Source organism: Excalfactoria chinensis, chromosome 2, assembly GCF_039878825.1.
Source record: "Excalfactoria chinensis isolate bCotChi1 chromosome 2, bCotChi1.hap2, whole genome shotgun sequence".
Lineage (NCBI taxonomy): Eukaryota > Metazoa > Chordata > Aves > Galliformes > Phasianidae > Excalfactoria > Excalfactoria chinensis.
In genome coordinates, this window is record NC_092826.1 from 103433741 (window position 1) to 103577919 (window position 144179).

At 37.7% G+C, this 144179-nt stretch overlaps 1 protein-coding gene across 1 annotated transcript; it reads left to right on the forward strand.

The window, feature by feature from the left end:
- Positions 1 to 10197: 10197 nt before the first annotated feature.
- AHR (aryl hydrocarbon receptor) lies at positions 10198 to 70511 on the forward strand. Its single transcript, XM_072328655.1, has 11 exons — positions 10198 to 10311; positions 16822 to 17009; positions 48263 to 48375; positions 51505 to 51594; positions 53793 to 53916; positions 58178 to 58308; positions 59282 to 59484; positions 61004 to 61113; positions 61924 to 62065; positions 62868 to 64134; positions 67167 to 70511. The coding sequence occupies exons 1-11, from the start codon at positions 10256 to 10258 to the stop codon at positions 67320 to 67322; spliced, it is 2580 nt and encodes an 859-aa protein (XP_072184756.1). The 5' UTR covers positions 10198 to 10255; the 3' UTR covers positions 67323 to 70511.
- The last annotated feature ends 73668 nt before the right edge of the window (positions 70512 to 144179 follow it).

Genomic DNA, 144179 nt, shown 5'->3' on the forward strand with positions numbered 1-144179 from the left:
ACTGCAGAAAGGCTGTGTGGTGGGGGAAGCAGAGTTTCCCCTGTCTATGTTTTTCCTTGAGGGCTTCAAAGAGGAAGAATTATTTTAAGATTATGAGATGCTCTAAAGATTCAAAAGGCCACCAGGAATCTTTATGGAAATAAGACTGCCCTTTTGTCACTTTCTTTGTCAAGTTCTTTTTTTTTTTTTTTTTTTTTTTTTTTTCAGATTGGTTCTTTCTAGAACATGGGTGTATAGGATTTATATCTATCTAAGAAATTAAATAGGCCCTAGAAGCTGGCAAGGACCCAGATACTGTAGATCAGACATATGGATACTGGAACACTTGATTATTTCCTGGTTGAGGTAGCAACAGAATTAGAAATTATTTCTTCTCACTTAGGAAACACACTTTAAAAAATCATGGTGATGGTCTTGTGCCACTATGCAGACCACAGGCCACCTCTACCAAGCCAGAAGGTCAAATGAATGGTTCAGACAGACCATTTCATGGCTGCCTGTATCCTGCTTATCATGGATGAGTCCACCTCACTCAATTCCCATGGTCATTGTTGTTCACTTTCCTTCCAAATCCTGGTCTATTTCAAACTATTGTCCTGGGTTCTGTGAAAGAAACATTTATCATCTACATTTGAAGGACTGTCTTTTGCACTACTCATTACTATAGAAATGTCGCACTTACTTTTATAACCTGAAAGAGCCCAGATCCAAACTTGCCAAGTGTTGAGTCAGGGAATTCTTACAGGAGAAATCCTGGATCAAAAATTCATGCTAGTGGAGTCTTGCTGCCCCTAGGATATCTGTTTCAGTAAGCCTCTCTTATGAAGGAAGTTGCAAACTGGCTCCAGATATATCCCCTCAGAAATAAACTAGCAATATTTTATACCTATAAAATGAATAACTTTTAATCTGTGGTAGACAGTCTAGCTAGCAGCTCTCATGACTATTTAGGAGAAATGATAAATTGCTAAAGCTTTGTGGTATCTTGGTGATGGAATTTTTTGTAGCTATAGGGACACAGTAAGAATATTTGTGTGAAACACTAGGGAAGCATTTCTGAACAGTACTGCATTGAGATCACCGGAACTGCTAAGTGCAGCAGTGATCATAAAAAACTGGCACTCTGTAGGTTTCGAAGCTGTTACCTAATGTTTTCTAGAAGATTAAAGAATAATTCACTAAAACTAAGAACTCCTTTTGGAAAGGTCTTTTACATTTCATATGCCTACGATTGTTTCATTTGCTTTAATGTTTTATTCATTAGGGATATTTCAGTTACTTAACATAGAATACACAATTTAGAATAGAAATGATAAAAATGGCAGTTTTCTTTAGAAGAAACAGATGTACGTATGTTCATACAAGAAGAAGTTTATAATTCGGCATTTTTAATTATTTTAGTGCAAAAGGAGAAATATCTAATAAACATTCTGGACTGTAGAAGAGCACTCTAGACATTGGTCTGTTTCTTTGTTTGTTTGTTTTGGACATGTCCATAACATACTAACTTTTAGAGACAACTTCTGAATAGCTAAGCCTCTTAAGACCTTACTTTTTGAGATAGCACCTGAGGCTCTATGTTGAAGTTGATTTTGGTAGTGAAAATTAACAGGTAAGTCACTATAACTGAGGAGCTAAACATCTCTCTTGCAAGCAGAGCACATTGGTTATAAGGTTTTCAGAACACTCATTACTAGCAAGCGTTAAATACTAGGAGTTACTCTGTGGGCCAGACTGGATTCAGAGAGCTGGAGATAATGGGACTATAAAGATGATATGTAGCTAGCAACAGTTGTGGCTTGCTTAGGGACACAAGTAAACACAGTCTGGTTAGGACACTTAACAGGATAAATGTGGAAGAAAGAAGGGATAAAACAAACAATATATCAACTGGCTTGTGGGCGTTTTTCAGTACATGCATGTTCTTCTATGGAGCTGAGAAGAAAACAACATGCCAGGACTGTGGAATAAATGTTCAAGTGTTTCCCTAGCACACATACCTACTCCTGCTGCCTTTTTCCCAGTGTTTTTGTTTGCTTTATGCAGTGTGGTCACTTTCTGGATATATGCTGCCTTCATTCTCCAGAGACAGTTATTTCCCCAAATCCCTGTCTGACAGACTCACTGCCCCCTCTCCTCTCTTGACTTCCTTGGGTGCCTCAGTCATAGTTGAAAGTAAAGAAAACACTGCTGGAATGACTGGAAGTCGTGGTAGTCATGCTGGATAGAAGAAAGATGCTACAGGTCAAAATTACAAAAAAATTACATTTACTGAGACACGGTGTCAATCAGTAAACTCAGCCAGGTTGCCAGACAGGCAGCAGCCTCTGCATGCAGGGAGAGGCAGGGCCATCAGGTGGGAGACAGGCACAGTTCACTCTCAAGAACAATGAACTCAGTGGATGACCGCACTTTCTATCATTCACAATAATAGTTCAAAAAAGACACAACACAGTATTATTTTTTTCTTCAGAGAGGCTATTTCCTGAGTAGGTACTAAAAGCACCGTGTTTGGGTTTTCTTGTTTGTTCTTTTGTTTTTGCTTATGCAGTATGTTCATGGAAATCTCTCTGTGAGACTGTAAAAATTACAAATAGACTTTTACCTCGACTTTTGTCATTCAGATCTCAGCATATCTGTTTGCTATTTTTTCATGTTCTTCTCCATGCACATCTTCTGGAATTCATAGAAAGTACCCCAAAAACAGAGAGAATATGATAACTGTTAATGCAATGCCCACTGTTTGTCATAATCACAGAAAAGTTTTGTAAAGCTAAATTAAAATGTATGACATCTAGCTATAGTAATTAAAACTAGCTCAAGTTTACTAGTACAGAATTTAGCTCTGGCATGGCAACTGTATTGTCGCTTCTAATTTAGATCATTTTTTTTACTCATTAGTCTTACTTTGTGTATACCCTTTCCTCTTAATGAGAGCAGAAAGAAAATGTGCAGCCTACTGAGTTAGACACCATAATTGTAAGCTTGTTTCAGGGCCTCTCAAACCACAGGTTTTGTTAATATTATAAGCCAATTTAGTGGCAAAGCTCTGTTAATAAATATAGTTCAGCAGTTTTTTGTTTTGTTTTGTTTTGTTTTGTTTTGTTTAAGAAGCAGAAGTAAAAAAAGATCATCTCTTCATGTGTTTTTTTTCTGCAAAGAACATCTTGGTGCAGCGAGATCATATGCTGGTGCAGCTGGATCATGTGTTGTCCACATTTGCTGATTGTCATGGTGATTTACTGTTGTGACCCAAACTTTCCTGCTTCTGCATACTAATACGTGTAAGCTATTTGTTTAACTGTATGGTCAAAAGTATTGGAAATATAGTCCCATGTAGTAGAGAACTTGCCAGCACCATGGAACCTATACTCAATCACTGGTACTTGTAAATTGTTAGAATGGTCCTTTACGTGGCTTTGGCATGTTACCACAGAAATTCACAGGTATGGCTGAGGGATTAGCACAAACTTGTGACCATTTCCAATTTGCACTCTACATACGGTCACCGTACTATGGAAACTAAGAAAATATAGCATTGATTCCCAGTGGTCATCAAGGATCCTATGAATAGAAGGCATTTACTGATCCCAATAGTGTGACTGTCAGAAAAATGAAATTTGTGTAACATAAGCAGAAATGGGGTTTTTCTTTAAATGAGTTTGTCGTTACAACTTCTATATACAGTCTAACAAATACACGGGAGAAGCAAGAAGGCCAGGGCATGCAGGCATCCAACTTCAGGTATTTTGGTTAAGGCAGTATTCTCTCTTAGGTTCTTCTGGTTTGCCTGTGGGAAGGGATCAACTCTTACTGGAGATTGCTGTATGGCTCTCAGTACCTGAATGGGAGTGGATTAAAATAATGGGTGGCTTTTCACTTTCCAGGACAAAACCAAAAGTTCATTGGGAATGACAATGTAAAGACTGTCTTAACCATACAATAAAATCATTATGCTTGAGGGGAAAAGAGTTGATTACTGTTTTAGGCAGGCAAGGTAAATTAAATTGCTTGCTATATCTGATGGTTCTTCAGAACATTTTAAGTTAAATAATAATAATAATAAGAGAGAGAGCTCTTGTGGATGGGGAGATGATAGTTTCTGTATAAACTTGTTCTAGTCTACTCATTCCTGCATATGAGAGAGAAAATCTGAGAAGCAAAGAACAGATTTTTACACTTAATACATAACAGTGTTTTTCCTTTACTCTTTAATTTCCTGCATTTGCAGGTGAAACATGGTTCTTGCTGTACACATTATAGGATCTGAGGAGGATCACGATGCTGTCTCACAGATGTTACTTATTAATTTCTCACATTTTTTGGAACTAGAATAGTCTTGAACACTGTCTCTAATTGTATTTTTATTTTACTCAGGTTTTTTTGTCGTGTCTGTCTTAGCTACTAAGACTATAAATTGCATCAGATTACTGCAATACCATGAATTTAAATTAAAATACCACTAATCATGTTGTAATGCTCGTAGACTACTTGCCTAAATATTAATTATGTTTCATATATTTTCTGCTTTATTGACTCTTCTAGAAATGCTCCCCAAGTTAAATACTCAGTAGAATACTGAGTGTAATTATAAACATTGGCATCTCAGAAGATCACACAAAGGTAATGGGATGGGGGAGCCAGGCAGGAGGGGTATGGTGGAAGAGAAAAAGAATGTGCTAATTCTGTCCCATATGACAAAAATTCAAGTAGTAGGGAAAAAGCAGTTTCTTGTCAATCTAATTCTCATTAAAACTGTCTGCAATCTAACCAGTGCATGAAAATAAGGCTTCCTTGAAAAAAAAAAAAAAAAAAAAAAGTCTTAAAACAGTGTACTATTAGTTACAGAGCTTCTTTTTTCAAGATATAATTGTTTCCATTTAAATTCTAAACAAGAGATGAATAATTTCATTTAATATTCATAGTCATAGAAACATAGAATCATTTGAGTTGGAAGAGACCTTTAGGGCTCATCTAGACCAAATCCCCTGTAATGAACGGGGACACCTACAGCTAGATTAGGCTGCTCGAAGCCTGGTCCAGCCTGACCTTGAATGTCTCCAGATACAAGTACTCCACCACCTCTCCAGGCAACCTATTCCAGTGACTTACTACCGTTATTTAAAAAATCTCTTTCCTTACAATCTAAATATCCCGTCTTTTAGTTTGAAACCATTTCCTCTTGTCCTATCACAGTGCACCCTGTGAAAGAGTCTGTCCCCATTCTTATAGCCCCCCTTTAGGTACTGAAAGGCCTCTATCAGGTGTCCCTTGAGGCTGAACAGCCGTGAACATCCGACTTTCCTCACAGAGGAGATGTTCCATCTATTGAGTCATTTTTGTGGCCCTCCTCTGCACATGTTTCAACAGGTCTATGTCTCTTCTGTTCTGAAGACTCCACATCTAGACGTGGTACAGGTGAGGTCTCACCAGTGTGGAGCAGAGGGACAGGATCCCTTCCCTTGATCTGCTGGCCATGCTTCTTTTGGTGCAGCCCAGCATATGGTCAGCTCTCTGGGCTGCGTGGGCACATTGCTGACTTATGTCTAGATGCCACCCACCAGCAACCCAAATCCTTTTTGGCAGGGCTGTGCTCTATCTTTTCATCCTTGCTGAGGGTGCACTTGATCCTCCTCTGGAGCATCAGTTCCAGCACTGACCCCTCAGGGACACCACTCATCACCAACCTCCTTCTGGACATTGAGGCATTGACCATCACTCTGGGTATGATTTTGCAGCCAGTTTGTTGTCCATTTAGCAGTTCACACATCCATATCTTTCCAGTTGGGGGAGAAGGATGTTGTGGGGTACTGTGTTAAAGGCTTTAGTGAAGTCTGGATAGATGACATCAGTGGCTTTTCCCTCATCTACTGATACAGCAATGCCACCATAGAAAACTATGAGGTCAGGGAATTTCCACTTGCGGACATTAAGCCAGTTTCCCTAGATGATTATTTCCCTAAATTGAGTTGAATTGAATTGAAAGTCATCTGCGTTACCACAGGCACTCTTTCTTAACAAAACAAAGTTACAGTGGAAAATAATGCCTAACTCAGTGGTAGTTCTGCATATCCCCAAAATTATCCTCAAAATTATCTCCAAAATTATCCCCAAATTGAACTGCAAAAATGAGAATTTTAAATCACAGTTGTCTTTCCTTGTCTACAGAAAGGCAGAAAAGGAATCTCAAATAATCAAAGCATATTTCTTCTGTGTTATTCGCACTGAAGATGGCCAGAAAAAGTCAGCACACAGAATTAATCTGAGGGAAGTAAAGATTTGGTCATGAATAGAAAGAGGAGGATAAAGGATAGAAATGAGTCAGAGATGACCCTAAGATATCAAGCAGTGTTTATAATTCTTATAAATTCCTCCCAAATAGCAAGATTTTTCTTGGTCTTGTGGCGTTCCTGTGAAACTTCAGCTCACTCAGGAATTTGTCTGTTTAGTAAAAGTTCCCTTTCCAAGCAGCTGCCCACCTCTTGAAATGAGAGAGAAGTCTATGCATGGAAGGAGGAGCAGAAACAGAGCAGAAACGACATTTGGAACAGAAGTTAATTGTTCATTTTGGAGATAGGGCAGCAGATGTGACTGCTGAAAAGCAAGAGCTCTGGGAGCTTCAGAGGATCATAGTAACACAGTGTACTAGATATGGAAGAGCCTGCTAGTTAATAAAGCACCTCACATGTGCTGGGGAGAGGCACAATTCATGAGATACACAGACATACTTCTCTTAGAAATCTCACTATTGGACACACTCACAACTCCTGACTTTAAAAACAGAAGTGCTGGATTTGAGCAATGAGGAAAAAAGTGATTGTTGATGGTTCTGGAGAAGTTGTTAAGAGACAGTGGGATCTTTAGTTTATACCTAGTAAGCCACCTGATGAGTAGCCTAGAGATAAAATAATAAGAGACTGGTTAGAGTTGGAAACTGCACTTCATACATCAAAATGATCCGCATAGGAATTAAACTCTTTTAATTGTTCTTAGGAGATCAGCCACGGTCAGTGTTTGTAAGACTAAACACATTGTTAAACCTGCCCAAATATTAACACAAAAAAAGAATAGTAATAGAAACATACAGACAAAACACTGTGCTGCAAAGGAGGCTGTAAGACTGCTGAATCATGGCTATAGAGTTTTTGCAAGATCTCTACTGTACCCAGATAAATGGAAAATACCAAGATGGTGGATTAAGCAAAGATACAGCAAGAACACTGGGAGAAAGTGCATTTGCAAAAGGTGTAGGTAACATGGTGTGAAGGTTTTTAAGGTAAGTTCTGAACATCTGACATCTCCTATCTGTTGTTAAAAAGGTGTTTGACCCGTAGGAGTTGACTTCCAATAGCCTGCAGTGAAAATGATTACACTGTATAAGTGTACAGAAGATATGATTTCTACCTAGTAGTGACAGTTTTTGTTTCTTTCTGTTTCCAAATCCTCAAGCTGAAGAGCAACCAGAGAACTCTGCTGGCACCATGTAGGTTTCCATGGCCTCAGAAAGAAGTGGGGAGATAATATTTATCATGGGAGGCTAAAGCCAGTCTCCTTCTTCATGTAACCTCCTGTACAAACTCCTAGACAACCTATGCACTGCACAAGCTGCCCAGAGAGGCTGTGGAGTCTCTGTGCCACCCAGACATAAACCTGGGCAGCTTGCTCTGGGTGGCCCTGAAGGAATGGGGGGGTGGTATAAAGTGATCTCCAGAAGCCCCTGCCAAGCTCAACTATTGTATGCAGTGATGTATGGGTGTCTGACAGTATTTAAGCAGCAAAAAAATCAAGAAACAGCTAAGATGTTGAAGTCCAGTGAAATAAAGTTGCTGGAGATTCTGTGCAGTCTTAGTGCAGAAGTAAAAGACAGACTGGAAACAATCAAAAATTGGAAGAAGAGCTTTAAACAATGGCTGTAAGCTTTCAACGCAAAGGTAATGTAGATGAAGAGAAGAATGAAAGCTGAGCAGCAATTTGTGTTGTGCGTGGAGTGATCACAGCACACTTGTGCTGACAGAGGAAGAAGACAGTGAGCAGGAAGAGGTTAGGAGTGAGACAAGTAGTGAAAGGGACTGGGCAGTTTAAGCTGGAAGAAACTGGGAGTTTGGATTGGTTTGAAGATCATTGAAGGCATCAATTTTTTATTCCAGTTCTAAAATCAAAGGAAAGAAGCCAGAGAAGAGAAGGCAGGAGGATGTGGCATGTAATTGCCCTTTGTTTTCCCAGTGTGCTTGCAAGGTCTGGTGACAAGAGACCATGAAGAGGAAAAGGACAGCAGAAAGATAGTAGTGAGGAGCTGACATCCTCTGCAAAGGTGCTTGGCCTGGAATGTGGCAGGAATGTGATTGCAACGTGTAAGGCATACCATTCTTTCAGTACTTCTTTTTTTTTTTTTTCCTCTGTGGATTTTGGCAAGTTTTATTTGCTGAAGATCTATTTTTCAAAACATCATTTGATCAACTCCCGGCTTATCAGCAAGCACGTTAGCATTTTTAAGATTTATTTAAATTAATTTTATCTGAATACTGCGGCTTCAGCACACTCTGCATCTGGGATAGCTTCCCAGGCAATTAAACTCGAGCAATTAAGCTGGTAAACAAGCGTGCGTTATGCTGTCTAATTCACGCTGTGAGCTTCTGAGGACGAGGCCCATACCACTGCGGGACGCACGGGATGTCGGAGCCGGGCAAGCAGGCCTTGCACAATCCCGGCGCTGTTTCTCACCGGCTGTCGTATGGCAATACCTGGGCCACGGCTGACAAACTCTGTCAGCAAAGCGGAGCCGGAACACTTGCATAACCACAGCATTGGTTTCAACAGCCAGTGAAGGAAAGCGCGAGCGCTCGTGGCTGCTGATTGAACTCCCGCAGCCCGGCCAGCGTCGGCAGACAGGAGCAAGCCAGCACCAAGGACACTGCCTCAGCCTCCTCGCAGCCAAGCAGGGAGAGCAAGGGAAGGCTGAAGCCGGCAGCCCGGCTGCCAGGCGGCACGTGGGCCGAGGCTGCGGGCTCCGGAGAGCCGGGAAGAGCCCTTCCAGCTCCGGGAGCTCTCAGCCAGGCTCTCCCGCAGGCACCGCCGCGCACGGCCGTGTTTATCCAGGGCGACTCCCCGTCTCCCAAGCTGAGTGCGGAGACAGAATTTATTGCCGTTATTCCGGGGGAAGAGCCCTGTTCGTGTGAGAGGAAACGGAGGAAGAAAACAAGAGGGCGAAGCGGCGGCGGGTCACAAAGACACGAAGAGACTCCTCCAGCGGTCCTGTTTGTCGGCAGCGTGGCAGCACCTCGTGCTTTTTGCCACATTGCTCCTTTTCTGCGACATCAGTGTTTAGTTTCACATGTCAGCGCCACAACTCGAGACCTTATCCCTGCACGAGGCACTGGCCGCATCCCGGGCCAACGACCCTTCCGCTCCCCTGGAGCTGAGGGAGCCGCAGCGTCGCTCGGAGCGCCCCGTGGTCCCTGCGCTTGGTGCAGCCGCGCTTCCACCTCTTCCCCTACTCGGCCGCTGCCCGGGGCCGGCTCCCACCCCCCTTTAGGAGGCAGCACGCTTTGCATCTTTCCAGCCTCGGGGCTGCAGGAGGCGGGGGGAGCCTCTTGTTCCCGCCGTGCCACGGCGTTACCCGGCCCGGCTCAAACCCCCGCTGCCTGCGGCGCTCCGCCGCCGTCCCCTCGCCTGACCTTCCCAACATGGCGGCGCGGCCGCCCCCTCCTCCCTCCGCGCCGCCGCCGCAAGGGGCCTCCTCGGCGCGGGGCGGCGGCGCTGTCAGGCTGCGGGGCGGGCCCGGCCGGCAGCGCGGTGGCGGCAGCGGGAGGAGCGGGGTTGGGTTGGGCTGGGCGGGGAAGGGAGGCCCGGCCCGGCCGGGCGCCGCACACACTGACAGGCGCTCGGCGAGGAGACGGTGAGGCCGGCCGAGAGTCTGCGTGGACTCGGTAGGAAGACCCGCGTCTGAGCGGCGCTGCGAAGACCCGGCCGCCCTCACACCTGTACCGTGCGGAGCCGCCGTGCGGCGAGTGGGTGTCGCCGCCGCCGATCACCTGGGATCCCCGCCCCGCGCCGCCTCCGCCTCCCTCCGTCCTCGCCGGGCCAGGGGAGGTGCCGCCGCTGTGAGCGCGCTACTGCGGGCGGCAGGGCCGGGGCCCGCGGGCGAGGCAGGAGCTGCGGCGCCGCCGGGACTCGCCCCCTCCCGGCAGCCGGGGCGAGGCGGGCAGCGAGGCGGCCCCCGGCCGGCGACTGTGCGGGGCGCTGGAGCCGCGGCAGGATGAACCCCAATGTCACCTACGCCAGTCGCAAGCGGCGGAAACCTGTGCAGAAAATGTAAGCGGCTCTCTGCGGGGCGGGGAGGGAAAGAGACCGAGACGGGGACGAGGGTGGCTCCCCTGCTCCCTCCGTCCCGGCCGGGCACCGCGGCGCGGGGCAGCCCCGGCGCGGGCTTCCCCCCCCCCCGCCCTTCCCGGCGCCGGCTCGGCCGCGGAGTGTCGATGCAGCTCCCGGCTGCGGTGCTCGGCAGTTCGGGGCGGGCTGCGGGCCCGCCTTTCTCTGGTGCCTGGAGGTGCCCCGAGATTTTTTATTTTTCTTGGATTTCTTATGAAAATAAAGCCAAACCGCGGTCCCCTCGCGGCTGGCGGGCGGAGCGCGGAGGTGGGAGCAGGGAGCGGCGGCTCGAGGCGGCTGACCTAGATCGGGAGGCACCTGAGGTGACAGCTCCCGGCGCGGGCGGCGCGGCCCCGCTCAGGTGGCGGCGTGTCGGGGGGGGGGGTTGTTGGCCCGGTCCTCAGTTCGGGGCTGTCCTCGGTCTGCTGGCCCGGCTGCATCCCCCGTTGCTACGTCAGGTGGTGGTGGTTCCACTCCGAGCAACTGCGGGTGTTGCGGATTGCTCCAAGCAGGCCAAAAAACAAATGTCTGTCGTGTTATTTTTAAACTCGGGGTGCTGCTTAGCGTCTGAGTGCTTTTGTATTGTACACCTGTGGTAGATTTAAGCCCTGGGTTTTGCGGGCTGAGCTGAAAACCTCATCTCATGTGATTTTCAGGACAGAGAAGTTTAACCCACACTATTGACTGAGAAGTCAGTCGCAAGCAGTAGTGGAGCTGAACTTCGGAGCTGCTACCAAAATTACCTGTGATGTAGAGCTCAAAAAATCCCACTGTATTTCTGAGTGGTCTTGAAGTAGTACAATAATCACCTAAACTCCAAAAGCATTAAAGATAATGACAAATATTTAATAAAATCCCAGTGTGAATCTGTGTTCTCAGATTGATAGCAGACAACTGCATGGTGGGAGCAAAGTCAGCTCGGGTGCTCACTTCTGTACGGCTGGAGCTATGGGAATGAGTGCATGCACACAGTCAGTCTACGAATTAATGCAAAAAAGTCTAAACATACCCTTGTAAAAAAAGTCCTGGCTAGAAGATAGAGTCATTACGAGAAGAGCAGTGTTTGCTTTTTTTGATTACTCATTTCCAAACAATAATGTAGGAGCAGTGAATCAGTCTTTTCTATAGGTCTGGGTTTTAACAATGAAATTAGTGTTGTCTCTTTGTGAAGTAGAAATTCATCGGTAGTGTTTGTCAAACTGTTGGTTGCTGAGGGCAAGTAATTCTTGTAATTGCATAAGGGTGAGCTGTTCTGCCTTTTTGGTCGCATCGCTTAATGTCTGGCTGGCTATTACATTCTTGGTCTTGATTAGAGGATGTGAAACTTTCCTTTTTGTATTACTGTTGTATCTCCATCAGTAATCTCTTTCCGTTATCTGTTTTCTTATGTTTGGTGTCCGTGCTTATTGTATTAGTTTAACTTGGAGCTTGTTCTTGTTACTAATGGAAATGGCCCATTTGTTTGGGATTTTGCCCTTTGATACCAAAGGGACAGATAAACGTGTCTTCTTCACATAGAACTACTTGCATTAGCTTGTTCACCTGTAATTATAAGAAGAGGCATGATTATTAGCCAGTCTTGTTGGAGTTACCAGAAATTATTCTGAATTTATCTTGCATGTATTCCTTTTTCTTCTCCTAGTATTTATGGGTCTTGGTTGCTTGTGCTGTTAGACCAACCTTACAGGGCACTGAGGGTGGTAGGAAGGCTCTGGTTTCTCATATAGCTAATTACGGAGCATTCAGTGGGCTAAAAAGTAGGGGGAGAGGCCATAAGCTCCTGTAACTGGCTGGGGGGAAGGAGGGAACAGTTCCAACACTGCTCCTTGCCCCACAGTTTGGCACTGCTGTGATTTGAGTTTGTTTGAAGTTGGTGTTTTGTGCTCCCAGTAGAATTCAGAGCTCTTCAAAGAGAACTTTAAAATGAAAGAAGTGATGTTTGCTGGGAGTAGCACCTTTTGTGAAGAGGCTGCTTCTTTTTAACGTTTCCTTTGCTGTAAATGTAGCTGTGAAGGGAGCCTGGTTGTTGTTAGTCTGTAGCAATGGGCAGCCAGTGTGTAGGAAGAAGCTGCTCATGCAATGCCGTACTGCTCGTGGGTTAAAACAAATGAAGAACTACTTCCTGCTTCAGGTGCAAATAGCTTTAAGTCATGGCAGTAACTCAGAGCCGATATCAGAAGCTTCCCCCTCCAGCCACCCTATCTTTATGGGCTATGTAAAGGACTGGACTCACAGGGAACTGCCTGATAGAAGTGTGTTGTTTTGATCCAGTAGGGAGTCACCATATCACAGCTGAAAAGAAAACGCAGTAATGGGAAAACTTAAGAGGCAACTGTTCCTGCATTTCATCCTGTTATCTTGTCATCTGGAGGGGAAATAAAACAACAGTCTGATAGACAACGTGCATTCCAGTGAGATGTAGCTTTCTTAGAACCTCGGAGCCTTCTGCAGATTCCCTCCCACGGGTGGTGGAGCCGTGCGGGTCCCCCTGGTGGCCGCACTTCATGGACCCTGCTTTGAATTTTTCTTCAATTGTTCTGTTTCTGTTTTCTTTTTAAGGCCTTCTATGCCTTTTCTCTACTGCTTATTAACTCAACTGCCAGCTTTACATGCTGGTAGGATAAAATGCTTTGTTTTATTGAAGTTTACTGGAGATAGATCCTAACATCAAGTGAAAGACGTTATATATCTGTTGTTTCACCTTACTGTCTTTATCTTTCTATGCTTTTCTGCCTCCTTGCTCGGTCCTGCTGTGATTTGCTTTGTTTTTCTTTTTTCAGTGTTTGGGTAGGAATTGTTTTGCATAACGGAATGAATGTAATAGACAAGGAATGGGGTGGGGGGGATTTAAATGTTTCATACTGTGCAGGCACACAAAGCGTAACAGCATGTTTCTTGAAAAAGCAGACTAAATAAGAAATGATACACTTTTGTTCCATGTTAGCATAAATGTATTCATGATACTAAATATTCCAGAGAAAAACGTTTGGCTGGTTGATCCTTAATTAAGAGTACATATTAAGGCATAGTGATTTCAGAAAGCAGTGCAAAGATACTTCTAACATTAAAAAAAAGCCAAACACCCACCAAAACAACAACAACTAGCTGCAGCAAGTGAAGATAATTAAATGTAGATGCTATGGTCAGCAGCTAGGAACATGCTTTTTTGTTTTTCTGGATAGTCCTGGCTTGTGATCTTAGGGAGTATTGAAGGGTGTTAAAACTGAGTGTAAAGATTTTGCTTTTTGCCCGGTGTTCTGGCTGTCCCCATCACTCTGTCAGAGTCATTTGGACACTGAGCCAACCTGAGCAACTGAGCAACAGACTGCTTCTGGAGGACAAACAGTTGCACAGCATCAGATGAGTAGCACATGAGATTTTTAGTGAAAACATCTTTATCCCTTTGCTGCCTAAAACTGCTGAAAGAATCACTGGAAAGTGCCTCTTGCCCTTGCAATACAGGTTGACAAATCTTTTGAGCAAAGGGATTGTTAGTCAGCATTGAATCTGTTGCTTTCAAAGGAACCAGCAGCTGAATGTTCCTTAGTGGTGAATTCAGTGTGGCAGATAAGAGTATTCATAGGAGTCTTTCAGTTGTTAAAGTAAATAGAGAATTTTGGAAAGCGTCACCTACATAGCACTTTCTCAGTCTTAACTGATGAGTTTCATATACCTGACCCATGCTGAATTGAATAACAGACGTAAGAATAACATGTTAACATACGCTGTATTGAAGATGAAATGAAAATACACACAGCTGAAAAGATTAAATCAGTCAGTGAGGTTCCCTGTGCGTTCTCCCTTATCCCCCTTTTTTTCCCCTTAAGCAATAAAGCCATTCTGACAAACTCCTAATATTTTAGGAGTTTCTTGTATTTTAGGTTTTCTTGTATGTTAGGAAGAAAATAAATCTGTGTTGCATTTCATTTTTCTCAAGGAACTGCTTCAATTTCCTTTTAAAAATACAAATTAGCCAATAAATACTGAACCTTATTTGGGCCTTTTAATAATAGAACCCAGATATTTGTGTGCTTTTTCTTTTTAATAATGTAGTGTTATTAATACCAGTGAGGGCACACATAGTGAGCGTATGCAATTGAAGTTTCTATTGTCTGTGGCAGGTCTCTGAAAACAGTCAGCTAATGTTGTAGTAGCATGGCCTTTAGGGTGGTAAAACTAGAATTAGAAGTCCTTGCTTGTTTTGCAGCTGTTAGATGATAAGGACTGTTGTTTACTTGAGAGATACTGAATGTGTGGCAATCTCTGGCCTTTGATTGACTGGAGAATTTGAATTTCCTGTAAGTAAGGTAAAAGATGATGCCCAGAAGGTCAGATTAAAACCTGTTTTCTTCTTTAGTGTTTTCCTTTCCTTTCCTTTCCTTTCCTTTCCTTTCCTTTCCTTTCCTTTCCTTTCCTTTCCTTTCCTTTCCTTTCCTTTCCTTTCCTTTCCTTTCCTTTCCTTTCCTTTCCTTTCCTTTCCTTTCCTTTCCTTTCCTTTCCTTTCCTTTCCTTTCCTTTCCTTTCCTTTCCTTTCCTTTCCTTTCCTTTCCTTTCCTTTCCTTTCCTTTCCTTTCCTTTCCTTTCCTTTCCTTTCCTTTCCTTTCCTTTCCTTTCCTTTCCTTTCCTTTCCTTTCCTTTCCTTTCCTTTCCTTTCCTTTCCTTTCCTTCCCCTTCCCCTTCCCCTTCCCCTTCCCCTTCCCCTTCCCCTTCCCCTTCCCCTTCCCCTTCCCCTTCCCCTTCCCCTTCCCCTTCCCCTTCCCCTTCCCCTTCCCCTTCCCCTTCCCCTTCCCCTTCCCCTTCCCCTTCCCCTTCCCCTTCCCCTTCCCCTTCCCCTTCCCCTTCCCCTTCCCCTTCCCCTTCCCCTTCCCCTTCCCCTTCCCCTTCCCCTTCCCCTCTTCTTTTTCCTTTTCCTTTTAAAGTAATAAAATAATCTTGACGTAGCATTTAATTATAGTTGAAGGTAATTTTCTGCAATGCAACTAGGGCATCCCTGAGCATCAACAGTTTATGTAAGTGAATGGACACAGACAGTTCCATTGAAATCAAAGATTTTTGTTGGGTTATAGTGAATAAAATTAGGGACAAACAGTGTTTGGTTTAAAGGAGAGAAGACGATAGGATCTGTGCTGAAAATACTGCCAACTTAATGTTTGGAAGTGTTCTGTGCCGCATTTGGGGGAATCCTTATGCATTGGACTACTTGGAAGCAAAAACTTAGATGAAAGTAATTCAAAAACAATTAGATCTAATGAGTTATTTGTCAAGGTAATTGCCCAGTTCCATGTAGTTTCAACATAGCTTGTCAAATCGCTGATAGAAGTTTTAAGCAAAAGGGAGGACAGGTGTGAAAAGAGAGAGAAGTCTGGTATTCAGTGCTGCTGTATTTGGCATGTCGTGAGCTGTTTTCATGGGGTCCTCTGCTTTTTGGAAACATGCTTTGATTTAGTAATAGTGAGCTGTTCAGTGACAGTTACACAGCTTTTATTTGCTTAAAGTTTGAAATTTGTTGTTCTGTGCCTACAATGAATGCTGTGCTATACACACAAATATTTGAGGTATCTTTAGTTGTTACTGGTCACGTTTGGTGATCTTGAGCTTTATTTATTTTGTTAGAGTTATATTTAAGTTGGGTTAATCATATACAAGTGACTATCTTGCCTGGATAACATTTCGGAAATGATGCACCTTGCAGAGCTATCACCCCTGTGTAAGCAGCCCGAATTGTAACACATCTGTAGTAAGTGTGTGGATGGTAGGGATGAGCATTCAGGTATCTGAGAGACCAGGAATATGACAAGTTTGCAAAATTTACCACATAATTCGTAACAGAAAGCTTTTTAAATTGTAGTTTGTAACATACGGAGGCATGCCTTTGTTGTATCGTACTCAAGTGAAACACCATTAGCTAAGAGTTAGTTTACAGAATGGGTTCAGTGGTATTAGCAAGGAAAATTTTACGTGCTGAATGAGCTGTATTTCCTCTTGTGCGATTTTGAGTGCCTCTAGCAAGTTACTAGACCTTTTATTATATCTGATTTACAATAGCCTGTTCCAAACCTCAATGAAGAATTTGTTAAAAATTTTTACTCAAGTAAAAACCTGACTGTACTGTCAAATAATTTGTACACTAATATTAATAAGTTCAAATTCATAATTTGAAAGCAATCAAGGCATCTGACTTTACAAATGCTACATCTAAGTTTGCAAACATCCATTACATGTTCAGATAGCCACGGTAGGTCTTACTGATTTGTTTAACAGCGAGTATGTTGGGAAGAAAAGCAAAATGATCTGAGATGAATTCTACTTTTTTTTCCATGAGGAACAGAAGTCACTTAGGCAAAACATTTTGCACGTTAAAATTTAGAAGGTTGTTTGTAATGCAAAACAAATATTTGCCTTCATGTTGGGAAGGAACTTCTGTTTATTTTTTGTTTGTTTGTTTTGCCACAGAGTAAAGCCCTCTCCAGCTGAAGGAGTCAAATCCAATCCATCCAAGAGGCACAGGGACCGTTTGAATGCGGAATTGGATCGCTTGGCAAGCCTTCTGCCTTTCCCTCAAGATGTTATCGCCAAATTGGATAAGTTGTCTGTGCTTAGGCTCAGCGTCAGTTACTTGCGAGCCAAGAGTTTTTTTGATGGTAAGAGTTGGGAATTTATTTGGTTTAGGACTGCCTGTGTAATGCTGCTTGTACTGCAGGTTGTGTTCACTACTGAAGTACTCAAAATCATTAACTTTTCTGTATTTTAGTGGATCATAAAATTGTATGGATATATACGATATTTCTGTATAAAGTAGGCTTTCCAGTTGCTTGAAAAACAAACGTAAGTCCTTAAATTTCATCAGTCTTTCGAAGGTTTGCATTTGGAAGCAATATTGCTCTTAATGAGTCTTCCAGTCCTTTTTCTTAAACTTTCAAAAATGATAAGCTGAGATTTATTATTTACCCCTCTGAAAGTAGCCCTTGTTAAGCCATTACAGTTGAGTAAATATCATATGAGTTCCAATCAGCTGTATGTTTTGCTTAATGGTGCATCAAAAGGATTTCATATTATACTCAATAACAGCTAATGCCTCTTCCCATCGTTTATTTTGGAGGTGACTTCTGAAGAAAGTGGCAAAGTCTTGCCTGTGTTCAAGCCCTGATTAAGGCAGAGCATGAGGCATTAAGATGACAGCTAAGGTTCTCCAGTTGTGTGGGCAGTGTCTACTGACTACAGCTCTAGATAGGGTAGTGCAGCAGTGTTCAGGGCAGTAATAAGGACAGAAGTGCATGTCCTCCTCTACTGCCTCAAAGGTAGCAGAGGAGTGCCACCCCTCTCCTTCGTTATCTGAGTTCTTCTGTAGGGTGAAAAGGGGTGGTTGGCTGCACTGTGTGCATGCTGGTTTCGTCAAAGGCAGGGTTAGCTTAGTTCTTTTCTTTGCTGGAATACATTAGGGAGCTGGTATTTAAATAAAATTGTTCTTTTTGTAATCAGAAGTTTTATAATACTGTACTGAAGATGGAATTACACTGATAGCCACAGATACTATGGATACTTCTTTTTATTATTATTATTATTATTATTACAAAAATAACCTTTGTCCTCATCGGTTAAGGATTTGGTGTTTCAGTGTCTTGATAGTGACTCCATACATAACATGCATAAAAGGACTGAAGAAAGCTAACTTGCCTACAGTGGTTTTACTTTTTACTGCAGGACAACAGAATTCTTTCATTTATTCAGACCAGTTGATTCAGTTTGATCATGCTTGTACATTTATATCCAGTATTTTATTGCTTGACAAATGCATGCAAGTGTATTTATTTCTGGGCACATGTAGGATGGTTTTTAGTATGGGATCTCCTCAAGGCTTGAGTTTGTCAAATTTTATGGTAGCAAACATCCTTAGTTGAAAAAAATATTGCTGGAAATAAGTTTTCTGTTGGCACATCAGTTTCATCACAGTCTTGGTGAGATGTTATTTCACGTTGATTGCAATGGAAGAAATTATTCATCTTGTTGGTGTTCTTTTCCTGAATTGAAAAGGAAGATTCAATCTTAATAACACACTTGAATTTTTATTTTATTTTATTTTTTTGAAAGGAACATTTTGTATTCAGAAATGAATAGAAGATTGCAGCCTTTTTGCCTTATTTGGGTTGGATTGATGATCTCACTTTCACATGTAGTGGAAATGCTTGATTCTGCATTCTGACAATTTGCACTGGAAGGTCCTGGAATAAAGGGGCAAATACTATAATTTCTGTCTAGGAAAATAGTAATTGCATTACTAGTTCTGTGCTGTAAAAAAGCATGCATGAACCTGTAATCTCATTGCACCAAACTTTATTACTTGTTTCTAATTTGAATGTTAAGTCAGCTTTCAGATGCTTAGAATAGTGATGAATAGATAGATATGTGTTATCAGCAGATAAATTGTATATGCATCACAAGTTGCAATTTTAACTACTGTGAATGCAAAGTTGAAGCAAACTAAAACTGTGTTACGGCTTTTAGCATACTGTCAGATGGGGACTTTGCTAATTCTGATAAGAAAAATAAACTTCATGTTGATTGTCTTGTTATATAGTTCCAAATGTCTGACACATGAACCAAATTTTATACCTTCAGATATAGCTTCTATGAAGCTTTCATGTCCTTTTTTTCCCCCTTTTTTTCCTTGGAAAAAGACTTGCTATTTCTTTACATATAAGATTGCAAATGAGATCATTAATCAGTATCAATCTGTAAGTGTTTAAAAGCTAGCATTGATTAAAGATAAACATCAGGAAGCAATCTGAAACAATGACTAATTCACTATTGCGAATAGGAGGAAAATCTTTTTTCCTATTTTAAAGTACTTAAGTAGCACAAAATTTATTTCAGTTGAAATTGACCTTCCAGAAGAGAAAGAAGTATTTTAAAGTATGTAATTAACAAGAACAATAAAAAACCCATCCGCTTCCCTAGGATAATTAGTTTCATGATCTATCTGTACAGTGCTTCTCAAAGAACTGGTTTTTGAAGGCTTGTTTCTTGCTGTTAAAAAATAAGTGAGGAAAGCCTTATAGGATAACTGATAAATGCATGAGTGGGCATAGGTTGTCACCTTGAGTGCCTGATCTGAGCCAGCAGGTCTCCGTTATTAATGTAGCATGCTGAAGTGAAGGGAAACGCTAAATGAATAACAGGATGCAAAGGGGGGTGTGTAAATTCCTGCGGAAAGTAAAATATAAATGTGTAATCATATGATCTTGCTTGAAAGGAAACCCAAGTTTTTGCTGTAACAATAGATATTTTTTCAAAGAAAACACTTGCATTTTTCCAAGTTTAAATAATCCAGAGTGGACGTCTGTTTTGTTAAGGTGGAAGTTTGGGAGGAGATGAAAAAAGGAATTGTTTTATGGAAGACATCTCAAGAAGTTATGTCAACTTGAATAAACGTGCTTCACTGAGATGTCTACAAAATCCTTAGTTCTTACTTTAAAAGCTAAGTGTAAAAGACAAAATGTCTTTCCTTCCCAGGTCTTTAAGACAGTACAAAATTGTCTCCAGAGTTAAAGCCAGATGAGTTTTTCTGTGGTGTCAAGATTGAAATGCAGTAAGCTTCAGTGCACTTAACGTATTCCAGATTCTGGGAAACTGATGTACATTTTTTTTTCCATAACCTTTATAAACATCTTCTGTTAGTAACTGATGATATTCTGCTAAGCAGTTGCACTTGGTTGTTGTAGTTTGTTGTTCAGTTATTCAGTGGCTGCTGCTGAGCCATCCTTCTGTATATTGCCTATCAGCAACACCAGCTCAATGATGCAGAAGTTGTTAATGTGACTGGGTCACTCTCAGGTTAACCTGGTGGTAGGTGACTTTTCCTGCCTGTGTCAGGCACTCTGACAATATGCTAGAATTTGAACATTAAGTTCCCTGTAGTCAAGAAAGAAGTTTTGGTAGGTGCTGAAAATAACCATAGAATTACTTGGGTTGGAAAGTAATGTAGTCCCAAGCGCCTTGCCATGGGCAGGGCTGCCAGCCATGAGATCAGACTGCCCAGGGTCCCATCCAGCCTGGCCTAGAACACCTCCAGGGATAGGATATCCACACTTTCTCTGGGCAGACTTCTGCCAGGTCCTCGCCACTCTGAGTACAGAATTGTCTCCTAGCATCTGATCTAACTCTTCTCTCTTCTAGTTTGAAATTGTTTCCCCTTGTCCTGTTGCTATCAGGCAGTGTATTAAGTCAGTCCCCTCCTGCTCACAAGCTCCCTTCAAATACTGGAATGCCGTAATGAAGTCTCCTCAGAGCCTTCTCTTCTCCAGGCTGAACAAGCTCAGCTCCCTCAGCGTTTTTTCATAGGAGAGGTGCTCCAGCCCTCTAATCATTTTTGTGGCCTTCCTCTGGACTCTCTCTCTGACTGCTCTAGAGATCCTTCTTAGGCTATGAGTCCCAGGTCTGTACACAGTACTCCAGGTGGAACCTCATGAGTGTAGAGAAGAGGGGAACAATCATCTTCCTCTCCCTGGTGGCCACAGTTCTTCTGATGCAGCCCAGGATACTGTTGGCCTTCTGGGCTGTAAGAACGCTGCTGACTCATGTCAACCTTTTCATTCACAAGGACATCCAAATCCTTCTTTGCAGGGCTGGTCTCAATGAGTGCTTCTCCCAGTCTCAACATATACAAAACAATGACTCTCAAGTCTACTTCATCATGAAACTGAAGGTCTCACGTGGCCAGACAAAGCTAAGAAGTGGTTTGGGACAGTGTTGCTTTTCAGCTGTGCTATGCTACCTGCATGTACTAGATAGATTAGCAGTCCTGAAAGTCAAGCAGGTTAGCTTAAATCACTGCTGGAGTATTTATTTTGTGTGTAAGATACTTTCTGCAAGTGGCTTAAGGCAAGCTTGTTATTTTTAAGAGACTGGGATAAATCAGGCAGGTGTTTGCTGACTGTCAGTAAAGAATGACTTTGTATTTGTCCTTGTATTACTTCATTCAGTTTGGATGCTAAGTGCCAATACATTTGTGCATTCAGCGGTGAAAAATGTATAGAGGTAGAAGATGGGAGAAGTGCAAGTTCAGCATCCGGAGCACAACTGGACAATCATTTAGCCTGTGTTCTTTGTGCCTGCTAAAATGGAAAAAGAACACAAACCTTTTACCTTTAGCTGTGGTCCCTACAATGTTGTCGGTTCATCATATAATACCTTACTGCAGCAAGAAAGAATGCATCAAGTGAGTCTTCTCAGGGTTTTTCAGGTAGCTGAAGAGATAAGGGATAAAAAAGAATAAAAGTAGAGTTAGTGTTTTTGCATTCCTTTATTTACATTTTGGGGGATGGATTTTGTTTTTTAAGGTATAATGACAATCGAGGAGAGAAACTGAAGTGAAGAAGCTGTGCTGTATGTGTGTATCGATACATTAGAAACAAAATTTAACATGTTGCTTATTAATTATTCTTTCATCCATTTCATTAGGAATTCCTGTGGTTTAAAGTATGTGGCTGTTTTCTCTTGCCTATTGGATAGTGTTCTGCAATTACAGAAGAAAGTTTCTGTTCAAAATTAGTTCAGGATTGGTTTCTTATGTTGTATGCAAGTGATTCTGGCAAACACAGCAATAACAAAATGCTGAAGAACTTTTTCCAGTAAGTTTGCATTGCCTAATTTTACTTTGTGATATAATTAACACACGTTCTTTGGCATAACATAGCTTAAATTTGCAATGCACCCATTGTCATCACATAAAATATATTCTTTGATATAATGTATTTTTCCTGTAATGCCTGCTGGTCTATCATACTGCATATTCAAGAGAACAGACTGCACGGGGTTTCTGCTTTGAAAAGTATGGCTCAAGATGTACAGTTAAAATGTACAGATGATAAAGGCAGATAATTGAGAATATTTGCAGTATATCTGCAACCTCACAGGTATAGATAACCTTCTCAACAAGTGCTATATTCTCAGAAACAGAAACCTCAAATTACAAAACAACTGATTTAAACTCAACCTCCCAAGGCCAGGATACTGCATCAGGTTTAACCTGACCGGCTTTCATTTCAGATGATTATATTTACTCATTTGTGTAATGCAGATTTCTTCGCGTATGTTTTGAAAGGGCAGCTTCCATTCCATGTTTTGCATCTTATTTGGAAGTTGGAGGAACAAAGAAAAAGGAGGAAAAGTATTATATATATATATATATATATATATGTATGTATGTATATATAGTGCAGTTCTCCTCATCTGCCCCCATCCAAAATTATTACATAAAGTGTACCTTGAGACTGTGTGGGTGTTGCAGTATGAGACTACCATACTATTCAAGTTATTTTCTCTTCCAGACTGCTGTACTTGTCTTCTGTATACCTGTTCCCTGCCCTACCCCAGCCCAGTCCTACTAAGCATTTATGGCTTGTCTGCTACAGGCTATTTTAGCCCGTATTTTACATAACAGAACATAAGTAGGGATTTAGGCTTTGAAGTCCTAAATTCTGATCCTCGCAAACAATGATTAAAGCCATGTAGCTGTGACATCACCTTCAATCCCAGAATGTGTATGTTTTCATTGTTACATACCGATTCTTACCTTGATCAGAGATGTTTTAGGAGTGCTGTGTTGCTAGGCAGGGAATGCAGCTGGGCAGCTCTGTTCTGCCATGCACTGATACAGCTGACATTCAGAACATCCCATAAAGAATATATAGAATGGCAAATTCTTTTTGTATCAGAGAAATCAGATCTTGCAACTTGAGCATGTCTGTAGGATAAAAGGAAGAAACTGGTTGCTAACAGTGATAATAAATGTATTCTTAAACTGTGTTTCTTTTATTTTCTTGAACTGCTGGTACTGAATTATTGGAGTGGTGTTGCCGTGTTCAAACCCCCCCCTTGCTATCTACAACAGAGTGGTTACTGTTAATCATTGTTAGAACTGCCACTGAAGGGAAGGAAAGTAAATACTTATCTCTTCAGCTCTGTCCTATATCTATTTCTCAATCAAAACCGTATGGGAAATCAGTTTAGGAGCCTCTTATGTTCCACAGAATTAATGTTTTCTTAAAAACCCAGTCCCAGTATGAATTTAGCTTGTCTCTGTAGCCCTTGTTAATAGGCGGATTAGTTTTAAGGTACTGCTGTTTGCTTTGCTGTGAATGTGTTGCAGTGAATATTCTGCCTTTTTGCAAGATCGGAGCCTAAAATATAAACTATTCAATGCGAACCAGGTAAATGATCCTGAGACTGACATTATGGTTAGAATGGCATTCAAAACCAAAACAAGTAACAAGGTAAAAATGTATGTCCTCAGGAAGTACTGCAACTTTTCTGACACCATATATTCCAAATCCTATGTTTTGTTTGTTTGTTTGTTTTTGCTAATATTTTTATCTTTTTACACTAACATCTGAAGATGATGAGAGATTTGGAGGGTTTTGTGTTGTTTTTTGTTTGTTTGTTTGTTTTTGTTTTTTAAACTGTGGTAATGAATGAACCCTCCTCCAAATGCAGGCATAATTAGAAGCATAATTAGAGGTAGCACTGGGCTTTCAATATCTGTGTTCTGTGGGCTGCAGTAGAATTTGTGCAAGTACATTTTGCTTGACTGTGACTTTAAAAACAAACAAACAAAAAAATATGTCCTGGCAGTTTAAACTTTAGTATCAATAGTCCAATAATCTCTGAACTCTGAAACAGCTTTAATATGTGCCTTTATAACTCTTTCTCCTGCTTGAACTTGTTAATAGGAGAAATGCTGTAGCTTTTCCTGTTTGACTTTAATATGTGTTCTGATAAGGAAATAAGACTTGCTTGCTTCAGTGAGCTCTGTAGATATTAATTTTTCTAGCTGGTGATGAGATTGTTAACATAACTAAAAAGTTTTTTGTTTGTTGTTCTTAAGTACACAAAGTTTGTGTTCCAGAAGTTCTTTGATAAGAGAAATTAATAGTTAATGAATGATTGCTTTGTGAATTGTTTCAGAAATTCTAACTATGTAACTAGAGGTTGGTTCTAGTTACCAGCACTCAGTTTTTGTAATTGATTTATAAACCCTTTTTAAGAAGATATGAAGCAAGCAAGCAAAATAGCCTATTTCAAGTGCTCTTCACAGCTTTAGATAACATGTTGACAAAAGTTTTCTGGGGAAAACCTCAAGTACTTCCTATACCTTAGTGTGATGATAACTTGTTAAAGTGTATGTTTTAAGAAGATGTTACATTAACCATGAAACTGATTGTAGTTACTCTAGAAACTTAAATGGAGTTAACTGTAAAATCCAGGACGTTTATCTGAAAGTTCTTTAAGAATTTGTAGTTTTGCTGCTTGCCAGCTGTGAAGGAGGGTACACAAAAATAGGAGTTAGTCGCCTTCAGTGATGCATGATAATCTCTGCTTTTAATTGAACAATGAGATGCTCATTTTTTTCCACTGAATAATTGTGTCTTAAAATTCAAGCCATGTGACATTTGAATTGCTCTGTATAGCACATTTTATGCGTGGCATAATATGATGTCTAATAAGCTGAAAGATGTACATACATGGACCCTCAAGACAAATTGTAGTTGATTGCATAAAGTAGGAATTTACTGGAGCAAGTCCATGGTCTGCCTAGTCAAATATTTTGACTCTGGCATCAGACTCCATTGTTCTTTGTTCAACACACGATTCCTGTGGACCAGCACAAGGTACTGGCTTTTCTACTGAAGCATTCAGACGTAGTGCGTTCGTTTTGATTCTTGATGTCTGCATTTGGTTTGAAATTGAAGGATGATGTCCTTTTATTGATTGTGAATATGCAATGTAAATATTTGGTTTATATTTGGAGGAGAAGATAATGGTATCTCCCTATCTTCTTTTTGCTGTGCCATCTGTTGTTTGTGCACTTTTATTAGACAGTGATAAGAAATGTATCAAGACCACTGAGACTGAAGGCTTTTTTTTTTTCTTGACCTATTTAGTTGGGAAACTTTGTAGACAGATGGAACGTGTGTGTGTATGCACATGGTTTTATATTCATATATGTAGATATATATCTGCTGATGCTTAAAAAGGAGAACAATGCAAATATTAATTTCTGGTCAGTATTCTAAACAGGTGGCATAAATGTTAATGTGTTATACCTAGTAATGTGAAAGGAAAAAAAAAATTGCTTTGGTGTGCAACACACCAGAGTTTGCTGGTAGAATGCAATGATTGTGTCCTTCTGTAGGCATCCCTTGATTCCCAAGGTCTTCAGTGTTGTGTCTCATTGTTTTCTTTTTACTGAACTCATGAGCTGTGGTTAGGATAAATGGACTTAGGATGGGCAGAAATCTTGTTGGACCGCTGAGCTCCACATGTTGTGCACAGCAGCATAAAGTTTGTGATGCTTCTCAGGGTTGAGTACCACTGTACCACTGGGGTGGTACAAATGCTGAACAATTCATGTGATACAAACTGAGGGAAGTGGTCAATGGGCTAGAGAGCAGAGTTGCTCTTTGGAGCCCTCAGCAAATCAGAGAGGCAAGCTGACAGGAATGTGTTTCAACAAAGGCACACCCAGTCCTGCATCTTGAGATTAACCTGGTGCAACAGTATGGGTTTAGGACTGTCTAGCTAGAAAGAAGCTTTGCGGAATATGGGGTATCTGGGAGCTCTGGTTGACAACAGTTTGAACAGGTGTTGGTAATGTATGTGTTACCTTGCAGTAAATAAGGCCAGCTGTATCCTGAGCTGTGTTAGCAAGAGACTGGTCAGCAGATCCAGCCAAGTGTTTTTTGCCTTTTATTTGCAACTTTAGACAACATGTGATGTACTGGGTACAATTTTAAACTTCCTAAAACAAGGTACACTGATTAGAGCAAGCCCATTAGAATGCAGTCTATATAGATAAGGAGCCGAAATATTTTGTGTGTGAGGAGAGGCTGAAAGATCTAGGTTTGTTCAGTCTTCAGAAGAGAAAGCTAGTTGGAGATCTTAATGTCACTGTAAGCTGACTACTTAATGGGTGTGTATAGTGGAAGCAGATTCTTATCAGAAATGTACAGTAGCAGGACAAGTAATGGTTATAGGTTACAACATGGGAAGTTCACATATAGGAAGTTGCAGCTAAGGATATTCGGGAAATAGTGTTCAACATGAGGGTAATCAGACATGGGAATTAATTGCCCTTGGAGACATGAAAATTCCATTTTTATTGGGTCCATTGACCTTGATGGTGAAATAAGTTGGGAATAAGTCTTGTGTCACAAGCAGAAGACTGTTTTTAGCTGGAAGGGAAGCAAACCTCCAGAAGTTCACTTGATTTCCCTGCCATGCTTCAGGCATTCAGAAAAGTCTTCTGTTAGATTTTGGTAGATTTTGAGTTGGTGTTAAAAGATGTCATCTCATTTGGTAGAATGTTTGCTTTTGCCTCAATATAAATAAGGAGGTATTTCTGTTAGAATTGCTTAATTGTTATGGCCCGTATAAAGCAAGGATTGATCTTGAATAGTGTAGTAAAGCAACCTTCCAAACTCACCTCCATGCCCTTTTAAAACAGTCATAGCAAAACTCAACATCATATTTGCTAGTAGAATAATTGAGCTGTCTGACTACATAGTATGATATGAAATATAATTGACCATTTCTTTTTATTCAGTTGAAAGCACACAGGAATTCCCCAGGCAAAGTTCTATGAGATTTCAATCAAGCCATCAAGTGGATGAAGCTTAAACTGATGTATTGCTTCCATATTCAGTACTTATTAATGTTTTAAAAAAAAAGAAAAAAGAAAAAAAAAAGATGGAAGTTATACACTGTGTGCCAGGTCCAAGGTCCAAAAAGGATTATTAGTGTACAAAACTTAGAAAGCAGATACTAAAAAGGCTTTTTTAGCTGAGTTCAATCATTTGTTACAGAATTTGGAATTTAATTAAAAATACATAACATCTGTTCTGCTGTCATTTTCTACTTAAGTGATGCATCAAAAGTGTAATGAATGATTATTTTAAAACAAAGTAAAATATCTGATTAGCTTTAGGGATATAAGCTTTTCATTTTTCCAAAGCATGAGGCGGGAAGAGGGGGATGGGGGTGAGGGAGGGGGGAAGTGAGAGGAGAAGTAAACCTTTAAGATTTAAAGGTGCAAAAATACAAAGATGTGATAGACAGGTACTTCTGTGCATCTAGGCTCATTTTTCCATTGATCTAATTCCAGAAGGAAGTAAATCACTGCTTTGTCTTTGATTCTACATCTCTCACATCTAATAATTTAGCAAGCTTTTTTTCTTTTCCTTTTTTGTGGCTAAAGCATTGTCATATGAATAAACCTAGTGGTAAGTTGCAGGCATACATCTCCATTTGGTGTGTGTGTTGGTTTTTTTTCCTGTACAACCAAGGAAGATGTACCCAGACAAGTAATTGAATGGGAAATACATCAGAAGAAATGTGTCTATCAGAATATGGTTTGGGTGATTCAGCAGGTGACTCCTCTTTGTGATAGTAACGGAACAAGAGTTCATTGCCTCCAAGTGTTGAAACCACAAGCAGTATATGGTTTGGTGTGTGGTTGTTAAACTTCAAAGCTCAAGTGAGAGCTGATGTATTTGAATAACTGCTTATTTCCTGCAATTTACTTTTCTGTTTTAAAGTAATTGATAAAAGCAAAATAAAGAAGTTCTATTCCATATAGGTGTTTTTTAATAAATAAATAGTAACTGATTTATCAGAGGCTTGTTAGGGTGGAATGGTTAGGTCATGTTTGGACTCGATGATCTTTAAGGTTTTTTTCCAACTTGAGTGATTCTATAATTATAACTAAATTTCTGACATCAGGTGACCAGTTGCAGTTGGCTAGCCATAAAAGCACTGCATGCTAATTGCTGTTCCGCTACTTTATAGGAATGTTATTTGTAGCCATCATGAGAGTTGTTTTTACTCAGCTATTTCATTTGCTCAGGCTCTAATTTAAGTGGAGGAAAATAAGTACTGATGCATTAGAGGCTTAGAAATGCCTTGACAGGGTTTATCAATGACCCTCTTAGACAAGGACCACAACAACTTATTCCTAATCCTGTACTGTAGCCTGTCTGCATTTTCGCTGCTCCTCAAAAATGGCTGCTTGCCTTTCTGCACCCAATAAATCTCATTCTTTCTTCCAGTTTGGGAGTGCAATAAAAAGTGTTCTAAACAAGAAGCATGAACATGTTTACAGGCTTTAATGGGATGAGATTGTACTACGTAGTGTTGTGGCAGCTTCAGATCTTATTATTTTATTTTTATTTTTTTCCCAACTCCACAGATAAAATAATTTTGAAGCATCTCACATACCAGTGTGGATACATCTGCCTTAGTTAGTGCAAGTGTTTGTGTGAACAAAGACTAAGTGTTCCAAAGGCAATCACTGAATTCTCCTTTTTGGAGGTAGATGCTTATTGACTTAGTATGATGTTTTTAGAGTGATTAATTAGCATGGCGTGAAATAAGTTCAGCATCACTCAGTCACTTCAGAAAAAACATGTTCAACTTAGTTGTTGATTTTCCTTCTACTTAAGAAAACATAGCAGTGTGTTAAGTACCACTTTGTGGCATCTGAAAATATGTCCCCCTTTTGTAAGGGAGATAAACACTTAACGTTCTACACTGTTACTCATTCTTTTAAAAAGCAATATGAATAAAGCAAGAAAGTTGTGTTTTTTTGTTTTGTTTTTTGTTTTTTTTAGTAATGATTTTAATGATTTTAACACCTGTCTAATTCGACAGTTCAGGGCTTGCTAAGTTGTGTTTTGGGAACGATGCAGAAGAAAATGTATTATGAAAATTGAGGAAAATTATATGCAGGTTAAATTTCAAGTTCTTAGGTTGTAAGTTTTAAAAACTGTTTTTTTATATCTTTGTAGCATTAGGAAAATGTTTTAGAATCGAGTGACCCCTTTATGTAAAGGGCTTTTAAAACTTATTTTTTCAGCCCTAAAAAGTTGAGCCATGTTTAAGAATGCAAAGCTACTACTGAAGCTTTTAAGAGAAACATTTACTGTATGTGAGTGTAATATTGTAGGGAGAATAATAGAGTTACTCCCCTTTATGTTTTGGAAAGCATTTTGCTCTGTGGACACAGCAGGCATTTTTGCGTAAGTCAGCTGAATTGTTTAACATTATATGCTCTGTAATATAAGAAAAACTGTCTTGATTCACTGCCCTTCTTTTGATAGTTTAAATAGAGGAATAGGATATAACGTAAGGTGTTGAAAATAGAATTAGTTATGAAAATAGGGGGAAAAAGTCATTGCTGTTGCTTATAACTTTCCAATTGCGTTTAGTCTGTCTTGTGTACTTCGAAGATATTTTAAAACCAGCACTTAAACATTGAACTTGCTTCATATCTGAAGAGCAGAATAAGTAGTTGTTTCTCTGAAACCATAGCAGAAGGAAAAAAGGTCATTAGACAGTTTCAGTTGATAAAGTGTTTCCGTTACTATTTTAACCTTTTTGTAGTAGCGATACAAGAAGAAATGTTGATTGATAATTGGAAAAAGAGAAAACTGTGGCTGACTATGCAGACTTTTGGCTACAATGTTATGCAAGGTGGTTTCCTTCTCAGACAATTTCTGTTTCCCACAGTAGTGGGAGCATACTAAAGGAAAAAACAAGAGACCTCATGTTTTGCTATACAGGCCAACTAATGGGTAACTTTCCTAAATAATAAAATGCCTTTTTTTTTTTTTTTTTTTTTTTTTAAACAAAAGAATAAATATCTGGGAGAACACAAGTGTATACATGTGTACACAAATAGATTGTTCTTCACCAAATAGATTTGTGCTGCCTCTTTGTAAAATGTGACTAAGTATGTGTTCAGAATCAAAATCTAGAGCAGTTTCAAGAAGTACTGAGTGTGTGTTGCGGCAGGTAGCAGTGCTGAGGGAGTGCCTCGCATCATGAAATGCATTTCTTTTCTGGAGCAGGTGGGTTCATATGAGTCTGCCATGTTTGTATATGAAGGTACGGTCAAATTTCTAACGCCACTCCAAGTTTTGACCGTATATTGGGATATCGTGTCTGTGCAACAATATCCATATGTTACTCATCTCTCTTGACACTGGTCATTTACTTCTCACTTTTGTCCCTTGTAACCCAAACCCTATTTCAGATTTTTCTTTTTCTAATTCATTATCATTGTTACTAGAATCTTTGGTGCTGACAAAGACATCTGAAAGGCCATTACCTTTTAGAGATAAGCTCTCTTAAAGTTAAGGCAGTATGGAAAATATCTGAAATGCAAAAATGAGAACAGACTATCCAGTGTCTGCTGATTGCCTATTTTTTGCTGCTTTCTGTATGAGGTTTGGTATCTGACAGTTAGCAACCAGTCTGGTAAGAAAGGACTGAGAAGACCCTCTGTCTCTTGTAGCCTTTTACCTTATTACTTTTCCAGTTTATACTTGTAAGTGTTCCATGCAGGAATGTAGCCATGTTTTATTTTTTGCCTCTTCTCTCTCAGTGAGTATACATGTAGGTTTAAGTGTCATCAGTGGGAATGAATGGGGGGAGGGAAATAAGGTGGAAGAGGATATATTCAAATTATATACTAATGGATATTTGCAGTGAAAATATACTTAAGTTGAATTGTTCAGTAATCATTACTACTTTAGACCCATCTCAGAACAACAAGGCCTTTGCAGTCTTTCAGTGCTGTTCAAAATCATGTGCTACTGAAAACTGCATGATGTCTTCTCTGTGTGAGATCATCTGGGAGAAAGAGCCATCTCCCATTAATTTGGTAATGGCCCCCAAGCTTACAGATGCTGTCTTTCTTAAAGTGGGTTGCATTTCTTTCAGGATGAAAATGAAGCATTGGAATTTACACTCTATGTAAATACTTCCATACTTGAGGTATGTCTCAAATATTCAGAAGATTTTTTGGCTGCATTAGCAAACTCCATGCCCACAGCGTTATTAAACTTCAAATTAGAGCCACATTGACCTAAACAGAAAGTTCAAGAGAATTTCAGAGGAATTGCTTCAAATTTTTTTTCTTCCTTTCCCCAAACTATGCCTTCTACCAGCATGCCTTATCACCCGCCCAGATGGCATCTAGGTAGGTCTTTGTCTTTCCCTAGATGGAATTCCATTCTGTACAGTGCTGTTTACTGACTTCTTATGTCATGACCAGAATTTTTCCTTTCTGTTTACTTCCATCAGAGATAGGAGTCTGTAGATGGTATGAGGACCACTCTTAAGGCGCATCAAGAATTTGAACTCCAAGTTTGAGACTTAAAATGAGGACTGTACCACAGGGTGCTTGTAGGCACACTACAGGCCTCTCTATTGGTACATGGAAGGATCTCTGGAAAGATAAAGTGCTGCTTGCAACACCGGAGGTCCGGGGTTCGAATCCCCCCTGTGGCGCAAGTGGTAGAAGTGCTGCTCTGCTACACAGAAAGGCTCAAATCCCGGGAGTTGGACTCGATGATCTCTAAGATCCCTTCCAATTTGCACGATACTGTGATACTGTGATAAGCAGTCAAGCTTATCACGTTCAATGTCACCACCATGAAATGATCCTGGAGAGTTACATCTCCCTTATTTAGAAACTTAATGCCTAACAGAGAGTGTAGCTTATTTGGCAGCATCTGTAAGGTGTCTAGGGAATTGCTTGTTCCGTATTTTGATAGCTTTATGTTTTTCTTTGCAGTGTCATTATTGTAATCAGTAGAAACCAAATCACTGAAACTGTAATGGCATTTCACTAAATGCTGCTTAAAAAAAAAAAAAAAAGAAGAAAACAAAAAAAAACCAACAACGATAAACCAAGAGAATTAAAATTCCTTAAGATGGTATATTTATAGTATTAAGACACATATTAATGCTACAAACTTTTTTCCTCTCAAGACATTTATAATAACCATAATGGATTTACACTTAAATTATGTTTGCTTGCTTTCCAGTAATTAAAAACTAATCTCAAAATCTGGTAAATTAACAGCCAGTGCAGTAAGTTTGTGTAACATTGCTGCAGCATTGCTTTTTCCATATATTTCTCTGAAATTAAATGTTTGTCTCCTTTCTGAAAAATGTGATAATGAACCATTAACTTTGGATTTAAATTTAAAATTGGTTTTAACTGTCATCTCACTTTAGCACTTTGTAGAGGTATATTACCTATTTAAGATAAACAAAGCTAGAAGATGCAAATTGCTTCCAGGAAACAGGTTGAGTGTCAAGTATTTTGTCATTTGAATTTGTTCTGCAAAACTGGCAGCTTTATATTTATATATGTATAGTTAGCATATTACTGCTAAATGTTGGAATGAAATAGTAGATTTTTTTTGGCACTGGAATCTAAGGATGGAAATGCTGTTTGGCACATAAAAGCAAACAGTTCAGTTACTACAGTACTAACTAGACTAAACACCCGTAGTTCCTCTTCTGGTTATTAAGAAGTGTGTTATTGAACTCTATCTAGGCTTATTTGTAATTCATCCTTGAATTAAGCCAAGTTAAATTGGCAAATTAAGTTAAATAGTGTTATGTTTGGGAAGGAAAATATTTGTAGTTTTCGCAGCCTTTCATGCATGAAGAGTGGGAAAACAAATCTGGTACTACAGACGCTACTTTTAGTAACTTTTTTTCATTGCTAAAACTACAATTCGTCTAAAAAAGTTCATAGTAATGTAATAATTAAAAAAAAAAAAAAAAAACAACAAAAAAAACATCATCTAGAATGCCAAGCTCTCTTGAAGAAAGAATATTGTTCAATCTCTTAAAAGAAACACACTAAACTGCCAAGAATTTTGTTTCAGATGTTCTGGATATGCTTTGTGCAAACAGACCATGACTTTCCCACAGGTTGTTTTAGCTTTGTACAGGTCAGTATCTTTTTCTGCCTGCATACTAGCATAATCACCATCAGCATTATGCCTTTTTAATGCCCTTTTGCACTTGTGCAGGATTCTTGAGAGAGCAGATTTGTTATCAAATCTGTTGTCAACTTGTTTCAACTGTCTGGGTAATTTACACATGTATGCACCACAGATCTGGAGACAAATACTCATTTTCACTCTTTGTAAATTGGTAAATCATATAAATCACTAACCTTTCTCACCCCCTTGCCATATTTACGGGGTTGTTTGGGGTTGGGTTTTTTTTGTTTTTTTGTTTTTTTATTTTTTTTTTTAATTGAGCGTGTTTGTTTCATCAAGACTAAGAAATGGAGCTGCTTATGGAATGTTAACGTTTATGGAGAAAAGATATTGGTAATCTTCTCTCTTTGATAGATGATGAGTTCAGGGACTTCAAATTTTTAGCCAGCGGATTTGCAGATATCATCTAACATCCATGGAGGGAGCTTGCAAAATCAGGGGGGTTGCAGTTGATGTTTCTAAGTATGTTCTACTAAACTTGATTCAGGCTTCTGGCTTGCATTAGCTGTTGAGCTTTGGAGAAATGGCTGAAGCTTGGGTGGCTTTGAATGTTCAGTTGCAGCATCCTACTGTTGACAATATTAAGGAAGTACTATTGTTTTTTCTTTACGTGAATACCATATGCTATCAACTACTGTAGCTTAAAGGCATATACATCCCTCGCTAAAGCTCTCCAGGTTGTAGAACTAGTAATACACACTTCCAGATGGGAAAGAAAGGACTGAGGGTAGTGTTGGATTACTTTCTTATCTTCACAAGTCAACTCTTTCAGTTCTCTGAGACTCCGAATTTGCTTATTATTTCTTGTGTTGTTATACTATGAGAATGAGATTCCCTCAACTTTATATGGATTTGGAATGCAGATACATCAAACTGAAACTACAGTAGTTTTTAGTGTCTAATTAGGCTGTATTACATAGGCTTATTCTTGCTTTCTAATATTGTATTCTATGTATTCTATGCCAGTTGAAACTGGCATTATGAAACATTCAATTCCTTTTATACTTTTTTTTTTTTTTTCCCATTTTAGCAAATATAATTTAATGGAAATAGAAGAAACAAATTCAAACATATGAAAATGATTTGTGATAAATATTAGAGTAAGCTGGGTAAAGGTAATGGAATACAAGATTTGTTTCCTTTGATGTTGTATACCAACGCTGTCCCTGATGGCAGGCTGTTATACATGGATGCCATGTCACACATGCAAATGAAGAAAAAAGGTTGTGTACTTTGTGTTTTTTAAGCTGTTGGACATAAATAGAACTTTGCAGATTTATGAAACTCAATCTGAAACATATTTGTATGTAAATGCTACTAAGCTCTTCTAAGAACTTTTCATCTCTGTTGGAGAAGTAGAAGCATTCTTCTATTTCCTTTTATAAATTTATGTAATAAATTGTCTAGTAAAGATCAAGTCATTGAATTTTGGTTGGCAGTTGTAAGTTCTTTATTTATTTTATAGTAACAGTGATGTCAGAGACAGCATACAGTGCATACCGAGAGGCATACAGCTCTCAGTGAAGATTCTAATGTTTGCTGGTCCCATGAGCTGTACTGTAAGGTCAAGGTGATAAAGCTGCAGTATTTGCTGTGCTCAGAGTCATCCAGTATTAATTTCTATAAAACACCTCACAGCAGCAGTATGTTTTTGGGGAAAAAATCTAATACCAGAATATGGTGTAATTTACAAGCACAAATTAAAAGTCTTGATGAGCTTGGGATCTTCCTGATCAAAGGCCAGGAATGCAGAAAGGAAGTGGTGCTGCTATCATTAAAGCTTTTTCTCTGAGCCCTCAAGAGTTCAGTATCATTTTGTACTATGTCGCCTGAGCATTTTCCTCACTACCACATTAAGAATAATGATAAGTTGTCAGTCTGTTTTATCAAAACTAATCTTTAATCAGGTAGACTCACTTTAGCATTCAAACAAGTGTCTTAAATTATAGACTTGTGGGTAAAACTTGGTTCCTGTTAGTGGATTAAACAAAGATGGTGAATACTTCCAGCTTGTACACAATATATGTTTTCGCATTAATGACAACTTTCAAATGAATATACTTAGAAATATTAGTAATTCAAAAGCCCTTGTAAAGCAGCTGGATCCAGAAACACAAAATTATGAACCGAATATTTAAATGTATTTTTACACATTTTTTTTTTTTTTTTCCCATTGTATTTTAATTGTTTATGCAAAGTGCATGCATTTCTGGAATTGCATTTTTTCCTGTCCAATACAGTGGACAGAAATAGTTAATATGAATCTTTTTACCTGAGGAGCAATTGCTTTGAGATCACTTGACAGGCGTTTTGGGGGAGGAACTGTTCAACTACTAGAAGTGCTTTTGCTTTTCTTCCTGGCAAAATCCCAAATCTTGCAAGCATGTGGAACAATTTAGCAAAAAATACGTAATTATCAAACAGATCTGTCTTTGCCACCTTGAACATTATTTCTTGTGGCAGGATAAGTGAAACCTCATGTTTAGATTTAATTTCATTTGATCTTCTGCTGTATTGGCAGGAGATTACAAAAAAATAAAAAAAGGGGAAAAAAAAAAAAAAGACAGATGGCACTATTAAAATATGAGTTGATTTGAGCTTACTCTAATAAGAATCCAAGTATTCTTGGTAAGACATGGCACAAACTTCTAACTGAAAATTTATACCAAAGAAACCAAAACACACTTATCTTAGTAAGGCCCTGAACTATCAATGTAAAAACAAACTTAATATCATGCAGGTGTTCACAAGCACATGTATGCACATTATGGCACTTAAAATAAAGCTGAAATGAAATTTTGGCTCTTAGGTTGTTTCTGTTTTTCTTTGTGGGGGCTCAATACAGTGAACGCTAATTCTCCATTACAGTTTGCGTTCTGTGGGTAGCTATCCTTACCAATGTTATTGCCTTATCTTTAAAGAACACTTTTACTGCATGACAAATATGCTGTCATATTTAATTCAGTATGCTCCTGGTTAAATGACTTCCAATTTTTGCTAATTACTTTAAGTCCTTTCAAAGATGAGTTTTCTGGTTTTAGCTTATGCATTTCTCATAAAAACAGCTATAACATTGCTGAATGGCTCTTTTGGCTCGAACTGGATGTGGGACTGGTCTTGTCTCCTGTGGTTAGTGCCCCAGCTGGGAACCTGCCTTCTAATTTCAACTTTCAAATTTAGGAAACCTTTTTTTTTTTTTTTTTTTTTTTTTTTTATTCTTCTGTGTAGATCCAAAATTTTCAACAGGAACGATGATACGTATTACTTCAACTTGGACTTATTTCTACAGTAGTCAAAGAAGGGATTGGGATTCATCTGTAGTAAAGTGGGGGTTATGAAACTTCACCGTTTTATATACAGACACTGAAAAATGGGATAGATAATTTCCTCCACAGATGTATGTATGTATATGTAATGTACGTTGCTCTGAAATTGATGCCTCCTATTTATGTTACAAAAAGTAAAACAGGTACAAAAAGCATAATTATTTGATGGAACAAATTCTCAAGCACAGAACATGTTTTTTTTGGTGTGGTCACCACCATTAACTATATATTTTCACCAGTAATTAATAAAAATCTGCATTCTGCTCTTATAAAAAAAAAAAAGAAAAAAAAAAAAAGAAAAAGAAAAAGAAAAAGCCCAAACCCACCAAAACTGCACCAGTGGAAGCGACCAAGTTTTACAGCTGCTATGATGACATCATTGATAGGAAAATGTTGCCCACACAATCCTTTCATTTCCAAAACAGATGGAAGTCAGAAGTTCCGTAAGTCAAACTATACAACGGATATGGGAGAATGGTTCAGCCAAAACTGGCAGTGTAGTCTGTGGTCTTCAAACTGGAATGAGGTGGGGTGTAATCAAGTTTCAGGAGAAAGATTGTTATCTTCTCTGGCCTAACTCTGGAAGTTTGAATCAGTGTAGTCAGCAGGGTAATGTAGTGATCAGAGTTGATAGTTCGTTTGGGTTCTAGAAAACCCAGAAGGATTGCTGTGCTGGTATCCACTGTTTGATCTCCGCAAACATTCAGCAAGTGTCAATGAATGTCAATGGGTGAAGTTTTTTCCACATGGGCAAATTAAATTTCTCCCCTTTTCACCCCTTTGCCTCATACAAACTTCCATGTCAGAGGTTGTTCTGTCAGGCTGCTCGTCTGCTGCCACCATGGTAACAAAATGTCACTGAATGTAGGTGGGAAGGTTCAACATCTATCTACTGCTATATGACCAACGTATGCCTCAGATGCTGTGGACCAACACAATAAAACAGGAGGCATTACTTTCAGAGTAGCCCTTGTGCAAGTAAATGTGTGTGTATATATGTGTATTTGGAGCTGAGAGTTCAGTGTGCTGCAAGACTATGCGGGTGCCTTCTCAGCTCCATAGCAAGGTGCCATTCTAGAAAGGTCCATTGTGCTGGCAGATTCTCACAGTAAGTTATATTTCTAAATAGTTTTAAATAAATAAATAAAACCCTATGCAAGTCCATGCAGGTTGTATAGTTCTTACGAAGAATGAAACTTAGACAAGAAACTGAAAACTTGTTCTAGAAATCAGAGATAGGATCTCATCCTTTGTTCTTGTGTGGTTGGCCTTCAGGGCAATCTACTTGAGGCAGGAGCTTTCTTTGTTTATGTGAATCACTGAGGCAATTAAATGTGATGCTTAACGAATACTGTTCAAGTATCTGTCTTGACTTCACAGGCAGTGTATTAACAGTGATTTCTGCCTAGATTCATCAGGCCATTTTATTGATACTAATTTGATGTTTTGACAAAGATGAGTATTGCTTCAATTTGGAATTAAAGTACTGAGATAATTAGTTGTCATTGGTATAATATATGCTACTAAAGGGCGTGGAATTAGTGGGGAGAGCATCTAAAATGGACTGCTTATTTCAATCATCAGTAAAACTCTGGGTCAAGTTTTAAATCTTAAGATTATAAAAGCTTTCAAAGTATTTTTTAAGGCAAAAAAGAGTTTTGTGTATTGGAACTGGTGAAGGGTCTGGTACGTTACCTAGCAAACTGAACTGCTGTGTTATTTTTGCTATGGCTGCCTTCACATGCTTCCTTCTCAGTTCTTCATGCAATTCCTGCTCAAAATGTTGCTTTTCTGGAAAGCCAGAGTATAAGTTGTCTGGCAGCATAGTGTGTGTTAAAACTGATAGTATAATTTTATTATACATTATATATTTTATTTCTCTCTCTCTATTGTTAGAATATGTGAAGAAGCCTTACAAAACTTAGGTCTATGATTTGTCTGTGTTTTTATTTTTATCGGTCCACTTCTGTCTGGGAAGGGAGGTCTTTCCATATCTGTTCTAGGGCAGCCTTTGCAGGCCTTACATCTCTGTGGGGAAGAGCAGGTGACATGAGGCAAAGGGCCTGTTTGCCTCAGTTCCTCCTCATGGAATTCAGCCGCTCAGTTGCAGGTGTCCTTTGCTCAGGGCTCCTCACCTCCATCTCCTTCCCTCTTCCTCAGGACCATGATGGATAAGACCTAGTTTTCTGCTGATGTGGCAGCCTAACCCTTAACAGCAACAAGCTATTTAGCACATGCTAATGATAATTCCACTTTCTAAAACTTGGTCAAAAAAACCCACAGCTTTCTGTCCTGTGAATACCTTTCAATCACATGGTGTTAACTCATAGAACTTTCATATGAGGCACTATAATCTCTCTCTAAGGTTCAAATTTTAGAATCTGCCTGACCTTCTGGATCTTTCCTGTATTTATCCTTACGGCACTGCTGTAGTCAGAGGTGCTCTGATTCTTGTTTTCTAGTTAAGGAAATGAAGCATGTGGTGCCTGTATAACTTCCACCACGTTGCACAGGAAGGCTCTGTCAGAGCCATAAACCCATCCAGCCTCTCAACTTCTTAACATATTTATGATAAATTCCTCTTTTTCATCAGCCTGTCTTCTCTCATTTATATGCACATGCACACACGCTTGTCAAGAGTATATGATATGGATATACTCCTGTACAAACTTTAACAGCAGCATTACAGCATCTGTAATCGTGTGAAAAATGCACTGCAGATAAATACACAGAAAACCTGTACAAACCAGAAGATTTTCTACTCTTCATTACCTTTCTCATTTTTTGAAACTTACTTAAACTGCCTTAAAATGCTGTCTTAAGATTGGAAAAAGAGAGTTTTGGAAGCCTCACCTTTCTGTTGCAGGTAAAACATCACCATGTAAGGATGTTTAACTACTTAATCAGTGATGTTGCTCCAGCACAGCAATGGAATCCAGTATCTTATCAGCATTTTGGTTTAGGAAGTTGCTGTATGTGGACTCTTCTCGAATACACTGGGAAGGCAAGGTGTGCTCCTGCCCAGCTGCCTGCCAGTACCTGTTCAGTTTTCATTCAGGGAGAGAGCTTCAGGTTCACTCCTAATTGGCTTCTTGCAGGTTAGAAAAGAACATGAGGGAGTGCAGAAGTGTTTTAATGGAGGCTTTCCCATATTTCAGGTGTTGGAAAGCAGGAGTTTATGGCTTTATTTTTCCTGCTGTGTGGTATTTACGCAGTGTAGTTACGCACTTGACAGAACAATGGCTTCTCAGTACAACCAACTATTAAAATGTGTCTCTTATTTTTAATGAGTTTTATAGTAGCTCAGTAAACATGTAACTGCTTATAATAAAACAGCAAATAAGTTATGAACAGGTTCACCTAATGCAACTTCAGGACCTTTCAAAATGTTGTTTTGCATTTGTATGAAGTCTTTCTGCAGATATGCCATTCAATTAAATTATTTAAATGATATAACATTTGGAGGAAAATCTTATTTCATAGACAGTAGGGTGCATACTGTATGTATTCAAGTACAGGGTATGAAAACTAAACTAAAAACAGAAAATATTAATGTAACAGTATTCCTGGATAAGAAGATTTACAAGCAGAGAGCATACAGAAAGGTTTTGAAACCCCGTGAAAGGTTCTTCTGCTTCTGTTTGTTGTTTATCTTGGTAAATTTTATCAAGCATCAGTGTATTTTTATATATAAAACAGTAAGCTTACTGGCTCACGAATAATCTTGTGATCTAAAACTGTAATTTCTGGGAAATTCACAGCTCCCTTTGAGTCTTGTCCAGTGAAATTTGATAGAAGTTTAGACATGAAAAAGAGATGACAGTCTTGCCAACTTTTTGTCTCTTATGATTTATAACTCTAAGCGTTAGAAATATATCCTTGTCCTAGATCTGGAAATCAAGTAGCACTGGTCTGAACTCACAGAGGTGTCAGTTTTGAAAGGGCAAGCAACAGACTTCCTTAAGTTAAAAATAGCTTTTGTGATAAATTGTTTAAGCCTAGTGTTTGATCACATATAAATGGAAAAATTAATGGACTTTTTTTGTCTAATGAGGGGCACCTGAGGTCATTTTAAAATTACATTAGTTTTGTTAATTTAATCTGAAATATCACAAACGTGAAAACTGTAACACTTTACATTGAAGAAAATGTCATGTACTGCCTTTATTCCTCACGTGTATTGATTAGATATTGATTATAGTGAAGAGAGCATTTTAGACTCCTGCAGCGATTCGAGTAATGTGTGTTGCTTTTTCGCTCTTCTGTTGTTGAGTGTAAAATATGTATGAAGACTTGTCTGAAGGGTAAGTGCAGAGGCCCCTTGGGAATTTCTGTAGCTGTACATTTAGTAATTTCAGTGCAACACTGGCAAAATATTTACTGTTTTTGTTGTTGTTTCCTATGTTTGTTTTCATCGATGTTTTACAGAACATTTGAGGGCAATTCTTAGCACTGGAATCTTTATTCTGCTAATACTAAAAGTATAAATGATTCTGTTTAGCGTAGCAAAAACATACAGATTTATTTTAATAATTGCTTTAGTTGCAACCCCTAAATGTTCCTCTTGTGTTCAGGCACTTTTAGTGCTGCATTCAGAGAGAGATATATATACTAACCTTCCTAGTATAGGCATTTCATAGTAAGCACTACATTTCTTCTTCCCTTAAAGAATATTTGTTGTTGCCTCAGATGTCCTCACAGATGGCTAGACTTGTGCTCTGTCTGCTGTATCTGATTGTACAACTGATGAGTATGCATCTTACTTGGGTTGAACTGTGGTTTAACTGGAAAGTTCTGGATGACTGAAAACTCAGAAGTGCACATGTACTGTTGTCATTGAAGCAGTTGATTTGCGGTAGCAAATAACTCTAGTTTGTGACACTAGCACAAAATCTGACTTGCAGGCTAGAAATGTGTGATTTCTAGAGGTTTGTGCACATTAGTAGGCAGTCTGTATCTATACCACAGCTGGTGTAACAGTGGGATATTCACAGACTCTGGACTCATTGTCCTCTTACTTTTCTGTTTCTTTCTTTTTTTTTTTTTTTCTTTTTTTCCGCTCTCACTTCATTTCTCTCGTTTGAACTTGTTTTAGTATACATGCTTTTCCCCTTCAGTCTCCTTTTCCTTCACCAGCCATAACCTAATAAAACTTGTTTGAAAGTGTTCACAGTGACATAGTTTATCCTCTTGTGGTAGTTGCCTCATGGTTTGCGTCTCTCTTGAGCTAGGAATGATTTCCTGGGGGCTAGATGAAGAAATATGTCTCCCGTGGCTCATAGGTTCTTTCGGTAGTTTATCCTAACTTTGTGGACATTTTTACATGTCTTGAAATTAGCTTAAGATAATTAAGAAATTAGCTTAAGCAAAGCACAGCATCCTCTGAGTTTGAGGATTTTCTGTCACCATTTTATTTTATTTTTTTTTAACTTGAATTTGAACTTTGTTATGGAAATATCAAAATATATACAGCTCCTGAGTGTTTTATTGGTGTTTTCCTGTTTTAAGATGTATCCTTTGAAAATTTAGTCCATTATTGCATTAATCATAGAATCACAGAATCACCAAGGCTTGAAAAGAGCTCCAAGATTCATGTGTGTAAGAGGAAAAAGATGCTCTGACACCAGTCACACCCAGATGTGCAATGTCAACTTCATTTTACTTATGTTTATAAAATGTGGTAATTTAGCTTTCATGGCTACTTTTGTTATTTGTTCTTTGCATATACTGGTCTTGTTTGTGTCGGAACTATTATTTTTTTTTAGTGATGTATTTTCGTTTTATTGTTTTGATATTAATGGAAAATACATGTTATTATCCATCAGGTTTTCTATAATTTATAAACTGAACTGTATATTGTAATGCAATTTACCAGGAAGACATGAATTTCCCCTTTATTTTTAAGAAATGAAAAGGCTGATAGGTATAAAAATATTTATCAGACTTTTGGATTTAATTGCTAGTAGATGAAAGAATAATTGGAAGTGAATATATCAGTATTAGGCAGGATTTCTGCAAGATTCAACATCCATAAATATTCCGAATGAGGATGCTGCTTCAAAAACTTGGTTGTGTGAAGTCTCTCGTGGCAGAAGAGCAAGAGCCATCCAAACAAATAAATGACAAAGTGTTATTGTATTTATAGCGTAATTATAAATTTAAGTGACTTTGAGCTATTGGAATTTCTGCGAAGGAAACAAGATAAATTGTCTACCATATGTTGCTTTGTACTTTTTCCTCCCCAGTTCTGTGGAGTAAATAGTTGATAAGCTGTTAGCAGGATATAAATAAACAATATAAAGCTAGCTTGAAAATTATTTAGGATTTGTAAATGAAGGAGTAGGAAATGCAAATTTTAAGTATGTGGCATTTAAGTTTGTAAAATACTGAAAACATTTCCTTCTGAAGTAACATGTTTTACTTGTATCTTCAGCCTAGGCAGGTGATCTGCTTTCTTCGTGTAACATAACTACAACTTCAGAGACAAAAGTATGATAATTCTGAATTGTGCTTTTCTTAAATTTTTAAGTACAGAGCAGTCCTGAGCGTGTTGGTTTTATTAATAAAATCTGCAATGTACATTCTGTAGTATAAACATAGTTCTGTACAAAATACACAAACAGTGAATCTTCATAAAGACAATCTTTAACTGCATAGTTTTTTCTTTTTATTACTTAATAACTTGTAAACAATTTCCTTTTATGGTTTCAGATACAGTGGATGCAAAATATTTCATATAATATTAAGTAATGGAGGCTCAGTTGCAAATGTTGTGCATAGGTACATGGTTAGAGAATATTTTCGGTCTGTTAAAATGGATCTTCAGTCAACAGTTTAGCATATGTTAATGATTTAGGCAGAAGTTTAATATTAAACTCAGTTTTCTCAGTAGTGCTCTACGAGCCTTTAGAAATGTCTTGTTTTGGTCAGTGAACTTTGTGCGGGAAGTTAGTATTTGTTACTGAAGCGGGTAAGACCACCCCCCTCATGAGAACTGTTGTTTGTTAAAGTAATCTAGAGCAGGCTAGCTGAATTTATATTTCTACTGGAGAGGTTGTGAAACAGTCTAAATTGGCTCTGACCACAAACTTTGACCTGTTTGGCCTAATTGTGGGAACTATGCCAAAATTTGATACAAACCAGTTCTGGGAAGCTCTTAAAGATTAAATTCCAGAACTGCATAACTGATGTGCTAATGATATGCTTGTGATATTGGGCGAGTGTTACTTCAATACAGTTAGAGACTTGAGCAGATCATTCACCTAAACTGCAAAATTATCTCCATACAGATTTGAGTGATCATTTGCATTTCAGTGTTATTATTTATTATTATTACTTATTATTATTTATTATTACTTATTTTTTTTTAATCTATGATGCTTTATTATGCTTTCTGATGCTATGCAAGAATGCTTTAAAAAAAATAAAAATAATAAAGTTAAGTATTTTCAAGCTTTAAGAAAAACGCTGAAAGAGAACACAGTTTGACTGAATTTAGTATTGCCAATGTGATGAGACACACTGCTGGCAGCGCTCATCTTTTGTACTCTTGCCAGATAACAGAATATTATTTAAGACAGTAGTGTTGGTAAAGGTAGTGTTGTCATGCTTGCCCTGTGACAGAGCTGCAATCCTCTGCTGTTGTAACTGCTTGTAAACAGAATAAGAGATATCTGTTTCCAGAATTCCTGCTTGAAGGTGCTCAAGTGTTCCAGCACTGGCTACAACATGGTCATTCATTTTTGTAATCTAAACTCAGCAGAATATGGGAGATGGGACTTCAAAGTAGCTAACTCTCAAGTGAGGAAATAACGCAAGTTCTCTCTGAGAACAGAACTGACTGCCCGGAAGGAAGAGAATATCAGTTGTAGATTCCAGATGCCAGATAAAAACCCTAGAGTTCAAGTGTTTGAAAGTAGAAAAAAGCCTTTTTCATCCCCTTCTTGGTCTTCTGTTGAAGGATCATCAGCATCAAGTTGAAATGAAATGATGTCAGACCATTTATTTATTTAATTAAATCACTGTTCTTATGTTCTTTACTATCTTCTGTTGCTAGGAGTTAAGATTATTGTGTTACATAATATTTTCTGCTACTTTGTTGATCACTGTTCACAGTGTAGCTATGGTTTCATAGACTGCTGGTTGATTCAGAATACTGCTTAGAACTCATGTAGTGTTGTATGTATTCCAAAGCAGTTTTTCATACTGGATGTTATTCCCTGAAAAGAAGGGAGACTGTTTAATACTTGTTTCTCTTAAATAATAGATATAATAGAATAGATTATAGATAGAATATAATAATAGAATAATTATTCTATTATAAATTAAATATGGCTTTTGGCAGTAATTAGAACTGAATTGCTTGAACTCTCCATCCGACCTGAAGCATCTATGTCAGAGATTATTTTTTCCCACATATTGCTTGTATACTACATTTCTGTAGGAATCTCAAAGCACCAAAATTAAAGGTGTTTTTTTTGTTTGTGTAGTTTTTTGTTTGTTTGTTTGTTTTTGTTTTGAGAAATGGTAAAAATGAATAGTAAATTCTACTACCTGTAATTCCAATTTTTGTTTTGTCTTGCTTTGGTTTTTTTGGTATGTGAAACTGGCTTTTTCTCATGCCAGCTAAGTTCTTTTTTTTTTTTTTTTTTCCTCCCCAGTAAATGGCATTTACCTTTTAGAGTATGGGAATCAAATTTGTGAAAACCAGGGAAGAACACCTGCAACATATGCACTTCAATTTGATAACACTTCATTGATTTTGACCGTAATGATTAAAAACTTACGGTAAACAACATACCCTTTCCTCATGAAGTCTTCGAAAGTGTGGATGTTTTAGAGCGTCATAGTGAGGCATCTTCAAAGTCTCAAACTGTGAAGTCCCCTGTGGTGTGTTTTCTTCACCCTTTCTTTGGGAGTTCAGGGAGCCCATGCTGTGATAGGGTGGCTACTAGTAGCCACGGACATGCCTGCAATTTCTCTATCAGAAGAGAAATTTAATGGAATGCGTTTATCAAGATGTACTCTTCTAATGATCTATATAGCTGTGCTTCTCCATCCTTTTTTTTTTTTTTCTTTTTCTTTTTAATCTTGTATTCTCTGCAGCTGTTTATCCATGTTCTGATTTCTGCAAAAGGCTTAGGTTCCAGTTCATCATTCATGTGTAGCTGACATGTAACTGTGTGCATGCCTTGCCAGCAGTTGTGAATCTAGCCACAACAGTGTATAGACAATATTGTATATTGGCCCTATAGCTCTGTGAATTGATTCTGATTCAAAGCAGAACATTAGGTACATTAGGTAACCTTCAGTAATTTCTCCCCCTCATTTATTATTTTCACTTGTTAAAGTTGGTATAACTGTGTATAGTGTTTTTTCAGAATGGCAGGCATGGTTATGTATCTCTATATGAAACTTCTAAAGCTTCTGAATAAGCTTACAATGTAAATTAATAATATAATAGATTTTCTTTTGCCAGAGGTTTTCAGGGGGGTTTTAGTAAATGTTCTGTATGTATTTTTAAAATAAAGCAGAGGAAGAAATATTACTCTTTCAACTACTTGTGCGAAAAAATAATTTGCAATTTTAACTCTGTGTGGCCTATTATAGGGCTTTTTTTCTATCTAGTAGGGAGAAGAACATTAAGGATTTAATTTCAGACATAAATTCCTGCCTCATTAATCAGTTACTGTTTTGGTTTTTTTTAGAACACATTTTTCCTCTGCAGTGCCTTTGAGGGATATTTTAATGAAAAATGTCTGCCTTGAATGTTGTGAGTTGTAGTGATAGCTTAAAGAAAACAAACCTGAAAGGCATAATTTATCTTTCAGATAATGTGCTTAGTGTAAAATTTCATTGAACGTATTTGAAAAGTGAATAGGAGTTCTTTATTCTTGTAGGTTTCTTTATTAACTTTCTGTGAAGCTGAAATTGAAGAGTTTCTTTAAACAGGTTGAAAAATCATTTGGAATTTAGGGTGACTACCTCATCTTTGAGATAAACATTGCTATCTTACAGCAGTGCAGTTGCTTTTATTAATTGTCCATGTTTTGCAGCTTAGCTTTCTTTTTTCCTTAGCTTTAAAGTAAGGGCTTAAGGTATAATTACTCATAGTTTTAAGCTGTCTGCACATTACAAACCAATTAGAATAATTTTAAATTTGGAAACTTGCGGGTTCTTTTGTTTTTATTTGACAGTGGCTATTGTTTTTTGTGTGTGTTTTTGTTTTGTTTTGTTTTTTTCCTTTTTAGAACTATCTAAGTATGTAACTTCTGAGTTATGTATCTGGTTCTCCTTTGTAGTGTTTGGAATGATTCTATGGCTGGATGACCAGACTGGTAGATGAGGGAAAGTCTGTTGATGTAGTCTACCTAGACTTCAGCAAAGCTTTTGACATGGTCACTCACAGTATTCTCCTGGGGAAACTGGCTTCCTGTGGCCTGTACAGGTATACCCTCCTTTGGGTAAGGAACTGGATAGAGGGCCTTGCCCAGCGGGTAGTGGTTAGTGGAGTTAAGTCCAGCTGGTGACCCGTTACAAGTGATGCCCCCCAGGGGTTGGTACTGGGGTCCATTTTGTTTAATATTTTTAATGATGACCTAGATGAGGGGATTGAGCATACCCTCAGTAAATTTGCAGATGATGCCCAGTTGGGAGGTGATGTTGATCTGCCTGAAGGTAGGGAGGCTCTTCAGAGGGATCTGGATAGGCTGGATCACTGGGCTGAGGTGAATGGGATGAGGTTCAACAAGGCCAAGTACTGGGTCCTTCTGCAGCACAGAAGAGGTTTAGATTAGACATAAGAAGGAGCTATTTCTCTCAGAGAGTGGTCAGACACAGGAATGGCTGCCCAGGGAGGAGGTGGAGTCGCCGTCTCTGGCAGTGTTCAAGTGGCATCTGGATAAGGAGTTACGAGAGAGGTGGCTTAGTGGTTTCTTGTAGCAACAGTAATGGGAGGAGAGTTGGACTAGATGATCTTGTAGGTCCTTTCCAACCTTGTGATTCTATAATTATTTACCCATTACTTTTGTTGTTTTTGTTTTTGTTTTTTGTTTGTTTTGTTATGTGAATTACAGTTATTTGTGGTTTAGTTGAAATTTGAGTGTTTGGTTAATTATTTAAACTGTTAAAATTTAAGTCTGATAGGAAAAAAGGGGAAAAGCCCTTATTTTTGTCTTTGTAATAGTGAAGTGTAATGGCAGCTTTCTTAACGATTTCTTTAACATATAATATGCGTGTATGGTTCCTGCATGTCTCCTGAATGGAGCTTCAGATTTAGAGCAGGCTGTTACTTGAGGTACCGTAGATTTCTGAAATCAGATTAGTGAAATTGTTTGTAATCTAATTTTAAAGGGGGATTATTGTTAGTCTGTCTGAGATGGTTGTATGGAAACAAAAATGTCCTGTATAAAGAAGAGTGACAAACTGCGAGGATACCTTGTAGTATGAAGGAGAAAAGAAAAAAAAAAAAAAAAAAAAAAAAGTAATTAGATTTTGATTGAGTTCACATTCTGTTGTGAAAATGTTATAGAATCTATGTGGGCTATCTTTAAAAGTGATAAAAAAAATCTTGACATTAAAATAGAGGTCTTCTGTTAGATTGACTTCATAATCATTTTTAAAATATGTTTTTTTCTTACACAAAGTTGCATGAATTTCTGCTGAGCCTTCCAAAGATCACCCAGACATTTTTCTTTCTTTTTTTAATAGTTGCATTAAAATCTTCAAACTCTACAAGGCTAGAAAGAAATGGCATTCAGGAAAACAGAAAAGCAAAACTTGGAGAGGGGATGCAGATCCTGGAAGGAGAGCTCTTATTGCAGGTATGTTTTGCAGTGGATCTATTATGCATCCATTTAAATTAGCAAGTCAAAGTGTATGAAATACAGTGATACAATATTAGGTCCAAATGAAACTCAAGAAATGCCTAAGATAAGCATTCCAATGTTTTAATTAATTTCACAAAATATATTTTACTGTAACCTTCAACTCCATTTGAAATGCGTTCCTAATCTATCTTGTATGAGCATCTTCCCCACTGACAGAATTGTCAAATTATTAGCTTGATCAGAAGCATCAATTTACTTAGAAAAAAATAAATTTGAATGTTCAGAAGGTGGAATGAAAACAGCTCCCAAGAATCTTGCAAAACATTTACTGTAAATTTAATGCTAATGAAAATGTTTTCCCAACCAACTGAAGAAGGTAGGATGTGAATGTACTTTTCTAAATTTTTTAAACTATGAAAAAGGTAGTTTTTAGAGGTAAGCATCTTATATAAATTATCTAAAAAGACACAGTTACATTGGAGTCATCTGATTGTTTAACATGAACTGTTGTTATTTTCTGTGACTGCTAAGATATTCTGTGTTGGAAGTCCTTAAACAAAAGGCTTTCCATTGTGAAGAGATTGCGTATTTGTTACTATGAATTCTAACCATGTGGGAATTTTACGCTTCAAAAAGTCATTCATGAGAATAAAGAAGTAGGTAGGCTTTTCTTAGGGAATGTAAGAAGCAAGTGATGAAGGTGGGAATTACCTAGAAGATATGGAATATCCCTAAATAATTGCAACTGTCTTGTCTTCTGCCTAAGCTCAGGAGCTTTTTCATCACTTTTGTTTCCATATACTGCTGACGAGGAATGTTTCCTTGTTATTCTCTACTTTTTGCACAGGTGGCATGAATATATACTATATTGTTCATTGCTCACTGCCTTTTTTTTTTTTTTCTTTTTTTTGTTTGTTTGTTTGTTTCTTATTCAAACAGAAAATTGAGATATCTTTACTTTCCAAGATATAACTTTTTCTTACCAATACAACATGTGGTAGAAGTAGAGATCAATTACGTCAGTGTGCTTTCCTTAAAATTACTATCAATTATTTCGAAGTCTTAATTTAGATGTGTAGCCTTGTATGATAGCCAAGTGGAATTTCCAGCTGCTAAGAATTTTTTAAAACACCTTAATGAACAATTTTGCAGTTGCTTTTGTAGTTAGGGGTAATGAGAGTGTTTTTGGAGATTATATTTTTCCTTATACAATCCTCTGAAATAATAAAATCAATTAGAAATCTCATTATAACTCTAGGGGTAATTATTTTGGGATTAGATTTTGCTAAAAACTCCATGAAAATCAGTACTGGGTTTATTGATATACAGTGGACACCTGCATATTTTAAGAAACTTCCAGCAATGTTTTGTTGTAGGCATCTGGGTGAAAAGAAAAGAAAAAAAAAAATTGTATTTTTTCACAGGATTTTTGGCTTAAGTAAGGTATCTGATTTTTGCAGTAACAGCCTCAAAATGAACTGTCTGACAGAGCCACTATAAAATGTGATTGAATTGCAGGTAAAGGAACCATTTTTCACTGACTGCGTGAAGAAGAATCTTTCTTTGTCTTTGAACGAAACAGAGCAGAATAAGTAATTTTAACATGTGGCACAGGGTTAGACACTGTACAGTTCACAGAAGTTTTATATCAACCACTTGAGGTGAAATCCATTGCAAAGTAGGTCAGTGGAGGGCACAAGCACCTGCCGTTGCAGTTTTCCTACTCCTTTGGGATTGGTATGAACTTTATCGAACTCAAGGATTTTATGTAACTGTTCTGAGACACTTTGAACCTCAAGATGTCTTGGATTGGCTTCTCTGTTTCAGACTTTTTTTTATAAGTTAATACTGTTTTGAGATTTAATTCACTAAGCTGAAATAAGGAGGTTTTAAAAAGCTTGTGATGATGAATGGTAGGTTAAGAAGAGTCTACAAATTAAATTGGAGCATTTCTCAGAAATTTTATTCATTGCCATCAGATGTACTTTACACAGAATTCACCAGTCCTTTAATCAGTTAACCTATCTTAATTAGAACAAGAAATAATAAAACCATATCCCTACAAAATACAGAAAAGCAGCTGTGGTGGTTACCATAGTATGGTGCCACAGGGGTTAATGATTATGGACAAATAACGCTGTTTCAAAAGAAAAATATACTATTATGTTGTTACAGTAACAAATAGAATATTTTTCACTTACTTTACATTTTCTAATAGTTACAATAATTTTGCATAATGAGGAGTTTAATTTATTTATTTATTTTGAGTATGCTGGCCAAATTCAACTTTGAATGCAGCTGAGGAAATTAAGTGGCACAACATACTTAATTCAGTCCCTCGAGACGGCCTTTTGTTAAATCTTGACTGAAATCCATAGAAGTAAATCAGCACCTTTCAGATGAGCTGCCAAGTCACAAATGTTCTGTTTGCTATCACAACAATTGCCATGAACCATATTGATTTGGAGTTCAGATAAATGTCCTTTGCGTGACTTTGAACAAGGAGCCACTCAGTCTGCTTCTACATGGAGGGGGAAATCTCTTCAAAAACATTGTTTGCTTGCAACAGTCAGCTTGTGCAGAGGTCTTCTATTTTAAGTAAGCTATAAAATGTTTGTTGGGCTATATAGGGGCTCTTGATCACTTGATTTCCTGTCCACTTAGGACTGTCTGTGCTATGAATAGAAGAGATTTTGGGAATCAGTCTGTGATGTTGCTCCCTTTTGTACTGCAGACTTTTGAATGTCCTGAAGGCTTGAACTGTGCAAGCATTGTGAATGGGGGTTGTTACTAGATAAGCCTGTAGTCCTTCTTGCTGCTACTGCCCCTCAGCTCCTACAATCAGGAGTAAACAAGTCATCAACAAGTTTTTGCTTCTCTCCTGACTCATTTCCTGGAATTTTCCAGAAGGTTTTTCTTCCTCAGATGCGGTTTTCTTTATTGCATCATGTGTACTTTAGAGAGAGGTGATGACGAATCCTTCTGTTTAGGCTGTAAGATAATGATATGTTTTTGCATTTTTCACAACTTATTGTGAGACTAGGGTATAGGTAAAATTAGAGCCACAATTATTAGCTGGAAAGTTGTCTCTGAAGTTAACATATTGATATATTTCCTTCCCAGGCATTAAATGGCTTTGTATTAGTTGTGACAGCAGATGCTTTGGTTTTCTACGTCTCATCTACCATCCAAGACTACCTGGGTTTCCAACAAGTAAGATTTTGTTGTTTTTTCTTTTTTTGTTTCAGAAATTTTGGTTAGTTTCTGAGTGCACCAGTGTTTAGGGTCTGATTGTGTGATAAAATTCACAGTCAGGTATTCTGAGTTGAAACTGTGTTACTTTTTTATCAACTCGTGTAGCCAAAATAGAATCTCAAGCCAAGCACAACAGGAATATCATTTCCAAAGTTAAGTTAGGCAAGATAGGAAATTTTCACACTTAATTAGTCTTTACTGGAACAACTGTTTGAAATTTATACTGTGGTGTTACCCAGTTTATGATGCTGAATGAGACATAATTCAGTGGGAAGGTAATTATTTTAATGGAAACCTTTCCTATAAAATTAAAGCCATATGCTCTGAGGCTTTTTTAAGAATTTATTCAGAGATCTTAGTAATTTTTGGTTTTTTAGTTCACTGTTCTCTCCATTCCTTCCCACTCATTTATTTATTAATTTTAAACAGGCATTTGTTAATTATAACTTATCATGAAGATCACTTATGGCCTTGCAAACCATGTACCACAATAGTAAAGGCCAAGATCCAGAGATCACATTATGTATGGAATGCAGCTCCTGAGATCAGTTTATGTTAAGCTGTACTGGTTCTTATCTCTGAGTGGGAGTTAGGTAGATCAGTGAACAGATTGATCCAAAGATGGTCCACTGGTGCTGGCTTTGGCAATCCCTGCCCCTTTCTTCTTCCCGTATACAGAATTCCCTTTAGCCAGTAGCCCTTTTCTGAGTGAGACTGGAGACTGCACTTGAATCCCTGAGTATTACATAGATGACAGCAGGTAAATCTAGCTTAATAATAAATACACTGGTACATAAACTGAATCATTTTCTGCTGTGACATCAGATTTTTTTTTTAAATGTGCTGAATTACAAATGACCTTCTCATTCAACCACAAGCTACATCTCTGCAAAATACGTTTATGTTTGCTGTGCTTCTGTGGTGAAATATTTCCACATCTGTAGTTATCAGTTTATATCTATTTTCACATCTGTTGGTTACTGGACAATGATAAATTCCACTGATGCCTAAAAATAGAGTAAAACTCTACTTGGTCTACAAGTTTAGCTAACCGATAAGCGTTTGTAGAATGTTTGTGTAAAAGAAAATATTCCAAGCAAAACATTATTATTATTTAAGTTACAGAGTGTTTCAGTGTTGGAAAATGAAGAAGAATGCTTGGAAAAAGAAGTTATGTATAAAATTTGTATAGTAGTGCCAATAAATCATATACATGATTTAGAAGTCTTGAAGGTCTAAAAATTTGCATTTCTGGCAATCTTTTCTGGAAAATATTGATTCTTCTTTGAAATTTATCAAGGCAGAATTTGAGTTCTACCTTTGCCAACTCATCTTAATTTCCTTAGATCTATGTTTTATTTTAAAATATTTCATGTTTATGTAATGGCAGGATTTTTTATTTATGTAGAAAACTAGCAGAATGATTTCTCTCAGTTGACTTAAATTTCTATTGAATACTGTGGGTGGAATTTTCCCCCTTAATTACGGATGTCTTTTCCCCCTTAATTGCTTTCAACAATTGATCCTGGATGTTGTAACTTTGTTATTTAGATAAACTCCTAACAATGCAAATGGTGGCGATACAAGAGCTTAATAATTACAGATTTTAATGCATTCTTAAGGACTGATAAGGCTTTGAACTCATGTTCAAAATCTGCTTGTCTTAGTTTTGGAAGTTCTATGGTCTTCAGTGACTTTTGTATTCCTGGAGCACATAGAATGGGCTAGGTCAAAGAACCAGCTGGCAAGTATTTTATTTATCAGTATGTTGGATGAAATGATCTAAACAAAACATAACCGTTTTGGGCTTCTTAGATAAAAGCAAGATTAAAAACAAGCAAACAAAAAAGCCCATGAAAATGTTTTGTTTGTTTCTTTGGTGGTTGGTTTTTGTTGTTTTTTTTGTTATTGTAAGGTAATAGTTTTATTATTATTTTACATGTTTGCAGTCACAGGCATGACTGATTACTTCTCTGTGCTGCTAAAAAGCATTTCATGAAGTTTTCCTATATGCATGCAAATGTATGATTTTATTCCTGAGCAAAGATTATTCTGTTTTGCCATTAACAATGTTGACAACAAGACAACTTCCGTCACATTGTCAGTGAAGTTTTATATTCTTCTTTCTTTCCTTCCTTCCTCCTTTTTGTATGTAGTCTGATATTATACACCAGAGTGTATTTGAATTGATTCACACTGAAGACAGACCTGAGTTTCAACGTCAGCTACACTGGGCATTAAATCCTGCCCAGTCTGCAGATTCTGGACCAAGTGTGCAAGGTGAGAACAGCTAACTTTCATGTTAGTGTATCAGATTAATTTTCTAAAAGATCCTTTTGCATGAGCAAAGGAAGGAATAACGACTTTCATATTTACTTGAATTTTATGGGTATTTCAGCCAATAATATGAAAGCACTCCTTTGGCATTTTAAGTAAGCACTACTATTTATAACACAGCATCACAAACATACTAATTTTGCTCTACACTGAAATGCTTTAATTTGGAGCGAGAATGACTGAATGTCTCATTTGATTTACTGATCATGGAAAATAGTAAGTCAGTTAATCCTACATTTTTGTGTTGCAAACAGTGAGAACTGGGCGATTTATTTTGGTGATTTAATAAATGCGGAAAGTTGTGGTGTTTTTTTTTTTTTTCTTCTTTGAGGTATAACTGAGCATGAACGTACTTAATCTCTCTATGAATGGGAATGTGATTTTTCTGCAGTAGTGTTCTCCCTTTTACATCTGCTATTCCTGATAACAGATTACAACACCAAATTTATTAGCTTAAGATGGCCAGCAAACAATCAACTGTGACAGATTCTTAAAGCACTTCAGGCTGGTAGATACATTCCATGACTAATACTAGTTAAAGTGTTACGGTGCTATGGAGTAGTGCTTTCCTGGTTGTGGAAAAGTTTTGCTAATCCACCTCTGTTACTATGCTACATGCGCTACTATGTAAATCACTGCTTCTCTTGGGAATGAAAGATGATATAGATGAGCCTTTATGACCAAGAATTATGTAGAATCATAGAATCACCCAGGTTGGAAAAGACCTTGAAGATCATCAAGTCAATCGCAGATGTATATAGGTTTTAGATTGCCAAATGTTATCATGACTGATCCTTCTGTGACTTGCAATATTGGGAAACCATTGAGGAAGATTATGTTGCATCCAGATCAGAACAGAGATGGTTTTATAGCTATCTACGTGCCATATTATAAGTGTTAGTCTGCCTGATAATGACAACTAACTGTTGAGACAATTGTAATACCTCATTTTGCACAACAGTTGTTTAAACATATATGTTACTGTTTGATTATAGTTTTTTTTTAATCCAGAAAAAAAGTTGTTGTTTTAATAAATTAAGAGTTCCAAATTGCTTTAAGAACAGTTAACGATTATCCATTTACTGCTTTATAGTTGAGAAAGGTAACAAATTGACAGAGAAATCTTAAAAACAAACAAACAAAAACAACAATAACAAAAAACACCAAAAAATCCCCGGCTGATTCTGTTTGTTTGGCACACAGCTCAGCATATTTCAGTTTCTCATTTGGTGGACAACGCTTACATTATCAGTACACTAAATCCAATGGAAAACATTCTATGCAATTAATTAATATTGCAATTTAGTGTAGGAAACAGCTGCGGCCACTCAGAAGTTATGTTTTTATGTGGTGGTATTCTATTTACCTCAGTGTGAAAAGGTGGCATTTGAATATTATGATACCAGGCTGACTTGGCATCAGATTTTACTGAGCAATAGAAGTATTGCAAATGCTGAGCAGGATTATAAACAATAGTATGTTTTGTACCTCGTGTTACTAGCTTATTAAAAGCTGCTGAATTATTTTCATGCCTCAAATAGTGCAGAGTGTTTGGATGTTGAGGATTTTTAAACTGAATTTAGATTCATACAAAGGATAAATGCAATGATCATAAGGATCCACCCATTTTTGTAAATTTTAATCTGCTTCCTTTTAAATGCATCCAGCAAACATTATGTAGATATTTATAGATATGTTATAATTGGGCTCAGGCTTAATCACGGATTCCAGTCTCAGTCTGGGAACTAATTATGCTCCAGTTAGCCTAGACTGGTCGCTTCTCAGTGCTCTGGTATGCTGCTAGACCATGGGTTTCCTCATCTGTTTCTGGGCTTCCCAGACACTCTTCCCAACCCTGGATCAGAGAAGTTTGCAAGATTCTGATTTTTTTTCAGTCCTAAATATCTGCTTCAGGGCATCAACTTTATCAAAGGGGCTGTAGTCTTTCTGCCTTACTAGCTGTCAGCTTTCTCAGTTGTAGTTCGTCCTGCTGGAGTAAAATTCTGACAATAGCAATGGGACACAAATACTAGGAATACTTGGAAGAAAAGATATTTTTGGGGCTTACTTACTGCATGCTGATACTTGAAATATCAGTGAGTTCAGTGCATTAACTATTGAGAGAAAACCTTAACTAATATGTTTACAGAGATCCTCAAGGGGATCAGAGTTGGTATTTTTGAAAAATGAGCTGAAATTTATCGACTTTTTCTTGTCCCTTTTTCATTATCCTTGCTTGCTTCTTTGGAGAGCATCTGACTCATTTCAGCACCTCTTGGAGAAACAATTCCTCAGATAAAAAAAGTGTTGAAAATTCTCACTTGCAATTAAGCAATTAAAAAAGAAAAAATGAAACATAAAAAAATCTGCAGCAGTAGGGTATAAGGAAGTGAGTTTGCTTTACTTGCTGAGAACTGCCCATGTGACAGAGGAATTTGGTGGGTTTTTTTGTTTGTTTGTTTTTTTCCAATATCAAAGTTAGGTGGCAACCAACCTGAATCTGAATGTCCTTATCTGTAGGATCAGTTCAGCTCATAATAATGGCTTTGGCTAACATACCATTCTGTTGATGGCTGAAATTCCACAGTTTCCCCCATCATATGTTTTATCAACTATCATCAACAAGGCTCTTTTTTTCCTCTACAACTTGAGGTCTGTTCATCAAAAATTGAGCTTGCACAGTTGTTCTTCTAAGAAAAAAATGAAGTCTCATAGTGCTGTTGTCTGGTGAGCTGGGTGACTCAGCATTCCTGTTAGATCTATACAGCCTTTAGTTTGCAAGGCCTCTTGCTTGAGCATGTCAACGATATCATGCGTCTCCAATTCAGTCACTTGAGTTAAGAAGAGATTAAACTGAATGGGCAGTTAGTCCTGAGGGATCTGTCATTGTACCAAAAACGTATCCTATCTGTAAACTTTTCCAGCTGCTCAAAAGACAGAATTGTGTTTCAGAGAGCACAGTTTGGTGGGTGAACAAGTGTCATACAATCTCAGATTCTACCTCAAAGTCTAGAAGGTCAATTCAGGATCTTTCTGCAGTAGTGGTGTTTGTACATGCACGGTAAACAGTTCTCTCAGAGCATGTGGGCTAATTTAAAAATCACAGAGATATAGCGCTCTTAAAGCAATGCTTAACACTGTGTTTTGTTTTGTTTTGTTTTTTTTTTCTTGAATTCTAAATGTTTATGAATTACTCAAGAATGAGCTTTTTAAAAACTTTTTAAATTTTAATATGTATTGTAAACAAGGTTGCTTTGCTAAATTTGCTTTGAGTAGACTTGCTCTGGTGTCTCTATGTGGCTTCATGCAGAACATATGTATTCTATCAGTAGTTTATTGATCTACCTTCTGTTTCTACTTTATATTCCAAATGTTTAAGTCTGTTTCCTAAATGCCACTTGGCAGCACATGCTTAACCTAAAGTGGCAGAAGACTTATCAGGTTGTTAATCTTACTGGTTAATCATGTAATTGTGTCTTTTTATTATTATTATTATTATTATTATTATTATTATTATTATTATTTTAAGCAGAAGAATTCCAAATTCTGGAGCTTTGGAACAGACACTATGACATTTTGTTGATTGGCACCACCCAGAAGAAATATTTCCACTGTTTAGTTGTGAAATACTACTAATTTTATTTATTTATTTGGCATCTAGTACAAAAGGTGCTCAAGTTGATTTATTGTAGTAATTTTCTAAAGTTGCCTTTTCATTTATTGCTCCCAACAGCTTTCATCTGAGTGTCTGGAGAGCAATGGCTTCACAGCTTTTGAAATGCTATACTGAGCTTTTGAATAATCACTTCTTAAGAGTTACTGTTACTGAATGCCTGCTTCACCGTGGAAGATCTACCATTATAGCAATGGGTCTATATTCTCTGGCAGATTTGCTCTCTGCAAGTGATTCAGAATCTATGTTGCCAATTAAAATGTGGGGTTTTGTTTGTTTTCTGGGTTATTAATTTTAAATTGTATGCAGTTTTAAAATACTGTAACCTTTAAAGTGTAATCCAGTTAGAAGAACTGATATATAACCTAGTGCTGTAATTGATATAAGTTCTGAGGATGTTTCCAGTTTACATTGTTCTTGCTCAGGTCATGACCTAAGGCTTTGTTTATGAGGCGGAAGATGATTTGTTATAGATAGCCTTCACTAGGTGTTCTTCTAAAAATAATCATTATAAATAATCCTTTCCTGTAGGAGATAATGGCTTTTCACAGCCAGCAAACTATTATAACCCAGACCAACTTCCTCCAGAGAATTCTTCCTTTATGGAAAGGAATTTCATCTGCAGATTACGATGTCTCCTGGATAACTCATCTGGGTTTCTGGTGAGTTTGGAGTTACGTAAAAGCTTCCACATGTGCTTGAATCTACATTGTGCCTACAACATGTATATCATCCTTATTTTAGTTAGTAACAAGTAAAGACTGTATTTCTGGGTTCCCATTTAACATGTTGCAACTAGGGGCAAATTCTGCCTTTTCTCATGGCTTAGAATCATAGAATTGTAGAATGACATATTGGAAAGGACCTGCAAGATCATCTAGTCCAACCATCCTTCCATTACCATTGCTACAACAAACCACTAAACTGTATCTCGTAGCTCCTCATCTTTTGGTACAATATGGCTTAGTTTTCTATGTAAAGTATGAGTAATTTTTTGTGGAACACAGTATGGTTTGTGGATTTCAAACCACCACAAAGATTATTTCAGTTGAGTATCTTGAAATGAAAGGGATTATAGAGTTACAGTAGTCAACAGAACTACAGTTTTCCTTTACTGCACTTGCTCTTTCTTTTTTCTGTATAAGCTTTGTTTTCAATACTGTGGCTTTAAAATAAATATATAGTATGAGTTTATGATCATAGTGACTTTGTACAAGTAAAATTGTTTATATAAGATTTTTGCAGTTGTACATAATTACATATAATATGCTAATGACTGAAATAAAAGAAAAATTACGTTAGTTGCACATATGTATCATACCATATTCATTTGAAATTTAAAATTCCCAAAGGACATTTGCTTTCCTATGTATTTATTTCACAAAACATCCTTCCTGCTAGTTCTTTTTCCAGTAAGTATATTAATTCATATATCTTTAAGTTGTATGTTAAGAGAAATAACAACAGTACTCAGTATTTACTAACTTCAGTCTATGCCGTGCTACAAATATTGAATCTGATGAGTCTCAAAAAAAAACAAAACACAACACCTAAGTATATATTTTACTTAGTAACAGAGATATCTGCATCTTAAATATCTCCAACCTGTAATAATTTCTTTTTCATAATTCTAAGGCTATGAATTTTCAAGGACGATTAAAGTTTCTCCATGGACAAAACAAGAAAGGGAAGGATGGTGCTGCATTGTCTCCTCAGCTGGCTCTGTTTGCAGTAGCTACTCCTCTGCAACCACCTTCCATACTTGAGATACGGACTAAGAATTTCATCTTCAGAACAAAGCACAAACTGGATTTCACACCTACAGGCTGTGATGCAAAGTAAGTAAATTATTCTGTGTAGCATTCCCCCATTTGCTGATGAGTTTCAAGTATGGGTCTAAAGTACAAAGCTAGTTAATATTTCAGTCAATACTGAGTTAGAATCTGTTATGGTTTTTTTTTTTCAGCTCTGATAGTACATGGAGAAGTAAAGTTTACTTGGTGTGCTTTCTGGAAAGGCTTGTTTCATCTGGTTAAAGCCTGGTTTTAGAAATGATAGAACAAGTGTTTCTTTTTTGCTCTGGATATGTCATTCAGATAGATGTCAAATGCAGTTGAAATGTTACTCACTACAAATTAAGTCCATTTTTTGTACCATGACTTTAACCTGGTTCCAAACACTACTTTTTTTCCTTTTTGAAAACTGGAAAAGCTATTTCATTGCTAGATCAACACAAGGTAACTGTGTATCAGCATTAACACAAAGCCCCCTAAGGTGTTTCCTTATGTAAAAGAAAAGTTTTTCCATCTTCCCTTCCTCCTATTTTTGACTGATAATGAAGAATTTTCAGAGTCATTTCTAGTGGGATATTTTGTGTGTCTCATACTTAGGGGATAACTTAGAGCTGAATTATTCAATATTATTTGCAATGATAAACCAATATATGAGTTATCTAAGGTGCTACAAATGAGACTTGCTAACAAAGTGTTAACTCAAGCTTTTAATTTTCTCTCTTTTTATTTTCATTATAGCTGGCCTTCAATTTTTGTCATGCTTTATACTTCAGTTATTGTTCCTGTTAATTATTTTTTCCATTTCTCTCTACCTTTGGATCGCCACACATCTCATTTCCTACTCTTTATTATTTCATTTTTTCTACATCTTTCTATGCATCTCATTGCACTCTCACAACTTTAAAGTTCTCCATCTCCCTGATCTGCAGTAAAATATTGCATTTTATTCATGTTCAGTCCAGACAGCTCTTGCCTGTACTTCTGTGACATACATCTTGGAAAGCTTAAATACAAGTCCAAGGTCCCAAACCATTCAGTAACAAAATGTGTAGTTCAGAGATACGCTTTATTTTTGAATAATTTTGAAAAACTACAAATAATAAACTCTACAAACAGTTTAGCATAATTAAACTTAGGCACCTGCTTAATACTCTATGCAAGAAGTAAAAATAGGTAAGTGAGGTGAGATGAGGCCTAGTAAAAAGTGTATTTCATTGAAACAAATAGGAGCTGGCTGTTGTAAAAGTGTATGGTGAGCAGTATAGTCATTTGTTCAAAAGTTTGGGATTTAGGAGTCTAGCTGAATGGTAAGATACATCTTTTTTTAATGATCTAACAATTTTGCAAACCTGTTTCTAGTCACTGAAGCCAACTGGTAAAAGTTTTATGATTTGTTAACTGCATTTTTTATTAGAACACTCATGTTTCTGCATACAACTGATATTGCAGTGAAATGTAGGTAACATTTACGTCTAAAATGTTCTAGCCATAATTATCTTGCCTGGCATTTGTTCAGTGAGATGGTTCATCAGCAATGTTGCAATCTTTTGTTGTTACCTTTCAGAGGAAAGATTGTCTTGGGATACACTGAAGCAGAGCTGTGTATGAGAGGAACAGGATACCAGTTCATTCATGCAGCTGATATGCTTTATTGTGCTGAAAATCATGTCCGAAGTAAGCTCCATTCATTAAGAAAGGCTATGAAAAATCAAGTCATGTATTCACAGTAAAAAATACAATGAAGTACTATTGACTTCTGTCATCATTAACAAAAAAACATACTACTCATTTTACGTGATCTTTTGCTTTTTGTAAGAAGTTGTACTCAATGAAAAGATATATTTAATATCCCTATCAAGAGCCTTTTTTGGTTGTAAATTTCAGTTTCTGTCACATCTTGCTTTTTTCCTTTTCTGTTCACCCTGATTTCTGCTATTTAGCAAGTTCGTTTGGGTGAAGGGAATATTTCAAAGATTGCTTTCATTTTAGGAAGTAATACATTTTCTTTTGATGTATGATTTATGTGATGAATTAATTTCTGAATTAGTGTACTAGTGTCTTATAAATTGATAAGTAACTATTTGGTGGACTGCTTTATTTTGTTGTTAGGTGTAGTATATTTGTCTTTGGAAGGTATAAAAAATGTCTTCAGGAGATTTTGTTGCTTTTTCTCCCAGAAAGCTGTTTTGTTTCTTTAGTTCCCTTGTATTCAGGATGTTGTTGCCTGTATGTTGTTGATATCTTATGACTACTTGTAATTTTGGCTTTTGTTGCTTTTATTTTTCCAGAAATTTAAAATAGACACTTAATGTGATTGATTGTCCTGTTGCACTAGAAGTACATTACTAGTGCTTTACAGAAATGGGTGACTGAGGATTTGAGATTATGCATTGCTGTGCAGAGTGGGATTACTTTCGTGACAAGCCCAATTTTCCTATTTTACTTCACTTGACAGTAAACAGTGTGTTTACTCTTTAACTCTAGTGATGAAGACAGGTGAGAGTGGAATGACTGTCTTCAGGCTTCTAACCAAAGAAAATCGGTGGGCCTGGGTACAGGCAAATGCACGCCTTGTCTATAAAAATGGAAGACCAGATTACATCATTGCCACGCAAAGACCTCTTACGTGAGTCATCATTGAATAAAGCAGTGTTCTCCAGAAACTGAACATTTTTCATTGATCTTGTTCACATTCAGAAAGTAGGCCTTCACTTTTAAATAAGTGTCCTTTAAACCTGGAACTCTGAAAAGAAATCCTCCTTATTTCCTAACAAACACTGGAAAGAATTTTGATATTTCAGTACTTGTAAGGCATAGTTCTTGTTTTATCTTTGATGTTTTTATTTCATGTAAATAGCAAGAGTAGTACAAGTACCCAGTTATTCCATCTAAGGTACTTTTAATTCAGAATCCCCATTAGTAAAGATCAAAAAACTCAGGAGCAGTTACATGGAGGAAACAGCAAAAAATATGTATGAAGGTCTTTTGGTTGCTGAATTGAATGCCATGTAGTAAAGAATTTAGGATTGTAGGTAAAATAATTTTTCTAGAAGAGTTTGTGAAATGATGAAAATTAATGCTTTGTTGTTGAAGTATTCATTTACTTGCCATGTTAGGAAATACACAGCAAATGGAAAAAGGCCACTTACGTTCATTGCAGCTACTAATGCACAGAAAATGGCGTATGCTATCTAGATTTAATTATAAATGTAATATGTAAAGGTCATATTACAGTCATAAGCTCCTTATTTCATAATCTCCCTCTTGGCTCACTGAGTCAAGTCGATCTGGAATAACTAGGAATTTGAAAAATGCCTCCCAATAGAATAATTTGTTTATTTTTTTTATATTAATTCCAAGGGACAAAAAGTTTACTGTAACTGTTGAGTGCTGCAATATTATGATATATATATATGATTCATTTTCAGAGATGAAGAAGGAGCAGAACATCTGCGGAAGCGTAACATGAAGTTGCCCTTCATGTTTGCCACTGGCGAGGCTGTGTTATATGAGGTAACTTTCCCCATGTCCAGCTTATTGGATGCCTCTCAGCCAAGGAGTAAAACCACTACAGGAAAAGGAGGCAAAACTATGTTACAGGGGGATTCTGTGGATCCAAACTCCCTCCTAGGTGCCATGTTAAGGCAAGATGAATCTGTGTATCTCTGTCCTCCAGCATCACACAAACTTTCCTTTGAGCGGAACTTCTTTACAGACAGCAGGGGCGAACTGGGCAGTGTTGTTAGCAGTGACTGGACAGATAGTCTCCTGCCTACTGGAAGTCACAATATTCTCAAGCAAGAACTAATGGAGTGTTCTCAGGACAGTAGCGTGCCACTTCCTGAAGACAGTGCCGCGCTCTTTCAAGATAACAAAACAAATGATTTGTACAGCATCATGAAAAGTCTGGGGATTGACTTTGAAGATCTGAAGTGTATTCAGCAGGATGAGGAGTTTTTTAAAACTGAATTATCTGGTATGGATGATATTGGGGACATCGACATCACTGATGAAATCCTGACTTATGTGCAGGATTCTTTAAATAAGTCTGACTTCTTATATCCAGGCTCTAACCAGCAGCAGCCCCTGGTCCAGAATGCCGGTTGCTTGGTACAGCAAGAATTAGATCAGCATCAAATTAATCAGCATCAGAAACAGCTCATGGAGCAGCAGCAACAACAGCAACAGCAGCAGCTCTGTCAGAAAATGAAACATATGCAAGTCAATGGGATATTCACAAATTGGAGCTCTGGCACCAGCATGCCTCTTTGCTCACAGCAGCAGCCCCAGCAATACACGTTCCCTGGCATGCAAGCTGCTGCTGCTGAGTTTTCTTACAAATCGGAAGTAAACACTTCACCTTATGCGTGTAGGCAAGAATTTGTTCCTTACAAGCAACCCACAACAATGATGCCACAGCTTTCTAACTTTTCCCAAATGGATTTCCCTGTAGCAGGTCTTGACAGAACAGCCTATTCTGCTTCTTCCAACTTGGAGGATTTTCTCAGTTGTTTGCAGCAGGTCCCTGACAATCTTGACTGTGGGATAAACTCTGAGTCGGTTATGCTAACCCCCCAAACATGTTATGCAGGTGCCGTTTCTATGTACCAGTGCACACAAGAAGCACAGCCAAACTGCATAGATCAAATGCAATATGATCCCATGATGGCAAATCAGCAAACATTGCTAAACAAGGTAAGGTAAACAGCACTGTCAAGTTGCTTGTGTTTTGAATCACATTTTTAGTTGTTTTGGATGCCTGCTGGGATGCAGTTTGTTATAACTGAGTCACTGAGTTTGAAGCTGGTGAGTTATCAGTGAGTGAATGTCCTTGCTTTTATTTTTTCATGAGTCTGAACTGAGTTGCATTTGATCAAGTTTTTATATATACATATCTGCATCCTAGTAGCTCTCTTTCATACTAGTGAACTGGTCTGAACAGTCATTTTTCACAGAGGGAGCAAAGAAGAAGCAGGTTGGTCAAAACCTTGGAATTTGTTTGTGTACATTTTTCGGGTACAGTTGTTAAGGCAGTTCCGTATTTTTGCATAGCCATTGTTGAGGTCTTTTAATTTATACCCTTTATTTCTGTTAACAGTGCTCCAATGAGTTTATGCGGTAAAGTAGTGATCCTCCTGTAAATGCTTCTCTGTGTGTATAAGCATTTACTGAATTAAAATATTAATTGGTGTTTAACCTACACAAACCTTCAGTGAGGAATGCAAGTAGAACGTACCCAGTTTTTTGGTATGCGTAATACAAGTACAAAACATACAGTTCTTAAAACTGTTTAACTTGGGGAAAAAATATAATTACAGAATTACGTAAATTTAGCTAAAGCAGTTCAGAAAATGTCTAAGGGCTGAAATGTCATGAGAGTACTTTGAGAAGCTGCAGGCACAGGCTTGCACAGCACTTAAGTGTTTGTTGCAGAGCTGTGGCCGCTGTTATTAATCCAAGATAGTGCTTGATAACAGAGATGCAAAGCATTTCCAGGATCACCTAAGTTCACACTTGTGAAAAAAAAAAAGGTTCTTTTCCTAAGAGCTGTGCTGATATAACTCACAGGTTTTGATCAGCCAGTACCTAAACTATTCCAAGTTTGGCTAATGACGAAGACAGTAAATCTGACTAAGACAGCATAAATACATTAAATGAATGTCTGTTACTTTGTACTTGCTGGAATTCTGTACTGCCACAATAATGGTGCTTTTAACTTGGTTGTCATAAAAACATGAACAAAGGCTACTTTTGTGGAAATTTAGACTTAGAATTTTCAGAGGCGAATTCTGCTCATTGTGTTATAACGTACACATGCTTTATGGATCTGGATAGCATTGCATAAGCAGATGCCTAATGAAGAATTGATAGTACCTTTCTGCATGTCATCTCCTGTTTACCTCTGAAGAAAACTGCTGAACATTTGTCCAAATAGCTTAAAAGAGTCACACACTTCTTGACTAAGGAATTATTATTCTCCCTGTACTATTTCCATTAGAGTGATTGTAGCCAGCTGACAGCTATCTCAGAGTCTTAACAGGTCCACAACTTAATTATGGGGTGGAATGGTGGTGGGGAAGAAACTGCCTGTCCTAAAACAAATAGCATGGTCTTCTGCAACCCATACTGATACACACTGGTCAGATAGAAACAAAACAAACAAAACAAAACAAAACAAAAAACCACCAAAAAAACCAAACCCACAAAAACAACAAACGAAAAACAAAAAAAACCCTACAGATGGTAATAAAGTAAATTAGGTTTGACTTTACTGGCTACTGGTAACTGCAGTAACGTGGATGAGTAAGCGGATAGCAGGTGTCACTGTGTGAGCTGCAGTGGCACAGCCAAAGCAGGGCTGGGCGTACTGGGGGGCTGACTGCCCTCCTCACCTGCAGGCTGGACAGTGGGTGGCCTTCAGCTGCACCAGTGCAGGTTGCTGTCCTTTTGTCAGCCTCCTAACTCCCTCTGGTTTCTACATAAAAAGACAGTGGCATTAGAAAGTCTGTTTTGATCATCTGCCTTCACCTTCTGCCTAACTTGTAATTAACCCACAGTACCAAAAGTAACTTTTTCTTTGAACTCATGCATTTGCATTAGGAAAATAGCCAATGTAGTCTCAATCACCGAAAATGTTTTAGTGGGCAGAGAGGCCTTTAAACTGTTGGCTTGTTTAAGGTCGGCGTTCCTTTACTAAAAAGGAGAAAACGTAGTAATATGCAGAGTTAGATATTTTATTTTAATGATTGCACTTCTCCTGTTAACATTGAAGTAATCTACTGATTCCTGAAGTTATCCTAGCTTATGTTATCCTATCTATCTTTGTGAGCACAGCATCTTGGATTTAAAGTGTAATTCACATGGCTGTAGTCTGGTCATTAAGAATTTAGAAAAACAACTCTGTGTTCTATCAAATTTCCATGTTTGCCCAGCAGGAAGAAAAGAACTTACCACAAAACCAGCATATTTTGGTAGATGAATGAGTGAATGTATACTATATGTTTTAAGGACAAACTTTGAGTGAATGAATGAATACTTCCAATATAAGCTACTCCCAAAGAGATGATGGAAATGTTTAAAATATTTTGGTTTATTTTCTTTGCATGACCGAATGGAGTATTTTGTAGATTTTTTATTTATTTATTTATTTTTCCATAGCATGACAGGAAGCATTACATCAGATGGTTAAAATAATCCTATGAACAATTATGTCAAGACTGATGAAAGCCATTCAATGCTCTTATTTGGTGTTGTCAATATGAAGACCATTTGTTAGAAAACCCACCCTGTGATAGCTCAGCCTGTGGATTGAATGCAGTACATTTCAGCGAACAAATAGGACTGAATATGCATTCCTGGAAGAACTGTAAATCTAGATCCCACTGCAGACATGAAGCCATGTAAATAGGTTGCTTTTAAATGTAACAGCTGGATTTGGAATTCAGAAATACTCAGACTTTGCTTTCTACAAACAGAAATTATTTTATGCTTTAGAAAATGATAATGTTTCTTTCCTGCAGCTGGAGCAAGACTCCCATGACTTCAGCAAGGATAGGCTTCACTGATGATTAAGCCCCTACGTTACTGCAAAGTTTTAAAGCTATTGATTGTATTTCAAGATGGGCTTATCCAATCTGTTCATTCAGGCAGATTCTAAAAAAATAAATGCATCAGTTTTCCGTACTAACCATTTATCTTCTTCTTTTTTTTTTTTTTTTCCCCACCAGTTCCAAAATGGTTTCAATGGAGGAAATGTAAATGAAGCATATCCGTCTCAGTTAGATGTGATAAGTAATTCACAGACTGCCACACATCTTCAACCTGTTCATCATCCAACAGAGCCCAGACCCTTCCCAGATTTGGCATCTAGTGGATTTATGTAATTCAGATCTAGAGCTCCATCTGTGATTTTGTCTGGTTATCAGACTGCTCTGAGGAAAAGCTTGATAAGTCTGTCTTTCAGCATTGGACTTCAACAGCTAAATTAGATTTTGAAAAACTGAGGTTGATTGCACTATGTACTGGTGGATATGTAATCCAAGACCCTAACTTTTTAGGGTGGCAGGTGGAATTAAAACTCTTGACTTAGAAGTATGCACGTGCTGTTTTCCATCAGACTGACTATGTCATTGTGGTATGGATTACATATGTACTAAGGATTATGTCATGCTATACAACATAAGATAAGGCAAATGGTTTTGTTATTTAGAAAAATAATTGGGCACTTTACAAATAGCATCATTGGCACAAGGAAGATAATTTCACACTTAGATGATTTCCAGACTTCGTGTAAAATAAAATAAAATATAAAAAAAAATTAAAAGCTCTGAATTCATGAGAATTGAAAGCACTTAATTTAATGCATACTAAGCTCTTTAATCACTTATTTTATATGTAAATCCTTTTGTTTTAAATCTCCATTTCTAGCACTTTAATAGAAGGCTTAATACAAGGATATGATATGCAACTTCAGGTTTTCTATGAAACAGATCCCTTGCATTCCTCCTTTTCTTGTCAACCTTAAGTGCCTCACAGTTTAGCTACCTTGTTTCTGACAAGAGCTTATCCTAGCAAAACTCACTATAGATGTCATCCGTATTCTGTGAACCTTATCTAACATCTACAGTGCTACTGGTTGTATCCTTTTGTCCCCCCCCAAAGACAGTTTATTTAGAGTATGACTTAATTCTTTATCTATGGATTTGTTACGCTGTGTTCAGGAGCTATTAATGTTCTGAATTTAGTTCATCAAAAGAGTTTTGGTTTGTTCTCTACTGCTTTTCTGCTTTCTTCAGGTAATACAGGGTATGTTAAAAAAGCAGATTTTGCTGAGGGGGAAGAGCAGTTCCTCAGGATTAGTTTTAGATTATTAATGTTGAAAAACATGTGCCTTATCTTGTGTTAAAACACTCATAATGTTCTTTAGAAATAATACAAGGCTGCTCTATGCAAATACTTTCATTAAAATGGATATTGAAAAGATTTGCATTTTAAATAAGGGGGAAAGGAGTCTCGATAACAAGTGGTATTGTCACTTCAACCACAAGTTTCAACATTCATAGTGGGGAAGGGGTCAGTTTGGGTTTAAATTTTATTCCTAGCAACTTGCACTGCAACGGACCGAGAGGATATTCTTTTAATGTATGTTGGATCCACTTTAAGAGCTTTGTGCAAAGTATGAAATTGGGAAAGGAAGCAAGAAGTCATTAGAGAAATTCCGCTTTTAATTGGTTTTCAAGAGGTTTAAAACAAACAAACAAAAAACACCAACAAAGCATCATTTTGGTTTTTGTTTTTTGTTTGTTTTTTCCTGAGAGGATTTTTAGACACCAATGTTTGGTGGAAAATAATAGTCTACATGAAAATACAGAAGTGTGTATATGTTCAAAATATTTCATACTCTTGCGTGTTGTATAGTTCCTATATAATAAAATGTCTTTGTAAAATATTTTAAACCAGTTAATTTTAAATGTTACATCATTACATCTTAAGAGTAATTTTATTACATTTGTTATATAGAATATAAAGTGGCAATGTAGCCAGCTTAAAGCAGACTAAAGTAAATAGGCTCCCTCCAGATGGTTGTTAACTTCGTTTAATACAAAGACAATCACTTTGAATTGGAATGCTTTCTTAGATGAAACATGCTTTCTGTATGGGAGAGCATATCTTCCATTCTGGGATATTACATGCTAGACCAAACTTAATTTAGTTACAGCTTCTCAGATGACTCACTTCAGTTCTTTTAAGTGAAATTACTGTATGTGAAAGGGACATTAAAGAGTCAGTTATTGTTCAGGAAAAGCCCATAAAAAGATTGTGGGTTGTAATACAAGGTTCCTCTTTAAAAAACAAGAAGCAACAATGTTTCAGACTTCATTTTCAGCACAAGATATCACTAACAGATTAGATTAACATAATTTGAGTTACTTGGTCACCCTGTCATTTTTTATGCAAGATCTTGCTTTAAACCAATATATAAAATGTCTTCCATATCTAGTTAGTGTATCGTGTTTTAATTTGTACTTGAAAATTAGAAGAAAATGCTGTAAGACAAGCAGGTTTAAAGGGATAATATGTTTTACATCTTACAAACCAGTATAAATCCTCTTTATTACATTAGTTTAACCAAATACATGTTGTCCTATCACTAAGTGCCAAGGATGCAGTACTACAGTTGTGCTGCCCTACTTACTGTAAACAAATTAGTTGTTTGTATGAATATCAGCTTATTTTGTGCATTATCTTATGTGTGCAACATTGTCTGCATTAGTGCACTCTTGATCTGCACCAAACTGTACCTACAGTGCACAGGTGTTTCTAAATTGGATCTCTCTTAGTCCTTCAGGTCTGTTATAAGTAAGATATAACTCAGTGTTAGACAGTATTACTATCCATTTTTGTACAAGTTTTCCTAGCTCGTTTTTCTTTCCAGGTCTTATCTTTCATCTGCTATACCTGCACATACCATGCAATACATCTTTTGCATTAAGGTATGGTTTTGTAGTGCTGTTGCTGATCTTCAATAAAGTTTGTAAGGCATAATATATGGTAATAAAATAATCACTTGAATGTAGCAGAAATGTATGTTCTTTTACTGCAAAATGTTTGATTTCAGCAGTATATGAAAAGATTCGTTAAGATGCAGTTACTAATATTTTTGGAAACTTGTCATCTAATAGTTTATGAAACTATTGTTATTTATGTCACTGTGGACTTTGCACTTCTGAATATTAGATGCAAATACAATGTACATAATTTAGAGTAATGAACAAATGTGTATTTGCCCATGGAATTAGTATTTTCCTTTTATACTTGCATGAAAATGGGTTTATTAATAAACATTGTAAATAGTAAGCCACAATTAGCAGTTGAAAGGCTTCTATATTCATTGCTTAGTGAACAGCAAATTTGCAGTGCTGGCAGGATTAGACCTCTGCGTCGATGTTGCAAAAAGAAAAAATAAGGAAATAAGGTAAGCATTTTCTGTTTTGAGATCAGTTGGTGACTGATTCACTGTTTATGTAATAAGTACGAATTTCTAAGTTATGAAAACAATTCACTTGATTTCTAATTACCGCTATTACTCTTTAAGGTATGGTGTGTTGACTTTGTGTGATAATCTTTTAAAATCAATTACAACTTTAAAGCAGATATTTCACTGTAATTTCCTCTGCAGTTACCAAACTTAAAATTCTTTAATTTGGTGACCTAATGGACAAGACATTAAGTGGTTGCAAATATGCTATTATCTTATAAGGTATTAAGACACACATCTTATCTGTGAACAATGCACATAAGTTGTCTCATTTACTCTTCTTTCACAGCACCAAAAAAACCCACAAAAACTCCAAGCTAAAATATTATTTGACAAGGCTGCAAGTCTATTAAGTAACATCTGGGAATAGTCAATCAATAATGTGAACCAAACAAACCATCCTTTTTATAGTCTGTTTTATTTGTTAAAGAACTATCTTCAAGCCGCATGGTCAGCCTGTTCCCAGAAATGTAAAATCTTGCTGTCCAGTTCTCTTTGAATGAGGAAGATATTTTCTGTACTTAGCCACTTTCTTTTCATTATGCAATTCTATTTCTGATTCAATATGAAAGGTAATGGTGGTTCAGAACTGTCAATTTTTCGCCGCATCATAAGCTGAGGTGGTTTGTTGGTGGAAGTCATTACCTTATCTGAGGATCTATAGAAGAAAGGCTTTCCCAAGTAGTTCTTATGGAGATGAAATGCTTTTTCCTAGTGAGGAACTGCATTTCCTGCTCACGCATTTAAACTATGAACTGCTTCATTCGTAGATATTTTATGCACCTGTGAAAGGTTTCTCAGCTGTCTTACTGGATTAAATTGCCATCTATGATAAAAGCTCAATTCCAAGTTTTTAATATTTTTATTCTGATGGTTGATTAAATGTACAGATTCTCTTCCTACTGAGGAGGTCCTTCTATGTAAGCTATTGCTACATAAATGACGCTAAATCAATACAGCTTTATTCATCTTGGGTATGAGCTGGAGTTGACTTCTAATTATTAAATTCTACCTGTTGTATAATCCACTCATTTAATAATCTTCAGCATGGGACACTGTCCACTTTTTCCCTGCTGTTTCTTTTGCTCCTTTGAGCACTATTCACTTTGGCTGCTTACCATGGAATCTCAGCCAGGTCTCAAGGAAAAAAGTACTTATTCTTACTCTCAAACAAGTACTGGTGCATTACTTAAGTGGTGAACCTATATTTTATAAATCCCCTTATCTCATAAAGTTGATTTTCATGATAGGTAGTGAGGCATCAACATTTAAGTGCAAAATATTCAAAGATTCAACGACAGTGTGCAATCAAAGAAATCACCCTATGAGATCATGAAGAGCATTCTCCTATTATAACTTTCTAATCAACATCTGGCTGGCATTGAACAATATACAACATTCTAAAGCAGCCATTCTCTGAGCAAGACATGTTCCTCAGCAATACAATCACTGTGGTGGTTGTAACTTATGCAGAAGCCTATAGATTCTTATTTTCTTTTGAATCCAGCTTGGCTGCAAACAGAAGTGCAAGCAATATTCAGAAACTGCAAACTAAACCAGATTTTGTACAGCAGTGTTAAGGTTGTTTGTGCTCATGACGGTTTGGATGTCTAAGATACATACAAACAAAATCATGAGATAAATATTCTCATAAGAACAGGAAAAGAAGCATAAGAACAGATATTGGAAGCAATTGAAGTGTTTTGTACTGCATAAAATATTTAATAGAACAATTCCTCCTGTATTTATGGAAAGACAAAGGAGAAGAAAAATATTCTTCTCCTTTTCTACCACTTACTAGTTATGGAGATAAAGGGTTTCCTCTTCATATGGTAAAGTGGGCATGTGTTCCACAGTAGGTGGTTTGAGCCAGAGGTGCTTCTCCCTTGCTATTAAAAGTAAGAGCTAAATTAGAAGAAACTATTGAATTTCTTTCATGACACTGGTCGGTGAAGGTTAAATAGGAAAAAGCAGAAAGCAAGAGGATGACCTCATCTGTAATGTACTTGAAATATATCTGAGGGTATTTATATCCATTTCTAATTTCTGAATCATGTGGAAAGATCCACATTTTTTGTAATAGCAAAATTTAAATCTTCAAAGTCTCTGCTCAGCTGCCAACTACCTCAATTCTTCTGTAGCTGTTCAGATCCTGGCAACACTGAACTCCTTGGCTATCAATCCCTTGAGAGGTTGCACACCAGGTGTTTCCTGCATCTCTGTGGGGCCCACCAGTAAGTGGTTTCAGAACATACTGAACTAATGTATCTAAAAGAAGCCAAAAAGAAAGTCTTCTGTCAAAATGAACTCATTGACAAGCAAAAGACACAAATCAGCTCCCTCCTTTACCTCATTTGGCAATATGAATGAAATCAAGATCTCTAAGGTGGTTCATAAAATATCCTGAAATGAAACAAACTCTCTTGTTTAAAATAAAATAAAATAAAAAAATCTTCCACTTTTAAACAAATAGCTCACAAATAACTAAGAGGGGTCAAGAGATGTATCCGTAAGTCTAGTAGATAGGGTATCCACTAAGGACAGCTGGTTTCTTTAGCAAGAGGTGCTGAATATCCAGGACAGTTTGTGGAGCAGCAATTAGGGTACTTACTTGCTCTTCACCAGCATCATCTTTCTTGTTTTCTTGAGGGGAGATGTTTCATCAGTTCTTAAATGAGATTTAAAAGTAAAATAATAATTAAAAATAAAAAAAAATTAAGAACCTGACTTTCATGCTTACGCATCTACTGTAGATGGAAGCTCTCTGCAGCTGAAGGAAACATGTTAGAGATGATCTTTGCAGTGAGATTGTCCCCTTTAACTCTCCATGCTCATGTATATGGTTTTAAAGCACATATTTTCCAAGTTCTCGTTAACATTATTATAATCAATATATGTTTGCTTGTTTGTTTTTTCCTGGAAAAGCTGTAGGTTGCTGTTCCAGACTAGAAATGGAACTGTAGAGAAGAGGATGACTTACCTGTAGATTTTCATATATGGCTAGTCATGGTTTCCTATTGTCACGAATCATTATGAAAACCAGGATTGTCCATTGCTTTCAGAAGTCCATAGAATTACTGGAAAAAATGGTGCAGCATTGATGCATCCATGGTGTGTGGCAGGTCTGTTGCTGTGTAACATGCACACGCACAAAGGGACACACACAGAAGGCACATGAGCATGTGCCAAAGAGTATTTTAATAACACTGGCATCTAGCCAAGCCTTTGAAAGCTAACAAGAGCCTGTGCCACGTCATGCAATTGTAAAGAAGTATCTGCCCCAAGCTTCAGATCTGAACTTAAAATCTGCACATAAACTTGTATGCATGTAGCTTTATGGTTCAAGTCTACTTTCAAAGCCTCAATAGTTCTTAAGAAAATAAACAAAAGAAAATTCTGAGGCAAAGAAAAAAATGTTGCTAACTTAGCACTATAATTTTAATCTTGCCAGGTAAAATAACAATGGCAGCAACTTAAGGCCAAGAATATTATTGTTAAGGAGAAATATGGAAATGATCAGTTAAAAGAATGTGAATAAACCTCATTAACGTACTTCTAAAGTCAAACTTTTCCACTCAAATATAGATGAGTGAAGTCACGTTCTTCAAGATGGTTCCATTCCCTCCGTGTTTTGGAAACATCCAAAAACAGCATTTAAAGTGTTTTTCTGCTAAAGACGGGAAAGATGCAGACTTTCAGATTCAGCTGTGACTTCGAAACTTGTGGAAGTTCAAAGTGCTTTGAAGTCAGCATGTCGGTTGTTCTCTAGTAATAAAATGTGGACCAAATTGAAACATGTGGCAAAAGACCCAGATCTGAGTGGATGCGCCCCAGGAACATTTTTCAGTGCTTTTATTTATTTTTAGAAGTGGGATATTTGTGTAGTAACGGTCACGCCTGTTTGCTTACTCTTGGATGTCATGTAAACGTTGCCTGGAAGCTGCTCTAAAAGATGCTAACAGAACAACTTAAGCCCATCATTTAGTTGCTGCAAGTGCAGTTTGTAGCCTCTGATGCTCCCTAGTTAAGAGGCTTTGGCAGGAAGGATTGTAACAGTTGTCCAGGTGGCATTGGCATGCAGCGCCTGTATGGCCAAGTAGTTTGGTTACCTTTTGGGGTCTGCACAATGGGAGCTGCTTCACAGGCCGAGCAATTGCTTGTTTCTCAGGGAACAAGGTGATCAGTCTCCCGCCACAATGCTGCTTACAAGGTGGAAGAATAAGGGCAGGCAGGTCCCAGAAGTGCTGTTGAAGTTCTTTACCCCTTAACAGGCACTGCAGAAAGATCCCTATCGTGACGTGCACCTTGCCACGGAACCCTGAGCTGACTGCAGGCTCTTAGACTGGGCTTGTCTGAGACAGTCATGGGAAAGCGGTGACTCCCTTTTACACAACAGCCTTGTAGCCATGGTACGGCTCCTCCTGCCAGGGCTGGGCTGGTTGCAAGCTGCACTCACAGTGCAGAGCATTACAACAAGAACTTCAGTTGAGCTCACAGCCAGGAAATTGGGATAACTGATCTACACGTGTTGATGCTCAAAATGAGCTGCCTTCTCTCCTTGCAGACACAGATCAGTTAACAGTTTTGTATTATTTTCTTTTTTAAAGGGGGTGAGGGGGAAGGGAGAAGATTCCAGTGAGTTGGGTAAACAGGATGATTTATAACACCAAATGCCTACAGCAAATACCAATCTATTTTAGAGTCTGTTTTCCTCCAGTGAAGCAACTGTTGGGTCAGCTCTTGTCCACTTTGCAGCCTTCAGTTCATTAAGCCCCCTGGGGGACGTGACCAGTTTGCACAGCTGCTGGGTTTGTGTTCCCACTATTTCCAGTTTTGCCATGCTTTAATACCACCGTACTTTAGCACTTTGTTGAGTGACCATCACTACTGCAGCTCAGAGCAGGCGTCAACAAAAATAAATGCATCTAATGTACAGATTTGCATGTTAGCTTCAGCAGCTTTTCCTACTTTGCGGTGTGCAGATAGTTTCTATATTCACTTTAGTAGGTTGCTTGTTTTAGGCCTTGACTCAGCCTTACAGCAGAGCTGGCACATGGGACAACTCTCCTGGGCCACCACTCCTCCCCTCTGCCCTCTGTGTGGTGGGTGCAGAGGCCTCACCCTGGTGCCAGACTCAGGGCTGTGATAGCTGAGCGCTTCAGCTGCTTCTGAGTCAGACCTTCCCCTAGAGCAGTCTTTCTCAACTTCAGTCTTTGTGCAGTTAATTCTTCTGCCCAGGAGGAATGAAGACAATGCCAGCACTGAGAGGTAGGCAGCAATTCTCTGGCTAAGGCAAACACCCAGACAAGTCTTTCAGCCCACTCATGTTCCCTTAGAGGAGTGGAGCTTCTACAAACTGCTTCCACCCATCGCCTCTTTGAAGCCTTTTATACCTTCCTAGTTGTAACCCAAAATTTGAGAAACACTACTCTAAAAATAGCGTGCAACAAATGATGAAGGGCCCCCTTCCATCCCTCAAGAGCCAGTATTTGACCTTTCCTTTACCATACTGTATTTTTAGTAGTATAATTTCAGATACAATTACCTACGCTCAGCTTCTGAAATCATGCATGAAGTCCTTTTTCAGAGCCGTATTAACAGCTAGCTGCTCAGCTTACTGGAATTAGAAACCAGATATGTTGTTTTATTTACAGTATAAAATCAGACTGTGGTTTTGGTGTGGATTGTTATAATAAAGAGAAAAGGTCCCTTTGGTGTTCTTTAATTTATGACGCGCTGTAAAACGTCCAGGCAGATTTTACCTAGTAGCATGAATAGGAAAAATAGTAACTCTTGGCTGGAGATTAAAAAAGTCTCACCCTCTGTGAATGTATTTTGAGATCCTGAACATTTGGGAGCGAATCATCCACTTATCTGTTCCCAGGATCGTGCTCATTTGTAACCACAGTGCAGGCTCTGTGGCTTTTAAGGTTGTTTTTTTTTGTTGTTGTTGTTAGTTAGTCCGCCTAAATAAAATCATTCATATCTGATGAATGTCAGTGCAGTGCCATTAAGATCACATTAAAGAGATCTTAAGGCCAGCATTTTTGGCCTTGCAGGATGAATTGCATCCTGTTCTGATTTTACTGATTCTTAACGTCTCAAAGCCTGCTTTTTAGGCACACTGGAAGCTAAAAATAGTCAAGCGCTGTGAATTGCAACTACATTGTGCTCATTACCCTGAGCATGTATTCTTGTCATTGTTCCGCTGGAGTGTTTCCTGGTGAGCTGCATAAAACAAGTTAGGACCTGTGTCATTCTATGGCTTGTGATAAGGCTGTTGAAGCTGTCCTTATCAGTCCTGAAACTTCAAAGTTGCTATTTCACATTACAGCCTCATGTGGAAGTACATCACCTGACTGACTTTAACCAACTGTAGCAGTAAACATAAATACTGCAGGCGAATCGCAGAATGATACAAAGGCCTCTTACATCATCTCTCTCCTCACTGACAGAGCAGGATTCCTCACTGGTGTGCAAGAGCCTCATCAGACTGATTACAGCAGCTCTGGTAAATCCTCTCCAATGATGAGAGAGGTCAGAGAGAACTGATACAAGTTCTGCATGAAAAATGTTTTCCCTCCATTCAGCGTCTCTTTTCTCGCTCTTCACTTCTTCCTAATTCACCTCCTTAAGTTATTGTCTCTCTGTACGAAAGCATCTTCCTCCAAAAAAGTCCTCAGTCCTTTCCTTTTTTATCATTGTGCTTCTGAGACATTTTAACTTTATCAAGGATTTCCTTCCCCCACCCCAAAACTGAATTTAGTCCATTACATCAGTGCTGGATGAAGAAACATTACTTGAATCATTTGTTCACCATATTAGATACATACATACATGGGAAAAACTCTTGCTTCTTCTTTATATAAGGAAACTTCTTATGCATGCCAGATTTGCATTGGTTTGCTAACTTATGTCAAATGTTCTCTCCAGTGTCTCACTCTCCATGACTGAGAATTCTTTGTTTTCTTCATATTTTGCGATAAAAGCATACTCAGAGAAACTTAGCTCAGTGATCTCTAAAAGAGGTGACAGCCTGCATTTCTTAGATGATGAAGGGAGAACTGTTCTGACAGAAGGAGATGTAGCAGGGAGTTTTTAGATAAAACTGTGAAGGAAAGATAGACCGAAATATTAAGTGATGTTTGGGGAATGTTAGGAAATCCAGTGATGGCCCCTTGGGTGTCAGTGGGAGGTGCGAATGTGTTGGGCACTCAGAGCTCAGCTGAGCTGGTTTGTACTCTGGGAACGGCCTATGTGACTTAATGGATTTCTCCCATCTTTAATTCATGACTGTGCTTAGTCCATGACTGAGGCCTTTCATTCTATGGGAAAAGGGTGTGTGTACAGCCCAGGAGGGGATGCTTGCCTGTGTGTGTGTTTCAAACAGCTCCTTGTTGCCTGCCAAATTGCTTTCTCTTTTTGGTTTCAAGTACTTTTGAAGGTCGTACAAAACCTTTGGAAGCAACTCACCAAATTGTTTCAAAATGAATCCAGAGATTCTGGAAGGGGGAAGTGTTTACTCCCCAGCTGACAGCCTGCGTGTGTCATATCTGGGCCTGCAGTGGGTGTTCACTGCTATCATCAGCGTGCTCTCAGAGCAGCTGAGCATACATCTTCCTTTCTCCTGACATTGCTTTATCTCACTGAACTTGACAAACTGCAGCGTAAATTTCTCTCAGATTCCTTACAGAAATTCCATGTAAAGCTTTTATTTGCTGCTTCAAAATATTTCTGGCGCTGTTTGTGGAATCCTTTTTGTTTATGGGAAAAAGGAAAAAGACAAAAAACACAGTGTACATTTACCCACTGATTCTCTGTCTTCCACTGCGTTCCTGCCGGTGTCCTCACCCCGACTGCTCCTGCTCACCTGGAGGCCCAGTCATGGTGGATTTAGTTCAGCTTGCAAAGTAAGAAAATTAACTTGTCTGAAGGTGACAGGTGGATTTAGAAGCGGCCTACCTTACTTAGGAACAGTATGCCTCAGGAAAGAGATCGCTCGTGACTATCCATGTAGAAAAATGCAGACCATATTTGTAAAAATAACTGCACTCTCCACAAGCACCTAAAAGAGTCCTGGCAGTTGCTGGCTCTGACTCCTTCTCGGTTCTCCTATTTTGCTCTGGTTCCAACAGTGATGGTAATTGCTTTGAATCTGGAGATGACGATCGTTCAGGTAAAACAGAGAAAAGCTCTTTTTGCCTGTTTTAAACATTAATATGGAATAAGACTGGAAAACAGATTTATTTATTTATATTGATATACTTTTCTGACCGAGGCTACAACTTTTATGACACCAAAGCAAAGAAGATAGAAAATAATACAGCGTAACCAAAACAGAGCAAAATAGTGTTTCATTTCAGGCCTCCCACCTCTTAGTCCATTAGGTATTTTTCCAGACTGGTTATTTACCACCTGGTGTGGCTGATGCAATAGAAAGAATTACGCACGTTGTTTTCCAAACACCTTTGGAGGCTTATCTTTTCTACAGATGGAGAAAACAGCTTTTGTGGTTTTCCTTTTATATATTTATTTTTTTTCCTCAGCCACTCAGCATCTTCTCAACATCTGTATGGTTTCACAGAACATAATCCCAACCCTTCACTAAGAAATTGAAACCTCTGCTGTTTTAGCAATCTACTGGCATGGCCTTGCTGGTATGCATCTATTCCTTCTTGCTCAGCGATAATGTCATCATCCATTTTACTCTTAACTCTGAGGAATGGAGTGTGACTATTTGAAATAATTCAGGGTTGCAAAGGGAAAGGATCTGTTACTGCATGTAATGCTAGATGTAGCTGTCTTCTGTATGTTATGGAATACTAAGATCGTGACTAAAGCATGAGATGGAGGTCAGCCATTTCATTACTCAAGGAATATATAGCTAGTGGTTACACAAATAAACTCTGAAATTCTGAACTGAAAAATTTTATCTCCCTGCCCACTTCAATGAATGACACTCTAGGAGATATTCAGGTACCTAATTGCAGGCATCTAGTGCCATTTTAGATGCTTTGGGCCATCCAAGGCATCTACATAAGCATTTCACAGCATTTTGAAACAGCAGCTGGTAGGCCAGAACAAGCAGATGTCTAAGCCTAAGACAGGCACATGAATCACTGCTATGTTGTGGCATCCTCCCATTTCTGAGGGAGACTTAGGAGCAGAAAATATAGAAAACATATCCCTTTTACATTCCGTCATGATCCCCATGTTTGGCATGTAAATAGGCCAACACTTTGAATTTCCTTCCATCTCATGGACCTGGAAATTAGGAGGGAAAACTGATATTAATAATATCTTATTTTTCTAGTTCACCAGCAGATCATAGTCCCTTTTTTCTCATATGTGATTAACACTGAACTTTGCACTGATTAAACTTTTTAAAGTGTTAGTGTGCCCAAGATAACTGTATGAATGAATGTCACCATGTAATAGATCAGTTCTTACCTCTGGTGATCAGCCTTCAGCATAAAACCATTCTGATTACCTAACAAAGTTAACTGGGTTGTATACTGATTGTAAGTGTCCTGTCACCAAAAGTTCTCTCTTGGGAGTTTGTTCCCCTCTCTGTGATGGGGAAAGAGAGTGCTGACCAGAAAACTGCTCCCATGGCACTGGATGGGAGCTGCGGCAATCGTTCCAGGTTGCCTTGGGCACACCTAGATAAGAGCAGTTCAGCTCTGCTGATACTGCTTGGCACCCAACTCAGTTTTTGCTGTTAATTCTTCTAGTTCTCTGGTCTGGTGAGGGAATTAGACAATTTCTGAAGAGCTATTCCTGAAGTGGACTGTTTTAAACCTGACTGTGATCCCTGATGCATACGCTCTGCGTGTATCTGGGTAGCATCAGCTCGCTGGAACAGTGCTGGTTGTTTTTCACAGATGATGCATCTACTCATCTAGTGGAACTCTTGCCATAACTGCTCCTCTCTTATCTCCTATTTATCATTCTGAATAGTCTCTGTTTGCAGCTGAGGTAATGGGCCAAAGACAAACTTTCTGATCAGGCCAAAAATTCTGTGAACGTTTCTGCACCTTTTTACATGCTGGCTGATCAGTGACTCAGTCTCAGAAGACTGTGTGGAAAGGATCACCTGGGACTCAGAAGTTGTTCTAAGTGATTAAATCACACAGGCTGTCTATCCAAGAGAGCATTTTACTCTATATCGAATAAAAATATGTTCAGAGAGGCTTCAGGAAGTGTACTGAAATGTGACACTACTCGGAGCCCTCTCTTCTGCAGGTTGAACAAGCTCAGCTCCTTCAGCCTTTCTTCATAGTCTCAGCTCCAGCCCTCTGATGATCTCTGTGACCCTCCTTTGGACCCATTCTAAAAGCTCCATGTCCTTCTTGTTCTGGGAACTTCAGACACAGTACTCCAGATGTGACCTTGAAAGGGCAAAGCAGAGAGGGACAATCCCCTCCCTCACCCTGCTGACCACCCCTCTCTTGCTGTAGCCCAGGATACTGTTGGCCTTCAGGGCTGCAAGTGCTTGATGGAATAGTGGAAAATAACAGTCACAAAAGAAATGTGCATTGTATTGCAGAGTCCTGATTTGTACCCTCTTGTCACTTCATCCAACAAGCCTTCTCCATTCCTAGATGGCTTGTTGGCTGAATGTGTGTACTGTCAATACAAGAGGTATTTCATTTTTAAAATACGTGCAATTTACCTGAAGCTTTAAATTACCTTTGAAAATACCTCTGCTTCAAAGAAGTGCATAATAATTATCCCACACCCATCAATAATAACTTCATTTTCCAAAAAAAAAAAAAAGCATCGGTACAGCATTTTCCCTTGGCTTTGTGCCAAATTCCAATGCATTCATTATGGTTTTATAACTTTTTTCTTATTATAGTCTGATTTACCCAGAATACCAACATGATCTGTTCCAGAAAGATCACTTACTTAGACTTTTGTATGACACATTCTCCTTGTGGTCTTACACACAAGAATGACTTCCTTTGAAGTTAAGCAGCCACTGTCACGTGTGCCCAACTGTCAACATAGCTGATCTATTCCAACATCTGGGTCCCGACAGATGCTAGATAGCATCAGGCCTTCAGACTCCTTCTCTGTGGTTAGTGTAATGATAACATAATATTTTGCTTTCATCCCCTTGACTCACTGTAGTAGTCTTTCCCCATCCCTTGAATTGCAATTTCAAAAGAACCTTCTTCTATTTAAATCCATGCTTATCATGTTTTATCACATTTATCTGGATTCTACTATCAGCTAGGGAGCACTGGCGTACCTTGTGGAAGAAAGAAGTATCTACAGTGCCACATCAAGCAAAGTATTAGCATAGTTTCATTCAGTTCCATAGCCTTTTCTTTACATACCAAAAAGGGAATGAAAAAATGTGTGACCATTTCCTCTGCCTACTACAATGGAAAAAGTGTGCATTGTCCAGAAAATGGAAAAATAAAGAAGTAGAGCATAACATCCCCTTATTTTCAGTCCTAAGCTAGAAGTAAAATGGAAATCAGGACTAGTTCGGGATCCTATTTTATATATATATAGATATAGATAAATAGATAGATAGATAAATATAATATATATATTTATTATATATTTATAATATATATATATTATATATATACATATATATTTTTATTTATTTATTTATTTATTTATTTATTTATTTATTTATTTGTTTGTTTGTTTGTTTGTTTGTTTGTTTTACTAAGCATTTCCAGTTTCTGCTTTATCTTCACAAATGTGTCAGAATAGATCCAGAGGAGATATGGTTTAGTGGTTTTCTGTAGGTATGGCAAAGGGAGGACGGTTGGACTAGATGATCTTGCAGGTCCTTTCCAACCTTGTGATTCTATGATTCTATGATTTTCATATATTCCTAAAAGTACTCCAGTCTTTTCCTGGCAGATACAGACAGGGAAGCTGCTGAGTGGCAGTGACTGTTATGGGCCATTGCACCTGAGGTCAGGGCACATGGGGCAGCAGCAGAACTTCCAAAATGGAGGCAGAAGTTGAGTTTCTGAACACCTGAGATGACTGTTGTGAAGACACGTACAGCAGGACTGGAGAAACAGTGCTTGTGTCCTTGGTGACCAGTTTTGCTCAGAGAGGACTGGAAGGAATAAGGTCAAAGTCCCTATCTGTGTTTGTGCATGTATCATCTCCTCATTTCAGCCTACTTCTCTGTTTTCCCTTGCAAAGAAGTCAGCACAGATCAGTGATAGCGTGTCATTACTGGAGTTAAAATGACATCAGTTTATTTCTAAAATTTCTATTTTTCTCAGCTGCGTAGGAAGACATTGCTAATGCTACCTCACAGAATGAGGCAAAAAGAAAGTGCCAGTGTTCACAACCTGAAATGTTGCAGGCACTGAGCAACTCAAGTGGATATTTCTAATCTGAGCAGGGGCTCTCATACATAAGGTTGTTTGTTTGACTTTTATTGCCTTTATGCCAGCAGATTTCATTCCAAAGTAAGTATTTCACCTTCCCACCCTCCACAGTTATGACTAAATCTTGATGGAGGTGAGGAACCTGCAGTCCTGGTTGCACTCCTATAAAACGCTGACCTGTCTAATGGGGCTGACCTGAAGCACTGGAGATTACCCCAGTGATAAATATAACTACTCTCTAGTTCCCCATGCAAATATGGGGCATTTTAATTTAATTAAGGCTGAGTAAAAAATAAATAAATAAAAAAAAATGTTTCCATATTCCCTGTATGCAGAACTCAGCATCTGAGACTATTTTACCAAGCATTTGAAACTTCTTTTGATTTACAGATTCATGCATGAATCAGAATAAGCCATGCCAGCTAGTCTGCGTGGTCATAACTTAGTGCTGTCTTAACTCATACTATGCAAAAATACAACAGAAATAGCAGCAGAGAGAAAGGCTGGGGAGTCTACACCAGAGAAAGGCACCTAAATTTAGAAATCTACATGAGAGACTGGTGTAATTACTGCAATTATTGTCATCAGCAAAGATCTCAGTCTGCAGTTAGTGAGGCCTGGAGAGTTGTCCTGATATTGGAATTTGCTCTGGCCTAAGCAGAACAGTCTCTCCAGTTCCATCTGAGGAGGCTTTCTGAGCCACCAAAGCTAATTTTCCAGTGATAAAGCAATCTGATCATATCATCCTCACATAAAGAGGCATTCAATGTCTCGACATAGTCTCCACAATTTTATAATTTCTAGCATAAGTATTGTTGGTCAGTGATTAATTATCCTCCAAAGTAGTGGTATTCACACTGTACAGAGACAGAGAATGAAGACTTGAGAGATTTCCCCTCATGCCACGCTACTCTTGAGATATGCACATCCAACTCAATTTTGATTGCTACTGAAGTTTCAGGCTATGATTTGACAATTTTTTGTGGATGAATTCTCTCCTGTAATATCACTGCCTTGCACTGCATGGAGAAACCATTAATTCATCATCTAAATGGTGGAAAATTGTTTGACTGTATTTTCTTTTACTGTTCTACTTCATCCTTTGAATCTTCTTTTACTGCCTGGTGACAGTAATTACCAAGAAGGCTTCAGATGATACAACAAAGCAGTATGTGAATTGTGCAACATCATTCCCACCATCATGTCAATTCTGCCTTGTCTGAAGGTTCCAGGTAATTGCATTTGTTTCTGTGTCAAAACATTTCTTTTCTTGAATAATATTTGCAATAATTTGCAAGTCCCGTTCCAGAAAACAACATCATCTGCTTTTTCTAAACACAGCTGTCTGCAAAGCCAGCAAATACTTTCCGCCTTTATTCTCAAAAATATGAAATTTTACTACATTTTTCCTTCATGTTGTAGGTAATAACTTTCTTGTAAGTCAAACAATCAAACCAACCAAAGAAACCAAATGGAGTCAAAGAAACAGTGACAAAAATAAGTTCTATAGGACTTGTTCTGCAGCTTTCACGTTATTGATCAATAGCTCTTCTCACTGTAATAAAATATCATCAAAACAGGAACAAAGTGAAGGGTTGGAATGAATCTCTTCAGTGCCTCTTGTAGACAGCCAACTGTCAAATTTTAGAATAAAATAAATGGAAGATGACCAAGGCAGTTCTGAAACATACCATAAAGTAAATTTTTAGAATTATCCTCTTTCACCCTATTTGTTTTTTCATACCCTGAAATATTATGCTGGTTGTTGTATTCTTAAATAAGTTATTTGAAGAATGGCTCACAGTCCATTTATTGTTATTCTGTACAGTGATGTGATGAAATCAATGTACTCTGCAGCGCAGGCATAATATAAAGCAGATGGTTTTTCCTCAAGCAATGAGTACATTAAAATCCAAACTATAATACAATGTATATAGTGCTTCTAGATTAAAGCTTTTGCATGCCAGACTTGTAGCTTTGATTCTCTCTGATTTTAGCGCTTAGTAGGATTTATTTCAGTGATTCTGCCTTTGGGCCAAAATGAATCAGCTTTTATCTAGGATGATCATATATTGGCTAAGCCCTTTAGCTTTTCTTTTAATAAACATGTAACTTTAACCTACCATTACATGTACATAAAACATTGCAAATCAAGCTTGCACACACCACTACAGCCAAAACAGAATCTATTAAAGTTCAAAATGGGGTTCATTTGCAGAGTGAATGCTTCTAATGGATGTCCTTTTCATTTTCCTGATTGCCTTCAAGCTGTCCTTCTTACAGTCAAATTAATTCTTGCTCAAGTTTAAATTTCTTTGCAGGCATAATAGAAAAGCATATTCTGATTCATCTTCAGAGTGACACGTCTCCATGCAATGGCAGACGCAAACTAAGAAGTAACATTGTCATGTGTGCAAAGTGACTCTGATTTTCTCATCTTTCTTGGTAACACATGCAGCAACTGTCCAAAGTATTAATGCATCTTTATTTGGCTTAATTTCTTCAACCTCTTTGTTTTACAAATCTTCCTGGGCTTTCCTTGCATTCTAAAAAAAAAAACAAAAAACAAAAAACAAAAAAACAAGATTTCTCAAATCTGAAATTATTATTATTCTTTTCCCATCTCTTCAAAAATACATTGGCTTGACAATCTACTCTAGAACATTTTGGTTTTCCCATCACATGGGGAATTCCTGCTCATACTCAGGTACTCAGTGTCATACTCAGGCTGTAAACAGGGAGGGATACCGCAGGCTGAGACCTCTGGGAATGTGGGCTCTTTTCAGTAGAGAATATATTTACAGGTTCTGAAGCTAGAGGAGAATGAATAAGAAGTATCAGGCGTACTGTCCATCCTACTGTTCAGAATTGTAATGGATTAGTTCCAGGACAATGAGAAATTAATTTCTTCTCCACACAAAATGTTTTATTGAAATATAGAAGGTGTCTGAACTGTGACATCAACTATATCCTTCAGTTTCATGTTTAGCTCACTAACTCAGCTATTACCTGAGCTTTTACGCAGAGAAGCTCTCTAAAGGAAGAACATCATCTTGTAAGGGCTGAGTGACTCATGGTAAGGTGATAAAATGATTTTGGACAGTCAGTCAGTTGTGCTGAAGGCTACATTTTATTCAGGCAAGAATCCTGTTTGCTCAGGGCTGAGCACTGTTCCTCCTGCCTTGCCACCAGCCATTCCACCCTTTCCCACCTTTTTTGTAAATCTACTTAGGTTCAGTATGTCATTTTCCCAACCAGAATATAAGCTCCTCAACAGGACTGCCTCAAGCACTGTACAACATGCTATGAAAGAAAATACACTCATTCATACAAATAAATTTGTGGTGCCCTCCCACCCTTTTCTTTTACCTGCAAAGCTGCTTATCATTTCCCACAAGTCTTGAAGCTCTGGGGTTTATACTGACTCATTGCAAAATCATCTGTACTAATAAGGAAAAAAGGCAAAGCTTTCTCTCTCAGTTTAATTCTGACTTCCTCTCAACTGGTTCAAACTCAGAAACAAGCACTGTAAGTTTCTCACGGGGTATTAATATGACCCAGTTATGAAAGAACAACCAACAGACGAAGGCAAAGTGAAGTCTTCCTGCACTCTCCAGTTTCATGAAGGATCATGCAGCATGTGACTGACTCCTGCAGTCTGCAGATGCTCAGCAAGTCTGTGGCAGATCTTTAGTAAAGGTTTAATAGAAAAAATAAAAATAAATGAAAAAAAAATTAAAAATTAAAAAAATAATAATAATAAAAAGGAGAGATATTAGAAAGAATTTGTGTATTTTGCAATTTACTTTAGCTTGGATGACTTCTATGCCTTCTGTCCTTCACACTCCTACAAGTTTTCCTAAACCTGCCTTGCAGGGGAATATTTCTAGGGGTGCAAAGTAAGAATGCAGTCCTAAGTGCCAGACTCCTGGTACACAGAACCCCTGCTGACAGCAAGAGATTTATGAGTTTGTGGAATTGAAACTACTGCTTTGCTGTGCTCAGAAAACAGCCTTCAGAAGATTCTTATCAAGAACAATAAAAACTTGTAGTTACTACTGACCTGGGTTTCTGGTGCCAACTGCAGACAGACGAAAGAGATTGTCTCGCAATACTTATATCTATTGAAACCTTCCAGTCTGGATAGAAATATGATCGTTGTTAACCTCTGTATTGTTAGAACTTGTTCATCCCACCACAGTTAATGCAATGAGAATGCATCTGCACAGCGAGTTGTTTGATCATTTCATTTTAAATGGAGGATATAAAATTGCTGCACTTCAGAAACTCCCTGGTGTTTTTTTGTTGTTGTTGTTGTTTTTTTATTAAGATCTCATTGTTCTCAGTGAAACTAACAATGACTCTTACATGTTTTTGCCAGCATTTTCTTTTTCAATTGGAACAGTTCTTTTTTTTTTTTTTTTTTTTTTTTTTTTTTGTTGTTGTTGTTGTTTTTTTTTTTTTTTGTGACTGTCAGGAATTCTATGCACCTACACTGACTTTGCTTCAAAGGGGTAATAACTGACCTAAAGTGCCTGCAATAATAAATCCCACCTCTAATGCTGTTTTAGCTAGAAAAGCACTATCTTCCTAGTATAGAATTTCACTTTTTTTTTTTTTTTTTTTTTTTTTTTTTTTCACAGAAAGAGGATTGCCTTTTGTTTGATGTTAGGATTATCAACTCTGATCTTATTTGTCTTTTGTGCCACATACAGTTCACTTCCAAATAACTCAGAAATACAGAATCACAGAATCACAGAATTGTAGGGGTTGGAAGGGACCTCTAGAGATCATCGAGTCCAACCCCCCTGCCAAAGCAGGCTCCCTACACCACGTTGCACAGGTAGGCGTCCAGGTGGGTCTTGAATATCTCCAGAGAAGGAGACTCCACCACCTTCCTGGGCAGCCTGTTCCAGTGCTCCGTCACCCTCACTGTAAAGAAGTTCTTGTGCACATTCGTGCAGAACTTCCTATGCTGAAGTTTCAGCCCATTTCCCCTAGTCCTGTCCCCACGCACTACTGAAAACAGACCATACAAATTTTGGTTTCTTTCTTTCTTTCTTTCTTTCTTTCTTTCTTTCTTTCTTTCTTTCTTTCTTTCTTTCTTTCTTTCTTTCTTTCTTTCTTTCTTTCTTTCTTTCTTTCTTTCTTTCTTTCTTTCTTTCTTTCTTTCTTTCTTTCTTTCTTTCTTTCTTTCTTTCTTTCTTTCTCTCTCTTCCTCTCTTTCTCTCTCTCTTTCTCTCTCTCTTTTTTTCTCTCTCTTTCTTTCTCTCTTTTCCTCTCTTTCTCTCTCTCTTTCTCTCTCTCTTTTTTTCTCTCTCTTTCTTTCTCTCTTTCTCTTTTTTCTTTCTTTTTTTTTTTTTTTTTTCCCCAAGAAGGAAAAAATTGTGATAGAAAAAAACAAAAAATTCTGCTCCCAGTACAAGAAGAAATAGAAGTCATAGGAAACATGCTCAGTACAGAGGTTACATTTGAGAGCATGATGGTGTTATTGCCTGTAAGTGGTACAGTATGATTCATCTTTCACTTGCATAGAAATAAACAAAAGGTAATAGATGTGTAATCAAGGATATTTTAGAGCAAAGTTCAAGTAACATTAGTCCATATGCATGTATACATACCTATGAATATATATGATATATATATTCATATATATTGATATACATATACATATATATATATAATAACCTTTGTCATTTTGCAGAAAAAATATTATGGAGGCAATTTTCATCTTATCCCACCAAGCAGGAAATTTAATGATTCTGTTGGGCAGTAATGGTTTCATTTAGAAATATGCTGTGGTTTTGTGCTGAGTTCATTTACTTTTTGTTTAAAATTGCTTTCCATTGCTATGCTATGTAGTTAAACATGTATTTGAATTACAGTACAGCTTAGTTATGGAGGCTTCTATAGTCAGGGAATACAAGAGTAAATAAAAAAAGAAAACATAACAAACCCATATGCTAAGAATGAATACTTTGAAACTCTGCAACAACAGAGGAAGTGAAATGTGAATTCTTTCATTTGAAAACATTTGGAGAAAGTATGAAATCTGGGAAATGGTTACATTCTACACTGTTTATAGCACAAGCACGTAATTCCATGAGGTTACACAATACACTGTAACCCATTACCTGGGATCCCTTCACAATGAAAGAGTTTTAGGCAGGAAACACCCTATAGAAAAACCTACTCTAAACCCTGCAATTCCCACATTAAATCAGTCTTCTCCTCTGAAACTGAGACTCTGGGGAAGAGCAGAGTATGCTGTCATACTTGGGAGGTGATGGGGGGATTCTGACTGAAGCCTTGGAGAATAAGCATAAATAATTAGATAATAATTTCAGGAAGATTAGCCACAGGTACGGTGCATGACCTGAGGCTGGGAAGAAAGGACAGGCCTACAAGAAGGGAAATTCAGTTCATATGTTAGGAAAAAAAATCTTTACTCAGAGGGTAGGGATGCCTTGGCACAGTCTCTCCAGAGAAGCTGTGGATGCTCCATCCCTGAAGGTGTTTAAGACCAGATTGGATGGGGCCTTGAACAGCCTGATATGATGGGTGGCAACCTGCCCATGAAATGGGGCTGAAAGTGATCTTTAAAGTCCTTTCCAACCTAAACCATTCTATTCTATACAAGGTCCTTCCAGGAAGAGTGGGAACAGGTGGGAAGAGGAGACTAGGGAATAAAGGAATGGAATTCGTAAGAAGTGAAATACTGGAATATAAGCTAATGGAGAGGAGAACTGCCATTTAGAAAGGGCATGGGTTATTCCATGTGTCTCAGTCTTTAAACCCTACAGCCACATTCAAAATAAGGATATCTATCTCTGAACTTCTGGCTCTGTGGCACTCAGACCAGGCTTTTTCCATGGCCCTGATTGGAGAGCACAGCCAGATACAGAGTGTCCTCAGGATGCAACAGGAGGAGATTGGCACTTAGGCACTGCTGGCCTCTGTTTCTGCTGATGGCCCTCCTTGAGACAGTATTTTTCCACTGGAAAGATATTTCTCCACTTCCTTTCGACTCACACATCAGAGTGTGTGGGATGGAAGCCCATTCTCTTTGACAAGCACTTTAATAAGTTAGTCATTTATTTCCTTGTTGTACTTTCACCGATCGTTGCGTCCTGAGATAAAAGTGAACAAAGAACTTTTTTATGCCTTTTAAAAACTACCAGTTATTTCTTGCTTGTGCTACTGTTCCACCAATTGCTATAAATGTGTGGGAGGAGAAAAGGGTGGAAACAGCACTGAGAAGGGCTTAAATGACAGCTCACCATTTTATTTGCAGAGGAAAGAAACACAAAATTATTTGAAACATTTTTCAGACTAGATTTATGTATCCCCAATTGGATCAGGATGACCTACTAGGGCAATCAGTGAAGGTAGAAGAGAATGTAAGGCTCATGAATGCCTGACAACATTCATACCTCCACAGTTAGCTTTGGACTGAAAAATATTACCATTCCCCCAGTGATCCTTAGAATTTCACCACAACTGAATTTGTTTAGATCAAAACAAGCAAGGAATCCATAACTACCCAGCACGTTGAGTGTAAATAAATAGTGTTTTAAGGGCAAGAGAGGAAATTAGAATGTGCTTGTAGTACTGGTGAGAACAACACACATTACCCACCAACACCTCAGTGGTACTCCCAAGGCACATTTTAGGTGTCCAGGCAAAGCACTCTGATACAACCGTGATGGCTCCTGCATCCATTCTTGTAAAGCTACTCAACAGAACTTCCTAACCCCTACAGCTCCATCCTTGCACCAGATCTTATTCATTTTTTCAATAGATCTCAGAAAGAATTTTGTTTTTATAGAAAAGAAACATTTCAAGAAGGCTAAGAGGAACACAGATGTAATTACTGAGTAAGGAATCAAAAACTACAACAATAATGCATAAAAAGCAAAAAATCCTACAGTAATATAAAATCCTACAATAGTATAATGCATTCTTTTTATTAATGTATAATGAATAAATCTCCAAACATTGTAAGAGTGAGTCAAATTAAACCAGCTGAGAATCTACCTATAGTCTTTACAGGGTTTTAAAAGGCACATGTATGTCTAACTGAGGTGTCTGTAATCCATTGTGGACAGGACAAAACTTCAGTGGAAGTGTATGCCTGCAAGAAATGCTGCACATTCTCTGCAGGCAGCTTCCAAACCACAATATCTTAGCAGCTTTCATTTTCCAAAACAAAAACCAGTAAACTATATAATACAGCATTCCTTTGCCAACATATTTTTAACCACTATGGTTAGATAAGCACAAACAAATCCAAATTGCATAAGTTGTTATTGGTTTGGTTTGGTTTTCTTTTTTTCCTTATATTTTAATGTATATGCATTAGAACAAACATATTCATTTTTTTTCTTATCCTCAGGGTGGAAGAATTACTAATACTGCAGTAAGCCGCAAATGAGGTTTGTAGCCAAAAATTTCTATTATTTCATTGCAACTAAACTAGTTTTATTTTGGCTATTAGGTTTTGGTTTGTGCGGTTTTTTTCCATCCCAAGAAAAACAATGGAGCCAGCCAGCTTCATCTGTGGCAAGTCAGTATTTTATTTGTTGTGTTTAAAGTAAATTAAAAAAAAGAGAGGTATCGGTTCAATTTGAAACATAATCTAAAGTGAGAGTATGTATGTTAATCATCTTAGTTTTTGCAAAGCATGGTCTAAAAACGTGTCTAAAACTGCCTATTTGTTTGTTCTGCCTATTTGTCCTTTCAGTCAGTAAAACAGAACAGAACTCATAAGATGCTATTGCTAGCAATCTGAGTCAAGAGAATATACACTGCAATGTTTGTCACGGCAACATTGCCTAAGCTGACATGTAGAATATAACCAGTCAACTTGATTGTGACATTTATTCCCTGTTCAATATTTGTTCCCTTGACATAAAACCACCAGTGCGCCTGAGAATGTCTGAGTACCAACTTTGACTGAATGGAGATGGGCACTCAGCTTGCCCTCATCTGGTGAACGTTATATTAATCCCCTCCTTGTGATCCTGATCAGAAGTTCAAGTTAATTCTTTGTGATTGTTATTTATGGCTAAAAGGCTTCCTTTTTTATATATAGGAAAATATGATTCATATAGTCCCATTAGTTTACATATGACATCTTAATAAACCTCACTTATAAAAATAGTAAATAGTAATAGTAATGTAATGCATCCACTTCTGAAATGGCTGTTGTGTGATATAGCAGCGAGAAGATTAATCTCACACCCTGTCTTCCATCACCAGGCTTGTTCTCCCACCAAGATGTTTTTCACCAGAAAGTAACAGTTTCAGGGGAAAGTTAACAATTTCTCTGTATGGGACTTGTCAAATAATAATAATAAAAAAAATAGAAAACAGTCACATGAGACAGTGCTTAGATTGAAACTGATATATTTTTCTCATTCCCACCTCTTACTGAGGTTTTGTTGAGGCAGTACTTGGTGAGTGGAAAGGGTACTGAGAACATTTTCTGATAGCTGAGTCTACTATACTATGAATATGATGGTGAAGCTCGCACACGCAGCCACTAACACCTCAGACCTAGAGAATACATCTTCTCAGCTGTCCCCGGTCTGCTCATACTCATGATCTATTAAGACAATATGATGTGAAACAAGGAGTCCTTCCCTGGCACAGGTTACTGCTTTGTACCATCATGTCTGGCATTTTTGTGAGTGAAATGTGGCTGCAGAGTCCAAGGGGTTGGTGCTACGTATGGATTGCGTGCTTTTCATTTTTCTGCCAACAATAGATGATTCTGCTCAAAACTTATTAATTGTTATCATGATGTTTCTGTAACAAAATGTCTTTTAGCCATAATAAGAAGTAAGCTGAAGGAGCATTAAGTGTCTATATTGCAAAACAAACTGTGTCTTTAATTCCCTTAAGTTCCTCAAAAATCCTAGGCTTTGCTCATGTGATAATGGCATCATTTCTGTCCATCACAATTTTCACAACCAAGCACACTAATCCTGGAATTAGCTCCCACTAATGCTAAGATACTGGAGAGCTTGATCAAATTTGTGTCTGTTTACCAGAAGGTTGCTTCTAGTGTTTTATCTTTGACACTGAATCCAGCCACTAGCAGTAGGCATTAGCTTCCCATGAAAATGATCTGATTTTATAAGCCAAAATGTTGGTTTTTAAGAACAAGATAAACACGGTTTCAATAAATTTTATGTTTTAAATTACTTGACCTCCGACTCGGTGTTATGAGTCCTAGAACCAACTACGCATTTAAAGCTCTTTCTTTAACTTTAAAGCATGGGAAAATTCCAAGTCTATTAATTCACTCATTTCTTTAACTCTTCTGATTTCTTAAAAGTAAAAACAAAAAACAAAACAAAAAAAGTCTCAATTCACTCACAAAAATGGTGAAAATTGGGTACCTATGTTAATATGCTCTAAATTTAACATGTTATGAATTTCTAGCACAGTCAAGGAATTGTAATTGTTAATATTTGCCAGCTGGACAAGCTGAGACCTGACATTCCATTACCTTACAATGGAACCAGCAAAGCACATGCTTGCAGCACAGCCAAACATTGTGTTTCAGAGTGCTATAATTGACATTTTGGCAATCCAGCTCTCTTCGTCCAGGCAAATCAGTAAGTTCCTTGGGAAACCACCTGGCAAAATGTCCAAAGCTAGTTCCATGTTGCATTTGGAATGGAGTTATAAATGCTCTGCGTCAAAAATAGCAAAAGCCCTGTGTTCAATTACACAGTTTTGATGGGCTTTGGGTACAACTGACAAGCTCCTTTCAAACTGTCTACACACTGTCCATGTGTCAAGAGCTTCATCTATGTGAAAAAGTTGCCCTTCTATGGATGTGGCAGAGTTTCACAGATCTTCAGCAGACTAGGCAGATTTTCTTATCCTGGAACTGCTGATGGAAGAGAAATGATGTGAACAGAAAGGATGGAGAACTGCTGACATAAAAGGATCGTGAAGTTAAGAAAATATCTATTGTTTGCGCATGCTTCCATATGATGACATATCAAAGACAAAAGGAGAAACATTGACTGAGGCAAGCATAGTGTTGCCTTTTCTGTTCAGGAGGATTGTGATCTGAGGAACAGGAAAAATTCCAAATTTCTGAAACATAAATTACTGATATACCACAGATAACTATCACTCCCCAGATACTCATTCCATCTTGTCTTACTGGTAGTGGACAATATAATATATATATATAAAAACAAACATATAAATTTTGAAAACAGTGCATACAAATATAAACATGTTCTTGTTGCTAAATTTTAAAGAAAAGAAAAGAAAAGAAAAGAAAAGAAAAGAAAAGAAAAGAAAAGAAAAGAAAAGAAAAGAAAAGAAAAGAAAAGAAAAGAAAAGAAAAGAAAAGAAAAGAAAAGAAAAGAAAAGAAAAGAAAAGAAAAGAAAAGAAAAGAAAGGAAAAGAAAAGAAAAGAAAAGAAAAGAAAAGAAAAGAAAAGAAAAGAAAAGAAAAGAAAAGAAAAGAAAAGAAAAGAAAAGAAAAGAAAAGAAAAGAAAAGAAAAGAAAAGAAAAGAAAAGAAAAGAAAAGAAAAGAAAAGAAAAGAAAAGAAAAGAAAAGAAAAGAAAAGAAAAGAAAAGAAAAGAAAAGAAAAGAAAGAAAAAAAAAGAAAAAAAGAAAAGTTCAAAGATAGTGAAACATTTGCTTCAGGAGAATTGAAATTACAGTTTATTCTGCGCAAGCATCAGGGTGTACCACATTTCTGTTGAAAATGAAAGAAGTTTAGAGGGAGGTAACAGCCATTGCTTATTTCTTTACTTATATATTTTTGGTGATTTGGGATTGAGACTGAGATTACATTAAAACTGGTAAATTCTTTTCCTCTTGACATCAGGTACGACTTCAAGTTTCTGACTCAAGAATGGCTACATCTTTAACATTTCTGACGGGTCAGGACTGAATTTCTGCTGCACTGCAGCAAATAAGTAGGATTTCAGAGAGCCCACAGACTTTCATGGAGTGCAGCTGAGGTGAGGAGATAAACAGATGTTCAGCAGACAAGGAGTTTGCTGCACAGATCAATGCACTCAGAATTGACACCACTGACTCCTAACTATTTTGATCCTTTGTTATGAAAGAGGCAGACTTTAGGCAAGTATTTAAGTTACTGTTTTGCAAATAATTTATGTATGTTTTCCTCAGAATGATTAAGTCCCACTGTCCAACTTGGATCAATAGAATTTAAGCATATGTCTTAATTTGTGTATTCTGAGGAAATTTATGAATATTTTGAAAAAAATTTCTGGTTCTTCTGGTCAAAGGACTAATACAGGAAAAAGTGTATTCTAGACATGGAGAATATGGGTGTTCTTGAGGGTTTTTGTTTAGAGATTTGTGCTCACCGACCGAGATAATAAAGAAAATACATAGGTTACTCCAAAAGTAATGCAAAGTAATTTCCATGGAAATTGTAACGGATGCAAAGAGCACAGTGACACTATTTGATAGGGCAAATTATCAGCTACTAAATTGTCTTTTTCAACATAATCAACACAATTAGCTTTGCATTTTCACCAGTAACGAATGAGAACCTGCATGCTGTGCTCATGAATGGCTCTCTGGTGTGTGGATTGACTTTCAGGTCTCTATTGTGTCTTTATCTCCACTGCTGAAATGCATAGCCATCACCTCACTGTGCTCACATCCACTGTTTGGTCTCCATAAATGTTCAGCAAGCACCAATGAAAGTCAATGGGTACCATTTTTTTTCCACATGAAGAAATTCAGTTCCGCACCTTTGTTTCATAGGCACTTCCATGTCAGATACCATTTTGCCAGATTGCTCTCTGCTGCTGTCTGTTGCATGGCAACTAAATGTAACATAACACTGGCAGAAAGGTTCAGCTCCTCCTGCCATACCACCAACATCCGCCTCTGATGTTGTGGGCCAGCATAATAAAATAGGAAGCATTACTTTCATTACCTCAGATGATAATACAATTACAGAATGTTTTGGGCTGGATGAGATCTTCAAAGATCATCTATTCCAGCCCTCCTTATCAACCATAAATGTGACAATAAAACTTTGAGCGGGTTGAAATGAAACATGATTTCTAACAAACACTGTGTTTTTAGAGCAGGTTTTTATGCCATTTGAGAAGTACTGTGTGCCAGTTTTACATATTCCTACAAATTCCCTAGGATAAGACACTGACTGAAAATTGGTAAAGTTTTTTCCTTACTTTGCAGGAGATTGAATAATGCCCCTTGGAAACTTCTAGGCACCATAGCATTTTCTGAAAAGACTCTTTAAAATTGTTTTCCTCTTGGCAGATGTATTATAAAGGCTCTTTGACCAGATAACTATTGCTGAAGAGAAGCAACTGGAGGACATACAGAGATATGAACCCATTTAAGGAAGTGCATTGCGTATGGACAGCCCTGTGCAAAGGGAGCATACGCCAGCCATGACACACAAACCTGAGGTGATTAGAGCATGCCTCAAGCAGAATTCAAGAAATGTGTCCTTAGTTCATGTTTGGAAAGTGTTTTTCTCTTCCCACATAACCAATGCATCCCAACCAACCCACTCTCCATCCACACATATCCCACTTCTTTTAACATTTCCAGCCATACACCTGCTCACAACTTATTGCTGCTTAGACACCTGTGGCATAGTCTTAAACATCTGTGTCCCAACACAAGCACTTCTGGGTATGACTGTATGCAAGACAGTCAGGAGCTGTTACTGTGGGAAAGCTATGGCAGAAGAACTTGCTAAGAGATGGGTTGCATGGGACGGACTAAAAAATCCTGGAGTACTCGAACACATGGGTCCTATGCAGCCACTTAAACTGCTTCAGCTTTAGTCCAGCTTTGTGTCAGCCTTGCACTTTTCTGATAGAACAGATGCTTGTTTTATGTTGTTTCTTCCATATTCTCTCAACATTGAGCATTCTGAAATTAACTCCATCCATGACAAATAAAATCTGACAGGATTCAGTGCATGGGAGGCAGATGTAAATGAACAGCAGTATTTTGACCAGCTGGATCTGGCTGAACATCGGCAGCAATGTTTCTGTCAAACTCTGCCATTAAAAGCCCTCACATCTTGTGATTTGGTGTGTGTGCTGCAGAAGCCTGTTCAAGAATAGCAATGCTCCTAAGTGAGAAGGAGAGGGCTTTAATGGAGCAGCTGTGGCAACTCAACGCAGCTTCATTTAGAATTTCCTCCTCCTACAGCAAATGCTAAATCTGCCCTGCTAAGGAGGAGTTCAAGCCATGAAGATATTCCACACAGAAGAGGATTATAAAGCCCCATGATGAGCCTGGAATGAAATTAAAAATAGCCTGTGCAATGAATGTGCTTTTCTTAGTCTGCTTTGAGAGGTTTCATAAAGCTTTTGCTTCTTAAAGCAGCACTTGTAATCTCTTGTGGATAGATTCAAAGTTGTCTGCTGTGTAACAAATGTAGATAGTTGTTCAGAAGGAATGTTGTTGTCTTGCTGGGGTCTTTTTTTTTGTGGTGCTGGGGCGAAGGGAGTGTGTGTGTGCATGTGAGAATGTGCGTAGAAAGAGGGGACTCAGCCAGTCGATCAGATTTCATTGGGTTTCTAACTGCCAGCTTTAGACTAGTGGTTTTGGAATATTACTTGGGATCATTTCAAGTATTTTCAGCTTTGAAAAGCACGTTGTAGTTTCTAATTAAAAGGGAAGAAAAAAAAAAAAAAAAAAAAGTCCCCTCTGTCAGTTAATAAATAATGGTCATTGACACTTCAGTTCAAAAAACAGGAAACTCTGGAGCTTTCCTTTCTCCCATATCAGCTAAAGGCTCCTGGCAAGAGGCAGTGTCCCCAGCAGAGGACCACCTGCAGCTTGGGAGCAGCCAAGTTCCTAGAGCTGAGATAGAGGAATTTTATATATGACCATGATGTCCACTTCCACTCCAGGCCATCTTGAGACCAGATGCATCTTGACTTTCAAGATACAGAAGTAGAGGGTGCCAGATTTACAGTATAAAACACCTTCTTTTAGCATTACTCAGTCTGTGGGATCCCTGGCTGCTTATTTTATTCACCATAGTATTGGAAAAGCGTATGGATCCTGCCAAGTTTAATGGTTTCATGTAGAACACTGACAAATAAGCTTAGATGGTAAATTCATGGGGAGCTCTCTTATGCCTGCAAAGTACCATATGCTCTTCTGCTGAAGTATATGTAACATATATCTTCACAGACAGGGAGAAGATAAGCTTAAAATTTCTTTTATTTCTTCCCTCATTCATGTCACCTATTCCATCATGTTGTGAATCATGCTATCCATGTTATCCATCCACTCATGCCAGCAAGAAGGATAGATATTCAAATATATCTAAGCACAGACTTCCTTGCTTTGTGACAATACAACTGATACACGTACCATTTTAAGGGTGTCTAATGCAATGTTATTCTCAAAAGTGTGGCATCTATCTAGATCCAAAAACATTAGGCTGTGGAGGGCTGTTAAGCCAAGTGAGATAAATCCACCCAAAGATGTTTTTCTCTCTCTCTTATTGACTGAAGAAGATGCCTGGGCAACCACCTTATTATACTCAGTGCCCATTACTTAAATTCCTAAAGTTACAGATGAATCCAGCCCAACTCACTATGTCACCCTGGAGAATTCCTACTCTTTCTTAGTAACATCAAAACTGTTTTGCATATTGCTTTCAGAAATTTTGGAATCTTCTCCTGATACATGGAGTTTGAGATCCTTCTTGCTTGACATTGCTGGAACTACAGATGAGATTCAGCCTCAGTTTAATTGGGAATATTTATGCCAGTGCTATACACTGTCACATAACTCATTGGTTGTTTAGAAATTTTATATGTAGAGATCTGCCTAGGGAGCAGGTGAAATTTAAAAGCAGCACCAAAATTAAGCATGAGTAGAAAGAGCATCACATTCATTGATTTTTCTTTAACACAGGAAGGATAAGCATAAATAGGCATAAATATTCTGAGCTTTGTACCTGAATATGAGAAAAGTGGGTTAGTAAAAATTTCTCTGGTCTTTTAATCACATCTCCTCTATATTGTATTTCTTTGATAATGATCCAAAATAATTTCAAAAATCCCTTTATAGAAATTTTGCATGGCAACAACTTTTCCTGTGACCAGCTCAAAAGACTACTGTAAGATGTATGTATGGAAACAATAAAGATCTACTGCTTTTTATGGAAGTGCAATGCCATCCAAATAAAATCCCCCATCTATGGAAACTTTCATTAAAAACATAACCCTGAAAGACTTGGTACTTATAATTCAACAAAAAGAACCCTTGTTTTTCAGTACAAGTGTGAGTTCTGTCATGTCAGAGTTATCACAGGAAAAAAGGAGCTATTCAGACACACATCAGAGAGAACCCTGATTGTGAAGATAATGAAGGACAGATGTTATCTCATGGAAGATGTTGAGCTGAAGATTTTTTTGCGATGGAGGCTCAATAGTAAGTGCTATAAGCATCACATGCTGTTGCAAAATGTCTATATATGTTTTGTCTACATTCAGTAATAAGCCTTTAATTTATCAGGATCACCGAACTTCAGTGAGTACAGGCTCTCCTTTGGCTGCTAATGAGTAAAAACTATCCCCTCACTTTTTTCACTGTCTGAACATGTTTTAGCTTCCTGTATCCCATTCTCCAGCAGTCCCAAGACACATCTAAGAAGCTGGAAGTGAGAATCATAGAATCATGAAATGGCTCAGAATGGAAGATCAGATCTGGTCCAGTAAGTGGGGGAAAGTGAGGGAAAGAAGGGTGGCTTGGCATGGGACAAGCTCACCTACATGGGAAAATTAATTTTATTGAAGGAATTTGGTCCTGGCTTTAAAGGGTTATGAATGTCAGTGGAAGAGGCCTCAGTAATTCTCATCAGAGCTGAAAAGTAATTTCAGAGAAGACCCAAATCCTCAAGCACACCTCATGTCTGTTCACTGCAGTTAGATTGCTCTTTTATGTCTTCTGCACATGGAAAATTAATTTAGAATTACCTCAGTGAATGTACAAAAATATGATTGCTGAATAAGTGGCTTAAAGAAATCCTATAACTGACTATAAAAAATAAAATGCCCTTTGAGAAATAAACTTACTATTAAGGTGATGAAGTAATAATAATTCAGCAAAAAGAACAATGGCAGAAATGGTAAAGCTCTATCATGGGTAAGGACTTGGCTTAAGCAAGAAGAAATAGGAGAAGCTTTCAACTTGGGAATATCTATTTTTAGTGAGCTGAAAAAGACCACTGCGGTGTAAAAAAATGTAATTTAGATCAGAATGAAACATGTACTCCTGGAACTGTCACACTGAGGATCAAAGCTGGCTTGCATTCTCTTTAGATGACTAAATTGTTTATTTTTCTGGTGTTTTCAATTATGTTACTGAAGCAAAATATTTAGTTGCATTGAGTAATACAATGTTAATGGTGCTTTATTTGAAGAATTAGTCTGAATCTCATAGACCATTATCTTTTGTGCTTTTCTGTGCCCAGACCTGCTAAGAACACAGCTGCTGCATATCATCTGCTGGTCCTTTTCCTTCTTTTTACTTTTTCTCCTTTATTTTTTATTTTTTATACTTGTGAGGAACCCTGTGAAAGAGTCTTTAAAACATTTAGCAGGGTTTTAGATAACGAAGTTACAGAGCATGGTTATCATGTAAGCTTACACGATAAGTACACTGGATTTGATAGGTAATACCTTGTACCAACTGTAATTGCTTGTTCTTGCAGATTGCAGAGTAATCCAGAAAGAATTCCATAGTCATTCTCCATTAACAGAAAACAGAAGAGGTTGCAGAGTGTACATTCCTTCTCTGATAACAGGCATAACAAAAAAATTAAGTAGGTGTGCCACAGACCTGTGTATTTCCCATAATACAGGCGGGTTGTTTCAAAGTAAAGACATTGGGAATTACTGTGGAGAGCAGCCCTGGAGCAGAGCAGCAAGTCCAGACAGGCACAGATAATAGCAAAACATATTTACTGCGTTTCAGGTGCACAGGCTGAAAGTTTAATGTTGACATTTCACAGACTTGTTCAAGGCTATTATAGAATAAGTTTGAAATCTACTTTGGCCCGGATAAGGTATTTCGATTTTAATAGAATTGGTTTTTCTATATGTTGCCTTTTTCCCAACACTTATTCTTTCATCTGTTAATTTCTTTAATTCTTGTGAGATATATTATCAAATATTAATTTTATTTGCATAAATCATTTCTCAGTTTTCCTGGTTATGTAAGAAAAATATCAATTTTTCTTATGCTAGCAAAACATGGTTTGTTTATGGGGAATGACTCCGCTTCATTTGCTGGTGCTGTACACTTATCAACTTCGACGTTTCCAAATTTAATTATAAGAAAGATTCAGTACAACACACAATCTATTTCTAATTTATTAATTATGAAATGTGTGTTTAACAAATCTCTTGGCAATATTCTTTGTGATATATCTACATGTCTTAGAGCAAACGAACGACAGGAAAAAGAGAGGCTGTGCAATATAAGCACACATGAACACAAGCCAATATAAGTGATAAGCAGTTCAGTTATGAAAAAAAATATTAATTACATGTTTACAATTTACTTTAATCTAAAATATTTTTGTGCTTTGAAGGATGACTGACAATTGTATTCCAAGCAAGAAACTGCTTCACTCATATTTACAGTTCACACCTAAAACAAAAGAGAGAAACTTGCAGAGGTTTTGTTTTCTGCAGTGCCATTAACATCATATACGATACCTCTGTCAGCCCAAGTTTCGCTTGTGACTGCCATAAGGAGTGCAAGATGTGGTGCTTTAAGTTATAGGTTAGCCAAGTATTAAGAGAGCAGTTTAGCTGCATTAATATTGTTGACCTATAGTGAGAAGATTCACTAGGGCAAAACACAACTTTCCCTTTCCAAATAGAGGGAACAAGCAGTAGCAAATGTAGAAAAAATATAATATCTGTACAGGAAATTGGTAATCACAGCTTGAACCTCTGATTAAACAGCTGAGGCAAGTGTTGGGTCACCTGTGGGAGCACAGGTGAAAGTAATTTAGCTGTGCCCCCAGAAGGGGTGAAGCTTGACTCCACCTCCTCTAGACCTCATTTAAGGGCTGACCACCACTAAGGCAGCATCTCTTTGAGATTGCTCCTTGGTGGAGATTGTCTCAGTGTTTTCTAGCAGACTGAAGGCTTCTGTATGGCTCAGTTTTTCCCGTAGATAATCTTTTGGATATTTATTTCCATCTCTCTTGTACCATTGCTATCTTCACGTTATTGTCACTGTACAAATATCTGTATGTGGTTTGGCTGGGGTGAGATGAAGTTTCTGCTTGGGAAATGGACTAGGAGACCATTCTTTATGCATATGCGAAGGCATGGGAACAGGACACAAAAACATGGATAACAGTCACAAACTGTTTTTGTTAGTATTTATTGAGTACAAGAAAATCTAGAAGTGTAACTTCCCCTTATTTCTTGAAATTGGGCATGCAACCGATGAAAATATTGCAGGTGTACTAATCTCATACTGATTAGCCATTATATTGCCATTAATCACCTCATTCTTCAAATCTGGACCAAGAGTTTCTTGTTGCAAAGAAAAAGAAGGGCAGAACCCATAGTTTTTGCATCAGTCTAAGCATCTCAGATTCTTCTCCATGTTTTCATCTATCTGAATGCAGTCTTTCTACAAGGTTCCCTGATTTGAGTCTTTCCACATGTTTTCAAATTAGCTTGTTTGTAATTGTCTGATGTTGAGAAGTTAGATTCTGTTCTAGGTGTTATCACAGAGGAGTGAGTTGCACAGGACTTGGTGGTACCCTGGGGCTTCCCCCCTTCGGGTGCTGTCCCTATTGAAGCAGATCAATTAAAAACACTTTATCTGTGGTATGCCTGAAATTGTCTCATACATTTACAAGACCATTGCCATGACTACAATTTGAAGGCTGGTGACTTGATGAAGGAGGGAGCCCCATGAATAACCAGACTGAATAATGGAATGATTTCTCTGTCCAAAGCATTCCTGTTTTGATACATCTGTAAATCTAGCAGGCATGAAGGATAACTGAGAGAAGACAGAAGGCACTGAGACCTTGACACTGCAGAACTTCTGGATGAATGCTCTCAAAAACTGAGGACCCTCTTCATTGGCTGGACCATTGCTGGAACATGGACCAATGATCTCTGTCGCCCTTCTGCGTCTCTTTTTAATTTCATTTTCTCACATAAAGTTGTTAGGTAACACAAGGTTTGTTTTGATTTCTTATAAAGTTGTATCATTCAGCCTCACAGTTTAAACAGATATAGCTGTAAGACTGCCCGTACTTTTAAGAAAATTGTAGTATAGAGATTCTCAATAAAATTTATGGTTATTTGTGTTCCTTGAGTGTCGATTTCACCTTAATCTAACCAGGGGGGATTTGCAAATCTAGTCAAACCTTCTTTCATTCACAGGCATGATATGATGCTTATAACCTTCCAGAGAGCCACTAGAGCCACCACCTTGCCTCCTGGCTAGCCTGAAAACGTATGGGCCAAACACTTGCACAAACAGGCAATCTTCAACAGCAAAATCGCTGTCAGGCAACTTACAGAGCACACTTAATCAACTGAAGCTTAGGGAGCTCAAAAGAGACATTCTGATACGTGTGAGACATTTTAAGCTGGCCAATTGGGAACTTCCAGGCATGAGCAGCACTGAGCTTTTATCTAAGAGTTGTTTCATCACCTCTTGAGAAAAGGGACAGAGGATTCCCTTAAGATACATTTCATAGCCATGAATTATCTTCTGTATTGGGGCAGATGCAAAAGTATTTTTAAAAGCAAAACAACAGAACCCCAAAAACATAATGATACCTGAAATAAGAGCATATAATCCTCATGCTCATGTACTCCTTACATCTGATTTAGAATGAGCTTCTGAAATAAAAGTGTTTTCCTTGCCTGAGAGCTCCCTTACACTTAGCCCATGGGATGAACTGAGCAAAGTCTTTGTTGAAGCTGTCCCACTTTATACACATTAGTAGCTGTATGAGCAGGGGCTGGAATTTAAATATAGAAAGTTTCACACCCTGTCCCAGTTCAATGAATATTTAAGTATTTTTTTCACAGTGGAACAAGAGAGACTGAGAAGATATCAGAACTGAGACACCTCTAGCTTTGTTGATGTTAGAAGATCTGGCTTTTAAGCCCATAAACAGTGAAGGTGAAGGAAACTTCTGAATGTGCATGCTCCTATTCTACCTACCTCCTCTCAGTATTGACTTCTCAGTGATGAAGGGAAGGGCAGGGCTTTTGCTTGAAAAGAAAAGAGTTAATAGGGAAGACATACTAACGTATTTCTGCAAGGTACTAGAATGAGGTACTGACTTACTTGTTTAATAATGTCAGGATTTAGACAGAAATATGTAAGAATTTAGGACCTGAAGGATGTGATAAGGAGTATGAACTGAATTGTCAGAATGATGAGTTAACCAATGTCTCCAAGCTTCCCAAACTTGAACATTCCCTCTGACATAAGATTTAGTTAAGGATTTAAAACACAGAAAATGAAGACCAATGAAATTTGGCTACTTTCTGTAAGCTTCATCCTTGGTCAGAAAAGTTCCCTTATGTCAAACTGCTGGCATTTTCCTCCTCACAGATGAACTGGCTACTTAAGAGTTGTGTCCTGAGTGTTTACCTAGAAGACAAGCTTAGCTGTCTGAAGAGAACAGTAACTGGGTGCTAAGGGACCTGATTTACAGGAAAACTCATGTATGTCCTTCAAAAGAAGCATGAAGATAATGACTGAGTATTTTCTAGGGGACACTCTTCAGCTGAGGAGTGCTATGGGATGCAAAATTGTAAGAAACATGGCAAAGGTTATATATATCTGATTCAAGAAATACAGGAAATCAAGTAAAGTTAGTGGGTAGCAGACTAGAATAAATACATGGATATGTCTCTGCATTTACTTTGCAAAGAGGATTTCCTCTTTACAGGATGTTTAAATAGTATTAGAAACAGCATTAAACAAAATGAAAAAAAGAAAAGAAAAAAAGAAAAAAGTTCTAACTGTGGGAATCTTTGGGTTTCACACTGTTAGAAATGTGAGAAAATTCTGGAGAAATATTTCCACTTTTTCTCTACTGTTAGTCTCCTCTGGAGGCAATAGGCTTTTCAGCTTCTACCTGCTTTCAGATACCAGGTAAAAGACAGGTAACTGATAAGTCAAGGTATATCTATTCCACACTTGAGAGTGTGCACTATTATCTTCTACTGATGTAGATCTACTTATGAGCTATGATATCATCATGTAGTCACTTATCTATAATTGGAGGAAAAAATGATGAGCCAACTTTTTGTTTGATAAGTGAAAGATTTAAGAAATATGCATTGTTTCAGTTGATTATAAAGAATTATATTCACATGACAGTAAGACAATGGAAATGTTATAATGCTCAACTAGATATGCATTAACATACTGGCATCGTAGAAAACAAGGACAGGGGAACCACAAGTACCTTTAAGTTGGTACCTGGACAGTAGATATCAGGACAAATAATAGAATAAAAATAATGGAATCATAGAATTATTTGTGTTGGAAAGGACCCTTAAGATCATCTAGTTAGAACCTCTCTTCTATAGGTAGAGAAACATCCTAGTAGAAAAGGTTGCTCCAAGCCACATCCAGTCTGGACTTCAATTCTTTCAGAGGGGAGGCAACCACTGGGCAATCTGTTCCAGCATCTTACCACCCTCATCTAAACCTACCCTCTTTCAGTTTGAAACCATTTCCCCTTGTCCTGTCATTACATGCCCTTATAAAAAGTCTCTCCCCAGCTTTCCTTTAGGCCCCTTCAGGTACTGGAAGGCTGCTAGATGGTCCCACTGGAGCTTTTTCTTCTCCAGGCTGAAGAGCCCCAGCTCCCTCAGCCTGCCCTCATAGGGGAGTTGCTCTAGCCCACTGAAGTCTTGATTTACAGTCACTTGCTGCAGTGAGAAGTTTACCCTGAAACAAAAATCCATTTAACCTCTGACAAGAACTCTTGTGGTTTTCAAGGAAGAGAAAAATTCCCAGCAGGTTTATAGAAAGGCTGAATCTCCTCATTTGAATTCTATGGCAGCCATATGTTGAAATTATACGTATACTCTTGAAAGAAAAACATCTTAGTAAAAGCCACATCATTCAGAAGATAGGAAATGGTTGAATTAAGGACTGTGTTTGTGACCACAGCCATGCTGTTTTGTGCAAATTTATTAAGGTAGGACCTGAGATCACCCTTGTCTTATGCAATTCTCAGCATGGATAGAGAATTTCTAGTAAGTAGATTGTGGAGTCATGGTGTGGTTTGTCAAAGGGGTAAGAACATGTCCTAACTGTAGACTGTTTCTCATGGGATTTCTGGCTATCTGCTGGCATGAACTTGGGAACTTGGGAGTTGTGCAAAAGCTATTTGAAATGTGGTTATCTGTGTTATTTTCTTTAAGTCAAGGTTTTCACCTACTAATTTTTCCTGAGGAAAATCAGGCACTGGTGTTGTAGTGTTATTGTTTACATGGACTCTCCTCTACTGCTCTGTACCTCAACTGTGACACCTGTAAATACTGCTTGAAAGAATATTGCTGCTCTTGTACTGAAGACACTGGTTGGGCACTAATGGGAGAAAGTTAGACCTCTGATTTTACATGAGGAGAAAGTCAAATATACTTACATGAAATCTGTCTGTAGTTCAATCCAGATCCCAGCCCTGCACTGGTAGATTTGTCAGCTCAATTTTTGTTAACATTTTGTAATAATTCCCCTATCTGTATCCAGCAGTGTACTGGATGGATCCACCTGAAATACTGACTGCTGCAGGCAAGTGGTCCCATGGACTGATGCAACTCTGTGGGCTGGGTCCTTTCTCCATCCCCATACTGGAGCCCAGAATATTTGGCAGAGAAATGCCACCATTATGGAGACCTGCTCCTGAGACTGCAGTGAAACAAAAGAACCACAGAGGATACAGGCTTACAAGGCTTATTTAAGGGGGTTGGTTCTCTGTGTTTACCACAAATCACCCATTACTGTTACAAATTACCAGCAATTAAAGGCAAAATCCTGTTTATTGTTACTTTTGATTTTAAGATCCAATGAAAAATGAAGGTATGTTTCCTTACAAATGTACAGGGAATGGAAAACTGAGCTGCATTTTGGGGAGAACACAATTATATGTCTTATAACAATTTTGGGAAGCTGGACTTTATCTGAAATTTTCCCCATAGTAATTCAAATTATTTTGCTAAATGACTTAAATGACCTTTTTATGGCAACACTTATGTTGCTATGGCAAGGTTTGTGTTAATATTAAAAGGTGCTGTCAGACCACATGCCTCCACTGAGACGTATGAACACTTGAAGATGGGAAATCTGCCAAGATATTCTATATGGTTAGGAAGAGGAATGTATGGTTAATCATTGTTTTGCTCAGAAAGAGGCCATGAGAGATACAATTATACCCCACGTATACACCTCCCTTCATGCGTCAGTACAGGGCAAGGGCCAAAACTGCTGAGGCATTTGCAAATACTAGAAAAACTTTTGAAAATGCAAATGGTTTTACAGGAATTATTCATAATTGCAGGTATTTGAGCTTACCCTCGAAAAGAAAGAAAGGCAAAGCTCAGAAATAAGTATTTCTTTTGCCTCAGTTATATGTAAGAAATCACACTGGCTTCACTGAGCTTGTATACTATTAAGCAGGAACAGAATTTTGTGATGCATCAGGAACCTGTGAAAGCAAAAACAGAAAATAATTTATTTTTGCAATTACTTACAAATGTTCATTGAAATGCTTGAGGGTCAAATCCTGCTTTCTTACCTCTCTGTGCTCTCACTTTTAGGAAGAAATATTTTTCAGCATTATAGTCTTTAATCCAAATGCTTTCTGCATCCTGTTTTCCTTAGGTTTACTTGAACACCAGCCAGTGTATGTGGTTGTTCTTTGGAAACATTTCTGATAAGCTCCATAAGCATTAAAGGGTTAAACAAATACCAGACTTGGGTAATTGTTTTTGAGAGCCACAAAACCCGATTTTGAGTTTGGCCTGGAGGCACCACTGTGGGTATTGCCCAAACCAGTGATGTGATGGATAGCAAACACTTCTGTATTTACAGTGGCACAGTGCCCAGCCTTTCTACTGTCTGCTTCCTCCTCTTCACAGCCCATGAGTTTCTTCAGTTATTTTTCAAAATTACAGTCTTCAAATGATACCAGAATGCCAGACTATTGCTGAGACATACATGGCTCCAACATACCCTCACGTTTTATGGGAAATGTCAGTCTCTGGATAATGAGCCTCAATAAGCTCTAATTAGCAGAGAGTCTCATTATATCCCTAGTAGCAGAATGGTCAATTGTAAATCAGTAGATGAGGTCATTATTTTCAATCAGACTCTTCCATCAAACACCAAAACTACACAGCTAAGAAAGCAGTGACTCCCTATAAACCACTGACTTTTCCTCATTGTAAGTAGCACAGCAGAGTTCAAATGAACATAATCATTATATTCATCTTCTCTCATCAATTTATTTTATGTCTTCCAAAGGAAACTCTTTTATAACAGTGATTTATAATGCAATAAACTTTCCAGTATGTACTCATGTTATTATTGTTGCAAAATGATCTTTTTTTCTTAATGTTTTGAGGAAGTGAGTATTTGGATTGCAAATATCTATTTTGAGACCATTAACCATAAAGATCTGAATCTCTTTGGCTAATTCGGTAAAAAATGCATCAAGTTTATGAACTAATATTTTCTGCAGACATCATTTTGGGTGGTGACAGAATTCAAGGTAAAGAAGACTTCTTCCTTCCATGACAGAATTTTAACACAGAATGGGGAGGCTTTTTATTTACTTTTACATCGAGTGAAAATGGATTTTCTTAAGAATTCATATGCGCATACAGTGTGTACCACTGAGAGCACACTGAAGACTGAAACTGTTTACAAATACACAGAATAGATGTAACAGAGTCAGTGCATAGCGGGATTCAGCTGTGATTTGCAGATAACCAATTGGGTATGTGATGATGTCTCTGTTCCTATGCTTATGCTGTCCTCTAAATTTCGAATATAAAGCCAGACTGTCATCATTTGCTGCTTTGATTTCTGTGATGCCTCACCAGGCATTGAAGAAAAAATCATGAAAACTGAGATTTTTAAGTTAGAGGAAGACTGTTTATAAAAGAGAACTAAGGGTGAAGCCTACTGGAAGTTTCTTGTTTAAAGAGTGCATGTCTGCAAAGAAAATAATTCTTACTGTAACATTAATATTAGAGTTTACACTACATATGAAACTTCCTGATAAACATTAATCTTTGGCTACCCAAAACATAGGTGTAATGTGAATCTTCTTCATACCTCACAACAAGATTTGAAATGAGTGAAATGTTTCTATAATAAAGCTGTGGTGGGCAGTTCTGCATCAGGATTTTGCATTAAAGGTTAGTAACATTATTCAGTGACATGCCATCAAAATGAATTCTGGGCAGAAGCCTCTGTGATGTTCAACTAGAACTCACTGTGCTTTTCTACTGATGTAATGGTGGAGGAAGCAAACTTACAAATTATTTGTTTTCAATAAGAACAGCAATAAAAGTAATATGCAGCAGCTCTTTAAACTTTCACTTAAAAACTATTTTTAAATTATATGCAAAACATCTGTTTCAGATACACAAATATGTGGGACTGTCTTCCAGATGTGAAATAATGTTTATCAAAGGGCAGAACAAAAAGCAGTTATCACTGAAGTAGGTCAAGAGGGAGGTCCCTAAATTACGTAGATACAACAGTGTCCCAAAATAGGTGAGAGGTTCTGAAGCAAATGTGACCGTGGTCAATGTAACTTTCTTTGCCTTAAGAACAGGGTCTTCAACAGGATGCACCACTAACTGAGACAAGCTGGGATTCAGTAGAGTACACAGTAAATAACAAATAGCTTTATCCACACTATACATTTTGTGAGCACATTGAACTTGAAGAGCATCTGTCATGTTCACACCAAGATTAATTGTGCCGATCAGGCACAGCTTCAGTGTGAGCCAAACCTTCCCCAGTGGACTTTCCCTAGAGGTGAGATGAAGATGCTTTCCAGGACTCCTGAGCCTGTGGTGTGAATGCTGCACAAACAATTCCGGCCGTGCTTTGGCTTCTCTCTGAGCCACTCTCTTTTCAGTGAGAACACCTTCTGTGAGCAGAAACCAGCAGACCCCGATACTGAAGGCAATCCTTACTTTAGAGCCATGCTAACCAGTGTCACCTCTGCTTCAAAGGCTTTCTCTTAAAAATTTGGCTTCCAGACAGATCAGTCTTCTTTAAACTCTATCCTTTCCTCTGGAATTAACCACTGTGCTTTGTTCTCTGATTCACCAAAGCATCTGTTTCTTCTGTGCTGCTTTTAAGGACTTTCAAGTAATCCAGTATATGCAGTTTTCTCATACTGTGCATTCAGCCATTTATTTTGCTGCCATTATAACAGAGTTTATTTGTCCCAATAAATGGATGTCAGAGTTTTAAAGGGTCATAGCATCTGAAGCATTTTACGATTCTGAGATCATTCTGATTCAGCCTCTTGCTGTTCAGAAGATAGTGCAGACCAGGGCTCTGACCCAGTAAAGATCACAAATGCTTCACAATTTATCGATGGTCCCAAAACTCATATGAAGCTGTAAATATTGCCTGTTTTCAATATAAACTTTCTGAATTTGAAATCAAATGGGAAAATTAAATGATAATATCATGAGATGGATGCTCTTTTCACCAAAGTAAAGACAGTGATTTTGTGGGGTCATAAAAGATGAACTTCTGACCATGCACAGGGTAACAGTGAACTGCATTAATGAACAGTGGTAGAACATTACATTCCAATCAGAGCTGCTTTGATCTTTGCTTGTGAGCAGAGATTCTCTGTGTCCAGATACATAAAAATGGGATCGCTCTTGAATTCCTATAATACTTCTCTGGAACATCCCATTCTGCATTACAAACACAAACGAAAGGGTCAGCCTTCTGGAATTGCTCACCATTTGACAGTTTTGAATAATTTCAATATTTAAACGTTTCATCTTTTCAGTAGGGTGAAGTATTCTACAATGAGGAGCGTAACTGCAATCAAGCGAGTAGGCATGAGAAAAACAGACACCATCTTTCTGACAGTTTCATAGGTAATGTGAGCATTTTTGCAGTTTGAGGTTTCAAACTTTCCTGCTTCCGCTTGTGTTCTCACTTATTCTTAATTTTATGTCTTCCTGTTTTTTTACATTCAGCCCACCTCTAAAGCAAGACATGTTTTCCGTGGCTCTTCAGAAGACCCACTCCATGATTTGATGGAGCTGGGAGATATGCGATTGCTGGTATATTGAAGGAGCAAGCAGAGCTGGTTTTAATGTTCAAACAAATCTTTTTGGCAGAAGGCCGGAAAAAAAGGGAAGGAAACAAGTTCATGACCTCCAGGCAATTGCTGGCAGCCCTTTGGGGAGAATCTGGGTCATGAAAATGAAAAAAAATCATTACTATAAGTTGTGGAATACTCAGTGTAAAAATGCATATGAAGTTTATTTATTAAGATTTTGTATGTTACAATAATTTTGTTAAACTTTTAACTAGAATTATAAAACAAGTTAAATTATTGATTTATGAAACAGATATTACCTGTATGTCAGTGCTTACCATGCAGTAATCCACAAATATCAATACAAGAAACACAAAATACTGCTTCACATCCAAATAAATGACACTTTTTCTTATAGAACTGCCAACCTTTTAGAGATGGCTGCCAAACTGAGAAAGTACAAGCTTGCATAACAGAATCTGTACACCTTTAATAAGATAAGCAAACTCTTATTTACCCAAGTAGAAAGAAAAACAGTTCCCCCAAATTCCCTCCCTTCCCAGTTCAAATGAGTCATATGATTTCTAGCAACATCCTGGTTTTATTCAATGTTCCATCTGTGTTGACTAAGGCACCAAGAGGTCAAGTGACTTCAAGGGTGGCTTTCTCATAAAGGCAGAGCCAGCAGCTGTCTAATGGAGAAAAACATAAAAGCTGAATAATATTGGTTGACACTGGAGCATTTAAGTAACTGCAGGCTGGGAGGAGATGACATTTTCCAGTTTCCCCAGAGCAACTAGGTCTGTAGAGGAGCTGTTAGTGAGATAGCTACAAACACTGGTGGAAACAGAAAATTATAAATTTCCTAGAACAGATGTCTGATCTCCAGGCAATGCAGTTTTGGCCATAAATGTTTACCTGTTCTGCACCTACTATCCTGTTGTTAAACAGACATGAAAATCACTTTAAAGAAAAGAAGATAGGCTTATCCCTCCTCATAAAATGTTAAAATCACACATGAAATATAAAAAAGTGCAAGACAGAGTGATGGCTTTTTTAATTGGATTTATTTTCTCTTTGATTCCTAAGAGCGCTGCTAGACATAAAAAAGTCAGTGTTTGCCAACATTTACTCCATGACAGAGGCTGAGTTAACAGTAATCCTTTCAGCCTGAACAGAGGCATAATCTCCATGTGGGTGATAACATGCAGAAGGTATGGGATCAGTCCCGTGCCCCACCCTGTTTCAACAGTGTGGGATGCTGGCAAGTAAATGGGCAGATGCCAGCAGCACTGTTCACACGGCTTTTTTCTTTTATCCACACAAACGAGCTAGTCACTGCCTGAGTGACAGCTAGGAGCAGCACATAGCTTGATCTGAACAGGCTTCTTTCTCATGCATATCATTTTTCAGCAACAAGCCCTGCAGCAGGCCACAGGGAAGGGGATTGCAGGACTGGTCAAGGACAGGGGCACTGTTGGTCCTTTCACAGCCACAGTACAGCCCTGGTGCTCATCTTTGAGCCCTGTGTGCCCCACGTCCCTGATCTTAGTGACCAGTCTGTGGGAGGGAGAGGGGGGTTGTGTCCTGCTGTGTGGACAGGGCATCATCCATGAGTCCAGTTAAGCTTGTTGTGTTCACTGGCCAAACCTGTTGTCTTTCTGTCAATGCTGTGAAGACAAAATTTCACTTCCAGTAGATTTCTACAGAAATCTACTGAAAGGCTGAAGCATGAGGTAAGAAAGAATTCAGATATCAGTGAAAGAAATTACCCCTTGGAAAACAGAGATAGCCATGGCAATTTATGTAATGGCAGTAATACTTAAAGAAGTCCAATTAACTGGGGGAGCTGCAGACAGTACTGATAGGCATCAGCCCAAAAGAAATACTTCTGAGCTGGATATTTTCATTTCTAAAGGGTCAGCAAGGAAATTATATTAGGCAGGACAAGGTGGATCTTTAAAGCATGAGGAAAGAACTGTTGGATATTCCCTGGTATTTCTAACCCTCTGGCTGCTCTGTCCTGAGTAAATTTACATAATTAAGACCAAGAACAGGTTTCTAACAGAACAAACAAATGCAGCTGACATGCCTACTGGAAGCTGTTACCTTAAGACCAAAAGTTTCTGAGATAAATATGGAGTGAACAAAGACAGGGAGGACAAAGACAGACACCATGCTAGGATGCTTGTACAACTGTACAGAGGGGCTATTCCAAGAAGAAAAGAAATCCAAAGTTCCAAGGATCAATGAAGATTGTTTCAGGTCCTGTACTCAAGGCTGTGATCTGGAAAATTCCTGGTATAATTGCCTCTAAAATTACAAATCCTTCACTCAAATATTCTTTGAATGCTACAGTCTAACACAGCTCTATTCTGAAGACTGTTTTGCCTAATTTCTCCTGAGATATATATACAGTTCTTCATACAAGACTCCTGAGAATAATGATCTTGTAGATCTTCTTCTCTATCACGGCCAGATGTCATAAAAAAATAACAGTGATGGTACCTACTAGTAGTTTAGAGCATTTCCCTCTAAAGAGGAAAGAAAGGTTAAATTTTTTCAACTTGCCTAATGACAAATCTATACCTTCTGTCTTTTATAAAGAGTTTTTCAGCAACTTCAGGAATTTTTAGGCCAGTACATTACCGTAAGTGAAAGCAAGCTTGATTAGCACTCATGTTAGGCAGAAAAGTAACATTCCTACTACATAGGATCAAGAATTCTAATGCAGGACACCGGGAGAAAACATTCAGTTTTGAGTCCAGAGTTCAAAGTACTCAGTTAAAATATTCCCATTCCTGATATATAATCCTGGAAACAATGTCTGTTTATGCACACTGACTGTGTCAACTTACAAACCATACATGCAGCTACATGGAATGGATACAAAGGTATATTACAGTACTTTAATGCTCTTGCTGTTCTCCCCTCACAAAACTCCATCCTTTCCTGACATCACTAGAGCATACAATGAAAAGAGTGGAAAGTTCCCCCACCTAGAATGCCCTGTAATGTGGCTTCCAAATTGCTCTTCTGTCTTGTGGTTTTGAACCCCTTCTTCCAGACAGAAAATGTGATTTTCTTCAGATCTTAGTTCCAGTCTGTTATCATTAGCTATTGGTTCATTTAACAGCATGTCGGAGGTACCCATTTAGCCTCTCAGATAATCATCACACAGCCCATCATAGTACAGATGGTTGGAAATTACCTGAGCAAGAAGGCCCTAGAGCCCAAATGAGGGAAGCATCTGTGCTTGGGCAAGAGACAGACTGAGACATGTCCTTATTTCAGCTTGCAGTCTGAGTGCTCCTTCCTACCTTCCTAGCCCCAGAACAAGGAAGGCATTTCTTGGTGTCCTCATTCTTTCTTAGATCAAGCACAGGACCTTAAACATGAAAGTCTAATGAATAGTCATCAACTACTGTTAACACTGCTTTCCTTCTTGGTCTTTTAAGTAAGAGTTCTGTTTGAAATAAGTCCACTAACCTGAATCAGACAGATGTTTATGGTATGAAGTAGTCTGAGCAAGAACTTTGTAAAAGGTATGAATTTCATTATTTTTTCCTATTTCATCCTTTTTTTTTTTTTTTTTTTTTTTTTTTTTTTTTTTTTTTTTTAAGTAAATACCTGTTATGCCATATTGGAACATACAAATTAACGTGTAGGACAGTCTAAGACCATGGAGTTGAATACTGAAACTGTTTATAGACACATGTATCACATGAGTATGAACAGATTGGGCACTGAGAATCAGAAGCTGCACTGATTTGCTCCTAGATTCTTATGATTTTTTTTATGACTACTCACAGACACTGCAAAGAAAGCTTCCCCCCAGTTTACAGTGTAATATATATGAAAACGATCTACAGTGACCATGGTATCAACTATCCTGCAAGTGGGGAGATAGGATAAGACTATCCAGACCTTGATGAAAGTTGCTTTTGGTTTCAGTCCTCCTGTATTTTTTTATTTTTATTTTTTAACAGAAATAATTGATTAAGAGGCATTCAGCAAGAAAAGTAACATAATTCCACTATGATTCTTCCTTATTCTGAAGAATGTATCTTTTTCTCCGATGGGTGGAAATCAGAAGTTCTTTAATTTTTAGAGATTCAGGAAATAGTTTTCTTCAAAGTAGTGCTAAGCTTGAACACTAGTGAACAGAGCTGTCATTAGCAGCTGTTGTTATAAGACATTCAGTGGCCAGTCATCAGGGAAGGAGTTAAGTGACCCTCAAAATCAAAATTTTATTGGCTTCTGCTCAGATTAAGTCACTCTACATGCCTACATTAAACAGCGCCATGAGACACTGAGATCTGAGTATCAGCTGGTGTCTGCAATTCACCATCCATATGATGGCAATACATCCCAGAAAACAATTTAGAGCATACTGCATGTGGAGAGCCAGAAGTGACATGGGGTTCCAATTACAGTAAAATGAACCATATGTCTAATTAAATATATATGTTTTCTATTGATCTCCACACTAATTGCTGAAAACAGATGCACATGTTTCATCTAAACATCAATTAGCTATGGGTAGCTATAATCTGCACTTCTCCTCATACATCTTTTTCTCACCTGCTGCTCATCTTACCCATCGTAGAAACATTTATATGTATTTTCCTCCAAGCTATATGTTTCTTTTAACTCGGAATGTGTGCGAGTTCTCATGCTCATTCATGTGTCACTTGTGATCAGCTGTCCCTGAAAGAAAAGAAAAAACACACATTAAAAAAATAAGTAATTTGACTTTTCTTCAGGATCTTTTCTGGGGATATCTGAAGGGTCTCCTGAGGGTGGTGCAAAGCACATTATGAAAATCACCCCTGTAAGATCAGCCAAATGAGGAATCCACAGAAATGCTGCAGATGTTTGAATGGAATTCATTTTCTTGGGTATTTTTTGATGAGGAAAATTTCCATAAAATTAGATCCCCAAAGCTGTACATAAGTAGGAGTAACTTTTCAATGTATTTTCAATTTCAGCAAAACTAACATAAAACTGCTTCCTTCCCTTCCCTTCCCTTCCCTTCCCTTCCCTTCCCTTCCCTTCCCTTCCCTTCCCTTCCCTTCCCTTCCCTTCCCTTCCCTTCCCTTCCCTTCCCTTCCCTTCCCTTCCCTTCCCTTCCCTTCCCTTCCCTTCCCTTCCCTTCCCTTCCCTTCTCTTCCCTTCCCTTCCTTCTTTTTTTAAGCTAAAATACAATTATAACATAATTCCATTGTAGTAATATATGAAAAATGATATCTCATTGGTAGACAAGAACTGCAGGAAAAAGATATTCAGAGAGAAATGACCGAAGTAATGACATGAGTTAAACATTTTTTGAGACTCGAAAAAATGAACCATGAAATTATGCTGCCCAGTTGTGTTCTTAAATGCATTCATTTTTGCAAACAGAAATTTAGCAGTGATGTAAATTAAATTCTGAGCAGCATAATATATTTCAACTGCTGCTCTGCAGGTAAAAGAAGACATAATTTGCAAGAGTTTTTCCTACTTTACATGTGACTGTATGTTAATGATTTGATATATAGAGTTCTATCCCATAATTTTAAAATTATCTTTATAGGCACTATGCTGTTGAACATCCTCATTTACAAAAACAGTTGGAAAAAATAACCAGGATAATTTAAGTCAGCCTTCTAAAAAGTTTATCAGCAGAAATTCACTGAGGTATTTTTGTAAGAAAATAAAACCCTCTTGAAAAAATTCCCCCCAAAATGATTTTTCTTTCATAGGACAATTCCTTTTATTTGTAAATGTTCCCTAATGTGTGACTTAAAAAAAGGTAAAAACAAAGGCTGAAAATAAATTCATGTTTATAAAGAGAATATAGTGATGAACAAAAAGCAGTGTCTGAGGGCCTGAACATTTGTAGATAACTTGTGTGTTTGCTGAGAAGTCCTGATTTTCCTGGACAGATCAGGATGATCAAGGAATGATAAACAGAAATGATTTCATCTGGGGACTAGTTTACATCAGCAGGGTTTGGTTTCCAAGTTCACAAGTCAGTTTATCCAATATAAGCAGGGGTGAGCCAAAATATTTTAATGCTGATTCAAGCAGTCTTTCTTTCAGGTGACATTTACTTTCTGATCTTTTCTTTGATTGACTTTGTGGGAACTTACATTTTCATAAAGCATCTCCCAGTGTTGCTGAAGAGAACCGAAGACACAAGCAGATTAAATCTCCCATCTCTCATGCACATTTGCCACTTATAATTAAGGTTGCATAGACTTCTAAAGAAAGAACCAATTTTATGCACATAATTGTCAAGGCAAATAGGCACACACATTTCATCAGGTGTATTCATATAGCAAGATATTGGTAACATGAGTGAGGTTGGCAAAACTTGATCCTAGTCACATTCTGGTAAGCTAAATTCTTTAATATTATACCTTCAGTAGTAATATGTTTTTATTTGTCAATGCATATTCATTTAAACAGCAGGATCTTTTACTACAGGCATGAGAAATGGAAATTGGACAGATATTGTTACATTTTGCACTTTAAGAAAGGATCTTGAACCAAATACCACAATTGCCCCAATGCCTGCAATTCATATTTCTTTCTAGAAAATGGGTTTCATGTTTCATGATGCATATTTTAAGGGATTTACATGAGAAGAGGTTTTATTCATTTTGTCCAATGTTCAGTGTGAAATTTCAAAAGTGAAAAAAAGATCAAACTACTTTGTTATTGTATTCTGATGAAGGCTTCCTTTTCTGAAAGAACTAACTCCCTTTTGTTCTGTTTACACACATGGGTCATATGGAGTAATGCCACCTGCTGACAGAAATACGGACGAGTGAGTCATACAATAGAAAACCAAGGGCAAAAGATAAGAAATGTTCATGTTAAAGGCAGACTAAAGGCCAAAGATCCTGCCTCTGTCAAAGGTCTGTGGCTGATATTTAGGGAAAGAATGCATGAAAAACTACCTGAAATATTTGTCTCACAGGTCTACACACATTCTATCTGAGGTACTTAATGTGCCAGAACGTAAGGCTTAATGGACCTGGATGAATTTTCTTTCAGAATTCTTCTGTTAGATAAAGCTTTTTTTATTTAGATAAACCTACTGATGATTTAGGTACCAAATGCACTTTGTGTTAGTGAGCACACCAGTGTAAATATGGAAGTGTGAAAAATAAAGCCTTTGCCTGGTTTGCATTCACTCTCTTTTCCTTGAAAGAGCTCACCCCATCCTTTGTTATGAGTAACAATTAATTATTGATTGCTCAATCATTCATGATTCTTCAGAACATCTGGAAAATTTTCCCCGTCTAGTAGTTGAATACATACTTACAAATATTTCCCTGGTTAAGACTATCAACTCAAAAATGATCAAAATTTTCCTTTTCCCTTATGCTAAATGAGAACTGTACTTCTCTTTGTACAGGCAAGGAGTGCAAAGTAAGAAAATGACATGAGAAGAGTGCGGGCAAGAGCAAGTTCAGTAAAACTGAAATGATTATTTTCTCAGATCTTTACAAAAATTCAGCAGTATGTATAAAAAGACTTTTTCAGCAGTGGTTGCCTTATCTTCAACTAGATGTGCAGCCTTGCATAAGTAAAACAGCAGAGATTTTGTTGACAATATCTGACCTTAAAAGAATGGTTGGATTTCTATTGATTTTTCTGCCGAGACTGAATTTACAGTTGAGATGCTTAATTAATGAATTTCTAGTTCCAGAAAGAGATTATTGTACTTAAACTGATTAGCATAGAAGTATTTTATGGCTTTCCAGTAATTAATCTTTATAGCTAAACTGACGTAAGAGTATCTTTTTCACTCTAGTATTTCTAGTTTGTCTAGAAACTGTAGCTGACTGTTACCATCGTCAACAAAACAATAATACAGTTGTAACAGAAATGCAATGCACAGAATGTCATAGGAAATTTTTATCATGTTATTAATAAAATGCATAGTAAAGCTACTGAGTTACATATAGACTGCTTTGACATACATATTGCATAGATACAAATTTGTGCACACTGCTATGTTGATAGAATGATGGACTTCTACCACAATTTATCCATTAAGACAGTGGAAAAGTATTTAACTAAGCTGCATTACATACTCTATTTGTCACTGAGAAAATTCCATAAATTGTTGGTAGCAATAAGAACAGAATATTTAAAAGAGAAAGAATCTTTTTAGCTCCCAAGAAGAAAAAGGAAAATGGAAAATAGGAGACACTGAAATATCTCCAGATTTAATTTGACTAATCATGACCTGCTGCAGTGATGTGTTATATTCAGAAATTAGTTTGCATTATACAACATAATTTGTAGGAACTGTGCTATACTGGATAACATCTCTGCATTTAAGAAAGAGTAGAAAATTTCAAAAGGCTCTGCCCTTGGGAAACTGACTCGCACTGACCTAATTACTTCATTAAGCTTGGATTGAATAGTTGATTCTAAAGTAGATAAAGCTGGAAGCAGGAATACAGAAAATTCAACTGCTCTCCCTCTGTCTCTCTCTCACTGTGGGAAGAAATGACATTATGATGTTCCTTTGTAACGTAAAAAGCAACCTTACTGTGTGCCTTTCTTCAGGAAATTGGGGTAGGTAACAAATAACGTGACACTGTGCAGAGCTGAGATAATTCATGACAAAAGAATTAGCCATGATCTTCACTTTGAAGAAGGTGGCTATAAACAGGAAGTTGTTTTGAATTCTGTGGTTGCAGGAAGGCAAACACAGAGAAAAAGAGAGAAGCAAAAGAGGAAAGAGAAGATGGATGGAATGCGTGATCTCTCAATAAATGTGAAGCGTGAAGAAGGGAAGGGGAGGACTGAAGAAAATAAATAAATAAATAAATAAATCCCATAATAAATATCTTAGGAAGCCAATGGACCAGTGAACAACTTTGATGAGGAAAAAAAAAAAAAAAGTATGTCTCTCCATTAGGGGAGAAAATTGGAGAGCAGAGGAAGAACATGATATTTCTGTTGTTGCCAACTATGGTGCAAGCTATAAAGAAGTAGAAAAATTCTTTCTGTCACCACTCCAGTATCCTCTGAGTAGTCTGAAATACCTCATCAATTTGGGGATTATCTGGTCAGAATTGCAAAGGTTCTCAGATTTCCCTGAGCACATTTGCAACATACACAGAGGGTATGGAATTTCTTTCAAGAGGGGTTCCAAATATTTTTTAAAGATTTCTGGGGCTGCAACAGCAACTAGATTGTAGCAGAGAAATAACCAGCTTATAAAACTCTTCACCTTATCACTGACTTGTGCAAGCTTCTCCTTCCAGCCATATGATCTTTTACACTTTCATCAGCTGTATCAGAGATCCTCATTCTCTAGAACCTGATTTTCAAATAGCCCTTGTTTCTGATTAAATCTCTATATTGAAATCATTAAGGTTCTCCATCCTGGTTAAACCATATCCTCACAAGAAGCACTTTTCTGGACTCTCTCAGAGAGAATGTAAAATTAAAAGTACCATTGTCTTGATTTGCTTAATGCCAAGAGGAGGTTCCTTTGCCTACCTGTCCATATTTACTCTTACCTACAGTTGTGAATTGCTAACTGACACTTGACACTGACTCTCCATCATGCCCATCATGTTTGTCCATCATGTTTCCTGAGAACCTCTATTCAAAACTTGGAATTCTTGTGGGAAACACTGATATTTTCTGATTTTTCTTGAAAAGCTAAAGCATCATGAATAAGAAGAACAAAAATTAGTCTTAAAAGGCTTGTTTCAGATTGAAGACTCCTTTCAGAATCCCCAAACTTAATATCTGATGCTGTTTTTCTTTCTATATTGAGATTTTCATTTCACTTCATACCACACAATACATCCTACATTCACTGCTTACTATTCCTAATGTTGATATTTTAAAAGATGACATTATAAAATAGCTGAAATAGTCTTTCCTATCTTTAAAGGGATTGAGACAGCTGCTGTTCAGTGTTGACTACATTTAACCATCTCCTTTCATAAATCATAATGAGTACTGTGACATGGACACTGCACAGTATTTGGATAATATAAATACACATTCTTCAGATGATCCTTATTGAACTCAGATTTAAATTCTTCTAGGAATTAAATCACATGATCCTAAATCTTTTTTTTTGGTTTTGTTATTTGCTTGTTTATCCGTTCTGAAAAAGTAGGTCCACTACCATAGGTTGCACATGAAAGAGTCCAGGAGTTTTTTTGTGTATCTCCAGGGAAGCAGACTCCACATCTGCTCTGGGCAGCTTGTTCCAGTGCTCTGCCATTCTCAAAGTAAAAAAGTTTTTACTCATATTCAGAGGGAACTTCTTGTGTTCCAGTTCATGCTCATTGTCCTTTGTTCTTTTGCTGGACACCACTGAAAAGAACCTGGCCCCATTCTCATGGCTCCAGCCCTGTAGATAATTGTAAGCACTGAAAAGATCCCTCTCAGTCTTCTCCAGGCTGAAAAATCCCAGGGCTCTCAGCCTTTTCCCATGAGGGAGATGACCCAGGGCCCTCATCATATTTCTAGCCCTCTCCTGGACTCTCTTTTGAAGTTCCCTGTGCTTGAACTTGGGAGCTCAGAATTAGACGCACTACTCCAGATGTGGATTCAACAGTCAGAGTAGAGTTGGAGGATAACCTCCTTTGACCTGCTGGCCACTCTCTTTTTAATGCCCCTGAGATACCATGGGCCTTCTTGGCCACAAAAGCACACTGATCTCTCGTGGACAACCTGTTTGCCACGACACTCAGGTCCTTCTCTGCTGAGCTCCTGTCCAGCAGCAGAGTCCCTAATCTGTACATGTGCATGCAGTTATTCCTGACCAGGTGTTGAACTCTGCACTTGCCTTTGTTGAACTTCCTAAGTTGAGCCTCAACTCCACACAAATTTCCAGCCTGTCCAGGACTTGCTCATTGGAAGCTCAGCTTTCTGGTTGATCAGCCACTCTTCCCAGCTTCATATCATCAGCAAACTTGCTGAGAGTGTATTCTATCTCTTCATCCAAGGCACTGATGTAGATGCTAAACAAGATCAGACCCAGCACTGACCCCTGGTGAACATCACTAGCTACAGGCCTCCAACTAGACTCTACCATTCAGCCAGGCCTCAGTCCAGCTCACTGTCAGCTCATCTCCTAAGCTTACCCATGAGGATGTCATTGGAGACCATGCCAAAAGTTTTGCTGACATCAAGGTTCACAATTTCCATTGTTTGCAGAAGCATAGGATCATCCATGGAAGTGTGCAGAATTTCATTGTAAGGGCCTGCTAAAATCTAAACTGGCATCTTAATGGCAGATGAAGAGCTCAGAAATCACAGTTTGTACACAACCTTGTGTAAGAGGCCATGTTTTTTACACTATTGCCTCAAGAGTTTGCTGAACATGGACAAGTCCATGGGCAGGGGATGAGAAATCCTTTGTCTGAGGGAAACAGATGGACAAGTCCAGGGGCAATGAGAGAGAGATAAGCTGCAGATGAATGGCCATGGTCTTTTGTGTGGGCTTAACTCAAGGAAGATGGCCATTTCAGGGGTACTCACATGACTCTGACCCAAGACCCCAGGAATGTCACGTAGGCAGGGAAGAAGCAGGATAAAAAGAGCACGGACAAACCATACAGTAAGGTTTTACTGACATCAGATGCCTCATTACATGAACAAGCATGGTTTTCTGACATCAGATACCTCACTACATGAACAACTAGGTTTTCTGACATCAGATGTCTCACTACGTGGCACCTGCATGCCTGCATGCTGAAGAACTTCGCCTACTGCTACCAACAGACTCTCCTGGGCCTGCTGCTCGAAATGCTGCTTGAGATTCTGCTCCATGAAACCTCGTTGTTCCTTCCACTGCCTGCTCTGCGCTGCACCAATCTGCTGCTTGTGACCTGCCACTCTGCTTCTGCTCTTCCCTACGTCTATTTTGCCCCAGACCAATGAAACGACGTGCGACGGGACGCTGCTGCATCCAGGTGGTGACTATCCCCGCTTTTACGCAATTCTTGCCCTTTTCCTACCTCTCCTATCGCCCACTTTCCCTTCCCCATCATCCTAATTTTGGTATTCGCAGCTCTCCCTTCCCCATCCCCTCAGCTGACTATTTTTCCTAATAAACTGGTTGGAACAACATTTGAATGTTTTCTTCTTAATCTCATGCCGGGCATAATATATCAAAAAAAACCTTGCCTCCCTCCTGTAAATTGGAGCCAGATACCTTGCAGAAAGCCCTGAAGTGTGTGAACACAAAAGAAAATAAGATTAAAAATACAGGACTGGTAGCTAAATTTCCATATGAAGACTTTGCAACTGATAACAGACAATATTATGGTACAGAAACCCTGGTTCCTCAGTGTCACAGCTTTAGCTCCAAACTGATTGATACCTGGTACATAAACAGAAAACAGAGCAACAACTTTTTACAGTATGAGGTGAGTAGAGTAAGAAGTTTTGTTTAACTAATAATAAGCTTCTCAGTAGAAGAACTAATGTTTCATTGAAGTCTTGCCCACTGTATCCAATGCCACATTGCAAGTTAAAAGCAGTGTCAGAAAACACAAGTTTTCTATTTCAAAAGTCAAAGAACCACAAGAAAATATGCTTTTAGAATACTCCTTGTGAGATTTAACCACAATGAGAACATTTAATTGCATTACTTCAATATGAAGGAACATTAGCCAATGTGCTTTCCAGTACTGTGTGTAGACATGGACGTTTTTATCTTCATAATACTCCAGTTCTTGTAGAAGGAAATACATTCAGTGTAATTCTTGAGTCATTACTTTAGCATCCTACAGGTAGCAAATATCATAAATAATTAGATGTAGAAATTTGGTTGGATAGTGGCTTCAATTGAATCATTAGCACAGAAAGCTCCTTGTCTTCCACTTCCCATGAAACTTCTTTTTCATCTTATATGCAAAGTTATTTATGGGATGAGAAGCTGTCGTGATTATGTGCTCACTGAAGTGCCCTTGCCAGAGGCATGCAGCAGTCATTAGAAACACTTCTGTGGGTTTGGGAACTATCCAGTGGGATAGGTAACTCACAAAAAGAAAACAGGAATATGTTTGCTGAGTCAATTTCTTGCTAATAATAGTTCTCCCTTCTCTAATGGTTTGCTTGTTGCTTTGCATATGCTGTTGGCTAGGCTTGAATGAGATATAAACACAAATGTCATGACCTATGTGTGTCAATAAAAAGAGAAGATACTATCCTGCAAAATGGAGCTTTAATCTGTATTTTCATAAGTACAAGGGGGAAAAAACAGAATCACCTTGAATAAACATGTGGAGCTGTGAAATTCTCACCAGCTACAACAGCCCTGATGCTGTTGCAGCGTCCTTCAGAGCTTTGAAAGGTGGGTTACTACCTGGGTACAAAATCCTATGCCTTTCTGGCAGTTCCTGTAGACCATTTCTTCTAAAGGAGGGCCTACTGTTAGAACTTTTACCTCTGATGTGATTACATTATCAGCTCTCCAGAGAAAAGAGGTGATGTATTTGTGCTCTGCATTTCTAACCAGTACCCAACTGCACTGAAAATGACTGGCAAAAATGGAGGTTGTAGATCAACAGATCATTGACCATTTGACTGTGATCACTGCTTTCCAGAAGAAATTCTGACAAATACATATTTCATACATAAAGAAATACTACACAAGTCTGACGTGAGATGTGGAGGCAGCAGACTTATTCCAGGTGGCACACAAAGGGATATTAAAGGCATATGGTAGGTACAGGTGGAATGGGAGGCTTAGTGTAAAAGAGTAATTATGAAATTAAGTTTGTGTTCAAACAACTATTGATCGTGGCTGATACAATTGATATAACTCAAATATCATAATTTCATGTTGTGAGAAATATGGCACCCACCTTCGTATACAAACAGAACAACCCAGCTTAACCTAGAAAATCTAGGAGTATATAGCTGGATCTAGAGAAAATTAAAAACAGCTCTTATGTCTAAAGAGTATTGATGTAAGGCAGATGTTGATGGGGCATTGGACTGACATGCCTGAGATACAAGTGTTGAACAGAAATCATGTTAAGTTGATTACTGTTACTGTATCTACAGAGAAAGTATTGCTTTCTTTCCAGCTACTACTTTGCAGAAACAGTTGCTTGGAGTTTATTGAACAGTTTTCCAAGTCAATCCAAACGTATCAGTGTAAATGCTTTCATTTTTGTATTGTTAACTTTCCTACTGTTCAAAGGAAAACTCTGTGACCTGGGAAAAAAGACATAACTCTCAAGTGTCAAAACTTTCTTCACATACATCTTAAATGAGAAGTAGCACTCAGTTTTGATTATTTTGGTTTTGGGGGGTTGGGCATGGGGAAAGCTGTACCTTAGGATTGAAATTAAAGGAGACATTTTTTTGTACCATCTTGCTTTCATTAAAAGCATACTGTTTTCAAAATTATCTTTGATAGTCCCACTGGAGGCCCTTCACACAAGGAGAAGTTTGCAATTAGCCAAAATAATTTGGTTAATCTATAATCTCTGATATCACAGCTCCCCAACTTGTATCCAGTACTTGCTCCTAACAGTGTGTTACTCTAATAAATAAGCATATTATTTAAGGTAAGTTAAAGCCTTTAAAAGATTTGCTGTTTTGTAATGCAGAGAGCAGACTGTTGTGAGTTTATCATTCTGCCGAGTAAATTAATAAAAAATTGGTGATGCTCCCAGGGAAAAGGAGAGGTTTTATTTTTATTTCAGATATGTTTAATGTGTTTCCAATTCCAATTGACTGTGCTATAGTCTGGCTGTCTATCATGTACTGTTTTTTGTCAGATTCTGGTACTTGTTACTTATCATGACCCAGATCTGTTCTCCTTGTATGTGAAATGCTGCAGCAAGCTCAGCTTTCTGTGCTCTAAATGTACATTGTTAGCACACTAAGATGGAAGTCATTATTTCTGTAAAAGCCATGATTTTATTTTTTTCCCTACACTGTTTTAGGTAATATTACAGTCTTGTATTGACTATCCCAACATTGGGATGTACTAGAAATCAAGAGGAATGGATCCACTGAATAGCTGGTCACCTCAGTGGATGCTGATGCCCGCATTACATGTTTTGGGGCTTTTTATTTCAGGCAGTCTCTAGCCTGGTGGTGGCTGGACCAGATCTGCTCCACTACTAGAGCAGGTCAACCTTTAGTTTCACACAGAAGTTACCCAGTGTAAGAAGACCTAGAAATATTGTTTGCCAAAATACAGCAAGTAAGAACAATCAAAAGACTGATTTTGACAATCCCAATCTGAAAAATAAGATGCTGCATAGAAGCTTGGTTTCTGAAAACCTGTGCTAGTAAGCTTTGTGATAGCTGCAATAAATCAAATGTAAATGACAAGGAATACAAACAACCTTTACTAGTATCAGAGAAGTCAGACTATGTTCTGTTACTTCATTCATAGCTTTGAAGAAGAAATAAGTGAAGTTGGACCATCAGCTTCCCTAAGAATATCATAACTACCAGTAACATATCTCCAGGGTTGGGAGAGATAATTTCCCAGTTCAAGGCCCCTTCAGATCTTAAAACCAAACATTGTTGGGGATTTTGTGGAATTATGATCTCCCAACAATAAAGTGAGATTTTTTGTCTGGCAGGTTAACAACATGGCATGTTAATAAGCACCAGTAACACCATGCAAACTGTTCAGCTGCTAAAATTCCACAGATTTTAAACTAAGCCCACTCCACCCTAGTCCCCACACTGCTTACGTAAGCTTCTTGAGACTAGACATACAACCTCTGCCTGTGAATTCTATACATTAAGCAGTCTCTGGTATGGCTGTATCTTCAGAACAAAAAGAAAACATATAGATGTTTGGCACTGGAGGCCTAGGATGAAATTATGGAATTTGGATTCATTCTACTACTTGGCCACACAATTTGTTGTGGACCCTTGATCCAAACCCTTAAAAGATATATAAAGTTATTTTTTATCCTCATTCTTCAGCTTTTATATCCTCCTGAAGAAATCCTTCCCAAGCACATTTCTTACCCATGCTTTTCCTAGGAGAAATAGAAAAAAGTAATGCCTAGTTTGCAGGAAGTATTGATGAGGACTGTTTAGTGTAACTCCTCTCCAGAAGTTTGTCTCTATCCTGATTTGGCTTGAGGATATTGCCCTTTTTCTGTGGAGACCTTAAGCTGATATTCTAGTAACTCCTGACTTAAGAAATTTCTTGCCTTTTTTTATTTTGCTATTGAGTCACTTGGCCCATTAACAGCTGTGCAATGATGTGCTTACTGGCAGCTATTTCATCAGGAGACACTTCTTGTGGCTTCTTGCAACTTCTAAGAAACAACTTTTCACCAGAACCTTGAGGACCACATGGAGGGAGAAAAGATACACTGAGACCAGAAGCCTTGTAACCCTCGGAATACAAGCCCTTGACAGGGCATAGTTGAGGTCCCATTATCTGGATGGTCCCTTTGAAAACTAGCAGTGATGTTTTCATCTTGACAAGCAGATAAGTAGTACCTTTACAAAATGTCTGTAATGGGGTTTGGTTCACAAAACTAGACATTTCATGCATAGAATTTCATAAAAAATTCTCTTCATAAACATTTATCTGTTCTGGCTTATGCAAAGACACTTTTCTTGGTGTTTTTTAAGGGTTTCTACAGTTTGCTAAAACATAGGTGCTCTTCAAATATGTTCTTCTAAATCTAGAGCAGTAACCCTTCTAGCCTTCTTAGAAAGACTATCCCTTCTCAATATCTATAGCACAACTATGTAGTAGTCTTAGTTACTGTTTTACAATCTTCTGTTTCCCTGAGACATCCTGAGAACCTGATGGGATGTTTTCTTAAAAAACAGTTGTCAGCTATCAAATTTGCTATTCTCACGCTGACTAAATATATCACTTTCTTAGGTTATGCAGAAAAAAATGCAATTCAAAATGGAAAAGATAAGTCAGAATTCTCATATTAGCAACCCAGCCTTATGTTGTGACTAGTGATGAATTCTGTACAAATACAACCATCCAACTACATCTCCACAGTTCTTGTTCTGAAGGCTGGATTTATCACTCTGTGAATGATACATGAAATGCAATTCATATCAGGTGTACCTAGGAGTAGCCTGGGATCAGACTTTGAATTTTCAAGGACATCTAAAGAAAACAGCTGCAAAATCAAGGACATCTGTGAAGTAGATTAGCTGGCTTAGCGTGGGGTGCCTAAACACAAACCTTTCTAACATCCATATCAGCCATCTGTTACTCAGCCTTTCTAGCCTGCTACTGATTGTCGCGCACAAAGCTGGATGATCGCCAGCTCTATTTAATCATGTGCATTATATCATAAACCTTCTCATCCAATCTTTTCCTGTCTGTGCTAGTGCTCTGTAACATACCCCCACTGCACATGTGGTGTAAGCCTACAATAGTAAACTTTTCAGAGTGGGTCCTGTGGACTACCATTTTGTATGGGTCCCTCGATGTCATGCATATTTATGGACCTCAGTTAGCAGGAATAATCTTCACTGGGGGTAGCTAACTTGTAAGTTTGTTCAGTAGCCAGTATAAACATGCTTTTATGGACACTGTCAAGTAAGTCGTGACAAGACTGCTTTAGAGCCAATGCTCCTGTCTCCAGGTTGGTGCTACAATGCACTGCTACAGGTGTTCAATTTCTGAAGAATGGTGTGGACATTTTTTTTGGAATCTGAGTGATTAATACTGATTTTGGTTAAATGAGTGCCATATACACAAAGTATAACAGGGAAACACTAAATCAGAGGAAATAAGTCATGACAAAGAACTACATAGATGAATTACAATAAATGTGAATGTAACATGAAGCCGTTATTTAGTCTGTTTGCCTTACACTATACCTGTAAAATCTCTGTAAAAAACCCATAAAATGGTTAGGTGGAAGCGATCTCAAAAGGAAAAAAAAAAAAAAAAAAAAAAAAAAAAGAGAGAGAGAGAATAAAAAAAGAAAAAAAAAAAGAAAGAAAGAAAAAAAAAATGAGTATATCAGTTGTACAATCATAGAATCATAGAAAGTCACAAGTTGGAAGGTTGGAAGGGACCCATAAGGATCACTGAGTCTAGCTCCTGACTAGACACAACCACCCAAAAATTGGCTAATGGGAATTTGAGAGAATAGCATCACACAAAGAAATAAGCAATTAGCAGAATTTTAGCAAGGTAGTACTTCACAAGCATATTTAATTGTCACTTGTTCAAAACCAGAAGAGAAATATTCTGTCTCTCACACACGCATTTTTGAGCTCAGCCTATGTTGCTGCATGCCTGCTTGTGATTTCACAGGGTCAGGGAAATTTCCATGGAGGGCTGGCATATTGTTACAATATTTCCCAATTCAATGGGTCATGATACCAAACTTAATGTGAACATACATGCAGTCTGCACTTAGAAGAAAAATAAGATACAGAAACACTTTACCATGTTAGTGGTGGGGATGGACCCTTGTGTCCCCAAAGTAAGAGCTATGAAGATTGTTAGAATAATAAATATTTGGAGATATCACTTCATTTTGAAGTTAGTCAGGCAGCTTAAGTCTGTAATCAGAATTAAGGTGCAGTGCTATACAAGCCTCCTGCTGTTGTGCAATCTATAAGTAACATCTTGGTACTATCATCTATTATTATAATACCATATCTATTGGAACAATTTTTGATGAGCATGAGAGATGTTTCAGAAAAAGGAAGACTGCAGATGTAGGCAAAAGATATGACCTATTAATCATATTTGCAGGTTTGTTGGTTTGTTCATCCCTACACCAAACAACTTCTGCAAGCTGCATAATTGTATACAAAATGCCTTCATTATGAAAATTCCCTCACTTTGTGCTCTTCCAGAGACCCCCATGATCTACTCTACTCCAGTGCTTTGATAGTTAAGGAATGGAATGCCCTCCAGTAGAGTAAGAAATGGGGTATTGGCTCTGTCTCATAGTGAAGAATGGTTTGCAGAGAAGCACTTCAGTGCTCCATACCAGGAGAAGGAGAGGCTAAAGCACTTCTAGATGTCAGGGTGCAGGTCCAGGATCCTCTGAAACATCCAGGCAAGATGGAGGGGTGGCATAAATGGGTCAATTATAGTAGCATAAGCACCTTAAATTTTTCCCTTTTCCCATCATTGACATACCATCAATCTAAATGATCTAACTCAATTTCATTCACTATAGAAACAAGAACAAGATAATAGATATTTATATATCTTATTTCAGAGGACTACAACATCAGATGCACATTACAGAAGCCATTTCAATTCACTTAAGTGTCCTCAGAAACAGAAAAAGTAGCTGTCATGAAATGCGTAAAATTCATCTTTAATCAGTGCCTTTACTGATGATTCAGAGATACCATTAGACTGCTGATTAGATATTTGACAGCCACTGAGAGCACTTTTACTGCACATGAAGAATAAATAAGATGCTCTTTGTCAAGTCTTTTTTTTTTTTTTTTTTTTTTTTAGTGTTTAAGTGGCCTGGACGAAGGGCAGCAAGTTTCTCTAGACTTGTATTTTCATAAAGTAGATTAGAGAAGTGTCAGTCCCAAAGTTCCACTTAAAAAGTCTCTTGGAATGCATAGCTAATTTCCTGCAGACATAGGCTTTTATGTAGTGTTGCAATAAATCTTTCAAAAATCTCTCCAAATGACTTTTAAGCTTAGGATTTTCCCTTCCTTTCCCTTCCTTTTCTTCCTATTTTTTTTTTTTTATTATTTTTATTATTATTTTTTTTTTTTTTTCCCAAGTTCTGTTCTGGACTATAGGCACTGAGGAAAAGTCACAGGATTGATTTTACTATTCTGTTAGATATTCACTTAGATTTCACATAGATTATATAAAGAGTATTACACAAGATAAAAAGCAATCAAAAATTTAGAAGGCCCCCATAACAATATCCAGTAGTATTAATTTTTAAGAAAAAGTAGATTGTTTACTCAACAACTGTCTTCGCTAGACATTTGGCACAACTGTACTCCTAGACATCTTTATTTTTCCTGATAAGCCATAATGGAAAAGAGCTACAATATGAATATCTCATAATCTTTCTACACAAATTCACTGTGTGTGAGTCCCATGACAGCGATATCATGAGATTCCCAAGACTGGATTTTTGTGAAACATTATGGCCACTCCAATTAGATCTCAGAGATCAAAAAGAGTGGAGAATTAGGCAATCTAATGTAAATATTCTGAGGAATAACACTAAAAAAAGTTCTGGAGCTCATCACTGTGAACATGTAATCTGATTACACAAAAGGTTTAGTATTTCCTCCAGGTTATTCATGAAGATATTGAACAAAATTTGCCCCTTTAGTAATCTTCAATTGCAGCCACTAGTCACTGTTCTGAAAAATGATCACTGGAACGCCATTTGCTTTCTACATTTTAAGTCTTCTACAGTTCATAAGTCAATTTTTTTCTGTAACCTTTCTCTTCTGTCCATTTTGTCATTACCTGGTATTTGCACACACAAGGAAATTCTTCAGACAGGATACATACAACCTAAAAGTATATGCCGATCATTTGCACAGTAAATAAATAATGCTAGAATAAATAATAATATGGTAAGCAACAACAAGTACCCAGTGTGCCTCACCTAGAATAGAGTGCATCAGCCAGGTCTCCACTGGAACTTGCAATGTCCTTTACCCTGTTGATCTTACCATCTCATAAATAATTGGGCTTTTCTTTTTTTTCTTTAGAATTATACTCTTTCATGTCAGCATTTTTCCTCTTGAATTTTTGTGATGCAGATTATTACTTTCTCAACAATTACCATTTCACTCTTGTGCAGTGTTTTTATCTTTCTCATCTTGAATGCTATCAGCTTATATACCTACCTACATTTTTAACAGCAAACTTCTAGGTTAAAACTGTGCTAAGACGCAGTTGTGATGCATGAAACATGTATCACCAGCAGCTGAACCCAAGGTTGAAGACTCTATTTGCTTCAAGCTTGTAGAGCAAATAATCTAGATTCTTCAGTAACCTTTGCTGTCAAACCTCATCAAAGACTTTGAAAATCCAGTTTTTGTATGTCCATTGACTATTCTTTATCCACGTGCTTTTCAATGCATTCAGAGACTACCCAAAAGCTGTCATGATTAGACTGCTTCTTGCAGAAGCCATGCTGGCTCCTTTCCAACATCCTGTACTCATTCATGTGCTCCTTGATGTTTTTCTCTATTACAGACCATATCATATTATCAAGGAAGGAAAACAGGCTCACTAGTCTGCATTTTCCAGGATCTACCCCACAGCCTTGTTTGTTGATGGCAAGACATTACCAATTAGCCAGTCTTTTGGCACAGAAGAACACTGTAATGACAGATAACACAATCAGTTCATCGGGTCTAAAATTTTAGATTTCATTTCCTTCAGTATTCTCAGAAAAATGTCAGCCAGTCCTTCTGATCTACTGAAATCTAAAATGTCTGTTTCATCTAATAATTACTATACATGCATTTCATATTCTCCTTATTACTAGATTACAAAAAACAAACACTTCTCCTCAGAGTGTCCAGAAGTTAGGCCTGATTCAGTTGGCATTTCTTCTATGCCGTTACCATTTACTTTATTTTTGTCCTCTAGACATTATTTTGTCCAACTGATCTCATATCTAGTTTTCTGTTTGGATGTAATTAAAGAAATTTTCCTAGTAGTTTCAACACCTTTTGAGAAAACCTCTTCAAATGTTATAGATACATATTCACAGCTCTCACATCTAGAGATCTGATCTTAGTAAATGTGCTTAGTGATAAGCTTGTGGTTAGATCTATGAGACTTAACATTTGTATGTTGTATGGTCATAAACATTCTATTCCAACTTTAGATTTTTATGTTTTCTTGATCTTATCCTCTAATTGCGTGGTTGACAATCTTTTGGGCATAACCAAGGTGTATAACATATGTGTGCATATCCTGCACTGCAGATATAGTTAGTATCCAACAGGGAATCAGTTGTTTAACCCTTCTTGTATGTATCACTATTTTATTCTTATGGAAATATATATGCTAAATTTGCATGTAGGCATTCACTGAATGGGTCTTCACTAAGATGTCCTCTATCCTAAGAATAGAAAAGATCTGAACTAATTTTATCGGCGAGTTTATTTGTTGAAAGTGAATGGTCAAAAAAAATCACAAAACAACAAAAAAACAACAACCAAACACTTTCCAAATAAGGAACTGGTAAAAACTTTATTGATCACTATATGACTTAATTTATCATCTATTATTTTTCAGATTCTGATAAAGCTATTTAGATGTAATGATGGTGATGGGAGAGCAAAGAAAATTTTATATCAGAAACAAGTCACCTGAGGCTCTACAAGATTAAGAAATATTCTATTCCTTTCCTCACAAGTATGAGGAACTTTTCTTTGACCTGTCTTTAAGTTACCCTGCAAATATAAGACACCAACACAGATGTTTAAAAGTTGTCATGTAGTCTTCAGCTAGGAAAAATAAAAAGGGAGTATCACACTTTAAAAATGTGAGCCTGGAGCTTAGAACCTTCTAAGAAGGTGCCTCAACTCTACAGCATTAAATATTAAATAAAATCTGGACAGAATTACATCTATCTACCACTTCAGCTCTCTGCTGCAGGCCCGTATGTAATGTCATGTGAACTTTGCCTTCTTTCAGTGTCCTAACTAGACTCCTTTTACAAATCAACAAATGTTAGAGATGAGGTAGCTACAGATAATTCAGTGAGTTCTTCAGTATTTCCTATCATATTCTTACACTTGAAATGAAAAATAATTCAAATTAGCACAGAGAAATAACGATTCTCAGATGGAACAAACAAGTACCAAAAAGAAAAACTGATGTTCAACACCATTTCCTTTATGGGATACTAATAGCACTTTGCATGATTCACTGATAATGTGGTCCTTCCATAAAACACATGGCGAGCTTGACACCCATTTTTGTTGTCATGCTTTTGTAAATTCCTGTCTTGAGATGCAGAAACTTAAAGTAACATCCATTAAGTAAAAAATAAGGGAAAAGTATTTTAAAAGCAGAAAGCCAAGAACTTTACCCTTTATTCATGACCTTTAAAGACAGAACTATTAAGTAGTTCTGAAAGAGCAGCACTGAGGTAACCCTGGTGATCCTTTCTTTTAAATGTCATTTGATGAAACAAAAAAAAAAAAAAAAAAAAAAAAAAAAAAAAAAAAAAAAAAAAACATTTCCAGGTTCATAAAATAAAGGTATGATGATTATAGTAAGTTCAATCTAATATAACGTAACAGAAATATGACACTGTATTACAGTTATTAAATACATTCCAGAAACCCTCTATATTGTCTAATTTAGAGGCATTCTCTTCTGTATGCATTCACCTTAAACAAATGCTTCTGTCTTGGAGGACTTAAAATGTACTTAATTTCCTTCTTAAATACAGATGCTGAATTGATATTCAGATTACCAGTTTTTAGAAATTTGTTTTAGAATTGATATTAGTGATATACAGTGAATACTTTAACAGCCTAAATATTCTTCCTGGTCTCTCAGTTGAGACAGAAAGAGACATTTGGATCCTCTCAAAATAGTCAATTTGATTGGTTTTCCCATTTAGCAACTTCTCTGCACAAATGCAGTTCAGCTTGAGAATTGTGAGTAGTCTCTTTGATACTCATCACATACATATTGGATTGGTGGCTATGGATACAGCTAACAATTATTCAGTTCTGTTTAGGTCAGAAGGGTATTCTTAAATTACTTGCACAATTTCCCCACTGTTTCTCCTTTGGACTACAGAACAATTTGAGTTCCAAGTACATGATCTGGACTACTTACTGATGAATCAATTTAGGACACCACAAAATACACTCCCCTGGTTAACAGATATTCAATCACTGGGACCAGACTAGAACTAGTCTGGGATAAAACTCCTGAAACTCATGTTATGTAGATACCAGATCCTTGATATCAACTGCCTTGCTCTACTGATCAGTCCTTAGTGCTCTGTACAAATTGCTAGTGTAAATATAGCCCAAATAAAGAGATGTAGATTGAACCATGTTTAGGACCTTATGTGATTATACTTGCAAATTCTGGAATTGATGTCATTTCCATTTAAATACAGGATTATCTTACTAATGAGAGAGGAAAACAATGATATTCTAGAATAAATCAAAGAAATACCATTATATTAGAAGAGACCGACTTACTCCCACAGACTAAACTTACAAGACAAAAAAATATAATTTTGAATTATATAGAAACAGTCACATATTCCAGAGGAGTAGGACAAGGACTCTGAGAAAAGAGTATTACTGGACTGAAGTGAACCTTCAAACACTCTCTGTAAGTTAGAGTTAACACTACCAGTACTACTGCTTATGGGGATTACATGATCATTTTTCAAAATGATCAGAAAAAGCGTTTTGTGCATCCATTTGGGTATACAGTGATAGATATGCGAAATGTCTTGATCAGTGAACCTGTCACTGTTTTTTTGTTGTCAGTATTTCACTGCATTTATCCTTTTCTAATGTGCAGTAAAACAGTTTTACTTCATCAAGAAATCCCATGCAGTGAATTCAGAGTAAAGTACAAAAATGAGTAGAGGAAAGCCAGACAGAGTAGTTTCTACACAGTTCTCAGAACACAAGCAAAACATCCAACACTTTTTAAAGAAATAAATTACACAGAGTAGATAATGAAAACTCGTGCAAGGTATAAATAAGAGGAAAAAAAAATTAAAAAAGGATAACACACTTGTTTGACATGTAACCTTGGAAAGACTGACAAACAAATGGCTCCACTTAATGGAGAATCAAGGGGAAAGCCACCTGTCCTTGCAGCACCATTGGGACATCAGCAACAGGATTTGCTGTTAGAGTCAGGGAGTCTGTAGCATGAGAACTGCACAGAGGCACATCTTAATCCTATGATCTGAACAACTTAGAAATTCCCCAGGAGGTACGGAGCTGTGCCATATTCTGTGCATTTTGGCCTTCATTGTGTTTCCTCAGTTAATATGTAAAAGTCATCACAGGGAGAAGAAAAATGGAATTCAGGGATGGAAATAATGTGTAGAAGTACCCTCACCACCATTTTAGGAGCTAACGAAGAAAACAGAACAGCATCTCTACTCATCTTAGACTCCGCAGTGTCAAGGCTACAAACCTTTTAGCCTCAGAGCTGTAGCCTCTAATGAAATCTCAGACACATCACATTTGTAAGGGACAGATATCTGTTGTTTGGCAGAGAGATGGACAAGGTCTCTATTCAGCTAAAAGAAAATCTTTTATTATTGGGAAAATTTTTGGCTCAAATACATTTGTTTTAAGGGAATACGTAAATCCTAAAGTAAAAGATGTGATAAGAGACTAAATTTGGATCTTCAATTGCAGGCAGCTGTTAAATAAGTCACAAGTGAAATGACTTTGGCATTGTTAATTCTTGAAAACAGATACAAGCTGAACATTCAACATGCCTGACTTCAGCACCTAATTTTTCACTCCATCTCTGTTTTCTGGGAGTCCTTAAACAGAGCAACTTCAATTTAAAATTTATAGTCTGCTGCCAAGAATTGATTGAAAAAATATGTTTAAGGGATAACACTCTCTAGGTGTATTTTTAACTATAGAACCTATCTTTAAAAAATAATAGCTATTTTATCATGAAATACATTATAATAAAATTTCTTTGAATAGTTTGGAAAACTAAAACCTTCACACTTTGCAGAAATGATTTTCAGCCAAATTACTTATTAGCTAACTTCCTTTGTAGATATATTTTGGTGTATCTGTGAGCAGCAATATTTAATGTTTTTGAAGCATATTACAAGATAAAGCATGGATATGTGCAAAGAAATTTTCATGTGCATAACTTTTCTTGTGCTTGGATTTCTAGAATTACTATTGAGAAGAGATCTAGGAGCTTCGCAATGATAATACTACTGGTGGCTAATGAACTCTTTTATGGATTTTCACCTTCCTTTCTTCTTTTCTTTTTTCTCTTAGTGACCATGAATGCTTCAACAAAGGCAGATTAGAACAGTTATTTTCCTTTTCCAGCACTACTTGACAAAATCCTTCAAGTTTGCTTCTGGTAGAAGACAGTTCAATGTGCAGGAAATCTATCTAGTGCTTGGGAGATTTTGCTCATTATTGCAGCCCAGGTGGCCACTGAACCAATTACTTGCTCCTGATATTCAAAATAAGGATATTAACTCCACACACCAAGTGGACATGGAGACACTAAAAACATTCAAAGACAGCTGCCTCCCCAATCCTGCCTGAGCTCTGCTAAGACCCCTTTACACAACGCAGCACTCATGGTCAGATGGAAGCAGATCAGTGGACCAACAGAAGCAGATAATCTACACTGATGGGGATCTTATCCAGTAAATCAATGTCTTTGGAAGGTCAAAATATATCCCAAACCACAGCAAGCATGTGTTTTCTTGTTGCACGAGAAGTGCTTTGTCGAACAGTGACACAAATCTGACTGGTGGACCAGCAAAGTGTCCTACAAGAAAGTACCATAAAAAGCATCTAATACCTCCATGAGTTTGTTTTTTTAAAAAGGAGGCAGATGTGGCCAGATGCCTTTTCTGAATGAAACCCTCTGAAGAGCACCGATCTTCAACAACTGTGCCCACCTCACTCCTTCTTGTCAATGAATTCCTCTCCCTTATCAAACTTGTTTCGGCTTTCAGGAGATTTGACCTTTCTGAATTATACACAAACCTCTTGTGTAACAGTTCTTATATCACTGTGTTTACCATCTGTTCTCCCTTTTCAAATGCAGACATGTGTTACTGTTTATCCACTATGTGTCACCAGTTTACTACAACAAATTCAGTCAAGTGGAAATCAGGTCAAGGTGAAATTTATTTCAGGCAGTTTTGTTCCACTTCGTTTTACAGTTTGTCACATGCTAATCATGAATTCTGAACTAGGATCAAAAAATAAATAAATAAAATAATGCTCTGGCTTCTGACTGATATTTTCAATGGATTGTTTCATTCAGCTTTTGGAAAACCTCATACTGTACTTGGCTTCACTGAAAAATGTAGCTGCTGGAAATTGTTGAGCAATATGGAGGGTAAAAACTGAATTCTTAATGTAAAGCCAAAAGAAAGAAGAGGAAAAATCTTTATATTTTAATGTTTTACAATGGGGAAAGGCTATATACTTCCCCTCCTTTCCACATGTGTTCTGAATGCAAGGGAAATAATGCAATACAGTACAAAAAATGTCCACACCCACTGGGTAAAAACTTGCCACCACCCAAAAAGTAATGCATATTATCTTTGATTCACTGGAAACTATTGCCCTTTTTGCATATGTATTAATGAACAATAAAATTTTGCTATGTAGACCTATTACTAATCATAAATCTATGTTAATATGACACAAATATATGTTCAGACATTATATGACTTCAGAAGAGGTGTAAGAGGGGATGCCTATTACCTACAGCCTTCGTGACTGCTGTGGTGGGGGGAGGTGCTGTGGGTGTATTCATCCCTTCAGCCCTCAGAGAATATCCCAGGACATTTACTTGGATTGTGCAAATTGGCCTTAGCTATGGAAATTTCATGAACTGCTTTCCCCAGAAAAAGCAATTTTACAGACCTCAAAGTGCATACCAAAGGTATTACTGCAGTGCTTGTGCAAAGAATCTCTTCCTCCTTACATAAACATAAATTACTTGTTTCTGTAGACCCCTGAGAAAGTTTAAATCTAGGCAAGATTTAAGACATTGAAATTTAGTCAGGGAACACACTTTTTCCTTAAAACATATACGATGCTCATACCCAGTATTAGTCTTACTGTATCAGTTCACTTTCATCAAGGAAAACCTTTCACAAAATGTTTTACTTGCTTCCAAATGAGGGCACTTTCTGCTACCTTATTCTATTCTACAACCATTTTGGATACATCTCAGAGCATTTAATTACCAAGCATTTTCTCTGCAGTTTGAAGAGTTTCTAGCAGAAAACTTTAAATGGCATAGACTCCCCAAAAAAGCAAATGGAGTCCTGAGCCTCCCAGGCAGCTGCACTGTCCTCTCTCCACAAACAGACTGAGCAACAAGAAGTTTGCAAGAAGATCCATTTCACTGAGCAACTGTGCTTGAACAGGTTAGGTCAGCGTAGAAAACAGACTGTAGTTACAGAATATGTTGGCAAACTGTGAGGCAAAACATAGATCGAAGAAGCACATTTTTCTGGTCTGCACATGTATAAATGCTAAATATTCTCCTAGAGCCGTGTCTCACTGCTTAAAGATATGACCTGTGTTAAGACTCATATGTTGCCATTTTTTTACAAAATGATTAAATGTTAATTAAATATTACTGCAGGCTGGAATTATTTTGCCCATGATAAAATACTAACCTTTCAGTGATCTGAAAAAGAATTAACATGTTGTTTCATTGAACTACCTTTAATGGATTTTCCATATGTTGGGGATCATTGTATGGAATGAGCAAGCAGGCTGCAGATTGTTTTTCATGATTCTCCTACTTTCAACAATTAATAGAAATGTTGAATTAATCTGCTAATTCCACAGGACTCCCTGTACAGGCAGTGAAGCTAAGGTGGATCATCATATCATAGTATCATAGTATTGTGCGAGTTGGAAGGGACCTTAGAGATCATCGAGTCCAACTCCCGGGATTCGAGCCCTCTGTGTAGCAGAGCGGCACTTCTACCCCCTGCTCCACAGGGGGGGATTCGAACCCGGGCCCCCTGGTGTTGCAAACGAGAATTCTACCGCTGCGCCACCGGAGGCACACAATGATGATGTAGAAGTAGAGTTACTCTAGTTCTGTTAGCTTCTAGAACGTGGCTTCAGTGTGGACACAGATCAACCGTTAAGGAACTTTGAATTGAAATGTTAGTGCTGCCAGAGACAACAGAGTTTTGCTATGCATTTCAGTGTCAGGACTTATATGCAAACTTTCTCTTCTCCCTCCCAAAACATGTTTGATAAAGAGCTCTGGTTTTTTACCCAGAATTATTTTAATTCATAGAAGGGTTCCTGTGGAACTATGAAATTTCTGTAAAGTTCAGTAAGTTTTTAATCAGAATACAGAATTACAGAATATGAAGCAACTGTGGATGATTGGATTTGAGTTCACCAATTTTTCTCAATGCAGCATTTTGCAACAGGTCACAGCTCCAAGTTGGGTTGTTAAGTTGGGAACCCAGTGCTCCTATAGTCTATAATTTTGCAGCAGAGAAATGTAAAACAGATCCAAAATTAAAGCACAGCAAAGTACGTATTTCTGACATTTCCTTGTCTAAACTGGATTCCTTGACTGCCTCTTACATGGAATAAAGTTGTAAAATGAAATCATGCTATAATATACTTGACCTTTATAACCTGGCAAGAGTCACACAGCTGAGCACAAAGATTCACTTCCTCTCCTGCATGATTGAGATCAGCATTCCTGAAATCAGCACCCCTCAGCTCCCTCAACTTCTGACCAAGCACAAAATTTAACCCCTGCCAGCTACTTGATATAAGAGGTGTTTGCCTTAGTGCCTTCCTTTGGAATAATCAAGGCTTATATTGTGGTACTGTGAATAACACTCAGCCCCTACACATGGAATCCATTCTAATAACGATTTAGTGAACATTTCCCTAATGAACAGGTATTTAAAATGACAGAAAACATGAACACACACTGTTAAGAAGTTTCCACACCTATTTCCACTTGATTTTGATTATTGGTTATGATTAGAACTCAGAGGAGACTCTTTTGGCTCAGATGCAAACCTAGTATTGTTCCCTTTAGATGTTAAGGAAAAGCAATAACTTTATGAGCATGACGGAAAAGGAAGAGAAGGGAGAGGAAGGGAAGAAGAGAGAAGGAAAGGGAAGCGGAAGGAGTTAAAAGTCCCAAGAAACTATAAAATTATATGGTCTCTTACACAATAAGAGTCCTTTTGTTTGGTTTGTACAAAACAGTTTTCTTCACACAAAATATTTTATTATTCTAATGAATTAATGCTTAAAAATTTCTATCACCAAAAAATATATTAGGAAAACGTTTTTGTTATACCTGTGATAGTGTGAATAATACTCAACACTAATAAAGTTCCGAAAATGAATAGAATCATAAATGACCGTAGAAACAACTCATGCATTTTTTTTTTGTAAGCTGATATGGGAATACAAGCCTTGTCACTTTTAAGATAATTCAAAATAGTTGAATTGCTTTTAGTAAGATTTACAGCATTCATAATTTTACAGTATACACACCCATTTTCTTTTCAAAATTATTCCATTACTGATTTTGCATACCATGCTTGCATTTTATATTTTAAAATAAATCATATTATCTGAAACATAAACAAAAACCTCATGATAGAACCTAAGTTCAATGTGGGAGATAATCATGCTATGGAATTTTTCCACTGCCATCTCCTTGTTACTTTTCATCTAACACAGCTCAGATCCTCAGGTGATCATTTTACACTTTTTCCATGTTCTCATTTCAGTGCAATCACATGCCACGTCTCTATATGACAGAAATAAATAAACTGCCATTTACCAGAGGAAAAAAAAACAACAAAACAAAAACTAGTCCATTGAACAAATTCACCTCCAATATTATTTTGGCCACTCTTCCACACCAGAAGGAAACTTATGTCTCCTAAGAAAGTAAATAATTTCATTTAAGGAAGCAAAGCCATATCTGAAAGGACTTCATAAAATATATTGGCTTCATGATTTAACTATTTCACATTCAATGCACTTCGTTACTCCTATGTATGTCAGCTACTGTTCCCTGTCTTCATGAACAGATTTCTGTTCATATGTGTGTATATTTCTACCATGAGAATCGTTTCTCTATTTCTTACTAACTACTTGTGAAATCCAAAGAATTAGCTTTCACTTTTCAGTCTACAAAGTGTGTTGCAGGCCTTTAGAATTTAACCCTGGAATGCAGGTACAGCTCATCTAATGAGAGATTCCTCTTTACCTGCTTTATGGAATCTGCTCCAAGTTCAAACAAAATTCATGCAAAACCACTGGGTTCCTTTTCATGTGTTCTGTCAGGAGGAAAGAGAGAGGCAGAGAGACTGCTCCTAATGTGATGTTTACCATTGTGGATGGATGTCACAGTTCATCCTGGTTTCCATGACAAGGGGGCACAGGGATCCCATGGATCCATGCCCTTGGGAGGTGGGAGGAGAAAGGGAAAAGGCAGGGAGACAAGCTGGGATGAGGTAAACAGCAGCAACGAGCCAAAGGAAAGAAACTCAAATAACTATAGTAGTGGAATGTGAGATAATACAATATAATGTGATTGAAATTGAAGCCAATAAATCAAAATGCTAAAGAGAGACTTTCTGAAACTGAAGTCCTCTAACGCTGCAGGCAAAGTTGCCAGGGAGCAGAAAGAACAGACATGCTGTCTCATGACTTCCAGTCAGTTTTATCTTTCTCTCCAAACAGAAAATGGAAACAGAAAAATGAAGTCTTCTGAAAATTGCAGTTAATTCTTCTCTTCTGAGACAAAGAGACTGGAAATATCAACACTCTACTGCACCATTAACTCTCTAACCCCTAGCACACTGCACAATGTTATGATGCAGAATAGCAATGAAAACCCATGAAACCTTGCCAGCAGAGTTAGTGGACCTGTCCCAATTCAGAGTCCCTGACTGAGCCTGGGCCAGCCACATAATGAACCTGTAGGACACAGCTCTAGGCAGAGATATTACCTGAGGCACTAGAAGCTGTGCAACTGTACATGAGGCACTGGAGCTGCTTCTGCTTGTGTCAGAGCCGTTCTTTTTGTAACTTACTCCAGAATTCCCACATGTGTGCACAATGCAGGCTGTGCTCACATAGAGGTGTCCTGTTCTTTATCTGCAAGGAGATGCAGCAGCTCCCAGCTGCAGAAAAGAGAAGAATATGTTGACTGATGGACCCATGTGCTATGGTAGTGAAAGCCTGAAGGATATGTAAGGTAATATACACAGAGATACAGATGTGTTGGTTTTGTTGTTGTTTTTTTTTTTTTGCAAAACAAGAAAATCAGAGACCCAAATAAAACTCAATGTTGAAAATAATAAATGAGTTTAATGATAGCTGATTGGAATGGCAGCTCTGAACTTCTGTCATTTTATCAGAATATGGTTGTTTGTTTTTTTTTTAATTTTTCAAAAAAAGTTGATCCTACTTATAAAAGATAAGTAGATGAAAAAGGAAAACTGAAGGCTTCCAAAAGGCCATCCTGAGCAATGCCAGAAATATTATAAAAATTTAGAAGCAACTAGAAAGTTCAAACAGAAGAAAAAAAAAAAAGCTAACATGATGAAAATGTCTGTAACTGTGGAGAGAATATGCTTTCAAGCAACCTGCGTATAAGACAGTTTCACTTACTGGATTAATTCAAGTATTTAATAACTTGTAGTACTGCCAAAACTCAGACTAAACTGTAGTTATTTGCCCTGTCAAAAACTATTCAGCTGTGCAATGTCAAGCCACCAGAAGTGCTCTTTATTGCATCCGTATGAGAAAATCTAACCGCATTACATTTTTGTAGAGTAACAGTTTTCTTTTTTGTTAGCATGCTATGAATGTCTTCAGAGATCAAAAAGCTGTTATTTAAAACAAAATGTTAGAATGGTTCAAATTAAAAATAAATATTTCTTTAACTGGAAAGAAGCAATCTATTCACGTGGATCTATATATCTCAGATTAATAATATAGCAGATGAACTTATAAAATGTTGATGTATTTGTAAAGGCATATCTTAAACTAATCCTATAATGAAAATGTTGCAGTTATCAGGATATACCAAAGTCACTCCAAAATTCTGGGAAAAAAATCCAAAATGCTGATACAGTAAAACCACTGGCAAGTTTTTTTTTCTTAAATGTGCAAAGATGATCTTCTTATAAAGACAGATCACCAAATGAAAAGAAATATTTCTGAACACAGGAGAAAAAATTGTGCACACAGAGCACAAAGTTTTAAGTTCTCTGTCTTCATAATTAATCTGATTTTTAG

Coding starts and splice junctions, on each gene's coding strand:
- AHR (XM_072328655.1), top strand. CDS start 10,256: ATGAACCCCAATGTCACCTACGCCAGTCGCAAGCGGCGGAAACCTGTG. Junction 51,595..53,792: donor ACTACCTGGGTTTCCAACAA/GTAAGATTTTGT, acceptor TTTTGTATGTAG/TCTGATATTATACACCAGAG. Junction 61,114..61,923: donor TGCTGAAAATCATGTCCGAA/GTAAGCTCCATT, acceptor CTTTAACTCTAG/TGATGAAGACAGGTGAGAGT.